This window comes from Panthera pardus, unplaced genomic scaffold (genome assembly GCF_024362965.1).
Source record: "Panthera pardus isolate Hobbes unplaced genomic scaffold, ASM2436296v1 HiC_scaffold_16, whole genome shotgun sequence".
NCBI classification, from domain to species: Eukaryota; Metazoa; Chordata; class Mammalia; order Carnivora; family Felidae; genus Panthera; species Panthera pardus.
In genome coordinates, this window is record NW_026526721.1 from 14,061,248 (window position 1) to 14,201,887 (window position 140,640).

At 38.8% G+C, this 140,640-nt stretch overlaps 21 protein-coding genes across 22 annotated transcripts; all 21 read left to right on the forward strand.

The window, feature by feature from the left end:
- The first annotated feature begins 456 nt into the window (after positions 1-456).
- Positions 457-1,019, forward strand: LOC128772469 (keratin-associated protein 6-2-like). Its single transcript, XM_053904196.1, has one exon. It carries the CDS (start codon positions 457-459, stop codon positions 700-702), a length of 246 nt encoding a protein of 81 aa, XP_053760171.1. The 3' UTR covers positions 703-1,019.
- A 3,741-nt stretch (positions 1,020-4,760) lies between these two features.
- Positions 4,761-9,101, forward strand: LOC109261548 (keratin-associated protein 21-1-like). 2 transcript variants are annotated; one of them, XM_053904197.1, is made up of 2 exons: positions 4,761-4,923; positions 8,555-9,101. In XM_053904197.1, the coding sequence occupies exons 1-2, from the start codon at positions 4,763-4,765 to the stop codon at positions 8,787-8,789; spliced, it is 396 nt and encodes a 131-aa protein (XP_053760172.1). In that variant the 5' UTR covers positions 4,761-4,762; the 3' UTR covers positions 8,790-9,101. The 2 variants fall into 2 exon arrangements, with proteins under 2 accessions (XP_053760172.1, XP_053760174.1); XM_053904199.1 differs by having other exon boundaries at positions 4,763-4,797; positions 8,567-9,101.
- Positions 9,102-17,492: 8,391 nt separating this feature from the next.
- On the forward strand, positions 17,493-18,073 carry LOC109261547 (keratin-associated protein 6-2-like). Its single transcript, XM_053904200.1, has one exon. The coding sequence runs from the start codon at positions 17,501-17,503 to the stop codon at positions 17,768-17,770; it is 270 nt and encodes an 89-aa protein (XP_053760175.1). The 5' UTR covers positions 17,493-17,500; the 3' UTR covers positions 17,771-18,073.
- Positions 18,074-21,411: 3,338 nt separating this feature from the next.
- On the forward strand, positions 21,412-21,955 carry LOC128777388 (keratin-associated protein 6-2-like). The gene has a single exon (XM_053904201.1). The coding sequence runs from the start codon at positions 21,412-21,414 to the stop codon at positions 21,643-21,645; it is 234 nt and encodes a 77-aa protein (XP_053760176.1). The 3' UTR covers positions 21,646-21,955.
- A 3,170-nt stretch (positions 21,956-25,125) lies between these two features.
- LOC109260482 (keratin-associated protein 6-2-like) lies at positions 25,126-25,560 on the forward strand. The gene has a single exon (XM_019438713.2). The coding sequence runs from the start codon at positions 25,159-25,161 to the stop codon at positions 25,402-25,404; it is 246 nt and encodes an 81-aa protein (XP_019294258.2). The 5' UTR covers positions 25,126-25,158; the 3' UTR covers positions 25,405-25,560.
- A 3,811-nt stretch (positions 25,561-29,371) lies between these two features.
- On the forward strand, positions 29,372-29,940 carry LOC109260485 (keratin-associated protein 6-2-like). The gene has a single exon (XM_019438717.2). It carries the CDS (start codon positions 29,409-29,411, stop codon positions 29,748-29,750), a length of 342 nt encoding a protein of 113 aa, XP_019294262.2. The 5' UTR covers positions 29,372-29,408; the 3' UTR covers positions 29,751-29,940.
- Positions 29,941-33,405: 3,465 nt separating this feature from the next.
- Positions 33,406-33,670, forward strand: LOC128777389 (keratin-associated protein 21-2-like). Its single transcript, XM_053904202.1, has one exon. It carries the CDS (start codon positions 33,443-33,445, stop codon positions 33,668-33,670), a length of 228 nt encoding a protein of 75 aa, XP_053760177.1. The 5' UTR covers positions 33,406-33,442.
- A 3,993-nt stretch (positions 33,671-37,663) lies between these two features.
- LOC128777390 (keratin-associated protein 6-2-like) lies at positions 37,664-38,224 on the forward strand. The gene has a single exon (XM_053904203.1). The coding sequence runs from the start codon at positions 37,701-37,703 to the stop codon at positions 37,932-37,934; it is 234 nt and encodes a 77-aa protein (XP_053760178.1). The 5' UTR covers positions 37,664-37,700; the 3' UTR covers positions 37,935-38,224.
- Positions 38,225-41,468: 3,244 nt separating this feature from the next.
- Positions 41,469-41,986, forward strand: LOC109249668 (keratin-associated protein 21-1-like). The gene has a single exon (XM_019420155.2). It carries the CDS (start codon positions 41,477-41,479, stop codon positions 41,678-41,680), a length of 204 nt encoding a protein of 67 aa, XP_019275700.2. The 5' UTR covers positions 41,469-41,476; the 3' UTR covers positions 41,681-41,986.
- A 3,499-nt stretch (positions 41,987-45,485) lies between these two features.
- Positions 45,486-46,095, forward strand: LOC109260474 (keratin-associated protein 6-2-like). Its single transcript, XM_019438706.2, has one exon. It carries the CDS (start codon positions 45,523-45,525, stop codon positions 45,790-45,792), a length of 270 nt encoding a protein of 89 aa, XP_019294251.2. The 5' UTR covers positions 45,486-45,522; the 3' UTR covers positions 45,793-46,095.
- Positions 46,096-49,470: 3,375 nt separating this feature from the next.
- Positions 49,471-50,052, forward strand: LOC128777391 (keratin-associated protein 6-2-like). Its single transcript, XM_053904205.1, has one exon. The coding sequence runs from the start codon at positions 49,509-49,511 to the stop codon at positions 49,740-49,742; it is 234 nt and encodes a 77-aa protein (XP_053760180.1). The 5' UTR covers positions 49,471-49,508; the 3' UTR covers positions 49,743-50,052.
- A 3,161-nt stretch (positions 50,053-53,213) lies between these two features.
- Positions 53,214-53,798, forward strand: LOC109261549 (keratin-associated protein 6-2-like). The gene has a single exon (XM_019440064.2). The coding sequence runs from the start codon at positions 53,247-53,249 to the stop codon at positions 53,490-53,492; it is 246 nt and encodes an 81-aa protein (XP_019295609.2). The 5' UTR covers positions 53,214-53,246; the 3' UTR covers positions 53,493-53,798.
- A 3,738-nt stretch (positions 53,799-57,536) lies between these two features.
- LOC128777360 (keratin-associated protein 6-2-like) lies at positions 57,537-61,872 on the forward strand. Its single transcript, XM_053904149.1, has 2 exons — positions 57,537-57,765; positions 61,232-61,872. Exons 1-2 carry the CDS (start codon positions 57,537-57,539, stop codon positions 61,558-61,560), a joined length of 558 nt encoding a protein of 185 aa, XP_053760124.1. The 3' UTR covers positions 61,561-61,872.
- Positions 61,873-70,226: 8,354 nt separating this feature from the next.
- On the forward strand, positions 70,227-70,836 carry LOC128777392 (keratin-associated protein 6-2-like). Its single transcript, XM_053904206.1, has one exon. It carries the CDS (start codon positions 70,264-70,266, stop codon positions 70,531-70,533), a length of 270 nt encoding a protein of 89 aa, XP_053760181.1. The 5' UTR covers positions 70,227-70,263; the 3' UTR covers positions 70,534-70,836.
- A 3,396-nt stretch (positions 70,837-74,232) lies between these two features.
- Positions 74,233-74,466, forward strand: LOC128777394 (keratin-associated protein 21-1-like). The gene has a single exon (XM_053904209.1). The coding sequence runs from the start codon at positions 74,233-74,235 to the stop codon at positions 74,464-74,466; it is 234 nt and encodes a 77-aa protein (XP_053760184.1).
- Positions 74,467-77,929: 3,463 nt separating this feature from the next.
- LOC128777393 (keratin-associated protein 6-2-like) lies at positions 77,930-78,519 on the forward strand. The gene has a single exon (XM_053904207.1). The coding sequence runs from the start codon at positions 77,968-77,970 to the stop codon at positions 78,211-78,213; it is 246 nt and encodes an 81-aa protein (XP_053760182.1). The 5' UTR covers positions 77,930-77,967; the 3' UTR covers positions 78,214-78,519.
- Positions 78,520-82,154: 3,635 nt separating this feature from the next.
- LOC128777395 (keratin-associated protein 21-1-like) lies at positions 82,155-82,722 on the forward strand. The gene has a single exon (XM_053904210.1). It carries the CDS (start codon positions 82,184-82,186, stop codon positions 82,409-82,411), a length of 228 nt encoding a protein of 75 aa, XP_053760185.1. The 5' UTR covers positions 82,155-82,183; the 3' UTR covers positions 82,412-82,722.
- Positions 82,723-86,306: 3,584 nt separating this feature from the next.
- Positions 86,307-86,928, forward strand: LOC128777396 (keratin-associated protein 6-2-like). Its single transcript, XM_053904211.1, has one exon. The coding sequence runs from the start codon at positions 86,344-86,346 to the stop codon at positions 86,623-86,625; it is 282 nt and encodes a 93-aa protein (XP_053760186.1). The 5' UTR covers positions 86,307-86,343; the 3' UTR covers positions 86,626-86,928.
- A 7,499-nt stretch (positions 86,929-94,427) lies between these two features.
- On the forward strand, positions 94,428-94,683 carry LOC128777397 (keratin-associated protein 6-2-like). The gene has a single exon (XM_053904212.1). The coding sequence runs from the start codon at positions 94,428-94,430 to the stop codon at positions 94,641-94,643; it is 216 nt and encodes a 71-aa protein (XP_053760187.1). The 3' UTR covers positions 94,644-94,683.
- Positions 94,684-98,821: 4,138 nt separating this feature from the next.
- Positions 98,822-99,173, forward strand: LOC109260478 (keratin-associated protein 21-1-like). The gene has a single exon (XM_019438710.2). It carries the CDS (start codon positions 98,830-98,832, stop codon positions 99,169-99,171), a length of 342 nt encoding a protein of 113 aa, XP_019294255.1. The 5' UTR covers positions 98,822-98,829; the 3' UTR covers positions 99,172-99,173.
- Positions 99,174-104,327: 5,154 nt separating this feature from the next.
- On the forward strand, positions 104,328-106,194 carry LOC128777236 (keratin-associated protein 21-1-like). Its single transcript, XM_053903155.1, has one exon. It carries the CDS (start codon positions 105,388-105,390, stop codon positions 105,835-105,837), a length of 450 nt encoding a protein of 149 aa, XP_053759130.1. The 5' UTR covers positions 104,328-105,387; the 3' UTR covers positions 105,838-106,194.
- The last annotated feature ends 34,446 nt before the right edge of the window (positions 106,195-140,640 follow it).

The window sequence follows — 140,640 nt, forward strand, 5'->3', positions numbered from 1 at the left end:
GGTAAAATGTTGCAATGATTCCAGAAAGGAGATGAATTTTTCTTTCCTTATGGACAGAGGTAGATGTTTTATAAGTGTGGAGAGATCAAGAAGGAGAAATATTTCCTAAAAACCCCTCAGCCTTCTTGTTAAATGATTGGAGATTGTGAACATGGATTTTACTTTTACTCAGAGCACATGATTCTACCGAGAAATGTTTTATGGCAGAATGAAATAAAATGCTCTTCTTTACTAAAACTGAAGTCTCCTTAATAATGAGCTCACGTTGCCCAAGACATTGTTGATTGTTGACAGTGACTGGCACAGCACAGTTGCTTACATATTTGTTGGGTAAGTCAGGGGATGAGTGACATGCTCTGCTAATTACTGACAGTATATAAGGGTCCAAAGCAAGTAGAAGACACGCACTTCACCACATCCTCTCACAACCCACGTGAATTCTCTTCTCTTGGCAAGATGTGTTGCAACTACGGCAACTCCTGTGGCTGTGGCTGTGGCTATGGCTATGGCTGTGGATGTAGTCCGTATTATGGCTGTGGTTATGGCCTCCGTTATGGCTGTGGCTATGGCTCAGGATGTGGCTGTGGCTATGGCTCCTGCTGTGGCTATGGCACCGGATATGGCTGTGGCTATGGCTATGGCTCCAACTGCTGTGGCTACCGGCCATTTTTCTATAGAAGATGTTATTCCTCTTGCTGCTAGAACATCACTGTCCAAACCCCACTTGCTTCTGAAACGACACACCTTAAGAGAAGGCTCATTCAAGGATCTATACCCCAAGATTTATATATCGGGAACATTGCATGTGTCATAGAAGATTTGACCTCCAGTAACATTTGTAAGATGGCAGCTTGCAAATTGAGGCTATGAAGTATCATCTAACAGTTTTCCACGAAGTGTTGGCTTTACTCCCTTAATATGGATTCTGTGTTGTGACTGTGGCAAGGTTTCGAACATCCCACATTTGGGCAAATCCCTTATTCTCAATAAAAATGTTTCATTCCTTCTATCAAATGTCTCTGTTCTTTCTTGTGAAAGCCTCCTTTCTTGAGGTGTTATGGCCTGTCTTGAAAATTGGGCTGACAATATATTTCATGTACCCGGGTCTCTTTCTGGATATCATACAAGCATTTCTTCTCTTACATGCATCGATATAATGTCTTCTCCACCTAAGTCTCATATCCCTAACACTCCAACACAAATCACACAGTATTCCAGAACTGTGCCCTGGAAATCACACTGTAGGTACAATGCATGTGGAGGGAAAAGACGAGGATGAGGAGGGATGGCATCTCCTGGGAGGTTGTGACAGAAGCCCAAGGGGAAGGGGGTGTGGCCTGATCACTTAAAGGATGAATGTGATGGAAGAGAGAGTGTCTGGTATTCATGAGCAATTGGAAGCTGCCTCAGCTGAAGTGTAAAGAAGCAAGGAAAGGGTACGTTAGAAGCAAAGCGTGGTATCATATCATCTGAATTGGATGGATTTGCTAATATATTTGTTGGCATAAAATGAGTTTGAAGAAATTGATTTAAGTCACTTAATTGACAAATACTCTTAAATGTGTTTGAAAGAGAACCATCCTACACACTGAATACACAGTAGAAAAATTTCCTACCCTCAGAGTGTATATATTTTGTTGCTTTTAATAAATATTTTACAAATTAATTATGACAAATTTAGACACATAATTTGCTTGGAGAGAATAAAACAGCTTCCTGGGGAAGAGAATGAAGATTCATTAAATATTGGAGAGATAGTTCGTGGTGGTACTTTGATGTTTGGTGTCAAATGAACTGATCAAGTTGAAAGAATGGCTAGAAAGGGCAGTACCAAGGAGAAAGGGAAAGAGGAATTCATTACGTGTTGGGTATGATCAGTGGTGCCACAATTTTCAGTTGAAAAGAGGAAGGAGTAGGGCTTTAATGGTGTCCTTCAGTGTCTTCCCTGGTGCGTATACAAGAATGGGATGAGAAGCCCAGTCCTTTCTGAGTTTGAGAACCTTCCGTTTGTTGGGGTCTGACTTCAGTGTCGTTTCCTCAGGTGCCATTCCAGAACTCTCACCTTTAGATCCTACAATAGAAAGTGTATTTCAGACTCAAATTCCACCAGCAGTGAAAAACCGATCGCTGACTCGTATGCATGGCAAAGGTGAGTGCACAAAGTCTGAGTGTGAGGATCCTAGAGCCAGGAGACTCTAAGCCCTGTCAGAGTCCGAGGAGGATGGCCTTGCCATCGAGGTCAGCCCTGGATGGAGGCTATGCCCCGTATATTGAGTGTCCTGCTGACGAAGAATTAAGCCTTCTCTCAAGGGATGGAATATATGGGATAGTCTAAATCTGGAACACATGGGATAGTCTAAATCTGATGTGATGACTGAGTGTGCTCTGAGTTAGTCTAGGATGGGTACATCGTACAAACAGGGAAAAGAATTCTAATAATTACAGTTTGTTGAAAATCTATTCATTGTTCCATTATGTTCCTTGTCTTTGAAGGCTTCTGAAGGAGGGAAGAATATCATCAATTAGGCACGTATATTATAATTTACATGTCTAGTAAAGTTCTGGTTATTTATAAGACATAGAAGAACATATGGAACTATGTGTTCCCAAACAGACAACTTTATTTATTTATTTATTTATTTATTTATTTGGATTTTTTTTCATTTATTTATTTTTTTTGAGAGACAGAGTGTCAGCGTGGGAGGGGCAGAGTTTGAAAGAGACACAGAATCTGAATCAGGCTTCAGTCTCCAGGCTGTCAGCACAGAGCACTACACGGGGCTCAAACTCACAAACCGTAAGATCATCACCTGAGCTGAGGTTGGACACTTAACCAACTAGCCACCCAGGCACCCTCAGACAACTATCTTTAAGGTGTGAAATTTGAGACTCTCTGAGTCCAAAAATATTTGAGATTTTCGGGTTGAATGGAATGAGAATATTGCGATAATATATTGAATTATTTTATAACTTCTAAATGGCACACCAACATTTGAACACGGCTTTGTTCTAATGCATTTTTTAATTGGACAAATACTGACAGAATTCAAATTATGTGCCAGGCTGTACTTCATCTGGAACAAAGGGTGCACAGAGTAAGAGACTTTTTCTCCCTGCCATTATTCATCTGTATTCAGAAACCTGAATGGAAAGGTACTAGAAATAATGCAATAGAGCTAGAAAACTTTTTCAATAGGTCAGGAGTATTGTGACAAGAAAGAGGGTTTAGAAAAGCAAAATGTGTATTCTAGGGATTTTGTGCATTAGAGCTTATAGTTGTGAATTTCAAGAATGGTAGAGAAGTAGAGAAAATTAAGCCAAAGAACAATTGTAGTGGGTATATTTTCCTTAAACTTCTGGTAAGGGATGAATTAGAGCAGAGTGATCAGATAGAGCAGTCTAAAAGTCGTAGGAAATACTGTCAACTGAAGGAAAAATGTCTACTAAAGAAAGATCACAGGAAAGGAAATCAGCAGTTTTATGAAATTCCCGGTTGAAAGCATTCAGGAAAAGACTGGATATCCCACATTTCTTTGATGGGAAATTTTAGCGAGGAGTAGAAGGAATGATTTTCCTGAGTTTATACACCTTTCCAGCTTGGATTTTATAGTTGTCACAGTAAAAAGTAATGCAAATTTTTCATTCATAAAATGGTGATTGATGTAAAGCATAGACAATCAAGAAGAGCAGAAATATCACAAGAAACAACCATGCAAACAAAAGCAGAGACACCTTTATTTCTTCCTTCCTTCCTTCCTTCCTTCCTTCCTTCCTTCCTTCCTTCCTATCTTTCTTTTTTCTTTTTCTTTCTTTCTTTCTTTCTTTCTTTCTTTCTCTCTCTCTCTCTCTCTCTTCCTTCCTTCCTTCCTTCCTTCCTTCCTTCCTTCCTTCCTTCCTTCCTATCTTTCTTCTTTCTTTCTTTCTTTCTTTCTTTCTTTCTTTCTTTCTCTTTCTTTCTCTCTCTCTCTCTCTCTCTCTCTCTCTCTCTCTCTCTCTCTCTCTTCCTTCCTTCCTTCCTTCCTTCCTTTTTGACTTCATGTCTGGTAATGGAATGATTGGATAAAGGGTTTAGTTAAGAAAAAAGGAAGTATTTGGAATTAGATACCAATAAAGAGAGAATATAGAGATGTGAGATTTAAACCAAGGTTTCTAGATCTCAACACTATTTGTATTGTACAGCAGAAGTTCCAGTGTTGTTGGGCTTTGTTCTGATGGCTGGAATTAGCATCTTCCCTCGTTGATCACACATGGAACTAGTAGGTATCTGCAGTAGGTATCTGGGTGTGAGCAGGCAGGAAAAATTTGCAATGATTCCAGAAGGAAGATGGGAGTTATTTCCTTCCCTTTGGGGACAGGTAGATAGCTTAGGAAAGAGGAGAGATCAATAGGACAAAATTTTCCTAAATCTCCCTCAATGATGATATGTAAGGTAAATTAAATGACAGTAAGTTGTGAAGGTGGGTACCAGTTTTACGTATGGCCCATGATTCTAGTGAGAGAATTCTTTGGCACAGCAAATTAAAATGCTGTTCTTTAAATATAACTGGAGACTCCAACAGAATGAAGTCACATTTCCCAAGACATTTATTGATTGTTGACAGTGAGTGGCATACCAGAAGTGCTTACATATTTGTTGGGTATGTCAGGGGATGAATGGTATGTTCTGCCAATTACTGACAGTATATAAAGGTCCAAGGCTAGCAGAAGACACACAGTTCACCACATCCTCCCACAACCCACGTGAAATCTCTTCTTTGACAAGATGTGTTGCAACTACGGCAACTCCTGTGGCTATGGCTGTGGCTATGGCTATGGCTGTGGCTATGGTCCCTATTATGGCTGTAGTTATGGACCTGGCTATGGCTGTGGATATGGCTGTGGATACGGCTCCTGCTGTGGCTATGGCACCAGATATGGCTGTGGCTGTGGCTATGGCTCTGGTTGCTGTGGCTACCGGCCATTTTGGTGTAGAAGATGTTATTCTTCTTGCTGTTAGAACATCACTCTCCAAGACACATTTGCTTCTGAAGTGGCATGCCTTACGGGAGGGCTGATTCATTTAATCATACTCCAAGATTTCTATATCCAAAAAATTGCACGCTTTCAGGAATTTGTGACCTCAAGTTAGCATTTGTATGAAGGCATCCTGTGGCTGAAGGCTATGTGGTATCCTCTGACTATTTTCCAAATGTTAGTCTTTACTCCCTAATCTGCGTTCTTTGTTGAGACTTTGGCAACATATCTAAAATCCCACAATTAGGCAAATCCCTTATTCTCAATAAAAATGTTTCATTTTTTTCTAACAAATCTTTGTCTTCTTGCTTGTGAATGACTCCTTTCTGAGGTCTTATGTTATCTTTTGAAAATTGGGTAACAATATATTTCATGAACCTGGGTCTCTTCCTAGATATAATATAAGCATTTCTTCTCTTATGTGCATCGGAGATAATGTCTTCACCTATTTCTTGTATCCATAACTCCTCAACATAAATCACACTGTGTAAGGAGTATGTCCTTGAGATAACACTGTATCTAGAATGGAGCTGAAGGCGGGAGGGGTAAGAGGAGGAGTTAGAACACCTCTTCGGGAAGTTGTGACACAAGCTCAAGAGGGAGGATGTATGGCATGAGTGCTTCAAGGATGAATGGAATTGAAGAGAGAATTTTTGGGATTAATGAGAAATTGGGAGCTGCCTCTGCTGAGATATAAAAAACTAAGGAAATGAGAAGCAAGAGAATAATGTGGTATTGTAACATCTGCATTTTTATGGAAGTGCAAATACATTTGTTGGCATATATTGAGTTTGAGTAAATTGATTTAAGTCAGTTAATTGACAAATCATTTTGAATGTTTTTGAAAGGGAACTGTCTTATACCCTGAAGGCACAGTAGAAAAGTTATAGGTGAATTTCTTGGTCTCAGAGTGGTTCCATTCTACTAGGTTAATAAAAAAAAAAAAAAAAGAAGAAGAAGAAGGATTGATCAGATAAATTTAGAGAGATAATTCCTATGGTGGGAATAAAACAGCATCCTTGGGAAGAGAGTGCAGGTTTAAGCTTTGGAGAATTAATTGAAGGAGGTTTTTTGACATTTTGTGTCAAATGAACCGATGTTACTTTCAAGAAAATACTAGAAAGACAGTTGTAAATGTAAAGGGGAAAGAGAAAATCATGACGTTTTGGGTATGATCAGTGGTGCCCCAATTTTTAGTGCAAAAGAACAATGGCTAGTGCTTTAAATGGGCTCACTGATGGGGCAGATATAAAATGAGATTAGTAGTTCCAGATTGATTTTCTAAGCTTGATAGCTTACTACTTTGTTGGATTCTGATTTCAGTGTCCTTCTCACTTATGCCTTTCCAGACTTCTAACATTTAGATCCTACAACAAAAAAAAATCTTTCAGACACAATTTCAACCAGCAGAATAAAAGACTCACTGTCTCATCTCCATGACAAGGGTCACTGCACAAAGTCTGGGTCTGAGAACACTTGGTCCTGGAGACTCCACAACATGGCCAATTCCAGAGAAGATGGCTCTGCCATCAAGGTCAGTCCTGGAGGGAAACTACACCCAGGATATAATGTGTCTTACTGACGAGGAAAGAGATGTTCTTTCAAGAGCTGGACAGTTCTCACAGATGGGACATCTGTAAGTCATTTCTGGGGACTGACTGTGTTCTGGATAAATCAGAGGTGAGAAAATTGTATACACAGGGAGAGTCAATTCCAATCATTACAGTTTGTTGAACATCTAACTTATGGTTTCATTAGGTTCCTTTTCATTGAACACTACCTGAAAGAAGGCAGAATAGTATTCACTAGGCACCTATCTCATACTTTCTATTTCTAGTAAAGGGTTTACCATTTATTAGGCATATGAGATAACTTGTATATCTGGAGAAATGACTTTGAACACTAACAGATATCTTCAAAAGGTGAAATTTGTGACTGTTTTAGCAATGAACATTTGGGACTTTTGGCTTGAATGAATTGAGAACATTATGACCTATATCCACATTCTTATAGATTCTAAGTGATACCAACATTTGAACATGGTTTTGTTTTAATATGTCTGTTTGTTATTGGCAGAAATATTGAGTTGAGATTATGTGCCAGGCACTATGCCTAGAACTAACCGATGATTCAAGGACACACAGAAGAAAAGATCTTTTTCTGCCATTAAACATCAGTGTCCCGAGCTCTTAATGGAAGTGTATAGAAATAAGGCAATAAAGATAGGAAGTGTTTTTCAATAGTTTGTGGGCATTGTGACCAGAGAGTGGCTGTTTAAAAAGTATCATGCCTATTCCAGGGAACTCATGCATTGGAATTTATGGTTTTGAATTTCAATAATGATGGCAAAGTAGGAAAATTAAAGGTAAAGAACATTTGTAAGGGGATATGTATGTTTTAAATTTGTTGTTAGGAATGAAGCATAGTGGAGTGATCAGATAACCCATAAGCAATATTAGGAAAAAAAAAAACAGAAGGAAATATTCTCAACCGGAGGAAACATATCTAATAATGAAACATCTCCAAAAAGGAATTCAGCAGTTTTATTAAAATGCCTGTGGAAGTCATTCAATAAAGGACTGGATGACACTCATTTCTTGGTGTTGAAATTTGAGTGTGGAGTAGAAGAAATGATACCTGAATTTGTACTCGTTTCCAACTAGGATTTCATAGTTGTTACAGTGAAAAGTAATTTAAATTTTGGATTCTGCCTGAATCTGAACATAGTGACCTGGACAATGAAGATAAGCAAAAACATCACAAACAAACAAACAAACAAACAAACAATATCCCCCCCTCCCCACCACTGTATGTCTGGTGAGTGCAAGGTTGGAGTTTCAGTTTAGTTGAGAAGAAAGGGAATATTTGGACTTAGACACTAGTAAAGAGAGAATCTCATTTATAGATGTGAGGCTACAAAGGTAGGTTTCTCGATCTCAGCACTTTTGCCATTTGACATGAGGAATTTCAATGATGTTGAGGGCTATTCTGTGTCCTGAAATGGGCATCATCCTAGGTTTTACCACACAGAGCCAGTAGGTATCTGCAGCAGGTATGTGGGTGCAAGAAGCCTGGTAAAATGTTGCAATGATTCCAGAAAGGAGATGAATTTTTCTTTCCTTATGGACAGAGGTAGATGTTTTACAAGTGTGGAGAGATCAAGAAGGAGAAAATTTTCCTAAAATCCCCTCAGCCTTCTTGTTAAATGATTGAAGAGTGTGAACATGGATTTTGGTTTTACTTAGAGTCCATGATTCTACCGAGAAAAGTTTTTTGGCAGAGTGAATTAAAATGCTGTTCTTTAAATAAAACTGGAGTCTCCATATTAATGATCTCATGTTACCCAAGACATTATTGATTGTTGACAGTGAGTGGAACAACACAGTTGCTTACATATTTGTTGGGTAAGTCAGGGGATGAGTGACATGCTCTGCTAATTACTGACAGTATATAAAGGTCCAAGGCTAGTAGAAGACACGCACTTCACCACATCCTCTCACAACCCACGTGAATTCTCTTCTCTTGGCAAGATGTGTCGCAACTACGGCAACTCCTGTGGCTGTGGCTGTGGCTATGGCTGTGGCTGTGGATGTAGTCCGTATTATGGCTGTGGTTATGGCCTCCGTTATGGCTGTGGCTATGGCTCAGGATGTGGCTGTGGCTATGGCTCCTGCTGTGGCTATGGCACCGGATATGGCTGTGGCTATGGCTATGGCTCCAACTGCTGTGGCTACCGGCCATTTTTCTATAGAAGATGTTATTCCTCTTGCTGCTAGAACATCACTGTCCAAACCCCACTTGCTTCTGAAACGACACACCTTAAGAGAAGGCTCATTCAAGGATCTATACCCCAAGATTTATATATCGGGAACATTGCATGTGTCATAGAAGATTTGACCTCCAGTAACATTTGTGGCATGTTATCTTGCGAATTGAGGCTATGGAGTATCATCTAACAGTTTTCCAAAAAGTGTTGGCCTTACTCCCTTAATATGGATTCTGTGACATGACTGTGGTGAGGATCTGAACATCCCACATTTGGGCAAATCCCTTATTCTCAATAAAAATGTTTCATTCCTTGCATCAAATGTCTCTGTTCTTTCTTGTGAAAGCCTCCTTTCATGAGGTGTTATGGCCTCTCTTGAACATTGGGCTGACAATATATTCCGTGTACCTGGGTCTCTTTCTTGATATAATACAAGCATTTATTCTCTTTTTTTCCCATCCACCATTTTTTTAATTGGAAATTTATTGTCAAATTGGTTTTCCATACAACACCCAGTGCTCATCCCAAAAGTTGCCTTCCTCAATACCCATCACCCACCTTCCCCTCCCTCCTGCTCCCCACCAACCCTCAGTTTTTTCTCAATTTTTAAGAGTCTCTTATGCTCTGGCTCTCTCCCTCTCTAACCTCTTTTTTGTTTCTTCCCCTCCTCCATGGACTTCTGTTAAGTTTCTCAGGATCCACATAAGAGTGAAAACATATGGTATCTGTCTTTCTCTTTATGGCTTATTTCACTTAGCATAACACTCTCCAGTTCCATCCATGTTGCTGCAAAAGGCCATATTTCATTCTTTCTCATTGTCATGTAGTATTCCATTGTGTATATAAACCACAATATCTTTATCCATTCGTCAGTTGATGGACATTTAGGCTCTTTCCATAATTTGGCTATTGTTGAGAGTGTTACTATAAACATTGGGGTACAAGTGCCCCTATGCATCAGCACTCCTGTATCCCTTGGGTAAATTCCTAGCAGTGTTATTGCTGGGTCATAGGGTAGGACTATTTATAATTTTCTGAGGAACCTGAGCACACTTTTCCAGAGCGGCTGCACCAGTTTGCATTCCCACCAATGGTGCAAAAGGGTTCCCATTTCTCCACATCTTCTCCAGCATCTATAGTCTCCTGATTTGTTAATTTTAGCCACTCTGACTGGCATGATGTGGTATCTGAGTGTGGTTTTGATTTGTATTTCCCTGATGAGGAGCGACATTGAACATCTTTTCATGTGCCTGTTGGCCATCTGAATGTCTTCTTTAGAGAAGTGTCTATTCATGTTTTCTTCCTGTTTCTTCTCTGGATTATTTGTTTTTCGGGTGTGGAGTTTGGTGGGCTCTTTATAGATTTTGGATCCTAGCCCTTTGTCTGATATGTCATTTGCAAATATCTTTTCCCATTCCATTGGTTGCCTTTTAGTTTTGTTGAGTGTTTCCCTTGCAGTGCAGAAACTTTTTATCTTCATGAGGTCCCAATAGTTCTTTTCTGCTTTTAATTCCCTTGCCTTTGGAGATGTATCAAGTAAGAAATTGCTGCGGCTGAGGTCAGAGAGGTTTTTTCCTGCTTTCTCCTCTAGGGTTTTGATGGTTTTCTGTCTCACATTCAGGTCCTTTACCCATTTTGAGTTTGTTTTTGTGAATGGTGTAAGGAAAGTGGTCTAGTTTCATCCTTCTGCATGTTGCTGTCCAGTTCTCCCAGCACCATTTGTTAAAGAGACTGTCTTTTTTCCACTGGATATTCTTTCCTGCTTTGTCAAAGATTAGTTGGCCATAGGTTTGTGGGTCTAGTTCTGGGGTTTCTATTCTATTCCATTGGTCTATGTGTCTGTTTTTGTGCCAATACCATGCTGTCTTGATGATTACACCTTTGTAGTAGAGGCTAAAGTCTGGGATTGTGATGCCTCATGCTTTGCTCTTCTTCTTCAAAATTACTTTGGCTATTCGGGGCTTTTTGTGGTTCCATACAAATTTTAGGATTGCTTGTTCTAGCTTTGAGAAGAATGCTGGTGCAATTTTGATTGGGATTGCATTGAATGTGTAGATAGCTTTGGGTAGTATTGACATTTTAACAGTATCTATTCTTCCAATCCATGAGCATGGAATGTTTTTCCATTTCTTTATATCTTCTTCAATTTCCTTCATAAGCTTTCTATAGTTTTCAGCATACAGATCTTTTACATCTTTGGTTAGGTTTATTCCGAGGTATTTTATGCTTCTTGGTGCAATTGTGAATGGGATCAGTTTCTTTATTTGCCTTTCTGTTGCTTCATTATTAGTGTATAAGAATGCAACTGATTTCTGTACATTGATTTTGTATCCTGCAACTTTGCTGAATTCATGTATCAGTTCTGGCAGACTTTTGGTGGAGTCTGTTGGATTTTCCTTGTATAATATCATGTCATCTGCAAAAAGTGAAAGCTTGACTTCATCTTTGCCAATTTTGATGCCTTTGATTTCCTTGTGTTGTCTGATTGCTGATGCTAGAACTTCCAACACTATGTTAAACAACAGCAGTGAGAGTGGACATCCCTGTCATGTTCCTGATCTCAGGGAGAAAGCTCTCAGTTTTTCCCCATTGAGGATGATGTTAGCTGTGGGCTTTTCATAAATGGCTTTTATGATGTTTAAGTATGTTCCTTCTATCCCGACTTTCTCGAGGGTTTTTATTAAGAAAGATGCTGAATTTGTCAAAGGCGTTTTCTGCATCGATTGACAGGATCATATGGTTCTTATCTTTTCTTTTATTAATGTGATGTATCACATTGATTGATTTGCGAATGTTGAACCAGCACTGCATCCCAGGAATGAATCCCACTTGATCATGGTGAATAATTCTTTTTATATGCTGTTGAATTCGATTTGCTAGTATCTTATTGAGAATTTTTGCATCCATATTCATCAGGGATATTGGCCTGTAGTTCTCTTTTTTTACTGGGTCTCTGTCTGGTTTAGGAATCAAAGTAATACTGGCTTCATAGAATGAGTCTGGAAGTTTTCCTTCCCATTCTATTTCTTGGAACAGCATAGAAGGATAGGTATTATCTCTGCTTTAAACGTCTGGTAGAACTCCCCTGGGAAGCCATCTGGTCCTGGACTCTTATTTGTTGGGAGATTTTTGATAACTGATTCAATTTCTTCACTGGTTATGGGCCTGTTCAAGCTTTCTATTTCCTCCTGATTGAGTTTTGGAAGAGTGTGGGTGTTTAGGAATTTGTCCATTTCTTCCAGGTTGTCCAATTTGTTGGCATATAATTTTTCATAGTATTCCCTGATAATTGTTTGTATCTCTGAGGGATTGGTTGTAATAATTCCATTTTCATTCATGATTTTATCTATTTGGGTCATCTCCCTTTTTTTTTTTGAGAAGCCTGGCTAGAGGTTTGTCAATTTTGTTTATTTTTTCAAAAAAAACAACTCTTGGTTTCGTTGATCTGCTCTACAGTTTTTTTAGATTCTATATTGTTTATTTCTGCTCTGATCTTTATTATTTCTCTTCTTCTGCTGGGTTTAGGCTGCCTTTGCTGTTCTGCTTCTATTTCCTTTAGGTGTGCTGTTAGATTTTGTATTTGGGATTTTTCTTGTTTCTTGAGATAGGCCTGGATTGCAATGTATTTTCCTCTCAGGACTGCCTTCGCTGCATCCCAAAGCGATTGGATTGTTGTATTTTCATTTTCGTTTGTTTCCAGAATTGTGGTCTTTCAATTCTTGTAAACTTATGAAGGGCTGTTTTGTGACCCAGTATATGATCTATCTTGGAGAATGTTCCATGTACACTCGAGAAGAAAGTATATTCTGTTGCTCTGGGATGCAGAGTTCTAAATATATCTGTCAAGTCCATCTGAGCCAATGTATCATTCAGTGTCCTTGTTTCTTTATTGATCCTGTGTCTAGATGATCTATCCATTTCTGTGAGTGGAGTGTTAAAGTCCCCTGCAATTACCACATTCTTATCAATAAGGTTGCTTATGTTTATGAGTAATTGTTTTATATATTTGGGGGCTCCCATATTCGCCGCATAGACATTTATAATTGTTAGCTCTTCCTGATGGATAGACCCTGTAATTATTATATAATGCCCTTCTTCATCTCTTGTTACAGCCTTTAATTTAAAGTCTAGTTTGTCTGATAGAAGTATGGCTACTCCAGCTTTCTTTTGGCTTCCAGTAGCATGATAAATAGTTCTCCATCCCCTCACTCTCAATCTAAAGGTGTCCTCAGGTCTAAAATGAGTCTCTTGTAGACAGCAAATAGATGGGTCTTGTTTTTTTATCCATTCTGATACCCTATGTCTTTTAGTTGGCGCATTTAATCCATTTACATTCAGTGTTATTATAGAAAGATACGGGTTTAGAGTCATTGTGATGTCTGTATGTTTTATGCTTGTAGTGATGTCTCTGGTACTTTGACTCACAGGATCCCCCTTAAGATCTCTTTTAGGGCTGGTTTAGTGGTGACAAATTCCTTCAGTTTTTGTTTGTTTGGGAAGACCTTTATCTCTCCTTCTATTCTAAATGACAGACTTGCTGGATAAAGGATTCTCGGCTGCATATTTTTTCTGTTCAACACATTGAAGATCTGCTGCCAATCCTTTCTGGCCTGCCAAGTTTCAAAAGAGAGATCAGTCACGAGTCTTACAGGTCTCCCTTTATATGTTAGGGCACGTTTATCCCTTGCTGCTTTCAGAATTTTCTCTTTATCCTTGTATTTTGCCAGTTTCACTATGATATGTTGTGCAGAAGATCGATTCAAGTTACATCTGAAGGGAGTTCTCTGTGCCTCTTGGATTTCAATGCCTTTTTCCTTCCCCAGTTCAGGGAAGTTCTCAGCTATTATTTCTTCAAGTACACCTTCAGCACCTTTCCCTCTCTCTTCCTCCTCTGGGATACCAATTATGCGTATATTATTTCTTTTTAGTGTATCACTTAGTTCTCTAATTTTCCCCTCATACTCCTGGATTTTTTATCTCTTTTTCTCAGCTTCCTCTTTTTCCATAATTTTATCTTCTAGTTCACCTATTCTCTCCTCTGCCTCTTCAGTCCGAGCCGTGGATGTTTCCATTTTATTTTGCATCTCGTTTAAAGCGTTTTTCAGCTCCTCCTGACTATTCCTTAGTCCCTTGATCTCTGTAGCAATAGATTCTCTGCTGTCCTCTATTCTGTTTTCAAGCCCAGCGTTTAATTTTATGACTGTTATTCTAAATTCACTTTCTGTTATATTATTTAAATTCTTTTTGATCAGTTCATTAGCTGTTGTTATTTCCTGGAGATTCTTTTGAGGGGAATTCTTCCGTTTGGTCATTTTGGATAGTCCCTGGAGTGGTGCGGACCTGCAGGGCACTTCCCCTGTGCTGTGGTGTATAAATGGAGTTGGTGGGCGGGGCCGCAGTCCGACCTGATGTCTGCCCCCAGCCCACCGCTGGGGCCACAGTCAGGCTGGTGAGTACCTTCTCTTCCCCTCTCCTAGGGGCGGGATTCACTGTGGGGTGGCCTGGCCCATCTGGACTACTTGCACAGTGTCAGGCTTGTGGTGCTGGGGATCTGGCGTATTAGCTGGGGTGGGTAGGCAAGGTGCACGGGGGCAGGAGGGGCAGGCTTAGCTCGCTTCTCCTTAGGTGATCCACTTCAGGAGGGGCCCCTCTTCTGTGGGCCTCTCGTCTGCGCTTGGGTCTGGAGACTCCATTCTGCTAGTCTTCTGGTGGTTTTCTGGGTTATTTAGGCAGGTGTAGGAATCTAAGTGATCAGCAGGATGTGCGGTAAGCCCAGCGTCCTCCTATGCCGCCATCTTCTGCCGGTCAGACAAATATTTTTGAATGTGTTTGAAAGAGAACCATCCGACACACTGAATACATAGTAGAAAAATTGCAGATGAATTTCCTACTCTCAGAGTGTGTACATTTTGTTGGTGTTAATAAATATGTTACAAATTAATTATGACAAATTTAGACACATAATTTGCTTGGAGAGAATAAAAGAGCTTCCTGGGGAAGAGAATGAAGGTTCATTAAATATTGGAGAGATAGTTCGGGGTGGTACTTTGATGTTTGGTGTCAAATGAACTGATCAAGTTGAAAGAATGGCTAGAAAGGGCAGTACCAAGGAGAAAGGGGAAGAGGAATTCATTACGTGTTGGGTATGATCAGTGGTGCCACAATTTTCAGTTGAAAAGAGGAAGGAGTAGGGCTTTAATGGTGTCCTTCAGTGTCTTCCCTGGTGCGTATACAAGAATGGGATGAGAAGCCCAGTCCTTTCTGAGTTTGAGAACCTTCCGTTTGTTGGGGTCTGACTTCAGTGTCCTTTCCTCAGGTGCCATTCCAGAACTCTCACCTTTAGATCCTACAATAGAAAGTGTATTTCAGACTCAAATTCCACCAGCAGTGAAAAACCGATCGCTGACTCATATGCATGGCAAAGGTGAGTGCACAAAGTCTGAGTGTGAGAATCCTAGAGCCAGGAGACTCTAAGCCCTGTCAGAGTCCGAGGAGGATGGCCTTGCCATCGAGGTCAGCCCTGGGTGGAGGCTATGCCCCGTATATTGAGTGTCCTGCTGACGAAGAATTAAGCCTTCTCTCAAGGGATGGAATATATGGAATAGTCTAAATCTGGAACACATGGGATAGTCTAAATCTGATGTGATGACTGAGTGTGCTCTGAGTTAGTCTAGGATGGGTACATCGTACAAACAGGGAAAAGAATTCTAATAATTACAGTTTGTTGAAAATCTATTCATTGTTCCATTATGTTCCTTGTCTTTGAAGGCTTTCTGAAGGAGGGAAGAATATCATCAATTAGGCACGTATATTATAATTTACATATCTAGTGACGTTCTGGTTATTTATAAGGCATAGAGAACATATGGAACAATGTGTTCACAAACAGACAACTTTATTTATATTTATTCATATATTTCAATTTTTTTCATTTATTTATTTATTTTTTTGAGAGACAGACTGTCAGCGTGGGAGGGGCAGAGTGAGAAAGAGACACAGAATCTGAATCAGGCTTCAGTCTCCAGGCTGTCGGCACAGAGCATTACACGGGGCTCGAACTCACAAACTGTAAGATCATCACCTGAGCTGATGTTGGACACTTAATCAACTAGCCATCCAGCAACCCCCACACAACTATCTTTAAGGTGTGAAATTTGAGACTCTCTTAGTCCAAGAATATTGGAGATAATTCAGGAGTATTGTGACAAGAAAGGGGCTGTTAGAAAGCAAAGTGTGTATTCAGGGATTTTGTGCATTAGAGATTATGGTTGTGAATTTCAAGAATGCTGGAAAAGTAGGGAAAATTAAGGTAAAGAACAATTGTAGTGGGTATATTTTCCTTAAACTTCTTGTAAGGGATGAATCACAGCAGAGGGACCACATACCCCAGTCTAACAGTATTAGGAAATACTGTCAACTGAAGGAAAAATGTCTACTAAGGAAAGATCACAGGAAAGGAAATCAGCAGATTTATGAAATTCCCAGGTGAAAGTATTCAGTAAAAGACTGGATGTCACTCATTTCTTTGATGGGAAATTTTAGCGAGGAGTAGAAGGAATGATCTTCCTGAGTTTGTACTCCCTCCCAGGTTGGATTTTAACGTTCACAGTAAAAAGTGATACAAATTTTGGATTCTGCCAGATTCGTAAAATGGTGATTGATGTAAAGTGTAGACAACGAAGACAAGCAGAAACATCCCAAGAAACAACCATACAAACAAAAAGCAGAGACACCTACCTTTCTTCCTTCCTTCCCTCCTTCCTTCCTTCCTTCCTTCTTTCCTTCCTTCCTTCCTTCCTTCCTTCCTTCCTTCCTTCCTTCTGACCACCTTTCTTTCTTTCTTTCTTTCTTTCTTTCTTTCTTTCTTTCTTTCTTTCTCTCTTTTTCTTTCTTTCTTTTCTTTCCTTCTTATTTTATAACTCCTTCCTTCCTTCCTTCCTTCCTTCCTTCCTTCCTTCCTTCCTTCCTTCCTTCTTTTCTTTTTGACTTTATGTCTGGCAATAGAATGATTGGATAAAGGGTTTAGTTGAGAAAAAAAAAGAAGTATTTGGAATTAGACACCAATAAAAAGAGAATATGTAGATGTTAGATTCAAACCAAGGTTTCTAGATCTCAACACTATTGGCATTTTGCAGCAGAAGTTCCAGTGTTGTTTTGGGCTTTGTTCTGATGACTGGAATTAGCATCTTCCCTCGTTTATCACACATGGAGCTACTAGGTATCTGCAGTAGGTATCTGGGTGTGAGCAGGCAGGCAAAAATTTGCAATGATTCCAGAAAGGAGATGGGAGTTATTTCCTTCCCTATGGGGACAGGTAGATAGCTTAGGAAAGAGGAAAGATCAAGAGGACAAGATTTTCCTAAATGTCCCTCAACAATGATATATAAGGTAAATTAAATGACAACAAGTTGTGAAGGTGGGTACCAGTTTTACGTATGGCACATGATTCTAGTGAGAGAATTCTTTGGCACAGCAATTAAAATGCTGTTCTTTAAATATAACTGGAGACTCCAACAGAATGAAGTCACATTTCCCAAGACATTTATTGATTGTTGGCAGTGAGTGGCATACCAGAAGTGCTTACATATTTGTTGGGTATGTCAGGGAATGAATGTTATGTTCTGCCAATTACTGACAGTATATAAAGGTCCAAGGCTAGTAGAAGACACACAGTTCACCACATCCTCTCACAACCCACGTGAATTCTCTTCTCTTGACAAGATGTGTTGCAACTACGGCAACTCTTGTGGCTATGGCTGTGGCTATGGCTATGGCTGTGGCTATGGCCCCTATTACAGCTGGAGTTATGGACCTGGCTATGGATGTGGATATGGCTCCCGGTATGGCTGTGGCTCTGGTTGTGGATATGGCTGTGGATATGGCTCCTGCTGTGGCTACGGCCCCAGATATGGCTGTGGTTGTGGCTATGGCTCCGGCTGCTATGGTTACCAGCCATTTTGCTATAGAAGATGTTATTCTTCTTGCTGCTAGAACATCACCCCATTGTCCTCTAAATAAGACACATCTAATGAGAGGGCTGAATCAAAGATTCATACCTCACATTTTCTATATCCAAGAAAATGCATGCTTCACAGAGGCTCACACCTCCAAGCAACATTTCTAGAATGGCATCCTGTGCCTCAAGGCTGTGTGGTATCATCTGACTGTTTTCTAAATGTTCGTGTTTATTCCTTTACTCTGGATTCTGTCATCTGACTGTGGCAACAAGCCTAACACCCCACAGTTGGGCAAATTCCTTATTCTCAATAAAAATGATTCTTTGCTTCTAATATATCTCTATGTTCTTGCTTGTGAATTACTCCTTTTTTTGAGGTATTATGACTTCTCTTGAAAACCTAGGTGACAATATGTTTCATGAACATGAGGGCTCTTCCTTCATATAATGCAAGTGTTTCTTCTCTTATGTGCATCAGAGAAAATGCCTTTTCTACCTGTGCCTTGCATCCCTCATGCCCAGGCCCTCACACCTCAACACAAATCACAGATATTTCAGAACTTTCATCTGGAAATCACACTCTATGTAAAATGGAGGTGGAGAGGAAAGACAAGGAGGGATGTTACCTCTTTAGGAGGTTGTGAGTCAAGCTCCAGGGAGAAGAGGTGTGGCCTGAGTACTTCAAGGATGAATGGAATGGAAGAGAGAGTTTCCAGATTAATGAGAAATTAGAAATGGACTCGGATGTCTAATGAACTAAGGAAAGGAAAATTTAGAAGAAAGATGTGGTATTGTATCATCTGTAATTTAATGGAAGTCTGGATGTATTTGTTAGCATATATTGAGAGTGAGGAAATTGATTTCAGTCACTTAACTCACCAATAGTTTAGAATGTTTTTGAAAGGGAACTATCCTACACTCTGAAGATACAGGAGGAAAATTGTGGAGTACTTTCTTGCTCTCAGAGCGTTGACATTCTAATGGCGATATTTAAAAATAAGTAGGAATTAGTTGAAATTAATTTGGAGAGATCATCCCTATGGAGGCAATAAAACATCTTACTGGGGAAGAGATTGCAGGCTGAAAGATTGCAGAGATAGTTCAAGGAGGTATTTTGACATTTTGTGTCAAATGAACTGATGCCATTTGAAAGAAATACTAGAAAGAACAGTTGTAAGTATAAAGGGGAAAGAGAAATTCATGAAGGTTGGGGTATGATTGGTGGTGCCACAATTTGTAGTGGAAAAAAGCAAGGGATAGTTTGGGAGTTGTGAGCTTACTATTGTGTTGGGTTCTTACCAAAGTGTCTTTTCCTCATGTGCCTTCCAGAACTCTACAGTTAGAGCGTACATCAGAAAAAAGTGTCTTCAGACTCAATTTCTACCAGCAGAAAGAATGACTCACTGTCTCATCTCCGTGACAAAAGTCACTGAAGAAAGTCTGAGTCTGAGGACACTGGAGCTAAAAGACTCCATCCACAACATGGCCAATTGTAAGGAAGATAACCCTGCCATCAAGATCAGCCCTGGCATGAGGCTATGCCCAGGATACTAAGTGTCCTGCTGTGGAAGGATCAGGGCTTCTGTCACGGGTTGGAAGTTTTCAATATGGGACATCCTAAGTCTGTTCTGAGGACTGCCTGTGCTCTGGGTTAGTCAAGGGTCGGTAAATCCTACAGACAGGGGAAGGAATTCCAATAATTACAGTTTGTTAAAAATCGACTCATTTTTCCATTATGTTCCTTGTCTTTGAAGGCTTTCTGAAGGAGGGAAGAACATCATCAGATAGGCATGTATATCACAATTTACATATCCATAAAGGGTCGAAAAGTTTTTAGGTATATAAGACAACTTGCACATCTGTGACAAGGTGTTCATAAACTGACAAGTATCCTCAAAATGTGATATTTGAGTCTCACTAGTTAAAAACTTTTGAGACTTTCAGGATGGAAAGAGTAGAATGGAATGAGAACATGGTGATCATATAATGAATTATCTTATAACTTCTAATGGCACACCAACATTTGAACACGATTTTGTTTTAATGCATTTCTTTACTGGGGAAATATTGACTGAATTCAAATTATGTGCCCGGCTCTACTTCATCTGGAAAGAGGGGTGCACAGAAGAGGAGATTATGTTTCTGCCATTATGGATCTGTATTCAGAAACCTGAATGGAAAGTTACTAGAAATACTGCAAGAAAGCTGGAAAACTTTTCCAATAGTTCAGGAGTACTGTGACAAGAAAGGGGGTGTTAGAAAAGCAAAGTGTGTATTCTAGGGATTTTGTGCATTAGAGTTTATAGCTGTGAATTTCAAGAATGGTAGAAAAGTAGAGAAAATTAAGCCAAAGAACAATTATAGTGGGTATATTTTCCTTAAACTTCTGGTAAGGGATGAATTAGAGCAGAGTGATCAGATAGAGCAGTCTAAAAGTCATAGGAAATACTGTCAACTGAAGAAAAAATGTCTACAAAGGAAAGATCACAGGAAAGGAAATCAGCAGTTTCATGAAATTCCCAGGTGAAAGCATTGAGTAAAAGACTGGATGTCACACATTTCTTTGATGGGAAATTTTAGCGTGGAGTAGAAGGAATGATCTTCCTGAGTTTGTACTCCCTTGCAGCTTGGATTTTAGAGTTGTCACAGTAAAAAGTAATACAAATTTTGGATTCTGCCAGATTCATAAAATGATGATTGATGTAAAGAGTAGACAACAAAGATGAGCAGAAACATCCCAAGAAACAACCATACAAACAAAAAACAGAGACAGCTTCCTTTGTTCCTTCCTTTCTTTCTCTTTTCTTTCTTTCTTTCTTTCTTTCTTTCTTTCTTTCTTTCTTTCTTTCTTTCCACTCTCTCTTTCTTTCTCTCTACTCTCTCTTTCTTTTTCTCTTTCTTTCTTTCATTCTTTCTAATTTCTTCCTTCCTTCCTTGTTTTCCTTTTGACTTTATGTCTGGCAATGGAATGATTGAATAATGGGTGTAGTTGAGAAAACAAGGAAGAATTTGGAATTAGACACCAATAAAGAGAGAATATAGAGATGTGAGGTTACAAACCAAGGTTTCTAGATCTCAACACTATTGGCAATGTACAGCAGAAGTTCCAGTGTTGTTGGGCTTTGTTCTGTTGGCTGGAATTAGCATCTTCCCTCGTTTATCACACATGGAGCTACTAGGTATCTGCAGTAGGTATCTGGGTGTGAGCAGGCAGGCAAAAATTTGCAATGATTCCAGAAAGGAGATGGGAGTTATTTCCTTCCCTATGGGGACAGGTAGATAGCTTAGGAAAGAGGAAAGATCAAGAGGACAAAATTTTCCTAAATGTCCCTCAACAATGATATATAAGGTAAATTAAATGACAACAAGTTGTGAAGGTGGGTACCAGTTTTACGTATGGCACATGATTCTAGTGAGAGAATTCTTTGGCACAGCAATTAAAATGCTGTTCTTTAAATATAACTGGAGACTCCAACAGAATGAAGTCACATTTCCCAAGACATTTATTGATTGTTGGCAGTGAGTGGCATACCAGAAGTGCTTACATATTTGTTGGGTATGTCAGGGGATGAATGGTATGTTCTGCCAATTACTGACAGTATATAAAGGTCCAAAGCTAGTAGAAGACACGCACTTCACCACATCCTCTTGCAACCCACGTGAAATCTCTTCCAAGATGTGTTGCAACTACGGCAACTCCTGTGGCTATGGCTGTGGCTATGGCTATGGCTGTGGCTATGGTCCCTATTATGGCTGTAGTTATGGACCTGGCTATGGCTGTGGATATGGCTGTGGATACGGCTCCTGCTGTGGCTATGGCACCAGATATGGCTGTGGCTGTGGCTATGGCTCTGGTTGCTGTGGCTACCGGCCATTTTGGTGTAGAAGATGTTATTCTTCTTGCTGCTAGAACATCACTGTCCAAGACACATTTCCTTCTGAAATGGCATGCTTTAAGGGAGGGCTGATTCATTGATTTATACCCCAAGATTTCTATATCCGATGAATTGCATACTTTCGGTAATTGTGACCCCTAGTTAGCATTTGTATGAAGGCATCCTGTGGCTGAAGGCTATGTGGTATCCTCTGACTATTTTCCAAATGTTAGTCTTCACTTCTATTCTGGGTTCTGTGTTGAGACTGTGGCAACATATCTAAAATCCCACAGTGAGGCAAATCCCTTATTCTCAATAAAAATGTTTCATTTTTTTTCTAACTAATCTCTGTGTTCTTGCTAATGAATGACTCCTTTTTGAGGTGTATGGCATCTCCTGAAACTCGGGCAACAATATATTCCATGAACCTGGGTCTCTTCCTAGATATAATATAAGCCTTTCTTCTCTTATGTGCATTGGAGATAATGTCTTCTCCTATTTCTTGTATCCATAACACCTCAACATAAATCACACTGTGTCAGAACTATGTCCTTGAGGTAACACCGTATCTAAAATGGAGCTGAAGGCTGGAGGGGTAAGAGGAAGAGTTAGGACACCTCTTCAGGAAGTTGTGACACAAGCTCAAGGGGGAGGAAGTATGGCCTGGGTGCTTCAAGGATGAATGCAGTTGAAGAGAGAATTTTTGGGATTAATGAGAAATTGGGAGCTGCCTCTGTTGAGATGTAAGAAACTAAGGAAATGAGAAGCAAAAGAAAAACGTGATATTGTATGATCTGCATTTTGATGGAAGTGCAAATACATTTGTTGGCATATACTGAGTTTCAGTAAATTGATTTAAGTCAATTAATTTCCAAATCGTTTTGAATGTTTTTGAAAGGCAACTGTCACACACCCTGAAGGCTCAGTAGAAAAATTATAGGTGAATTTCTTGCTGTCAGAGTGGTTTCATTCTAGTAGGTTAATAAAACAAAAAGAAGAATTAATTCGGATAAATTTAGAGAGATAATTCCTATGGTGTGAATAAAACAGCATCCTTGAGAAGACTGAAGTATTGAAGAGTTAGTTCAAGGATGTGTTTTGACATGTTCTGTCACATGAACTCATGTCAGTTTCCAGAAATACTAGAAAGGACAGTTGTAAATGTAAAGTAGAAAGAGAAATACATAAGGTTTTGGGTATGATCAGTGGTGCCACGAGTTTTAGTGCAAAAACACAATGGCTAGTGTCTTAAATGCGCTCTCTAATGGAGCAGATATAAAATGAAATTAATAGTTCCAGTTGATTTTCTGAGTTTGAATGCGTACTAATTTGTTGGATTCTGATTTCAGTGTGCTCCTCTCATGTGCCTTTCCAGACCTCTAACATTTAGATCCTACAACAAAAATTGTCTTTCAGACACAATTTCAACAAGCAGAATAAAAGACTCACTGTCTCATCTCCATGACAAGGGTCACTGCACAAAGTCTGGGTCTGAGTACCCTTGGTCCTGGAGACTCCACAACTTGGCCAGTTCCAAGGAAGATGGCTCTGCCATCAAGGTTGTCCTGGAGGGAAACTACACCCAGGATATAATGTGTCTTACTGACGAGGAAAGAGATGTTCTTTCAAGAGCTGGAAATTCTCACAGATGGAACATCTGTAAGTCATTTCTGGGGACTGACTGTGCTCTGGATAAATCAGAGGTGAGAAAATTGTATACACAGGGGAAGTCAATTCCAATCATTACAGTTTGTTGAACATCTAACTTATGGTTTCATTAGGTTCCTTTTCATTGAACACTACCTATAACAGGGCAGAATAGTATTTATTAGGCACGTATCTCATACTTTCTATTTCTAGTAAAGAGTTTATCATTTATGAGGCATATGAGATAACTTGTATATCTGTAGAAATGACTTTGAACACTAACAGATATCTTCAAAAGGTGAAATTTGTGACTGTTTTAGCAATGAACATTTGGGACTTTCGGCTTGAATGAATTGAGAACATTATGACATATATTCACATTCTTATAGATTCTAAGTGATACCAACGTTTGAACATGGTTTTGTTTTAATATGTCTGTTTGTTATTGGCAGAAATATTGAGTTGAGATTATGTGCCAGGCACTATGCTTAGAGCTAACCGATGATTCAAGGACACACAGAAGAAAAGATTTTTTTCTGCCATTAAACATCAGTGTCCCGAGCTCTTAATGGAAGTGTATAGAAATAAAGCAATAAAGATAGGAAGTGTTTTTCATTAGTTCGTGGGTATTGTGACCAGAGAGTGGGTGTTTAAAAAGTATCATGTCTATTTCAGGGAACTCGTGCATTGGAATTTATGGTTTTGAATTTCAATAATGATGGAAAAGTAGGAAAATTAAAGGTAAAGAACATTTGTAAGGAGATATATGTGTTGAATTTGTTGTTAGGGATGACACGTAGTGGAGTGATCAGATAACCCATGAGCAATATTAGAAAAAAAACAGTAGGAAATATTCTCAACCAAAGGAAACATATGTAATAATGAAACTTCTCCGAAAAGGAAATCAGCAGTTTTATTAAAATGCCTGTGGAAGTCATTCAATAAAGGACTGGATGACACTCATTTCTTGGTGTTGAAATTTGAGTGTGGAGTAGAAGAAATGATACCTGAATTTGTACTCGTTTCCAACTAGGATTTCATAGTTGTTACAGTGAAAAGTAGTTTAAATTTGGATTCTGCCTGGATATGAACATAGTGGCCTGGACAATGAAGATAAGCAAAAGCATCACAAACAAATAAACAACATCCTCCCCTCACCCCCCCCCCCCCCCCCCCCCCGTATATCTGGTGATGAAAGGGTTGGACTTTCAGTTTATTTGAGAAGGAGGGGAATCTTTGGACATAGACACGAGTAAAGAGAGAATCTAATTTATAGATGTGAGGCTATAAAGCTAGGTTTCTCGATCTCAGCACTTTTGACATTTTACATGAGGCACTTCAATGGTGTTGAGGGACTTTCTGTGTCATGAAATGGGCATCATCCCTAGCTTTTACCACACAGACCCAGTAGATATCTGTAGCAGGTATCTGGGTGCAAGAAGCCTGGTAAGATGTTGCAATGATTCCAGAAAGGAGATGAATTTTTCTTTCCTTATGGACAGAGGTAGATGTTTTATGAGTGTGGAGAGATCAAGAAGGAGAAATATTTCCTAAAAACCCCTCAGCCTTCTTGTTAAATGATTGGAGATTGTGAACATGGATTTTACTTTTACTCAGAGCACATGATTCTACCGAGAAATGTTTTATGGCAGAATGAAATAAAATGCTCTTCTTTACTAAAACTGAAGTCTCCTTAATAATGAGCTCACGTTGCCCAAGACATTGTTGATTGTTGACAGTGACTGGCACAGCACAGTTGCTTACATATTTGTTGGGTAAGTCAGGGGATGAGTGACATGCTCTGCTAATTACTGACAGTATATAAGGGTCCAAAGCAAGTAGAAGACACGCACTTCACCACATCCTCTCACAACCCACGTGAATTCTCTTCTCTTGGCAAGATGTGTTGCAACTACGGCAACTCCTGTGGCTGTGGCTGTGGATATGGCTATGGCTGTGGATGTGGTCCGTATTATGGCTGTGGTTATGGCCTCCGTTATGGCTGTGGCTATGGCTCAGGATGTGGCTGTGGCTATGGCTCCTGCTGTGGCTATGGCACCGGATATGGCTGTGGCTATGGCTATGGCTCCAACTGCTGTGGCTACCGGCCATTTTTCTATAGAAGATGTTATTCCTCTTGCTGCTAGAACATCACTGTCCAAACCCCACTTGCTTCTGAAACGACACACCTTAAGAGAAGGCTCATTCAAGGATCTATACCCCAAGATTTATATATCGGGAACATTGCATGTGTCATAGAAGATTTGACCTCCAGTAACATTTGTAAGATGGCAGCTTGCAAATTGAGGCTATGAAGTATCATCTAACAGTTTTCCACGAAGTGTTGGCTTTACTCCCTTAATATGGATTCTGTGTTGTGACTGTGGCAAGGTTTCGAACATCCCACATTTGGGCAAATCCCTTATTCTCAATAAAAATGTTTCATTCCTTCTATCAAATGTCTCTGTTCTTTCTTGTGAAAGCCTCCTTTCTTGAGGTGTTATGGCGTGTCTTGAAAATTGGGCTGACAATATATTTCATGTACCCGGGTCTCTTTCTGGATATCATACAAGCATTTCTTCTCTTACATGCATCGATATAATGTCTTCTCCACCTAAGTCTCATATCCCTAACACTACAACACAAATCACACAGTATTCCAGAACTGTGCCCTGGAAATCACACTGTAGGTACAATGCATGTGGAGGGAAAAGACGAGGATGAGGAGGGATGGCATCTCCTGGGAGGTTGTGACAGAAGCCCAAGGGGAAGGGGGTGTGGCCTGATCACTTAAAGGATGAATGTGATGGAAGAGAGAGTGTCTGGTATTCATGAGCAATTGGAAGCTGCCTCAGCTGAAGTGTAAAGAAGCAAGGAAAGGGTACGTTAGAAGCATAGCGTGGTATCATATCATCTGAATTGGATGGATTTGCTAATATATTTGTTGGCATAAAATGAGTTTGAAGAAATTGATTTAAGTCACTTAATTGACAAATACTCTTAAATGTGTTTGAAAGAGAACCATCCTACACACTGAATACACAGTAGAAAAATTTCCTACCCTCAGAGTGTATATATTTTGTTGCTTTTAATAAATATTTTACAAATTAATTATGACAAATTTAGACACATAATTTGCTTGGAAAGAATAAAACAGCTTCCTGGGGAAGAGAATGAAGATTCATTAAATATTGGAGAGATAGTTCGTGGTGGTACTTTGATGTTTGGTGTCAAACGAACTGATCAAGTGGAAAGAATAGCCAGAAAGGGCAGTACTAAGTAGAAAGGGGAAGAGAAATTCATTACGTGTTGGGTATGACCAATGGTGCCACAATTTTCAGTTGAAAAGAGGAAGGAGTAGGGCTTTAATGGTGTCCTTCAGTGTCTTCCCTGGTGCGTATACAAGAATGGGATGAGAAGCCCATCCTTTCTGAGTTTGAGAACCTTCCGTTTGTTGGGGTCTGACTTCAGTGTCCTTTCCTCAGGTGCCATTCCAGAACTCTCACCTTTAGATCCTACAATAGAAAGTGTATTTCAGACTCAAATTCCACCAGCAGTGAAAAACCGATCGCTGACTCATATGCATGGCAAAGGTGAGTGCACAAAGTCTGAGTGTGAGAATCCTAGAGCCAGGAGACTCTAAGCCCTGTCAGAGTCCAAGGAGGATGGCCTTGCCATCGAGGTCAGCCCTGGGTGGAGGCTATGCCCCGTATATTGAGTGTCCTGCTGACGAAGAATTAAGCCTTCTCTCAAGGGATGGAATATATGGGATAGTCTAAATCTGGAACACATGGGATAGTCTAAATCTGATGTGATGACTGAGTGTGCTCTGAGTTAGTCTAGGATGGGTACATCGTACAAACAGGGAAAAGAATTCTAATAATTACAGTTTGTTGAAAATCTATTCATTGTTCCATTATGTTCCTTGTCTTTGAAGGCTTTCTGAAGGAGGGAAGAATATCATCAATTAGGCACGTATATTATAATTTACATATCTAGTGACGTTCTGGTTATTTATAAGGCATAGAGAACATATGGAGCAATGTGTTCACAAACAGACAACTTTATTTATATTTATTCATATATTTCAATTTTTTTCATTTATTTATTTATTTTTTTGAGAGACAGACTGTCAGCGTGGGAGGGGCAGAGTTTGAAAGAGACACAGAATCTGAATCAGGCTTCAGTCTCCAGGCTGTCAGCACAGAGCATTACACGGGGCTCGAACTCACAAACTGTAAGATCATCACCTGAGCTGAGGTTGGACACTTAATCAACTAGCCATCCAGCAACCCCCACACAACTATCTTTAAAGTGTGAAATTTGAGACTCTCTTAGTCCAAGAATATTGGAGATTTTCGGGTTGAATGGAATGAGAATATTGCGATAATATATTGAATTATTTTATAACTTCTAAATGGCACACCAACATTTGAAAACGGCTTTGTTCTAATGCATTTTTTAATTGGACAAATACTGACATGATTCAAATTATGTGCGAGGCTGTACTTTCTCTGGAAAGAAGGGTGCACAGAAAAAGAGACTTTTTTTTTCTGCCATTATGCATCTGTATTCAGAAACCTGAATGGAAAGGTACTAGAAATAATGCAACAGAGCTAGAAAACTTTTTCAATAGGTCGGGAGTATTGTGACAAGAAAGAGGGTGTTAGAAAAGCAAAGTGTGTATTCTAGGGATTTTGTACATTAGAGCTTATAGTTGTGAATTTCAAGAATGGTAGACAAGTAGCGAAAATTAAGCTACAGAACAATTGTAGTGGGCATATTTTCCTTAAACTCCTTGTAAGGGATGAATCACAGCAGAGGGATCACATACCCCAGTCTAAAAGTCGTAGGAAATACTGTCAACTGAAAGAAAAATGTCTACTAAGGAAAGGTCAGAGGAAAGGAAATCAGCAGGTTTATGAAATTCCCGGTTGAAAGCATTCAGGAAAAGACTGGAGGTCCCACATTTCTTTAATGGGAAATTTTAGCGAGGAGGAGAAGGAATGATTTTCCTGAGTATATACCCCCTTCCAGTTTGGATTTTATAGTTGTCACAGTAAAAACTAATGCAAATTTTGGATTCATAAAATGGTGATTGATGTAAAGCGTAGACAACCAAGATGAGCAGAAATATCCCAAGAAACAACTATACAAACAAAAAGCAGAGACACCTTCATTTCTCCCTTCCTTCCTTCCTTCCTTCCTTCCTTCCTTCCTTCCTTCCTTCCTTCCTTCCTTCCTTCCTTCTTATCTTTCTTTCTTCTTTCTCTCTTTCTTTTTCTTTCTTTCTTTCTTTCTTTCTTTCTTTCTTTCTTTCTTTCTTTCTTTTTCTTCCTTTTCCTCCCTCCCTCGTTTCCTTCCTTCCTTCCTTCCTTCCTTCCTTCCTTCCTTCCTTCTTCCTTCCTTTCTTTTTGACTTCATGTCTGGTAATGGAATGATTGGATAAAGGGTTTAGTTAAGAAAAAAAGGAAGTATTTGGTTTTAGACACCAATAAAGAGAGAATATAGAGATGTGAGATTCAAACCAAGGTTTCTAGATCTCAACACTATTGGCATTGTACAGCAGAAGTTCCAGTGTTGTTGGGCTTTGTTCTGATGACTGGAATTAGCATCTTCCCACGTTTATCACACTTGGAGCTAGTAGGTATCTGCAGTAGGTATCTGGGTGTGAGAAGGCAGGCAAAAATTTGCGATGATTCCAGAAAGAAGATGGGAGTTATTTCCTTCCCTATGGGGACAGGTAGATAGTTTAGGAAAGAGGAGAGATCAAGAGGACAAAATTTTCCTAAATGTCCCTCAACCATGATACATAAGGTAAATTAAATGACAACAAGTAGTGAAGGTGGGTACCAGTTTTACGTATGGCACATGATTCTAGTGAGGGAATTCTTTGGCAGAGCAAATTAAAATGCTGTTCTTCAAATGGAACTGGAGACTCTAACAGAATGAAGTCACATTTCCCAAGACATTTATTGATTGTTGACAGTGAGTGGCATACCAGAAGTGCTTACATATTTGTTGGGTATGTCAGGGGATGAATGGTATGTTCTGCCAATTACTGACTGTATATAAAGGTCCAAGGCTAGCAGAAGACACTCAGTTCACCACATCCTCTCACAACCCACGTGAATTCTCTTCTCTTGACAAGATGTGTTGCAACTACGGCAACTCCTGTGGCTATGGCTGTGGCTATGGCTGTGGCTATGGCTATGGCTGTGGCTATGGCCCCTATTATGGATATAGTTATGGACCTGGCTATCGCTATGGCTATGGTTGTGGCTATGGCTACGGCTGTGGCTATCGCCCCTATTATGGCTGTAGTTATGGACCTGGCTATGGCTGTGGCTGTGGTATGGGCTATGGCTGTGGATATGGCTCCCGGTATGGCTGTGGATATGGCTGTGGATATGGCTCCTACTGTGGGTATGGCTCCGGCTGCTATGGTTACCGGCCATTTTGCTATAGAAGATGTTATTCTTCTTGCTGTTAGAACATCACCCCATTGTCCTCTAAATAAGAGACATCTAATGGAAGGCTGAATCAAGGATTCATACCTCACATTTTCTATATCCAGGAAATTGCATGCTTCACAGAGGCTCACACCTCCAAGCAACATTTCTAGAATGGCATCCTGTGCCTCAAGGCTGTGTGGTATCATCTGACTGTTTTCTAAATGTTGGTGTTTACCTTTACCCTGGATTCTGTCATCTGACTGTGGCAATAAGCCTAACACCCCACAGTTGGGCAAATTCCTTATTCTCAATAAAAATGATTCTTTGCTTCTGATATATCTCTATGTTCTTGTTTGTGAATTACTCCTTTTTTTGAGGTATTATGACTTCTCTTGAAAATCTAGGTGACAATATGTTTCATGAACATGAGGGCTCTTCCTTCATATAATGGGAGCCTTTGTTCTCTTATGTGCATCAGAGAAAATCCCCTTTCTACCTGTGCCTTGCACCCCTCATGCCCAGGCCCTCACACCTCAACACAAATCACAGATATTTCAGAACTTTCATCTGGAAATCACACTCTATGTAGAATGGAGGTGGAGGGGAAAGGCAAGGAGAGATGTTACCTCTTTTGGAGGTTGTGAGATAAGCTCCAGGGAGAGGAGGTGTGGCCTGAGTACTTCAAGGATGAATGGAATGGAAGAGAGAGTTTCCAGATTAATCAGAAATTAGAAATGGACTCGGGTGTCTAATGAACCAAGGTTAGGATAATTTAGAAAAAAGATGTGGTATTGTATCATGTGTAATTTAATAGAAGTTCGGATGTATTTGTTAGCATATATTGAGAGTGAGGAAATTGATTTCAGTCACTTAACTCACAAATAGTTTAGAATGTTTTTGAAAGCGAACTATCCTACACTCCGAAGATACAGGAGGAAAATTGTGGAGTACTTTCTTGCTCTCAGAGCGTTGACATTCTAATGGCGATATTTAAAAGTAAGTAGGAATTAGTTGAAGTTAATTTGGAGAAATCATCCCTATGAAGGCAATAAAACTTCTTACTTGGGAAGAGATTGCAGGCTGAAGGATTGAGGAGATAGTTCAAGGAGGTATTTTGACATTTTGTGTCAAATGAACTGATGCCATTTGAACGAAATACTAGAAAGAACAGTTGTAAGTATAAAGGGGAAAGAGAAATTCATGAAGGTTGGGGTGTGATTGGTGGTGCTACAATTTGTAGTGGAAAAAAGCAAGGGATAGTTTGGAAGTTGCAAGCTTACTATTGTGTTGGGTTCTTACCAAAGTGTCTTTTCCTCATGTGCCTTCCAGAACTCTAACAGTTAGAGCGTACATCAGAAAAAAGTGTCTTCAGACTCAATTTCTACCAGCAGAAAGAATGACTCACTGTCTCATCTCCGTGACAAAAGTCACTGCAGAAAGTCTGAGTGTGAGGACACCGGAGCTAAAGGTCTCCATCCACAGCATGGCCAATTCCAAGGAAGATAACCCTGCCATCAAGGTCAGCCTTGGCATGAGGCTATGCCCAGGATATTAAGTGTCCTTCTGTGGAAGGATCAGGGCTTCTGTCAAGGGTTTGAAGTTTCAATATGGAACATCCTAAGTCTGTTCTGAGGACTGCCTGTGCTCTGGGTTAGTCAAGGGTGGGTAAATCCTACAGACAAGGGAAAGAATTCTAATAGTTACAGTTTGTTCAAATCTACTCATTGCTCCATTATGTTCCTTGTCTTTGAAGGCTTTCTGAAGGAGGGAAGAACATCATCAGTTAGGCGTTTACATATCCATATCCATAGAGGGTATGGCTATCCATACCCTTTACATATCCATAAAGGGTCGATCATTTGTCAGGTATATAAGATAACTTGTAGATCTGGAACAAGGTGTTCATAAACTGACAACTATACTCAAAATGTGAGATTTAAGACTGACTACTTAAAATCATTTGAGACTCAAGGTTGAATGGAATGAGATCATTGTGATAATACATAGAATTATCTGGTAACTTGTACTGGCACACCAACACTTGAACACCTGTTTGTTTCAATGCATTTCTTTACTGGGGAAATATTGACGGAATTCAAATTATGTACCAGGCTCTACTTCATAGGGAAAGATGGGTGCACATAAGAAGAGATTATTTTTCTGCCATTATGGATCTGTATTCAGAAAACTGAATGGAAAGGTACTAGAAACAATGCAAGAAAGGTAGGAAACTTTTCCAATAGTTCAGGAGTATTGTGACAAGAAAGAGGATGTTAGAAAAGCAAAGTGTGTATTCTAGGGATTTTGTGCATTAGAGTTTAGAGTTGTGAATTTCAAGAATGGTGGAAAAGTAGAGAAAGTTAAGCTAAAGAACAATTGTAGTGGCTATATTTTCCTTAAAATTTTTGTAATTGTTGAATCACATCAGAGTGATTAGATACACCAGTCTAAAAGTAGTAGGACATACACTCAACTGAAGGAAAGATGTCTACCAAGGAAAGACCACAAGAAAAGAAATCAGCAGTTTTATGAAATTCCCAGTTGAAAGCATTCAGGAAAAGAATGGATGTCACTCATTTCTTTGCTGGGAAATTTTAGCGTCGAGTAGAAGGAATGATCTTCCTGAGTTTATACTCCCTTCCACCTTGGATTTTATAGTGGTCACTGTAAAAATAATGCAAATTTGGAGTCTGCCAGATTCATGAAATGGTGATTGATGTAAAGCCTAGACAACGAAGATAAGCAGAAATATCCCAAGAAACAAACATACAAACAAAAAACAAAGACACCTTCCTTCTTTCTTCCCTTCCTTCCTTCCTTCCTTCCTCTCTCTGTCTCTCTCCTTTTCTTTCTTTCTTTCTTTCTTTCTTTCTTTCTTTCTTTCTTTCTTTCTTTCTTTCTTTCTTATTTCTTCCTTCCTTCCTTCCTTCCTTCCTTCCTTCCTTCCTTCCTTCCTTCCTTCCGTTAATTCTTTCTTCCTTTCTTCCTTTCTTTCTGACTTCATGTCTAGTAATGGAATGATTGGATAAAGGGTTAGTAGAGAAAAAAAGGAATTATTTGGAATTAGACACCAATAAAGAGAGAATATAGAGATGTGATATTCAAACCAAGGTTTCTAGATCTCAACACTATTGGCATTGTACAGCAGAAGTTCCAGTGTTGTTGGGCTTTGTTCTGATGACTGGAATTAGCATCTTCCCACGTTTATCACACTTGGAGCTAGTAGGTATCTGCAGTAGGTATCTGGGTGTGAGCAGGCAGGCAAAAATTTGCAATGATTCCAGAAAGGAGATGGGAGTTATTTCCTTCCCTATGGGGACAGGTAGATAGCTTAGGAAAGAGGAGAGATCAAGCAGACAAAATTTTCCTAAATGTCCCTCAACCATGATACATAAGGTAAATTAAATGACAACAAGTAGTGAAGGTGGGTACCAGTTTTACGTATGGCTCATGATTCTAGTGAGAGAATTCTTTGGCAGAGCAAATTAAAATACTGTTCTTCAAATGGAACTGGAGACTCCAACAGAATGAAGTCACATTTCCCAAGACATTTATTGATTGTTGACAGTGAGTGGCATACCAGAAGTGCTTACATATTTGTTGGGTATGTCAGGGGATGAATGGTATGTTCTGCCAATTACTGACAGTATATAAAGGTCCAAGGCTAGTAGAAGACACACAGTTCACCACATCCTCTCACAACCCACGTGAATTCTCTTCTCTTGACAAGATGTGTTGCAACTATGGCAACTCCTGTGGCTATGGCTGCGGATATGGCTATGGCTGTGGATGTGGTCCCTATTATGGCTGTGGTTATGGCCTCCGTTATGGCTGTGGCTATGGCTTAGGATATGGTTGTGGATATGGTTCCTGCTGTGGCTCTGGCTGTGGATATGGCTCCAGCTGCTGTGGCTACCGGCCACTTTACTATAGAAGATGTTATTCCTCTTGCTGCTAGAACAACACTGTCCAAACCCCACTTGCTTCGGAAATGACATGCTTTAAGAGAAGGCTCATTCAAGGATCTATACCCCAAGATTTATATATTGAGAACATTGCATGTGTCATAGAAGATTTGACCTCCAGTAACATTTGTAGCATGGCATCTTGTGGCTTGACGCTATGGAGTATCATCTAACTGTTTTCCACAAAGTGTTGGTCTTACTCCCTTAGTATGGAATCTGTGTTGTGACTGTGGCAAGGATCCAAACATCCCACATTTGGGCAAATCCCTTATTCTCAATAAAAATGTTTCATTCCTTGTATCAAATGTCTCTAGTCTCCCTTGAGAAAGCCTCGTTTCTTGAGGTGTTATGGCCTCTCTTGAAAATTGGGCTGACAATATATTTCATGTTCCGGGTCTCTTTGTGGATATCATACAGGCATTTCTTCTCTTACATGCATCAATATAATGTCTTCTCCACCTAAGTCTCATATCTCTAGCACAGTACTGCAGAACTGTGTCCTGGAAATCACACTGTAGGTAGAATGGATGTGGGGGGAAAAGATGAGGACTAGGAGGGATGGCACCTCTTGGGAGGTTGTGACAGAAGCCCAAGGGGAAGGGGGTGTGGCCTGATCACTTAAAGGATGAATGTGATGGAAGAGAGAGTGTCTGGCATTCATGAGAAATTGAAAGCTCCCTCAGCTGAAGTGTAAAGAAGCAAGGAAAGGGTACGTTAGAAGCAAAGCATGGTATCATATCATCTGAATTGGATGGATTTGCTAATATATATGTTGGCATAAATTGAGTTTGAAGAAATTGATTTAAGTCACTTAACTGACAAATACTTCTGAATGTGTTTGAAAGAGAACCATCCGACACACTGAATACATAGTAGAAAAATTGCAGATGAATTTCCTATTCTCAGGGTGTTTACATTTTGTTGGTGTTAATAAATATGTTACAAATTAATTATGACAAATTTAGACACATAATTTGCTTGGAGAGAATAAAACAGCTTCCTGGGGAAGAGAATGAAGATTCATTAAATATTGGAGAGATAGTTCGGGGTGGTACTTTGATGTTTGGTGTCAAACGAACTTATCAAGTGGAAAGAATGGCCAGAAAGGGCAGTACCAAGCAGAAAGGAGAAGAGAAATTCATTACGTGTTGGGTATGATCAATGGTGCCACAATTTTCAGTTGAAAAGAGGAAGGAGTAGGGCTTTAATGGTGTCCTTCAGTGTCTTCCCTGGTGCGTATACAAGAATGGGATGAGAAGCCCAGTCCTTTCTGAGTTTGAGAACCTTCCGTTTGTTGGGGTCTGACTTCAGTGTCCTTTCCTCAGGTGCCATTCCAGAACTCTCACCTTTAGATCCTACAATAGAAAATGTATTTCAGACTCAAATTCCACCAGCAGTGAAAAACCAATCACTGACTCATATGCATGGCAAAGGTGCGTGCACAAAGTCTGAGTTTGAGGATCCTAGAGCCAGGAGACTCTAAACCCTGTCAGATTCCATGGAGGATGGCCTTGCCATCGAGGTCAGCCCTGGGTGGAGGCTATGCCCAGTATATTGAGTGTCCTGCTGATGAAGAATTAAGCCTTCTCTCAAGGGATGGAATTATCACACATGGGATAGTCTAAATCTGATGTGATGACTGAGTGTGCTCTGAGTTAGTCTAGGATGGGTACATCGTACAAACAGGGAAAATAATTCTAATAATTACAGTTTGTTGAAAATCTATTCATTGTTCCATTATGTTCCTTGTCTTTGAAGGCTTCTGAAGGAGGGAAGAATATCATCAATTAGGCATTATATTATAATTTACATATTTAGTGACGTTCTGGTTATTTATAAGGCATAGAGAACATGTGGAACAATGTGTTCACAAACAGACAACTTTATTTATATTTATTCATATATTTCAATTTTTTTCATTTATTTATTTATTTTTTTGAGAGACAGAGTGTCAGCGTGGGAGGGGCAGAGTTTGAAAGAGACACAGAATCTGAATCAGGCTTCAGTCTCCAGGCTGTCAGCACAGAGCATTACACGGGGCTCGAACTCACAAACTGTAAGATCATCACCTGAGCTGAGGTTGGACACTTAATCAACTAGCCATCCAGCAACCCCTACACAACTATCTTTAAAGTGTGAAATTTGAGACTCTCTTAGTCCAAGAATATTGGAGATTTTCGGGTTGAATGGAATGAGAATAATGCGATAATATATTGAATTATTTTATAACTTCTAAATGGCACACCAACATTTGAACACGGCTTTGTTCTAATGCATTTTTTAATTGGACAAATACTGATGGAATTCAAATTATGTGCCAGGCTGTACTTCATCTGGAACGAAGGGTGCACAGAATAAGAGACTTTTTCTCCCAGCCATTATGCATTTGTATTCAGAAACCTGAATGGAAAGGTACTAGAAATAATGCAATAGAGCTAGAAAACTTTTCCAATAGGTCAGGAGTATTGTGACAAGAAAGAGGGTTTAGAAGAGCAAAATGTGTATTCTAGAGATTTTGTGCATTAGAGCTTATAGTTGTGAATTTCAAGAATGGTAGACAAGTAGCGAAAATTAAGCTACAGAACAATTGTAGTGGGTATTTTCCTTAATTTCTTTTAATTTTCCTTAAATTTGTTGTAAGGGATGAATCACAGCAGAGGGATCACATACCCCAGTCTAAAAGTAGTAGGAAATACTGTCAACTGAAGGAAAAATGTCTACTAAGGAAAGATCACAGGAAAGGAAATCAGCAGGTTTATGAAATTCCCGGTTGAAAGCATTCAGGAAAAGACTGGATATCCCACATTTCTTTGATGGGAAATTTTAGCGAGGAGTAGAAGGAATGATTTTCCTGAGTTTATACACCCTTCCAGCTTTGATTTTATAGTTGTCACAGAAAAAGTAAGGCAAATTTTTCATTCATAAAATGGTGATTGATGTAAAGCATAGACAACCAAGAAGAGCAGAAATATCCCAAGAAACAACCATGCAAACAAAAAGCAGAGACACCTCCATTTCTCCCTTCCTTCTTTCCTTCCTTCCTTCCTTCCTTCCTTCCTTCCTTCCTTCCTTCCTATCTTTCTTTTTTCTTTCTTTCTTTCTTTCTTTCTTTCTTTCTTTCTTTCTTTCTTCCTTCCTTCCTTCCTTCCTATCTTTCTTTCTTCTTTCTTTCTTTCTTTCTTTCTTTCTTTCTTTCTTTCTTTCTTTCTTTCTTCTCTCTCTCTCTCTCTTCCTTCCTTCCTTCCTTCCTTCCTTCCTTCCTTCCTTCCTTCTTCCTTCCTTTCTTTTTGACTTCATGTCTGGTAATGGAATGATTGGATAAAGGGTTTAGTTAAGAAAAAAAGGAAGTATTTGGTTTTAGACACCAATAAAGAGAGAATATAGAGATGTGAGATTCAAACCAAGGTTTCTAGATCTCAACACTATTGGCATTGTTCAGCAGAAGTTCCAGTGTTGTTGGGCTTTGTTCTGATGGCTGGAATTAGCATCTTCCCTCGTTGATCACACATGGAACTAGTAGGTAACTGCAGTAGGTATCTGGGTGTGAGCAGGCAGGAAAAATTTGCAATGATTCCAGAAGGGAGATGGGAGTTATTTACTTCCCTTTGGGGACAGGTAGATAGCTTAGGAAAGAGGAGAGATCAAGCAGACAAAATTTTCCTAAATCTCCCTCAATGATGATACATAAGGTAAATTAAATGACACTAAGTTGTGAAGGTGGGTACCAGTTTTACATATGGCACATGATTCTAGTGAGAGAATTCTTTGGCAGAGCAAATTAAAATACTGTTCTTCAAATGGAACTGGAGACTCCAACAGAATGAAGTCACATTTCCCAAGACATTTATTGATTGTTGACAGTGAGTGGCATACCAGAAGTGCTTACATATTTGTTGGGTATGTCAGGGGATGAATGGTATGTTCTGCCAATTACTGACAGTATATAAAGGTCCAAGGCTAGTAGAAGACACACAGTTCACCACATCCTCTCACAACCCACGTGAAATCTCTTCTCTTGACAAGATGTGTTGCAACTACGGCAACTCTTGTGGCTATGGCTGTGGCTATGGCTATGGCTGTGGCTATGGCCCCTATTACAGCTGGAGTTATGGACCTGGCTATGGCTGTGGATATGGCTGTGGATACGGCTCCTGCTGTGGCTATGGCACCAGATATGGCTGTGGCTGTGGCTATGGCTCTGGTTGCTGTGGCTACCGGCCATTTTGCTATAGAAGATGTTATTCTTCTTGCTGCTAGAACATCACTCTCCAAGACACATTTGCTTCTGAAGTGGCATGCCTTAAGGGAGGGCTGATTCATTTAATCATACTCCAAGATTTCTATATCCAAAAAATTGCACGCTTTCAGGAATTTGTGACCTCAAGTTAGCATTTGTATGAAGGCATCCTGTGGCTGAAGGCTATGTGGTATCCTCTGACTATTTTCCAAATGTTAGTCTTTACTCCCTAATCTGCGTTCTTTGTTGAGACTTTGGCAACATATCTAAAATCCCACAATTAGGCAAATCCCTTATTCTCAATAAAAATGTTTCATTTTTTTCTAACAAATCTTTGTCTTCTTGCTTGTGAATGACTCCTTTCTGAGGTCTTATGTTATCTTTTGAAAATTGGGTAACAATATATTTCATGAACCTGGGTCTCTTCCTAGATATAATATAAGCATTTCTTCTCTTATGTGCATCGGAGATAATGTCTTCACCTATTTCTTGTATCCATAACTCCTCAACATAAATCACACTGTGTAAGGAGTATGTCCTTGAGATAACACTGTATCTAGAATGGAGCTGAAGGCGGGAGGGGTAAGAGGAGGAGTTAGAACACCTCTTCGGGAAGTTGTGACACAAGCTCAAGAGGGAGGATGTATGGCATGAGTGCTTCAAGGATGAATGGAATTGAAGAGAGAATTTTTGGGATTAATGAGAAATTGGGAGCTGCCTCTGCTGAGATATAAAAAACTAAGGAAATGAGAAGCAAGAGAATAATGTGGTATTGTAACATCTGCATTTTTATGGAAGTGCAAATACATTTGTTGGCATATATTGAGTTTGAGTAAATTGATTTAAGTCAGTTAATTGACAAATCATTTTGAATGTTTTTGAAAGGGAACTGTCTTATACCCTGAAGGCACAGTAGAAAAGTTATAGGTGAATTTCTTGGTCTCAGAGTGGTTCCATTCTACTAGGTTAATAAAAAAAAAAAAAAAAAGAAGAAGGAGGATTGATCAGATAAATTTAGAGAGATAATTCCTATGGTGCGAATAAAATAGGACCCTTGGGAAGAGAGTGCAGGTTTAAGCTTTGGAGAATTAATTGAAGGAGGTTTTGTGACATTTTGTGTCAAATGAACTGATGTTACTTTCAAGAAAATACTAGAAAGACAGTTGTAAATGTAGAGGGGAAAGAGAAAATCATGACGTTTTGGGTATGATCAGTGGTGCCCCAATTTTTAGTGCAAAAGAACAATGGCTAGTGCTTTAAATGGGCTCACTGATGGGGCAGATATAAAATGAGATTAGTAGTTCCAGATTGATTTTCTAAGTTTGATAGCTTACTACTTTGTTGGATTCTGATTTCAGTGTCCTTCTCACTTATGCCTTTCCAGACTTCTAACATTTAGATCCTACAACAAAAAAAATCTTTCAGACACAATTTCAACCAGCAGAATAAAAGACTCACTGTCTCATCTCCATGACAAGGGTCACTGCACAAAGTCTGGGTCTGAGAACCCTTGGTCCTGGAGACTCCCCCACATGGCAAATTCCAGGGAAGATGGCTCTGCCATCAAGGTCAGTCCTGGAGGGAAACTACACCCAGGATATAATGTGTCTTACTGACGAGGAAAGAGATGTTTTTTCAAGAGCTGGACAATTCTCACAGATGGGACATCTGTAAGTCATTTCTGGGGACTGACTGTGTTCTGGATAAATTAGAGGTGAGAAAATTGTATACACAGGGAGAGTCAATTCCAATCATTACAGTTTGTTGAACATCTAACTTATGGTTTCATTAGGTTCCTTTTCATTGAACACTACCTGAAAGAAGGCAGAATAGTATTCATTAGGCACCTCATACTTTCTATTTCTAGTAAAGGGTTTACCATTTATTAGGCATATGAGATAACTTGTATATCTGGAGAAATGACTTTGAACACTAACAGATATCTTCAAAAGGTGAAATTTGTGACTGTTTTAGCAATGAACATTTGGGACTTTTGGCTTGAATGAATTGAGAACATTATGACCTATATCAATATTCTTATAGATTCTAAGTGATACCAACGTTTGAACATGGTTTTGTTTTAATATGTCTGTTTGTTATTGGCAGAAATATTGAGTTGAGATTATGTGCCAGGCACTATGCTTAGAACTAACCGATGATTCAAGGACACACAGAAGAAAAGATCTTTTTCTGCCATTAAACATCAGTGTCCCGAGCTCTTAATGGAAGTGTATAGAAATAAGGCAATAAAGATAGGAAGTGTTTTTCAATAGTTTGTGGGCATTGTGACCAGAGAGTGGCTGTTTAAAAAGTATCATGCCTATTCCAGGGAACTCATGCATTGGAATTTATGGTTTTGAATTTCAATAATGATGGCAAAGTAGGAAAATTAAAGGTAAAGAACATTTGTAAGGGGATATATATGTTTTAAATTTGTTGTTAGGAATGAAGCATAGTGGAGTGATCAGATAACCCATAAGCAATATTAGGAAAAAAAAAAAACAGAAGGAAATATTCTCAACTGGAGGAAACATATCTAATAATGAAACTTCTCCGAAAAGGAAATCAGCAGTTTTATTAAAATGCCTGTGGAAGTCATTCAATAAAGGACTGGATGACACTCATTTCTTGGTGTTGAAATTTGAGTGTGGAGTAGAAGAAATGATACCTGAATTTGTACTCATTTCCAACTAGGATTTCATAGTTGTTACAGTGAAAAGTAATTTAAATTTTGGATTCTGCCTGAATCTGAACATAGTGACCTGGACAATGAAGATAAGCAAAAACATCACAAACAAACAAACAAACAAACAAACAAACAATATCCCCCCTCCCCACCACTGTATGAATGGCGAGTGAAAGGTTGGAGTTTCAGTTTAGTTGAGAAGAAAGGGAATATTTGGACTTAGACACTAGTAAAGAGAGAATCTCATTTATAGATGTGAGGCTACAAAGGTAGGTTTCTCGATCTCAGCACTTTTGCCATTTGACATGAGGAATTTCAATGATGTTGAGGGCTATTCTGTGTCCTGAAATAGGCATCATCCTAGGTTTTACCACACAGAGCCAGTAGGTATCTGCAGCAGGTATGTGGGTGCAAGAAGCCTGGTAAAATGTTGCAATGATTCCAGAAAGGAGATGAATTTTTCTTTCCTTATGGACAGAAGTAGATGTTTTATAAGTGTGGAGAGATCAAGAAGGAGAAATATTTCCTAAAAACCCCTCAGCCTTCTTGTTAAATGATCGGAGATTGTGAACATGGATTTTACTTTTACTCAGAGCACATGATTCTACCGAGAAATGTTTTATGGCAGAATGAAATAAAATGCTGTTTTTAATAAACCTGGAGTCTCCTTAATAATGAGCTCACGTTGCCCAAGACATTGTTGATTGTTGACAGTGACTGGCACAGCACAGTTGCTTACATATTTGTTGGGTAAGTCAGGGGATGAGTGACATGCTCTGCTAATTACTGACAGTATATAAGGGTCCAAAGCAAGTAGAAGACACGCACTTCACCACATCCTCTCACAACCCACGTGAATTCTCTTCTCTTGGCAAGATGTGTTGCAACTACGGCAACTCCTGTGGCTGTGGCTGTGGCTATGGCTATGGCTGTGGATGTGGTCCCTATTATGGCTGTGGTTATGGCCTCCGTTATGGCTGTGGCTATGGCTCAGGATGTGGCTGTGGCTATGGCTATGGCTCCAACTTCTGTGGCTACCGGCCATTTTTCTATAGAAGATGTTATTCCTCTTGCTGCTAGAACATCACTGTCCAAACCCCACTTGCTTCTGAAACGACACACCTTAAGAGAAGGCTCATTCAAGGATCTATATCCCAAGATTTATATATCGGGAACATTGCATGTGTCATAGAAGATTTGACCTCCAGTAACATTTGTAAGATGGCAGCTTGCAAATTGAGGCTATGAAGTATCATCTAACAGTTTTCCACGAAGTGTTGGCTTTACTCCCTTAATATGGATTCTGTGTTGTGACTGTGGCAAGGTTTCGAACATCCCACATTTGGGCAAATCCCTTATTCTCAATAAAAATGTTTCATTCCTTCTATCAAATGTCTCTGTTCTTTCTTGTGAAAGCCTCCTTTCTTGAGGTGTTATGGCGTGTCTTGAAAATTGGGCTGACAATATATTTCATGTACCCGGGTCTCTTTCTGGATATCATACAAGCATTTCTTCTCTTACATGCATCGATATAATGTCTTCTCCACCTAAGTCTCATATCCCTAACACTCCAACACAAATCACACAGTATTCCAGAACTGTGCCCTGGAAATCACACTGTAGGTAGAATGCATGTGGAGGGAAAAGACGAGGATGAGGAGGGATGGCATCTCCTGGGAGGTTGTGACAGAAGCCCAAGGGGAAGGGGGTGTGGCCTGATCACTTAAAGGATGAATGTGATGGAAGAGAGAGTGTCTGGTATTCATGAGCAATTGGAAGCTGCCTCAGCTGAAGTGTAAAGAAGCAAGGAAAGGGTACGTTAGAAGCATAGCGTGGTATCATATCATCTGAATTGGATGGATTTGCTAATATATTTGTTGGCATAAAATGAGTTTGAAGAAATTGATTTAAGTCACTTAATTGACAAATACTCTTAAATGTGTTTGAAAGAGAACCATCCTACACACTGAATACACAGTAGAAAAATTTCCTACCCTCAGAGTATATATATTTTGTTGCTTTTAATAAATATTTTACAAATTAATTATGACAAATTTAGACACATAATTTGCTTGGAAAGAATAAAACAGCTTCCTGGGGAAGAGAATGAAGATTCATTAAATATTGGAGAGATAGTTCGTGGTGGTACTTTGATGTTTGGTGTCAAACAAACTGATCAAGTGGAAAGAATGGCCAGAAAGGGCAGTACCAAGCAGAAAGGGGAAGAGAAATTCATTACGTGTTGGGTATGATCAATGGTGCCACAATTTTCAGTTGAAAAGAGGAAGGAGTAGGGCTTTAATGGTGTCCTTCAGTGTCTTCCCTGGTGCGTATACAAGAATGGGATGAGAAGCCCAGTCCTTTCTGAGTTTGAGAACCTTCCGTTTGTTGGGGTCTGACTTCAGTGTCGTTTCCTCAGGTGCCATTCCAGAACTCTCACCTTTAGATCCTACAATAGAAAATGTATTTCAGACTCAAATTCCACCAGCAGTGAAAAACCGATCGCTGACTCGTATGCATGGCAAAGGTGAGTGCACAAAGTCTGAGTGTGAGGATCCTAGAGCCAGGAGACTCTAAGCCCTGTCAGAGTCCGAGGAGGATGGCCTTGCCATCGAGGTCAGCCCTGGATGGAGGCTATGCCCCGTATATTGAGTGTCCTGCTGATGAAGAATTAAGCCTTCTCTCAAGGGATGGAATTATCACACATGGGATAGTCTAAATCTGATGTGATGACTGAGTGTGCTCTGAGTTAGTCTAGGATGGGTACATCGTACAAACAGGGAAAAGAATTCTAATTAATACAGTTTGTTGAAAATCTATTCATTGTTCCATTATGTTCCTTGTCTTTGAAGGCTTCTGAAGGAGGGAAGAATATCATCAATTAGGCACGTATATCATAATTTACATATCTGGTAAAGGTCAGGTTATTTATAGGCATAGAAGAACATATGGAACAATGCTTTCAGAAACAGACAACTATATTAGTTAATTAATTAATTAATTAATTAGAAAATTTTTCATTTATTTATTTACTTTTTGAGAGACAGTGTCAGCGTGGGAGGGGCAGAGTGAGACGGAGACACAAATTGTGAATCAGGCTTCAGGCTCCAGGCTGTCAGCATAGAGCCCTACATGGGGCTCGAACTTACAAACCGTAAGATCATCAGATGAGCTGAGGTTGGAGTCTTAACCAACTGAGCCACCCGGGAACCCCCAGACAACTATCTTTAAAGTGTGAAATTTGAGACTCTCTTGGTCCAAGAATATTGGAGATTTTCAGGTTGAATGGAATGAGAATATTGCAATAATATATTGAATTATTTTATAACTTCTAAATGGCACACCAACATTTGAACACATTTTTGTCTTAATGCATTTTTTAATTGGAGAAATATTGAGAGAATTCAAATTATGTGCGAGGCTGTACTTCATCTGGAAAGAGGGGTGCACAGAATAAAAGACTTTTTTTTCTGCCATTATGCATCTGTATTCAGAAACCTGAATGGAAAGGTACTAGAAATAATGCAATAGAGCTAGAAAACTTTTTCAATAGGTCAGGAGTATTGTGACAAGAAAGGGGGTGTTAGAAAAGCAAAGAGTGTGTCTAGGGATTTTGTGCATTAGGGCTTATAGTTGTGAATTTCAAGAATGGTAGAAAAGTAGCGAAAATTAAGCTACAGAACAATTGTAGTGGGTATATTTTCCTTAAACTTCCTGTAAGGGATGAATCACAGCAGAGTGATCAGATAGACCAGTGACCAGTATTAGAAAAAGTAGTAGGAAATACTGTCAACTGAAGGAAAAATGTCTACTAAGGAAAGATCACAGGAAAGGAAATCAGCAGTTTTATGAAATTCCCGGTTGAAAGCATTCAGGAAAAGAAAGGATGTCCTACATTTCAATGATGGGAAATTTTAGTGAGGAGTAGAAGGAGTGATCTCCCTGAGTTTGTACTCCCTTCCAGCTTGGATTTTTTAGTTGTCATAGTAAAAAGTAATGCAAATTTTCGATTCTGCCAGATTAATACAATGGTGATTGGTGTAAAGCCTAGACAACCAAGATAAGCAAAAACATCCCAAGAAACAACCATACAAACAAAAAACAGAGACACCTTCCTTCCTTCCTTCCTTCCTTCCTTCCTTCCTTCCTTCCTTCCTTCCTTCCTTCCTTCCTTCCTTCCTTTCTTTTTGACTTCATGTCTGGTAATGGAATGATTGGATAAAGGGTTTAGTTGAGAAAAAAAGGAAGTATTTGCAATTAGACACCAATAAAGTGAGAATATATAGATGTGACATTCAAACCAAGGTTTCTAGATCTCAACACTATTGGCATTGTACAGCAGAAGTTCCAGTGTTGTTGGGCTTTGTTCTGATGGCTGAATTAGCATCTTCCCTCGTTTATCACACATGGAGCTAGTAGGTATCTGCAGTAGGTATCTGGGTGTGAGCAGGCAGGCAAAAATTTGCAATGATTCCAGAAAGAGGATGAGAGTTATTTCCTTCCCTATGGGGACAGGTAGATAGCCTAGGAAAGAGGAGAGATCAATAGGACAAAATTTTCCTAAATGTCCCTCAACGATGATATGTAAGGTAAATTAAATGACAGTAGTTGTGAAGGTGGGTACCAGTTTTACGTATGGCCCATGATTCTAGTGAGAGAATTCTTTGGCACAGCAAATTAAAATGTTGTTCTTTAAATATAACTGGAGACTCCAACAGAATGAAGTCACATTTCCCAAGACATTTATTGATTGTTGACAGTGAGTGGCATACCAGAAATGCTTACATATTTGTTGGGTATGTCAGGGAATGAATGGTATGTTCTGCCAATTACTGACAGTATATAAAGGTCCAAGGCTAGTAGAAGACACACAGTTCACCACATCCTCTCACAACCCACGTGAAATCTCTTCTCTTGACAAGATGTGTTGCAACTACGGCAACTCTTGTGGCTATGGCTGTGGCTATGGCTATGGCTGTGGCTATGGCCCCTATTACAGCTGGAGTTATGGACCTGGCTATGGATGTGGATATGGCTCCCGGTATGGCTGTGGCTCTGGTTGTGGATACGGCTGTGGATATGGCTCCTGCTGTGGCTACGGCCCCAGATATGGCTGTGGTTGTGGCTATGGCTCCGGCTGCTATGGTTACCAGCCATTTTGCTATAGAAGATGTTATTCTTCTTGCTGTTAGAACATCACCCCATTGTCCTCTAAATAAGACACATCTAATGAGAGGGCTGAATCAAGGATTCATACCTCACATTTTCTATATCCACGAAATTGCATACTTCACAGAGGCTCACACCTCCAAGCAACATTTCTAGAATGGGATCTTGTGCCTCAAGGCTGTGTGGTTTCATCTGACTCTTTTATAAATGTTGGTCTTTATTCCCCTACTCTGGATTCTGTCATCTGACTGTGGCAACTAGCCTAACACCCCACAGTTGGGCAAATTCCTTATTCTCAATAAAAATGATTCTTTGCTTCTAATATATCTCTGTGTTCTTGCTTGTGAATTACTCCTTTTTCTGGAGTATTATGACTCCTCTTGAAAATCTAGGTGACAATATGTTTCATGAACATGAGGGCTCTTCCTTCATATAATGCAAGTGTTTCTTCTCTTATGTGCATCAGAGAAAATGCCTTTTCTACCTGTGCCTTGCATCCCTCATGCCCAGGCCCTCACACCTCAACACAAATCACAGATATTTCAGAACTTTCATCTGGAAATCACACTCTATGTAGAATGGAGGTGGAGAGGAAAGACAAGGAGGGATGTTACCTCTTTAGGAGGTTGTGACACATGCTTCAGGGAGAGGAGGTGTGGCCTGAGTACTTCAAGGATGAATGGAATGGAAGCAGGAGTTTCCACATTAACGAGAAATTAGAAATGGACTCAGGTGTCTAATGAACTAAGGAAAGGAAAATTTAGAAGAAAGATGTGGTATTGTATCATCTGTAATTTAATGGAAGTCCGAATGTATTTGTTGACATATATTGAGAGTGAGGAAATTGATTTGTGAGTCACTTAACTCACAAATAGTTTAGAATGTTTTTGAAAGGGAACTATCCTACACTCTGAAGATACAGGAGGAAAATTGTGGAGTACTTTCTTGCTCTCAGAGTGTTGACATTCTAATGGCGATATTTAAAAATAAGTAGGAATTAGTTGAAGTTAATTTGGAGAGATCATCCCTATGGAGGCAATAAAACATCTTACTGGGGAAGAGATTGCAGGCTGAAGGATTGAGGAGATAGTTCAAGGAGGTATTTTGACATTTTGTGTCAAATGCACTGATGCCATTTGAACAAAATACTAGAGAGAACAGTTGGAAGTGTAAAGGGGAAAGAGAAATTCATGAAGGTTGGGGTTTGATTGGTGGTGCCACAATTTGTAGTGGAAAAAAGCAAGGGATAGTTTGGAGTTGCGAGCTTACTATTGTGTGCGTTCTTACCAAAGTGTCTTTTCCTCATGTGCCTTCCAGAACTCTAACAGTTAGAACGTACATCCGAAAAAAGTCTCTTCAGACTCAATTTCTGCCAGCAGAAAAAATGACTCACTGTCTCATCTCCGTGACAAAAGTCACTGCAGAAAGTCTGAGTCTGAGGACACTGGAGCTAAAAGACTCCATCCACAACATGGCCAATTCTAAGGAAGATAATCGTGCCATCAAGGTCAGCCCTGGCATGAGGCTATGCCCAGGATATTAAGTGTCCTGCTGTGGAAGAAACAGAGCTTCTGTCAAGGGTTTGAAGTTTTCAATATGGAACATTCTAAGTCTATTCTGAGGACTGCCTGTGCTCTGGGTTAGTCAAGGGTGGGTAAATCCTACAGACAGGGGAAGGAATTCCAATAATTACAGTTTGTTAAAAATCGACTCATTTTTCCATTATGTTCCTTGTCTTTGAAGGCTTTCTGAAGTAGGGAAGAACATCATTAGTTAGGCATGTATAACACAATTTACATATCCATAAAGGGTCGAAAATTTTTTAGGTATATAAGATAACTTGCACATATGTGACAAGGTGTTCATAAATGGACAAGTATCCTCAAAATGTGATATTTGAGTCTCACTAGTTAAAAACTTTTGAGACTTTCAGGATGGAAAGAGTAGAATGGAATGAGAACATGGTGATCATATATTGAATTATCTTATAACTTCTAATGGCACACCAACATTTGAACACGATTTTGTTTTAATGCATTTCTTTACTGGGGAAATATTGACTGAATTCAAATTATGTGCCCGGCTCTACTTCATCTGGAAAGAGGGGTGCACAGAAGAGGAGATTATGTTTCTGCCATTATGGATCTGTATTCAGAAACCTGAATGGAAAGTTCAGGTTAGAAATACTGCAAGAAAGCTGGAAAACTTTTCCAATAGTTCAGGTGTATTGTGACAAGAAAGGGGGTGTTAGAAAAGCAAAGTGTGTATTCTAGGGATTTTGTGCATTAGAGTTTATAGCTGTGAATTTCAAGAATGGTAGAAAAGTAGAGAAAATTAAGCCAAAGAACAATTGTAGTGGGTATATTTTCCTTAAACTTCTGGTAAGGGATGAATTAGAGCAGAGTGATCAGATAGAGTAGTCTAAAAGTCGTAGGAAATACTGTCAACTGAAGGAAAAATGTCTACAAAGGAAAGATCACAGGAAAGGAAATCAGCAGTTTTATGAAATTCCCAGGTGAAAGTATTCAGTAAAAGACTGGATGTCACTCATTTCTTTGATGGGAAATTTTAGCATGGAGTAGAAGGAATGATCTTCCTGAGTTTGTACTCCCTTGCAGCTTGGATTTTAGAGTTATCACAGTAAAAAATATACAAATTTTGGATTCTGCCAGATTCATAAAATGGTGATTGATGTAAAGAGTAGACAACGAATATGAGCAGAAACATCCCAAGAAACAACCATACAAACAAAAAACAGAGACACCTTCCTTTCTTCCTTCCTTTCTTCTTTCTTTCTTTCTTTCTTTCTTTCTTTCTTTCTTTCTTTCTTTCTTTCTTTCTTTCTTTCTTTCTCTATTTCTTTGTCTCTTTCTGTCTTTCATTCTTTCTAATTCCTTCCTTCCTTCCTTCCTTCCTTCCTTCCTTCCTTCCTTCCTTCTTCCTTCCTTCCTTCCTTCCTTCCTTCCTTCCTTCCTTCCTTCCTTCCTTCCTTGTTTTCTTTTTGACTTTATGTCTGGCGATGGAATGATTGAATAATGGGTTTAGTTGAGAAAAAAAGGAAAAATTTGGAATTAGACACCAATAAAGAGAGAATATAGAGATGTGAGGTTACAAGCCAAGGTTTCTAGATCTCAACACTATTGGCATTGTACAGCAGAAGTTTCAGTGTTGTTGGGCTTTGTTCTGATGACTGGAATTAGCATCTTCCCTCATTTATCACACTTGGAGCTAGTAGGTGTCTGCAGTAGGTATCTTGGTGTGAGAAGGCAGGCAAAAATTTGCAATGATTCCAGAAAGGAGATGGGAGTTATTTCCTTCCCTATGGGGACAGGTAGATAGTTTAGGAAAGAGGAGATATCAAGAGGACAAAATTTTCCTAAATGTCCCTCAACGATGATATATAAGGTAAATTAAATGACAACAAGTTGTGAAGTTGGGTACCAGTTTTACATATGGCACATGATTCTAGTGAGAGAATTCTTTGGCAGAGCAAATTAAAATGTTGTTCTTTAAATATAACTGGAGACTCCAACAGAATGAAGTCACATTTCCCAAGACATTTATTGATTGTTGACAATGAGTGGCATACCAGAAGTGCTTACATATTTGTTGGGTATGTCAGGGGATGAATGGTATGTTTTGCCAATTACTGACAGTATATAAAGGTCCAAGGCTAGTAGAAGACACACAGTTCACCACATCCTCTTGCAACCCACGTGAAATCTCTTCTCTTGACAAGATGTGTTGCAACTACGGCAACTCTTGTGGCTATGGCTGTGGCTATGGCTATGGCTGTGGCTATGGGCCCTATTACGGCTATAGTTATGGACCTGGCTATGGCTGTGGATATGGCTGTGGATACGGCTCCTACTGTGGCTATGGCACCAGATATGGCTGTGGCTGTGGCTATGGCTCTGGTTGCTGTGGCTACCGGCCATTTTGCTATAGAAGATGTTATTCTTCTTGCTGCTAGAACATCAGTGTCCAAGACACATTTGCTTCTGAAGTGGCACGGCTTAAGGGAGGGCTGATTCATTGATATATACCCCAAGATTTCTATATCCAATGAATTGCATGCTTTCGGTAATTTTGACCTCTTGTTAGCATTTGTATGAAAGCTTCCTGTGGCTGAAGGCTATGTGGTATCCTCTGACTATTTTCCAAATGTTAGTCTTCACTTCTATTCTGGGTTCTGTGTTGAGACTGTGGCAACATATCTAAAATCCCACAGTGAGGCAAATCCCTTATTCTCAATAAAAATGTTTCATTTTTTTTCTAACTAATCTCTGTGTTCTTGCTAATGAATGACTTCTTTTTGAGGTGTATGGCATCTTTTGAAACTTGGGCAACAATATATTTCATGAACCTGGGTCTCTTCCTAGATATAATATAAACATTTCTTCTCTTATGTGCATCGGAGATAATGTCTTCTCCTATTTCTTCTATCCATAACACCGCAACATAAATCACACTGTGTAAGAACTATGTCCTTGAGGTAACACTGTATCTAGAATGGAGCTGAAGGCTGGAGGGGTAAGAGGAAGAGTTAGGACACCTCTTCAGGAAGTTGTGACACAAGCTCAAGGGGGAGGAAGTATGGCCTGAGTGCTTCGAGGATGAATGGGGTTGAAGAGAGAAATTTTGGGATTAATGAGAAAATGGGAGCTGCCTCTGTTGAGATGTAAGAAACTAAGGAAATGAGAAGCAAAAAAAAAACGTAATATTGTATTATCTGCATTTTGATGGAAGTGCAAATACATTTGTTGGCATATACTGAGTTTCAGTAAATTGATTTAAGTCAATTAATTTCCAAATCGTTTTGAATGTTTTTGAAAGGGAACTGTCATACACTCTGAAGGCACAGTAGAAAAATTATAGGTGAATTTCTTGCTGTCAGAGTGGTTTCATTCTAGTCGGTTAAAAAAAAAAAGAAGAATTAATTCAGATAAATTTAGAGAGATAATTCCTATGGTGTGAATAAAACAGCATCCTTGAGAAGATTGAAGTATTGCAGATTTAGTTCAAGGATGTATTTTGACATTTTCTGTCACATGAACTGATGTCAGTTTCCAGAAATACTAGAAAGGACAGTTGTAAAAGTAAAGTAGAAAGAGAAATACATAAGGTTTTGGGTATGATCATTGGTGCCACGAGTTTTAGTGCAAAAGAACAATGGCTAGTGCCTTAAATGGGCGCTCTAATGGAGCAGATATAAAATGAGATTAGTAGTTCCAGTTGATTTTCTGAGTTTGAATGCGTACTAATTTGTTGGATTCTGATTTCAGTGTGTTTCTCTCATGTGCCTTTCCAGACCTCTAACATTTAGATCCTACAACAAAAATTGTCTTTCAGACACAATTTCAACCAGCAGAATAAAAGACTCACTGTCTCGTCTCCATGACAAGGGTCACTGCACAAATTCTGGGTCTGAGAACCTTGGTTCTGGAGACTCCACAACTTGGCCAGTTCCAAGGAAGATGGCTCTGCCATCAAGGTTGTCCTGGAGGGAAACTACACCCAGGATATAATGTGTCTTACTGATGAGGAAAGAGATGTTCTTTCAAGAGCTGGAAATTCTCACAGATGGAACATCTGTAAGTCATTTCTTGGGACTGACTGTGCTCTGGATAAATCAGAGGAGAGAAAATTGTATACACAGGGGAAGTCAATTCCAATCATTACAGTTTGTTGAACATAGAACTTATGGTTTCATTAGGTTCCTTTTCATTGAACACTACCTATAACAGGGCAGAATAGTATTTATTAGGCACGTATCTCATACTTTCTATTTCTAGTAAAGAGTTTATCATTTATTAAGCATATGACATAACTTGTATATCTGGAGAAATAACTTTGAACACTAACAGATATCTTCAAAAGGTGAAATTTGTGACTGTTTTAGCAATGAACATTGAGACTTTCGGCTTGAATGAATTGAGAATATTATGACCTATATCCACATTCTTATAGATTCTAAGTGATACCAACGTTTGAACATGGTTTTGTTTTAATGTGTCTGTTTGTTATTGGCAGAAATATTGAGTTGAGATTATGTGCCAGGCACTAGGCTTAGAACTAACCGATGATTCAAGGACACACAGAAGAAAAGATTTTTTTCTGCCATTAAACATCAGTGTCCCGAGCTCTTACTGGAAGTGTATAGAAATAAGGCAATAAAGATAGGAAGTGTTTTTCAATAGTTTGTGGGCATTGTGCCCAGAGAGTGGCTGTTTAAAAAGTATCATGTCTTGTGCATTGGAATTTATGGTTTTGAATTTCAATAATGATGGAAAAGTAGGAAAATTAAAGGTAAAGAACATTTGTAAGGGGATATATATGTTTTAAATTTGTTGTTAGGGATGAAGCATAGTGGAGTGATCAGATAACCCATGAGCAATATTAGGAAAAAAAAAAACAGAAGGAAATATTCTCAACCGGAGGAAAAATATCTAATAATGAAACTTCTCCAAAAAGGAAATCAGCAGTTTTATTAAAATGCCTGTGGAAGTCATTCAATAAAGGATTGGATGACTCTCATTTCTTGGTGTTGAAATTTGAGTGTGGAGTAGAAGAAATGATACCTGAATTTGTACTCGTTTCCAACTAGGATTTCATAGTTGTTACAGTGAAAAAAGGTTTAAATTTTGGAATCTGCCTGGATATGAACATAGTGACCTGGACATTGAAGATAAGCAAAAACATCACAAACAAATAAACAACATCCTCCCCTCCCCCCCCCCCCCCCCCGTATATCTGGTATATCTGGTGATGAAAGGGTTGGACTTTCAGTTTATTTGAGAAGGAGGGGATCTTTGGACACAGACACGAGTAAAGAGAGAATCTAATTTATAGATGTGAGCCTATAAAGCTAGGTTTCTCGATCTCAGCACTTTTGACATTTTACATGAGGCACTTCAATGGTGTTGAGGGACTTTCTGTGTCATGAAATGGGCATCATCCCTAGCTTTTACCACACAGACCTAGTAGATATCTGTAGCAGTTATCTGGGTGCAAGAAGCCTGGTAAGATGTTGCAATGATTCCAGAAAGGAGATGAATTTTTCTTTCCTTATGGACAGAGGTAGATGTTTTATGAGTGTGGAGAGATCAAGAAGGAGAAATATTTCCTAAAAACCCCTCAGCCTTCTTGTTAAATGATTGGAGATTGTGAACATGGATTTTGGTTTTACTTAGAGTCCATGATTCTACTGAGAAATGTTTTTTGGAAGAATGAAATAAAATGCTCTTCTTTACTAAAACTGAAGTCTCCTTAATAATGAGCTCACGTTGCCCAAGACATTGTTGATTGTTGACAGTGACTGGCACAGCACAGTTGCTTACATATTTGTTGGGTAAGTCAGGGGATGAGTGACATGCTCTGCTAATTACTGACAGTATATAAGGGTCCAAAGCAAGTAGAAGACACGCACTTCACCACATCCTCTCACAACCCACGTGAATTCTCTTCTCTTGGCAAGATGTGTTGCAACTACGGCAACTCCTGTGGCTGTGGCTGTGGCTATGGCTATGGCTGTGGATGTGGTCCCTATTATGGCTGTGGTTATGGCCTCCGTTATGGCTGTGGCTATGGCTCAGGATATGGCTGTGGCTATGGCTCCTGCTGTGGCTATGGCACCGGATATGGCTGTGGCTATGGCTATGGCTCCAACTGCTGTGGCTACCGGCCATTTTTCTATAGAAGATGTTATTCCTCTTGCTGCTAGAACATCACTGTCCAAACCCCACTTGCTTCTGAAACGACACACCTTAAGAGAAGGCTCATTCAAGGATCTATACCCCAAGATTTATATATCGGGAACATTGCATGTGTCATAGAAGATTTGACCTCCAGTAACATTTGTAAGATGGCAGCTTGCAAATTGAGGCTATGGAGTATCATCTAACAGTTTTCCACGAAGTGTTGGCTTTACTCCCTTAATATGGATTCTGTGTTGTGACTGTGGCAAGGTTTCGAACATCCCACATTTGGGCAAATCCCTTATTCTCAATAAAAATGTTTCATTCCTTCTATCAAATGTCTCTGTTCTTTCTTGTGAAAGCCTCCTTTCTTGAGGTGTTATGGCGTGTCTTGAAAATTGGGCTGACAATATATTTCATGTACCCGGGTCTCTTTCTGGATATCATACAAGCATTTCTTCTCTTACATGCATCGATATAATGTCTTCTCCACCTAAGTCTCATATCCCTAACACTCCAACACAAATCACACAGTATTCCAGAACTGTGCCCTGGAAATCACACTGTAGGTAGAATGCATGTGGAGGGAAAAGACGAGGATGAGGAGGGATGGCATCTCCTGGGAGGTTGTGACAGAAGCCCAAGGGGAAGGGGGTGTGGCCTGATCACTTAAAGGATGAATGTGATGGAAGAGAGAGTGTCTGGTATTCATGAGCAATTGGAAGCTGCCTCAGCTGAAGTGTAAAGAAGCAAGGAAAGGGTACGTTAGAAGCAAAGCGTGGTATCATATCATCTGAATTGGATGGATTTGCTAATATATTTGTTGGCATAAAATGAGTTTGAAGAAATTGATTTAAATCACTTAACTGACAAATCCTTTTGAATCTGTTTGAAAGAGAACTATCCAACACACTGAATACATAGTAGAAAAATTGCAGATGAATTTCCTACTCTGAGTGTTTACATTTTGTTGGTGATAATAAATATGTTACAAATTAATTATGACAAATTTAGACACATAATTTGCTTGGAGAGAATAAAACAGCTTCCTGGGGAAGAGAATGAAGGTTCATTAAATATTGGAGAGATAGTTCGGGGTGGTACTTTGATGTTTGGTGTCAAACGAACTGATCAAGTGGAAAGAATGGCCAGAAAGGGCAGTACCAAGCAGAAAGGGGAAGAGAAATTCATTACGTGTTGGGTATGATCAGTGGTGCCACAATTTTCAGTTGAAAAGAGGAAGGAGTAGGGCTTTAATGGTGTCCTTCAGTGTCTTCCCTGGTGCGTATACAAGAATGGGATGAGAAGCCCAGTCTTTTCTGAGTTCGAGAACCTTCCGTTTGTTGGGGTCTGACTTCAGTGTCCTTTCCTCAGGAGTCATTCCAGAACTCTCACCTTTAGATCCTACAATAGAAAATGTATTTCAGACTCAAATTCCACCAGCAGTGAAAAACCGATCGCTGACTCATATGCATGGCAAAGGTGCGTGCACAAAGTCTGAGTGTGAGGATCCTAGAGCCAGGAGACTCTAAGCCCTGTCAGAGACCGAGGAGGATGGCCTTGCCATCGAGGTCAGCCCTGGATGGAGGCTATGCCCCGTATATTGAGTGTCCTGCTGACGAAGAATTAAGCCTTCTCTCAAGGGATGGAATATATGGGATAGTCTAAATCTGGAACACATGGGATAGTCTAAATCTGATGTGATGACTGAGTGTGCTCTGAGTTAGTCTAGGATGGGTACATCGTACAAACAGGGAAAAGAATTCTAATAATTACAGTTTGTTGAAAATCTATTCATTGTTCCATTATGTTCCTTGTCTTTGAAGGCTTCTGAAGGAGGGAAGAATATCATCAATTAGGCACGTATATTATAATTTACATGTCTAGTAAAGTTCTGGTTATTTATAAGACATAGAAGAACATATGGAACTATGTGTTCCCAAACAGACAACTTTATTTATTTATTTATTTATTTGGATTTTTTTTCATTTATTTATTTTTTTTGAGAGACAGAGTGTCAGCGTGGGAGGGGCAGAGTTTGAAAGAGACACAGAATCTGAATCAGGCTTCAGTCTCCAGGCTGTCAGCACAGAGCACTACACGGGTCTCAAACTCACAAACCGTAAGATCATCACCTGAGCTGAGGTTGGACACTTAACCAACTAGCCACCCAGGCACCCTCAGACAACTATCTTTAAGGTGTGAAATTTGAGACTCTCTTAGTCCAAGAATATTGGAGATTTTCGGGTTGAATGGAATGAGAATATTGCGATAATATATTGAATTATTTTATAACTTCTAAATGGCACACCAACATTTGAACACGGCTTTGTTCTAATGCATTTTTTAATTGGACAAATACTGACGGAATTCAAATTATGTGCCAGGCTGTACTTCATCTGGAACGAAGGGTGCACAGAATAAGAGACTTTTTCTCCCTGCCATTATGCATCTGTATTCAGAAACCTGAATGGAAAGGTACTAGAAATAATGCAATAGAGCTAGAAAACTTTTTCAATAGGTCAGGAGTATTGTGACAAGAAAGAGGGTTCAGAAAAGCAAAATGTGTATTCTAGGGATTTTGTGCATTAGAGCTTATAGTTGTGAATTTCAAGAATGGTAGAGAAGTAGAGAAAATTAAGCCAAAGAACAATTGTAGTGGGTATATTTTCCTTAAACTTCTGGTAAGGGATGAATTAGAGCAGAGTGATCAGATAGAGCAGTCTAAAAGTCGTAGGAAATACTGTCAACTGAAGGAAAAATGTCTACTAAAGAAAGATCACAGGAAAGGAAATCAGCAGTTTTATGAAATTCCCGGTTGAAAGCATTCAGGAAAAGACTGGATATCCCACATTTCTTTGATGGGAAATTTTAGCGAAGAGTATAAGGAATGATTTTCCTGAATTTATACACCTTTCCAGCTTGGATTTTATAGTTGTCACAGTAAAAAGTAATGCAAATTTTTCATTCATAAAATGGTGATTGATGTAAAGCATAGACAACCAAGAAGAGCAGAAATATCCCAAGAAACAACCATGCAAACAAAAGCAGAGACACCTTTATTTCTCCCTTCCTTCCTTCCTTCCTTCCTTCCTTCCTTCCTTCCTTCCTTCCTATCTTTCTTTTTTCTTTCTTTCTTTCTTTCTTTCTTTCTTTCTTTCTTTCTTTCTCTCTCTTCTTTCCTTCCTTCCTTCCTTCCTTCCTTCCTTCCTTCCTTCCTTCCTTCCTTCCTATCTTTCTTTCTTCTTTCTTTCTTTCTTTCTTTCTTTCTTTCTTTCTTTCTTTCTCTCTCTCTCTCTCTCTCTTCCTTCCTTCCTTCCTTCCTTCCTTCCTTTTTGACTTCATGTCTGGTAATGGAATGATTGGATAAAGGGTTTAGTTAAGAAAAAAGGAAGTATTTGGAATTAGATACCAATAAAGAGAGAATATAGAGATGTGAGATTTAAACCAAGGTTTCTAGATCTCAACACTATTAGTATTGTACAGCAGAAGTTCCAGTGTTGTTGGGCTTTGTTCTGATGGCTGGAATTAGCATCTTCCCTCGTTGATCACACATGGAACTAGTAGGTATCTGCAGTAGGTATCTGGGTGTGAGCAGGCAGGCAAAAATTTGCAATGATTCCAGAAGGAAGATGGGAGTTATTTCCTTCCCTTTGGGGACAGGTAGATAGCCTAGGAAAGAGGAGAGATCAAGCAGACAAAATTTTCCTAAATCTCCCTCAATGATGATATGTAAGGTAAATTAAATGACAGTAAGTTGTGAAGGTGGGTACCAGTTTTACATATGGCACATGATTCTAGTGAGAGAATTCTTTGGCAGAGCAAATTAAAATGCTGTTCTTTAAATATAACTGGAGACTCCAACAGAATGAAGTCACATTTCCCAAGACATTTATTGATTGTTGGCAGTGAGTGGCATACCAGAAGTGCTTACATATTTGTTGGGTATGTCAGGGGATGAATGGTATGTTCTGCCAATTACTGACAGTATATAAAGGTCCAAGGCTAGTAGAAGACACACAGTTCACCACATCCTCTTGCAACCCACGTGAAATCTCTTCTTTGACAAGATGTGTTGCAACTACGGCAACTCTTGTGGCTATGGCTGTGGCTATGGCTATGGCTGTGGCTATGGTCCCTATTATGGCTATAGTTATGGACCTGGCTATGGCTGTGGATATGGCTGTGGATACGGCTCCTGCTGTGGCTATGGCACCAGATATGGCTGTGGCTGTGGCTATGGCTCTGGTTGCTGTGGCTACCGGCCATTTTGGTGTAGAAGATGTTATTCTTCTTGCTGCTAGAACATCACTCTCCAAGACACATTTGCTTCTGAAGTGGCATGCCTTAAGGGAGGGCTGATTCATTTAATCATACTCCAAGATTTCTATATCCAAAAAATTGCACGCTTTCAGGAATTTGTGACCTCAAGTTAGCATTTGTATGAAGGCATCCTGTGGCTGAAGGCTATGTGGTATCCTCTGACTATTTTCCAAATGTTAGTCTTTACTCCCTAATCTGCGTTCTTTGTTGAGACTTTGGCAACATATCTAAAATCCCACAATTAGGCAAATCCCTTATTCTCAATAAAAATGTTTCATTTTTTTCTAACAAATCTTTGTGTTCTTGCTTGTGAATGACTCCTTTCTGAGGTCTTATGTTATCTTTTGAAAATTGGGTAACAATATATTTCATGAACCTGGGTCTCTTCCTAGATATAATATAAGCATTTCTTCTCTTATGTGCATCAGAGATAATGTCTTCACCTATTTCTGGTATCCATAACTCCTCAACATAAATCACACTGTGTAAGGAGTATGTCCTTGAGATAACACTGTATCTAGAATGGAGCTGAAGGCGGGAGGGGTAAGAGGAGGAGTTAGAACACCTCTTCGGGAAGTTGTGACACAAGCTCAAGAGGGAGGATGTATGGCATGAGTGCTTCAAGGATGAATGGAATTGAAGAGAGAATTTTTGGGATTAATGAGAAATTGGGAGCTGCCTCTGCTGAGATATAAAAAACTAAGGAAATGAGAAGCAAGAGAATAATGTGGTATTGTAACATCTGCATTTTTATGGAAGTGCAAATACATTTGTTGGCATATATTGAGTTTGAGTAAATTGATTTAAGTCAGTTAATTGACAAATCATTTTGAATGTTTTTGAAAGGGAACTGTCTTATACCCTGAAGGCACAGTAGAAAAGTTATAGGTGAATTTCTTGGTCTCAGAGTGGTTCCATCCTACTAGGTTAATAAAAAAAAAAAAAAAAAGAAGAAGAAGGATTGATCAGATAAATTTAGAGAGATAATTCCTATGGTGCGAATAAAACAGCATCCTTGGGAAGAGAGTGCAGGTTTAAGCTTTGGAGAATTAATTGAAGGAGGTTTTGTGACATTTTGTGTCAAATGAACCGATGTTACTTTCAAGAAAATACTAGAAAGACAGTTGTAAATGTAAAGGGGAAAGAGAAAATCATGACGTTTTGGGTATGATCAGTGGTGCCCCAATTTTTAGTGCAAAAGAACAATGGCTAGTGCTTTAAATGGGCTCACTGATGGGGCAGATATAAAATGAGATTAGTAGTTCCAGATTGATTTTCTAAGTTTGATAGCTTACTACTTTGTTGGATTCTGATTTCAGTGTCCTTCTCACTTATGCCTTTCCAGACTTCTAACATTTAGATCCTACAACAAAAAAAAATCTTTCAGACACAATTTCAACCAGCAGAATAAAAGACTCACTGTCTCATCTCCATGACAAGGGTCACTGCACAAAGTCTGGGTCTGAGAACACTTGGTCCTGGAGACTCCCCCACATGGCCAATTCCAGAGAAGATGGCTCTGCCATCAAGGTCAGTCCTGGAGGGAAACTACACCCAGGATATAATGTGTCTTACTGACGAGGAAAGAGATGTTCTTTCAAGAGCTGGACAATTCTCACAGATGGGACATCTGTAAGTCATTTCTGGGGACTGACTGTGTTCTGGATAAATCAGAGGTGAGAAAATTGTATACACAGGGAGAGTCAATTCCAATCATTACAGTTTGTTGAACATCTAACTTATGGTTTCATTAGGTTCCTTTTCATTGAACACTACCTGAAAGAAGGCAGAATAGTATTCACTAGGCACCTATCTCATACTTTCTATTTCTAGTAAAGGGTTTACCATTTATTAGGCATATGAGATAACTTATATATCTGGAGAAATGACTTTGAACACTAACAGATATCTTCAAAAGGTGAAATTTGTGACTGTTTTAGCAATGAACATTTGGGACTTTTGGCTTGAATGAATTGAGAACATTATGACCTATATCCACATTCTTATAGATTCTAAGTGATACCAACATTTGAACATGGTTTTGTTTTAATATGTCTGTTTGTTATTGGCAGAAATATTGAGTTGAGATTATGTGCCAGGCACTATGCTTAGAACTAACCGATGATTCAAGGACACACAGAAGAAAAGATCTTTTTCTGCCATTAAACATCAGTGTCCCGAGCTCTTAATGGAAGTGTATAGAAATAAGGCAATAAAGATAGGAAGTGTTTTTCAATAGTTTGTGGGCATTGTGACCAGAGAGTGGCTGTTTAAAAAGTATCATGCCTATTCCAGGGAACTCATGCATTGGAATTTATGGTTTTGAATTTCAATAATGATGGAAAAGTAGGAAAATTAAAGGTAAAGAACATTTGTAAGGGGATATGTATGTTTTAAATTTGTTGTTAGGAATGAAGCATAGTGGAGTGATCAGATAACCCATAAGCAATATTAGGAAAAAAAAAACCAGAAGGAAATATTCTCAACTGGAGGAAACATATCTAATAATGAAACTTCTCCAAAAAGGAAATCAGCAGTTTTATTAAAATGCCTGTGGAAGTCATTCAATAAAGGACTGAATGACACTCATTTCTTGGTGTTGAAATTTGAGTGTGGAGTAGAAGAAATGATACCTGAATTTGTACTCGTTTCCAACTAGGATTTCATAGTTGTTACAGTGAAAAGTAATTTAAATTTTGGATTCTGCCTGAATCTGAACATAGTGACCTGGACAATGAAGATAAGCAAAAACATCACAAACAAACAAACAAACAAACAAACAATATCCCCCCTCCCCACCACTGTATGAATGGTGAGTGAAAGGTTGGAGTTTCAGTTTAGTTGAGAAGAAAGGGAATATTTGGACTTAGACACTAGTAAAGAGAGAATCTAATTTATAGATGTGAGGCTACAAAGGTAGGTTTCTCGATCTCAGCACTTTTGCCATTTGACATGAGGAATTTCAATGATGTTGAGGGCTATTCTGTGTCCTGAAATAGGCATCATCCTAGGTTTTACCACACAGAGCCAGTAGGTATCTGCAGCAGGTATGTGGGTGCAAGAAGCCTGGTAAAATGTTGCAATGATTCCAGAAAGGAGATGAATTTTTCTTTCCTTATGGACAGAAGTAGATGTTTTACAAGTGTGGAGAGATCAAGAAGGAGAAAATTTTCCTAAAATCCCCTCAGCCTTCTTGTTAAATGATTGAAGAGTGTGAACATGGATTTTGGTTTTACTTAGAGTCCATGATTCTACCGAGAAAAGTTTTTTGGCAGAGTGAATTAAAATGCTGTTCTTTAAATAAAACTGGAGTCTCCATATTAATGATCTCACGTTACCCAAGACATTATTGATTGTTGACAGTGAGTGGAACAACACAGTTGCTTACATATTTGTTGGGTAAGTCAGGGGATGAGTGACATGCTCTGCTAATTACTGACAGTATATAAAGGTCCAAGGCTAGTAGAAGACACGCACTTCACCACATCCTCTCACAACCCACGTGAATTCTCTTCTCTTGGCAAGATGTGTTGCAACTACGGCAACTCCTGTGGCTGTGGCTGTGGCTATGGCTGTGGCTGTGGATGTAGTCCGTATTATGGCTGTGGTTATGGCCTCCGTTATGGCTGTGGCTATGGCTCAGGATGTGGCTGTGGCTATGGCTCCTGCTGTGGCTATGGCACCGGATATGGCTGTGGCTATGGCTATGGCTCCAACTGCTGTGGCTACCGGCCATTTTTCTATAGAAGATGTTATTCCTCTTGCTGCTAGAACATCACTGTCCAAACCCCACTTGCTTCTGAAACGACACACCTTAAGAGAAGGCTCATTCAAGGATCTATACCCCAAGATTTATATATCGGGAACATTGCATGTGTCATAGAAGATTTGACCTCCAGTAACATTTGTGGCATGTTATCTTGCGAATTGAGGCTATGGAGTATCATCTAACAGTTTTCCAAAAAGTGTTGGCCTTACTCCCTTAATATGGATTCTGTGACATGACTGTGGTGAGGATCTGAACATCCCACATTTGGGCAAATCCCTTATTCTCAATAAAAATGTTTCATTCCTTGCATCAAATGTCTCTGTTCTTTCTTGTGAAAGCCTCCTTTCATGAGGTGTTATGGCCTCTCTTGAACATTGGGCTGACAATATATTCCGTGTACCTGGGTCTCTTTCTTGATATAATACAAGCATTTATTCTCTTTTTTTCCCATCCACCATTTTTTTAATTGGAAATTTATTGTCAAATTGGTTTTCCATACAACACCCAGTGCTCATCCCAAAAGTTGCCTTCCTCAATACCCATCACCCACCTTCCCCTCCCTCCTGCTCCCCACCAACCCTCAGTTTTTTCTCAATTTTTAAGAGTCTCTTATGCTCTGGCTCTCTCCCTCTCTAACCTCTTTTTTGTTTCTTCCCCTCCTCCATGGACTTCTGTTAAGTTTCTCAGGATCCACATAAGAGTGAAAACATATGGTATCTGTCTTTCTCTTTATGGCTTATTTCACTTAGCATAACACTCTCCAGTTCCATCCATGTTGCTGCAAAAGGCCATATTTCATTCTTTCTCATTGTCATGTAGTATTCCATTGTGTATATAAACCACAATATCTTTATCCATTCGTCAGTTGATGGACATTTAGGCTCTTTCCATAATTTGGCTATTGTTGAGAGTGTTACTATAAACATTGGGGTACAAGTGCCCCTATGCATCAGCACTCCTGTATCCCTTGGGTAAATTCCTAGCAGTGTTATTGCTGGGTCATAGGGTAGGACTATTTATAATTTTCTGAGGAACCTGAGCACACTTTTCCAGAGCGGCTGCACCAGTTTGCATTCCCACCAATGGTGCAAAAGGGTTCCCATTTCTCCACATCTTCTCCAGCATCTATAGTCTCCTGATTTGTTAATTTTAGCCACTCTGACTGGCATGATGTGGTATCTGAGTGTGGTTTTGATTTGTATTTCCCTGATGAGGAGCGACATTGAACATCTTTTCATGTGCCTGTTGGCCATCTGAATGTCTTCTTTAGAGAAGTGTCTATTCATGTTTTCTTCCTGTTTCTTCTCTGGATTATTTGTTTTTCGGGTGTGGAGTTTGGTGGGCTCTTTATAGATTTTGGATCCTAGCCCTTTGTCTGATATGTCATTTGCAAATATCTTTTCCCATTCCATTGGTTGCCTTTTAGTTTTGTTGAGTGTTTCCCTTGCAGTGCAGAAACTTTTTATCTTCATGAGGTCCCAATAGTTCTTTTCTGCTTTTAATTCCCTTGCCTTTGGAGATGTATCAAGTAAGAAATTGCTGCGGCTGAGGTCAGAGAGGTTTTTTCCTGCTTTCTCCTCTAGGGTTTTGATGGTTTTCTGTCTCACATTCAGGTCCTTTACCCATTTTGAGTTTGTTTTTGTGAATGGTGTAAGGAAAGTGGTCTAGTTTCATCCTTCTGCATGTTGCTGTCCAGTTCTCCCAGCACCATTTGTTAAAGAGACTGTCTTTTTTCCACTGGATATTCTTTCCTGCTTTGTCAAAGATTAGTTGGCCATAGGTTTGTGGGTCTAGTTCTGGGGTTTCTATTCTATTCCATTGGTCTATGTGTCTGTTTTTGTGCCAATACCATGCTGTCTTGATGATTACACCTTTGTAGTAGAGGCTAAAGTCTGGGATTGTGATGCCTCATGCTTTGCTCTTCTTCTTCAAAATTACTTTGGCTATTCGGGGCTTTTTGTGGTTCCATACAAATTTTAGGATTGCTTGTTCTAGCTTTGAGAAGAATGCTGGTGCAATTTTGATTGGGATTGCATTGAATGTGTAGATAGCTTTGGGTAGTATTGACATTTTAACAGTATCTATTCTTCCAATCCATGAGCATGGAATGTTTTTCCATTTCTTTATATCTTCTTCAATTTCCTTCATAAGCTTTCTATAGTTTTCAGCATACAGATCTTTTACATCTTTGGTTAGGTTTATTCCGAGGTATTTTATGCTTCTTGGTGCAATTGTGAATGGGATCAGTTTCTTTATTTGCCTTTCTGTTGCTTCATTATTAGTGTATAAGAATGCAACTGATTTCTGTACATTGATTTTGTATCCTGCGACTTTGCTGAATTCATGTATCAGTTCTGGCAGACTTTTGGTGGAGTCTGTTGGATTTTCCTTGTATAATATCATGTCATCTGCAAAAAGTGAAAGCTTGACTTCATCTTTGCCAATTTTGATGCCTTTGATTTCCTTGTGTTGTCTGATTGCTGATGCTAGAACTTCCAACACTATGTTAAACAACAGCAGTGAGAGTGGACATCCCTGTCATGTTCCTGATCTCAGGGAGAAAGCTCTCAGTTTTTCCCCATTGAGGATGATGTTAGCTGTGGGCTTTTCATAAATGGCTTTTATGATGTTTAAGTATGTTCCTTCTATCCCGACTTTCTCGAGGGTTTTTATTAAGAAAGATGCTGAATTTGTCAAAGGCGTTTTCTGCATCGATTGACAGGATCATATGGTTCTTATCTTTTCTTTTATTAATGTGATGTATCACATTGATTGATTTGCGAATGTTGAACCAGCACTGCATCCCAGGAATGAATCCCACTTGATCATGGTGAATAATTCTTTTTATATGCTGTTGAATTCGATTTGCTAGTATCTTATTGAGAATTTTTGCATCCATATTCATCAGGGATATTGGCCTGTAGTTCTCTTTTTTTACTGGGTCTCTGTCTGGTTTAGGAATCAAAGTAATACTGGCTTCATAGAATGAGTCTGGAAGTTTTCCTTCCCATTCTATTTCTTGGAACAGCATAGAAGGATAGGTATTATCTCTGCTTTAAACGTCTGGTAGAACTCCCCTGGGAAGCCATCTGGTCCTGGACTCTTATTTGTTGGGAGATTTTTGATAACTGATTCAATTTCTTCACTGGTTATGGGCCTGTTCAAGCTTTCTATTTCCTCCTGATTGAGTTTTGGAAGAGTGTGGGTGTTTAGGAATTTGTCCATTTCTTCCAGGTTGTCCAATTTGTTGGCATATAATTTTTCATAGTATTCCCTGATAATTGTTTGTATCTCTGAGGGATTGGTTGTAATAATTCCATTTTCATTCATGATTTTATCTATTTGGGTCATCTCCCTTTTTTTTTTTGAGAAGCCTGGCTAGAGGTTTGTCAATTTTGTTTATTTTTTCAAAAAAAACAACTCTTGGTTTCGTTGATCTGCTCTACAGTTTTTTTAGATTCTATATTGTTTATTTCTGCTCTGATCTTTATTATTTCTCTTCTTCTGCTGGGTTTAGGCTGCCTTTGCTGTTCTGCTTCTATTTCCTTTAGGTGTGCTGTTAGATTTTGTATTTGGGATTTTTCTTGTTTCTTGAGATAGGCCTGGATTGCAATGTATTTTCCTCTCAGGACTGCCTTCGCTGCATCCCAAAGCGATTGGATTGTTGTATTTTCATTTTCGTTTGTTTCCAGAATTGTGGTCTTTCAATTCTTGTAAACTTATGAAGGGCTGTTTTGTGACCCAGTATATGATCTATCTTGGAGAATGTTCCATGTACACTCGAGAAGAAAGTATATTCTGTTGCTCTGGGATGCAGAGTTCTAAATATATCTGTCAAGTCCATCTGAGCCAATGTATCATTCAGTGTCCTTGTTTCTTTATTGATCCTGTGTCTAGATGATCTATCCATTTCTGTGAGTGGAGTGTTAAAGTCCCCTGCAATTACCACATTCTTATCAATAAGGTTGCTTATGTTTATGAGTAATTGTTTTATATATTTGGGGGCTCCCATATTCGCCGCATAGACATTTATAATTGTTAGCTCTTCCTGATGGATAGACCCTGTAATTATTATATAATGCCCTTCTTCATCTCTTGTTACAGCCTTTAATTTAAAGTCTAGTTTGTCTGATAGAAGTATGGCTACTCCAGCTTTCTTTTGGCTTCCAGTAGCATGATAAATAGTTCTCCATCCCCTCACTCTCAATCTAAAGGTGTCCTCAGGTCTAAAATGAGTCTCTTGTAGACAGCAAATAGATGGGTCTTGTTTTTTTATCCATTCTGATACCCTATGTCTTTTAGTTGGCGCATTTAATCCATTTACATTCAGTGTTATTATAGAAAGATACGGGTTTAGAGTCATTGTGATGTCTGTATGTTTTATGCTTGTAGTGATGTCTCTGGTACTTTGACTCACAGGATCCCCCTTAAGATCTCTTTTAGGGCTGGTTTAGTGGTGACAAATTCCTTCAGTTTTTGTTTGTTTGGGAAGACCTTTATCTCTCCTTCTATTCTAAATGACAGACTTGCTGGATAAAGGATTCTCGGCTGCATATTTTTTCTGTTCAACACATTGAAGATCTGCTGCCAATCCTTTCTGGCCTGCCAAGTTTCAAAAGAGAGATCAGTCACGAGTCTTACAGGTCTCCCTTTATATGTTAGGGCACGTTTATCCCTTGCTGCTTTCAGAATTTTCTCTTTATCCTTGTATTTTGCCAGTTTCACTATGATATGTTGTGCAGAAGATCGATTCAAGTTACATCTGAAGGGAGTTCTCTGTGCCTCTTGGATTTCAATGCCTTTTTCCTTCCCCAGTTCAGGGAAGTTCTCAGCTATTATTTCTTCAAGTACACCTTCAGCACCTTTCCCTCTCTCTTCCTCCTCTGGGATACCAATTATGCGTATATTATTTCTTTTTAGTGTATCACTTAGTTCTCTAATTTTCCCCTCATACTCCTGGATTTTTTATCTCTTTTTCTCAGCTTCCTCTTTTTCCATAATTTTATCTTCTAGTTCACCTATTCTCTCCTCTGCCTCTTCAGTCCGAGCCGTGGATGTTTCCATTTTATTTTGCATCTCGTTTAAAGCGTTTTTCAGCTCCTCCTGACTATTCCTTAGTCCCTTGATCTCTGTAGCAATAGATTCTCTGCTGTCCTCTATTCTGTTTTCAAGCCCAGCGTTTAATTTTATGACTGTTATTCTAAATTCACTTTCTGTTATATTATTTAAATTCTTTTTGATCAGTTCATTAGCTGTTGTTATTTCCTGGAGATTCTTTTGAGGGGAATTCTTCCGTTTGGTCATTTTGGATAGTCCCTGGAGTGGTGCGGACCTGCAGGGCACTTCCCCTGTGCTGTGGTGTATAAATGGAGTTGGTGGGCGGGGCCGCAGTCCGACCTGATGTCTGCCCCCAGCCCACCGCTGGGGCCACAGTCAGGCTGGTGAGTACCTTCTCTTCCCCTCTCCTAGGGGCGGGATTCACTGTGGGGTGGCCTGGCCCATCTGGACTACTTGCACAGTGTCAGGCTTGTGGTGCTGGGGATCTGGCGTATTAGCTGGGGTGGGTAGGCAAGGTGCACGGGGGCAGGAGGGGCAGGCTTAGCTCGCTTCTCCTTAGGTGATCCACTTCAGGAGGGGCCCCTCTTCTGTGGGCCTCTCGTCTGCGCTTGGGTCTGGAGACTCCATTCTGCTAGTCTTCTGGTGGTTTTCTGGGTTATTTAGGCAGGTGTAGGAATCTAAGTGATCAGCAGGATGTGCGGTAAGCCCAGCGTCCTCCTATGCCGCCATCTTCTGCCGGTCAGACAAATATTTTTGAATGTGTTTGAAAGAGAACCATCCGACACACTGAATACATAGTAGAAAAATTGCAGATGAATTTCCTACTCTCAGAGTGTGTACATTTTGTTGGTGTTAATAAATATGTTACAAATTAATTATGACAAATTTAGACACATAATTTGCTTGGAGAGAATAAAAGAGCTTTCTGGGGAAGAGAATGAAGGTTCATTAAATATTGGAGAGATAGTTCGGGGTGGTACTTTGATGTTTGGTGTCAAATGAACTGATCAAGTTGAAAGAATGGCTAGAAAGGGCAGTACCAAGGAGAAAGGGAAAGAGGAATTCATTACGTGTTGGGTATGATCAGTGGTGCCACAATTTTCAGTTGAAAAGAGGAAGGAGTAGGGCTTTAATGGTGTCCTTCAGTGTCTTCCCTGGTGCGTATACAAGAATGGGATGAGAAGCCCAGTCCTTTCTGAGTTTGAGAACCTTCCGTTTGTTGGGGTCTGACTTCAGTATCCTTTCCTCAGGTGCCATTCCAGAACTCTCACCTTTAGATCCTACAATAGAAAGTGTATTTCAGACTCAAATTCCACCAGCAGTGAAAAACCGATCGCTGACTCATATGCATGGCAAAGGTGAGTGCACAAAGTCTGAGTGTGAGAATCCTAGAGCCAGGAGACTCTAAGCCCTGTCAGAGTCCGAGGAGGATGGCCTTGAAATCGAGGTCAGCCCTGGGTGGAGGCTATGCCCCGTATATTGAGTGTCCTGCTGACGAAGAATTAAGCCTTCTCTCAAGGGATGGAATATATGGAATAGTCTAAATCTGGAACACATGGGATAGTCTAAATCTGATGTGATGACTGAGTGTGCTCTGAGTTAGTCTAGGATGGGTACATCGTACAAACAGGGAAAAGAATTCTAATAATTACAGTTTGTTGAAAATCTATTCATTGTTCCATTATGTTCCTTGTCTTTGAAGGCTTTCTGAAGGAGGGAAGAATATCATCAATTAGGCACGTATATTATAATTTACATATCTAGTGACGTTCTGGTTATTTATAAGGCATAGAGAACATATGGAACAATGTGTTCACAAACAGACAACTTTATTTATATTTATTCATATATTTCAATTTTTTTCATTTATTTATTTATTTTTTTGAGAGACAGAGTGTCAGCGTGGGAGGGGCAGAGTTTGAAAGAGACACAGAATCTGAATCAGGCTTCAGTCTCCAGGCTGTCAGCACAGAGCATTACACGGGGCTCGAACTCACAAACTGTAAGATCATCACCTGAGCTGAGGTTGGACACTTAATCAACTAGCCATCCAGCAACCCCCACACAACTATCTTTAAGGTGTGAAATTTGAGACTCTCTTAGTCCAAGAATATTGGAGATAATTCAGGAGTATTGTGACAAGAAAGGGGCTGTTAGAAAAGCAAAGTGTGTATTCAGGGATTTTGTGCATTAGAGATTATGGTTGTGAATTTCAAGAATGGTAGAAAAGTAGGGAAAATTAAGGTAAAGAACAATTGTAGTGGGTATATTTTCCTTAAACTTCTTGTAAGGGATGAATCACAGCAGAGGGACCACATACCCCAGTCTAACAGTATTAGGAAATACTGTCAACTGAAGGAAAAATGTCTACTAAGGAAAGATCACAGGAAAGGAAATCAGCAGGTTTATGAAATTCCCAGGTGAAAGTATTCAGTAAAAGACTGGATGCCACTCATTTCTTTGATGGGAAATTTTAGCGAGGAGTAGAAGGAATGATCTTCCTGAGTTTGTACTCCCTCCCAGGTTGGATTTTAAAGTTCACAGTAAAAAGTGATACAAATTTTGGATTCTGCCAGATTCGTAAAATGGTGATTGATGTAAAGTGTAGACAACGAAGACAAGCAGAAACATCCCAAGAAACAACCATACAAACAAAAAGCAGAGACACCTACCTTTCTTCCTTCCTTCCCTCCTTCCTTCCTTCCTTCCTTCCTTCTTTCCTTCCTTCCTTCCTTCCTTCCTTCCTTCCTTCTGACCACCTTTCTTTCTTTCTTTCTTTCTTTCTTTCTTTCTTTCTTTCTTTCTTTCTTTTTCTTTCTTTCTTTTCTTTCCTTCTTGTTTTATAACTCCTTCCTTCCTTCCTTCCTTCCTTCCTTCCTTCCTTCCTTCCTTCCTTCCTTCTTTTCTTTTTGACTTTATGTCTGGCAATAGAATGATTGGATAAAGGGTTTAGTTGAGAAAAAAAAGAAGTATTTGGAATTAGACATCAATAAAAAGAGAATATGTAGATGTTAGATTCAAACCAAGGTTTCTAGATCTCAAAACTATTGGCATTTTGCAGCAGAAGTTCCAGTGTTGTTTTGGGCTTTGTTCTGTTGGCTGGAATTAGCATCTTCCCTCGTTTATCACACATGGAGCTACTAGGTATCTGCAGTAGGTATCTGGGTGTGAGCAGGCAGGCAAAAATTTGCAATGATTCCAGAAAGGAGATGGGAGTTATTTCCTTCCCTATGGGGACAGGTAGATAGCTTAGGAAAGAGGAAAGATCAAGAGAACAAGATTTTCCTAAATGTCCCTCAACAATGATATATAAGGTAAATTAAATGACAACAAGTTGTGAAGGTGGGTACCAGTTTTATGTATGGCACATGATTCTAGTGAGAGAATTCTTCAGCACAGCAATTAAAATGCTGTTCTTTAAATATAACTGGAGACTCCAACAGAATGAAGTCACATTTCCCAAGACATTTATTGATTGTTGGCAGTGAGTGGCATACCAGAAGTGCTTACATATTTGTTGGGTATGTCAGGGAATGAATGTTATGTTCTGCCAATTACTGACAGTATATAAAGGTCCAAGGCTAGTAGAAGACACACAGTTCACCACATCCTCTCACAACCCACGTGAAATCTCTTCTCTTGACAAGATGTGTTGCAACTACGGCAACTCTTGTGGCTATGGCTGTGGCTATGGCTATGGCTGTGGCTATGGCCCCTATTACAGCTGGAGTTATGGACCCGGCTATGGATGTGGATATGGCTCCCGGTATGGCTGTGGCTCTGGTTGTGGATATGGCTGTGGATATGGCTCCTGCTGTGGCTACGGCCCCAGATATGGCTGTGGTTGTGGCTATGGCTCCGGCTGCTATGGTTACCAGCCATTTTGCTATAGAAGATGTTATTCTTCTTGCTGCTAGAACATCGCCCCATTGTCCTCTAAATAAGACACATCTAATGAGAGGGCTGAATCAAAGATTCATACCTCACATTTTCTATATCCAAGAAAATGCATGCTTCACAGAGGCTCACACCTCCAAGCAACATTTCTAGAATGGCATCCTGTGCCTCAAGGCTGTGTGGTATCATCTGACTGTTTTCTAAATGTTCGTGTTTATTCCTTTACTCTGGATTCTGTCATCTGACTGTGGCAACAAGCCTAACACCCCACAGTTGGGCAAATTCCTTATTCTCAATAAAAATGATTCTTTGCTTCTAATATATCTCTATGTTCTTGCTTGTGAATTACTCCTTTTTTTGAGGTATTATGACTTCTCTTGAAAACCTAGGTGACAATATGTTTCATGAACATGAGGGCTCTTCCTTCATATAATGCAAGTGTTTCTTCTCTTATGTGCATCAGAGAAAATGCCTTTTCTACCTGTGCCTTGCATCCCTCATGCCCAGGCCCTCACACCTCAACACAAATCACAGATATTTCAGAACTTTCATCTGGAAATCACACTCTATGTAAAATGGAGGTGGAGAGGAAAGACAAGGAGGGATGTTACCTCTTTAGGAGGTTGTGAGTCAAGCTCCAGGGAGAAGAGGTGTGGCCTGAGTACTTCAAGGATGAATGGAATGGAAGAGAGAGTTTCCAGATTAATGAGAAATTAGAAATGGACTCGGATGTCTAATGAACTAAGGAAAGGAAAATTTAGAAGAAAGATGTGGTATTGTATCATCTGTAATTTAATGGAAGTCTGGATGTATTTGTTAGCATATATTGAGAGTGAGGAAATTGATTTCAGTCACTTAACTCACCAATAGTTTAGAATGTTTTTGAAAGGGACCTATCCTACACTCTGAAGATACAGGAGGAAAATTGTGGAGTACTTTCTTGCTCTCAGAGCGTTGACATTCTAATGGCGATATTTAAAAATAAGTAGGAATTAGTTGAAATTAATTTGGAGAGATCATCCCTATGGAGGCAATAAAACATCTTACTGGGGAAGAGATTGCAGGCTGAAAGATTGCAGAGATAGTTCAAGGAGGTATTTTGACATTTTGTGTCAAATGAACTGATGCCATTTGAAAGAAATACTAGAAAGAACAGTTGTAAGTATAAAGGGGAAAGAGAAATTCATGAAGGTTGGGGTATGATTGGTGGTGCCACAATTTGTAGTGGAAAAAAGCAAGGGATAGTTTGGGAGTTGTGAGCTTACTATTGTGTTGGGTTCTTACCAAAGTGTCTTTTCCTCATGTGCCTTCCAGAACTCTACAGTTAGAGCGTACATCAGAAAAAAGTGTCTTCAGACTCAATTTCTACCAGCAGAAAGAATGACTCACTGTCTCATCTCCGTGACAAAAGTCACTGAAGAAAGTCTGAGTCTGAGGACACTGGAGCTAAAAGACTCCATCCACAACATGGCCAATTGTAAGGAAGATAACCCTGCCATCAAGATCAGCCCTGGCATGAGGCTATGCCCAGGATACTAAGTGTCCTGCTGTGGAAGGATCAGGGCTTCTGTCACGGGTTGGAAGTTTTCAATATGGGACATCCTAAGTCTGTTCTGAGGACTGCCTGTGCTCTGGGTTAGTCAAGGGTCGGTAAATCCTACAGACAGGGGAAGGAATTCCAATAATTACAGTTTGTTAAAAATCGACTCATTTTTCCATTATGTTCCTTGTCTTTGAAGGCTTTCTGAAGGAGGGAAGAACATCATCAGATAGGCATGTATATCACAATTTACATATCCATAAAGGGTCGAAAATTTTTTAGGTATATAAGACAACTTGCACATCTGTGACAAGGTGTTCATAAACTGACAAGTATCCTCAAAATGTGATATTTGAGTCTCACTAGTTAAAAACTTTTGAGACTTTCAGGATGGAAAGAGTAGAATGGAATGAGAACATGGTGATCATATAATGAATTATCTTATAACTTCTAATGGCACACCAACATTTGAACACGATTTTGTTTTAATGCATTTCTTTACTGGGGAAATATTGACTGAATTCAAATTATGTGCCCGGCTCTACTTCATCTGGAAAGAGGGGTGCACAGAAGAGGAGATTATGTTTCTGCCATTATGGATCTGTATTCAGAAACCTGAATGGAAAGTTACTAGAAATACTGCAAGAAAGCTGGAAAACTTTTCCAATAGTTCAGGAGTACTGTGACAAGAAAGGGGGTGTTAGAAAAGCAAAGTGTGTATTCTAGGGATTTTGTGCATTAGAGTTTATAGCTGTGAATTTCAAGAATGGTAGAAAAGTAGAGAAAATTAAGCCAAAGAACAATTATAGTGGGTATATTTTCCTTAAACTTCTGGTAAGGGATGAATTAGAGCAGAGTGATCAGATAGAGCAGTCTAAAAGTCATAGGAAATACTGTCAACTGAAGAAAAAATGTCTACAAAGGAAAGATCACAGGAAAGGAAATCAGCAGTTTCATGAAATTCCCAGGTGAAAGCATTGAGTAAAAGACTGGATGTCACACATTTCTTTGATGGGAAATTTTAGCGTGGAGTAGAAGGAATGATCTTCCTGAGTTTGTACTCCCTTGCAGCTTGGATTTTAGAGTTGTCACAGTAAAAAGTAATACAAATTTTGGATTCTGCCAGATTCATAAAATGATGATTGATGTAAAGAGTAGACAACAAAGATGAGCAGAAAAATCCCAAGAAACAACCATACAAACAAAAAACAGAGACAGCTTCCTTTGTTCCTTCCTTTCTTTCTCTTTTCTTTCTTTCTTTCTTTCTTTCTTTCTTTCTTTCTTTCTTTCTTTCTTTCTTTCTTTCTTTCTTCTCTTTCTTTCTTTCTTTCTTTCTTTCTTTCTTTCTTTCTTTCCACTCTCTCTTTCTTTCTCTCTACTCTCTCTTTCTTTGTCTCTTTCTTTCTTTCATTCTTTCTAATTTCTTCCTTCTTTCCTTGTTTTCCTTTTGACTTTATGTCTGGCAATGGAATGATTGAATAATGGGTGTAGTTGAGAAAACAAGGAAGAATTTGGAATTAGACACCAATAAAGAGAGAATATAGAGATGTGAGGTTACAAACCAAGGTTTCTAGATCTCAACACTATTGGCATTGTACAGCAGAAGTTCCAGTGTTGTTGGGCTTTGTTCTGTTGGCTGGAATTAGCATCTTCCCTCGTTTATCACACATGGAGCTACTAGGTATCTGCAGTAGGTATCTGGGTGTGAGCAGGCAGGCAAAAATTTGCAATGATTCCAGAAAGATGATGGGAGTTATTTCCTTCCCTATGGGGACAGGTAGATAGCTTAGGAAACAGGAGATATCAAGAGGACAAAATTTTCCTAAATGTCCCTCAACCATGATACATAAGGTAAATTAAATGACAGTAAGTTGTGAAGGTGGGTACCAGTTTTACATATGGCACATGATTCTAGTGTGAGAATTCTTCAGCAGAGCAAATTAAAATACTGTTCTTTAAATATAACTGGAGACTCCAACAGAATGAAGTCACATTTCCCAAGACATTTATTGATTGTTGGCAGTGAGTGGCATACCAGAAGTGCTTACATATTTGTTGGGTATGTCAGGGGATGAATGGTATGTTCTGCCAATTACTGACAGTATATAAAGGTCCAAAGCTAGTAGAAGACATGCACTTCACCACATCCTCTTGCAACCCACGTGAAATCTCTTCCAAGATGTGTTGCAACTACGGCAACTCCTGTGGCTATGGCTGTGGCTATGGCTATGGCTGTGGCTATGGTCCCTATTATGGCTATAGTTATGGACCTGGCTATGGCTGTGGATATGGCTGTGGATACGGCTCCTGCTGTGGCTATGGCACCAGATATGGCTGTGACTGTGGCTATGGCTCTGGTTGCTGTGGCTACTGGCCATTTTGGTATAGAAGATGTTATTCTTCTTGCTGCTAGAACATCACTCTCCAAGACACATTTCCTTCTGAAATGGCATGCTTTAAGGGAGGGCTGATTCATTGATTTATACCCCAAGATTTCTATATCCGATGAATTGCATACTTTCGGTAATTGTGACCCCTAGTTAGCATTTGTATGAAGGCATCCTGTGGCTGAAGGCTATGTGGTATCCTCTGACTATTTTCCAAATGTTAGTCTTCACTTCTATTCTGGGTTCTGTGTTGAGACTGTGGCAACATATCTAAAATCCCACAGTGAGGCAAATCCCTTATTCTCAATAAAAATGTTTCATTTTTTTTCTAACTAATCTCTGTGTTCTTGCTAATGAATGACTCCTTTTTGAGGTGTATGGCATCTCCTGAAACTCGGGCAACAATATATTCCATGAACCTGGGTCTCTTCCTAGATATAATATAAACATTACTTCTCTTATGTGCATCGGAGATAATGTCTTCTCCTATTTCTTGTATCCATAACACCTCAACATAAATCACACTGTGTCAGAACTATGTCCTTGAGGTAACACCGTATCTAAAATGGAGCTGAAGGCTGGAGGGGTAAGAGGAAGAGTTAGGACACCTCTTCGGGAAGTTGTGACACAAGCTCAAGGGGGAGGAAGTATGGCCTGAGTGCTTCAAGGATGAATGGAGTTGAAGAGAGAAATTTTGGGATTAATGAGAAAATGGGAGCTGCCTCTGTTGAGATGTAAGAAACTAAGGAAATGAGAAGCAAAAGAAAAACGTGATATTGTATGATCTGCATTTTGATGGAAGTGCAAATACATTTGTTGGCATATACTGAGTTTCAGTAAATTGATTTAAGTCAATTAATTTCCAAATCGTTTTGAATGTTTTTGAAAGGCAACTGTCACACACCCTGAAGGCTCAGTAGAAAAATTATAGGTGAATTTCTTGCTGTCAGAGTGGTTTCATTCTAGTAGGTTAATAAAACAAAAAGAAGAATTAATTCGGATAAATTTAGAGAGATAATTCCTATGGTGTGAATAAAACAGCATCCTTGAGAAGACTGAAGTATTGAAGAGTTAGTTCAAGGATGTGTTTTGACATGTTCTGTCACATGAACTCATGTCAGTTTCCAGAAATACTAGAAAGGACAGTTGTAAATGTAAAGTAGAAAGAGAAATACATAAGGTTTTGGGTATGATCAGTGGTGCCACGAGTTTTAGTGCAAAAACACAATGGCTAGTGTCTTAAATGCGCTCTCTAATGGAGCAGATATAAAATGAAATTAATAGTTCCAGTTGATTTTCTGAGTTTGAATGCGTACTAATTTGTTGGATTCTGATTTCAGTGTGCTCCTCTCATGTGCCTTTCCAGACCTCTAACATTTAGATCCTACAACAAAAATTGTCTTTCAGACACAATTTCAACAAGCAGAATAAAAGACTCACTGTCTCATCTCCATGACAAGGGTCACTGCACAAAGTCTGGGTCTGAGTACCCTTGGTCCTGGAGACTCCACAACTTGGCCAGTTCCAAGGAAGATGGCTCTGCCATCAAGGTTGTCCTGGAGGGAAACTACACCCAGGATATAATGTGTCTTACTGACGAGGAAAGAGATGTTCTTTCAAGAGCTGGAAATTCTCACAGATGGAACATCTGTAAGTCATTTCTGGGGACTGACTGTGCTCTGGATAAATCAGAGGTGAGAAAATTGTATACACAGGGGAAGTCAATTCCAATCATTACAGTTTGTTGAACATAGAACTTATGGTTTCATTAGGTTCCTTTTCATTGAACACTACCTATAACAGGGCAGAATAGTATTTATTAGGCACGTATCTCATACTTTCTATTTCTAGTAAAGAGTTTATCATTTATTAGGCATATGAGATAACTTGTATATCTGTAGAAATGACTTTGAACACTAACAGATATCTTCAAAAGGTGAAATTTGTGACTGTTTTAGCAATGAACATTTGGGACTTTCGGCTTGAATGAATTGAGAACATTATGACATATATTCACATTCTTATAGATTCTAAGTGATACCAACGTTTGAACATGGTTTTGTTTTAATATGTCTGTTTGTTATTGGCAGAAATATTGAGTTGAGATTATGTGCCAGGCACTATGCTTAGAGCTAACCGATGATTCAAGGACACACAGAAGAAAAGATTTTTTTCTGCCATTAAACATCAGTGTCCCGAGCTCTTAATGGAAGTGTATAGAAATAAAGCAATAAAGATAGGAAGTGTTTTTCATTAGTTCGTGGGTATTGTGACCAGAGAGTGGGTGTTTAAAAAGTATCATGTCTATTTCAGGGAACTCGTGCATTGGAATTTATGGTTTTGAATTTCAATAATGATGGAAAAGTAGGAAAATTAAAGGTAAAGAACATTTGTAAGGGGATATATGTGTTGAATTTGTTGTTAGGGATGACACATAGTGGAGTGATCAGATAACCCATGAGCAATATTAGAAAAAAAACAGTAGGAAATATTCTCAACCAAAGGAAACATATCTAATAATGAAACTTCTCCGAAAAGGAAATCAGCAGTTTTATTAAAATGCCTGTGGAAGTCATTCAATAAAGGACTGGATGACACTCATTTCTTGGTGTTGAAATTTGAGTGTGGAGTAGAAGAAATGATACCTGAATTTGTACTCATTTCCAACTAGGATTTCATAGTTGTTACAGTGAAAAGTAGTTTAAATTTGGATTCTGCCTGGATATGAACATAGTGGCCTGGGCAATGAAGATAAGCAAAAGCATCACAAACAAATAAACAACATCCTCCCCTCCCCCCCTCCCCGTATATCTGGTGATGAAAGGGTTGGACTTTCAGTTTATTTGAGAAGGAGGGGAATCTTTGGACATAGACACGAGTAAAGAGAGAATCTAATTTATAGATGTGAGGCTATAAAGCTAGGTTTCTCGATCTCAGCACTTTTGACATTTTACATGAGGCACTTCAATGGTGTTGAGGGACTTTCTGTGTCATGAAATGGGCATCATCCCTAGCTTTTACCACACAGACCCAGTAGATATCTGTAGCAGGTATCTGGGTGCAAGAAGCCTGGTAAGATGTTGCAATGATTCCAGAAAGGAGATGAATTTTTCTTTCCTTATGGACAGAGGTAGATGTTTTATGAGTGTGGAGAGATCAAGAAGGAGAAATATTTCCTAAAAACCCCTCAGCCTTCTTGTTAAATGATTGGAGATTGTGAACATGGATTTTGGTTTTACTTAGAGTCCATGATTCTACTGAGAAATGTTTTTTGGAAGAATGAAATAAAATGCTCTTCTTTACTAAAACTGAAGTCTCCTTAATAATGAGCTCACGTTGCCCAAGACATTGTTGATTGTTGACAGTGACTGGCACAGCACAGTTGCTTACATATTTGTTGGGTAAGTCAGGGGATGAGTGACATGCTCTGCTAATTACTGACAGTATATAAGGGTCCAAAGCAAGTAGAAGACACGCACTTCACCACATCCTCTCACAACCCACGTGAATTCTCTTCTCTTGGCAAGATGTGTTGCAACTACGGCAACTCCTGTGGCTGTGGCTGTGGATATGGCTATGGCTGTGGATGTAGTCCGTATTATGGCTGTGGTTATGGCCTCCGTTATGGCTGTGGCTATGGCTCAGGATGTGGCTGTGGCTATGGCTCCTGCTGTGGCTATGGCACCGGATATGGCTGTGGCTATGGCTATGGCTCCAACTGCTGTGGCTACCGGCCATTTTTCTATAGAAGATGTTATTCCTCTTGCTGCTAGAACATCACTGTCCAAACCCCACTTGCTTCTGAAACGACACACCTTAAGAGAAGGCTCATTCAAGGATCTATACCCCAAGATTTATATATCGGGAACATTGCATGTGTCATAGAAGATTTGACCTCCAGTAACATTTGTAAGATGGCAGCTTGCAAATTGAGGCTATGAAGTATCATCTAACAGTTTTCCACGAAGTGTTGGCTTTACTCCCTTAATATGGATTCTGTGTTGTGACTGTGGCAAGGTTTCGAACATCCCACATTTGGGCAAATCCCTTATTCTCAATAAAAATGTTTCATTCCTTCTATCAAATGTCTCTGTTCTTTCTTGTGAAAGCCTCCTTTCTTGAGGTGTTATGGCGTGTCTTGAAAATTGGGCTGACAATATATTTCATGTACCCGGGTCTCTTTCTGGATATCATACAAGCATTTCTTCTCTTACATGCATGGATATAATGTCTTCTCCACCTAAGTCTCATATCCCTAACACTCCAACACAAATCACACAGTATTCCAGAACTGTGCCCTGGAAATCACACTGTAGGTACAATGCATGTGGAGGGAAAAGACGAGGATGAGGAGGGATGGCATCTCCTGGGAGGTTGTGACAGAAGCCCAAGGGGAAGGGGGTGTGGCCTGATCACTTAAAGGATGAATGTGATGGAAGAGAGAGTGTCTGGTATTCATGAGCAATTGGAAGCTGCCTCAGCTGAAGTGTAAAGAAGCAAGGAAAGGGTACGTTAGAAGCAAAGCGTGGTATCATATCATCTGAATTGGATGGATTTGCTAATATATTTGTTGGCATAAAATGAGTTTGAAGAAATTGATTTAAATCACTTAATTGACAAATCCTTTTGAATGTGTTTGAAAGAGAACTATCCAACACACTGAATACATAGTAGAAAAATTGCAGATGAATTTCCTACTCTGAGTGTTTACATTTTGTTGGTGTTAATAAATATGTTACAAATTAATTATGACAAATTTAGACACATAATTTGCTTGGAGAGAATAAAACAGCTTTCTGGGGAAGAGAATGAAGGTTCATTAAATATTGGAGAGATAGTTCGGGGTGGTACTTTGATGTTTGGTGTCAAACGAACTGATCAAGTGGAAAGAATGGCCAGAAAGGGCAGTACTAAGTAGAAAGGGGAAGAGAAATTCATTACGTGTTGGGTATGATCAATGGTGCCACAATTTTCAGTTGAAAAGAGGAAGGAGTAGGGCTTTAATGGTGTCCTTCAGTGTCTTCCCTGGTGCGTATACAAGAATGGGATGAGAAGCCCATCCTTTCTGAGTTTGAGAACCTTCCGTTTGTTGGGGTCTGACTTCAGTGTCCTTTCCTCAGGTGCCATTCCAGAACTCTCACCTTTAGATCCTACAATAGAAAATGTATTTCAGACTCAAATTCCACCAGCAGTGGAAAACCGATCGCTGACTCATATGCATGGCAAAGGTGAGTGCACAAAGTCTGAGTGTGAGAATCCTAGAGCCAGGAGACTCTAAGCCCTGTCAGAGTCCGAGGAGGATGGCCTTGCCATCGAGGTCAGCCCTGGGTGGAGGCTATGCCCCGTATATTGAGTGTCCTGCTGATGAAGAATTAAGCCTTCTCTCAAGGGATGGAATTATCACACATGGGATAGTCTAAATCTGATGTGATGACTGAGTGTGCTCTGAGTTAGTCTCGGATGGGTACATCGTACAAACAGGGAAAAGAATTCTAATAATTACAGTTTGTTGAAAATCTATTCATTGTTCCATTATGTTCCTTGTCTTTGAAGGCTTTCTGAAGGAGGGAAGAATATCATCAATTAGGCACGTATATTATAATTTACATATCTAGTGACGTTCTGGTTATTTATAAGGCATAGAGAACATATGGAACAATGTGTTCACAAACAGACAACTTTATTTATATTTATTCATATATTTCAATTTTTTTCATTTATTTATTTATTTTTTTGAGAGACAGAGTGTCAGCGTGGGAGGGGCAGAGTTTGAAAGAGACACAGAATCTGAATCAGGCTTCAGTCTCCAGGCTGTCAGCACAGAGCATTACACGGGGCTCGAACTCACAAACTGTAAGATCATCACCTGAGCTGAGGTTGGACACTTAATCAACTAGCCATCCAGCAACCCCCACACAACTATCTTTAAAGTGTGAAATTTGAGACTCTCTTAGTCCAAGAATATTGGAGATTTTCGGGTTGAATGGAATGAGAATATTGCGATAATATATTGAATTATTTTATAACTTCTAAATGGCACACCAACATTTGAACACGGCTTTGTTCTAATGCATTTTTTAATTGGACAAATACTGACATAATTCAAATTATGTGTGAGGCTGTACTGACTCTGGAAAGAAGGGTGCACAGAATAAGAGACTTTTTCTCTCTGCCATTATGCATCTGTATTCAGAAACCTGAATGGAAAGGTACTAGAAATAATGCAATAGAGCTAGAAAACTTTTTCAATAGGTCAGGAGTATTGTGACAAGAAAGAGGGTGTTAGAAAAGCAAAGTGTGTATTCTAGGGATTTTGTGCATTAGAGCTTATAGTTGTGAATTTCAAGAATGGTAGGCAAGTAGCGAAAATTAAGCTACAGAACAATTGTAGTGGGTATTTGACTTAATTTCTTTTAATTTTCCTTAAATTTTCCTTAAATTTGTTGTAAGGGATGAATCACAGCAGAGGGATCACATACCCCAGTCTAAAAGTAGTAGGAAATACTGTCAACTGAAGGAAAAATGTCTACAAAGTAAAGATCACAGGAAAGGAAATCAGCAGGTTTATGAAATTCCCGGTTGAAAGCATTCAGGAAAAGACTGGAGGTCCCACATTTCTTTAATGGGAAATTTTAGCGAGGAGGAGAAGGAATGATTTTCCTGAGTATATACCCCCTTCCAGTTTGGATTTTATAGTTGTCACAGTAAAAACTAATGCAAATTTTGGATTCATAAAATGGTGATTGATGTAAAGCGTAGACAACCAAGATGAGCAGAAATATCCCAAGAAACAACTATACAAACAAAAAGCAGAGACACCTTCATTTCTCCCTTCCTTCCTTCCTTCCTTCCTTCCTTCCTTCCTTCCTTCCTTCCTTCCTTCTTATCTTTCTTTCTTCTTTCTTTCTTTCTTTCTTTCTTTCTTTCTTTCTTTCTTTCTTTCTTTCTTTCTTTCTCTTCCTCCCTCCCTCGTTTCCTTCCTTCCTTCCTTCTTCCTTCCTTTCTTTTTGACTTCATGTCTGGTAACGGAATGATTGGATAAAGGGTTTAGTTAAGAAAAAAAGGAAGTATTTGGAATTAGACACCAATAAAGAGAGAATATAGAGATGTGAGATTCAAACCAAGGTTTCTAGATCTCAACACTATTGGCATTGTACAGCAGAAGTTCCAGTGTTGTTGGGCTTTGTTCTGATGACTGGTATTAACATCTTCCCACGTTTATCACACTTGGAGCTAGTAGGTATCTGCAGTAGGTATCTGGGTGTGAGCAGGCAGGCAAAAATTTGCAATGGTTCCAGAAAGGAGATGGGAGTTATTTCCTTCCCTATGGGGACAGGTAGATAGTTTAGGAAAGAAGAGAGATCAAGAGGACAAGATTTTCCTAAATGTCCCTCAACCATGATACATAAGGTAACTTAAATGACAACAAGTAGTGAAGGTGGGTACCAGTTTTACGTATGGCATGTGATTATAGTGAGAGATTATTTGGCAGAGCAAATTAAAATGCTGTTCTTCAAATGGAACTGGAGACTCCAACAGAATGAAGTCACATTTCCCAAGACATTTATTGATTGTTGACAGTGAGTGGCATACCAGAAGTGCTTACATATTTGTTGGGTATGTCAGGGGATGAATGGTATGTTCTGCCAATTACTGACAGTATATAAAGGTCCAAGGCTAGTAGAAGACACACAGTTCACCACATCCTCTCACAACCCACGTGAATTCTCTTCTCTTGACAAGATGTGTTGCAACTACGGCAACTCCTGTGGCTGTGGCTGTGGCTATGGCTATGGCTGTGGATGTGGTCCCTATTATGGCTGTGGTTATGGCCTCCGTTATGGCTGTGGTTATGGCTCAGGGTATGGCTGTGTTAATGGCACCAGATATGGCTGCGGCTATGGCTATGGCTCCAGCTGCTGTGGCTACCAGCCATTTTGCTATAGAAGATGTTATTCCTCTTGCTGGTAGAACATCACTGTCCAAGTCCCACTTGCTTCTGAAATGACATGCCTTAAGAGAAGGCTCATTCACGGATATATATTTATATATCGAGATTTATATATCGAGAGCATTGCATGTGTCATAGATGATGTGACCTCCAGTAACATTTGTAGCATGGCATCTTGTGGCTTGAGGCTATGGAGTATCATCTAACAGTTTTCCACAAAGTGTTGTTCTTACTCCCTTAGTATGCATTCTGTGTTGTGACTGTGGCGTGGATCCATACGTTCCACATTTGGGCAATCCCCTTATTCTCAATAAAAATGTTTCATTCCTTCTATCAAATGTCTCTAGTCTCTTTTGAGAAAGCCTCATATCTTGAGGTGTTATGGCCTGTCTTGAAAATTGGGCTGACAATGTATTTCATGTACCCGGGTCTCTTTCTGGATATCATACAAGCATTTCTTCTCTTACATGCATCGATATAATGTCTTCTCCACCTAAGTCTCATATCCTTAACACTCCAACACAAATCAGACAGTATTGCAGAACTGTGTCCTGGAAATCACACTGTAGGTAGAATGGATGTGGAGGGAAAAGACGAGGATGAGGAGGGATGGCACCTCTTGGGAGGTTGTGACAGAAGCCCAAGGGAAAGGAGGTGTGGCCTGATCACTTAAAGGATGAATGTGATGGAAGAGTTTCTGGTATTTCTGCGAAATTGGAAGCTGCCTCAGCTGAAGTGTAAAGAACCAAGGAAAGAGTAAGTTAGAAGAAAAGCATGATATCATATCATCTGAATTGGATGGATTTGCTAATATATTTGTTAGCATAAATTGAGTTTGAGGAAATCGATTTAAGTTAGTTAATTGACAAATACTTTTGAATGTGTTTGAAAGAGAACCATCCAACACACTGAATACACAGTAGAAAAATTGTAGATGAATTTCCTACCCTCAGAGTGTATACATTTTGTTGGTTTTAATAAATATTTTACAAACTAATTATGACAAATTTAGACACATAATTTGCTTGGAGGGAATAAAACAGGTTCTTGGGGAAGACAATGAAGGTTGAAATATTGGAGAGATAGTTCAGGGAGGTATTTTGATGTTTTGTGTCAAATGAACTGATCCAAGTTGACAGAATGACTAGAAAGGACAGCACTAAATAAAAAGGGTGGAAAAGAAATTCATTAAGTTTTGGGTATGATCAGTGCTGCCACAATTTTCAGTTGAAAAAAGCAAGGACCTGTGCTTTAATGGTAGCATTTACGGCATTACTTGGTACAGATATAAGAATGGGATGTAAAGCCCAGTTCTTTCTGAGTTTGAGAACCTACTAGTTTGTTGGGGTCTGTTTTCAATGTCCTTTCCTCATGTGCCATTCCAGAACTCTAACCTTTAGATCCTACAGTAGAAAATATTTTTCAGGGTCAAATTCAGCCAGCAGTGAAAAGCGACTCACTAACTCATTTCCATGACAAGGGTCATTATAAAGTCTGAGTCTGAGGTACCTGGAGCTTGGAGACTCCACAACATGGCCAATTCCAAGGAAGATAGTGCTGCCATCAAGGTCAGCCCTGGAGTGAGGCTATGCCCAGGATATAACGTGTTCTGCTGATGAAGAGACATGGTTTCTTTCAAGAGTTGGGCATTTTTCACAGATGGAACATCTTTAAATCAGATCTGGGGACTGACTGTCCTTTGGGTCAATATGAGTGGGGAAACCCTACAAAGATGGGTAGAGAATTCTAATAATGAAGTTCACTGAACATCTAACTTATGGTTTCATTTATGTTCCTTGTCATTGAATACTTTCTGGAGGAGGGCAGAATATCATTAATTAGGCATGTATATCAAAATTTACATGTGTAGTGAAGTGCCGATCATTTATGAAACATTTAAGATAATTTATGCCTCTGAAAATATGTCTTTGTAAGCTAACACATATCTTCAAAATGTGAAATTTGTGACTCTCTTAGTCACAGAACATTTGAAAGTTTCAGCTTGAGTAAAATGGGAACACTCCAATGTTAGAACATATTTTGTTTTAATACATCTGTTTTTATTGGTGGAAATATTGATTGATTTCAAATTACATGCCAGGCACTCTACTTAGAACTTGTGACTCAGAGATGTACAAAATATAGATTTTTTTTCTGCTGTTAGGATCAGTATCCAGAGATCTGAATGGAAATGTACTAGAAATAATGCAATAAATATAGGAATGATTTTCAATAGCTCAGGCATATTGTGACCAGAAAGTGGGTTTTTGAAAATTAACATGTCTATTCTAGGGAAGCTTTGCATTAGAATTTGTCATTTCGAATTTCAAGACTGACAGAAAAGGAGAGAAAATAAAAGGTAAAGAACAATTGCATGGGATATGTTTTCTTTAAGCTTCTTGTTAGTGATGACACATAGCAGAGTAATCAAACAGACCAGTGACCAGTATAAGAAAAATCAGTTGGAAGTATTCTTAACTGAAGGAAAAATGTCTAATAATTAAAGTTCTCAGAAAAGAAAATCAGCAGCTTTATGAAAAATCTCTGTTGAAAGCACTTGATAAAGGACTTGTTGGCACTCATTACTTTGTTGTTGAAATTTGAAAGTGGAGTAGAAGGAATAATCTTCCTGAGTTTGTACTTCCAACACGGATTTCATAGCTGTTATAGTAAAAAGTTAAATTTTGGATTGTGCCTGAATCTGAAAATAGTGACTTAGACAACAAAAATAACCAAAAACATCACAAACAAAAAGTAAACAACTTTTTTTTTAACTACACATCTGCTGATGGAAAGGTCAGTTGCTTGGTTTAGTTGAGAAGAAAGGAATATTTGGACTTAGACAGCAATAAAGAAAGAACCTAGGGCACCTGGGTGGCTCAGTCCATTGGGCCTCCGACTTTAGCTCAGGTCATGATCTTGCGGTTTGTGAGTTTGAACCCCGCGTCAGGCTCTGTGATGACAGCTCGCAGCCTGCAGCCTGCTTCAGATTTTGTGTCTCCCTCTCTCTCTGCTCCTCCCCTGCTCTGCTCCCCTGTCTCTTTCTCAAAAATAAATAAACATTAAAAAAATGAAAAAAAAAAAGAAAGACCGTAATTTATAGATGCGATGTTATAAACCAAGGTTTCTGAATCTCAGCACTATTGACATCTGACATTAGATCTTTCAATGTTGTTGGGGGTTGTTCTGTGCCCTGATATTATCATCATCCCTGGTTTCTCCCACAAGGAGACAGTAGGCTTATACAGTAGGTATCTGGATGCAAGAAGCCTGCCAAGAAGTTGTGATGATTCCAGAAAGGAGTTGGGAGTTATTTCCTTCCCCAAGGGCAGAGGTAGATGTTTTGAGAAGGAGGAGAGATCAAGAGGGACAAAATTTTCCTAAATTCCCCCTGAACTTGTTATATGAAATATATTAAAAGATAGGAGGTTGTGAAGTTTGGTATCTGTTCTATGTAGATTACATGATGCTACTGAGATAATTCTTTGGCAGAGTAAATGAAAATGCTGCCTCTACATAGGGTCACCTGGGTGGCTCAGTCTGGTAAGCATCTGACTCTTGATTTCAGCTCAAGTCATGATCTCATGGTTCTTGAGTTGATGAGATTGGACTCTGCGCTGACAGAGCGGGGCCTGCTTGGGATTCTCCCTCTGTGTCTCTGCCTCTCTTCTGCTCATGCTCTATTTCTCAAAATAAATAAAGTTAAAAAAATTGTTGCTGTTTAAATAAAATGAGAGTCACCCCCAAATAAACAGTTTATATTACTCAAGGCATTACTGATTGTTGACAGTTACTGGCACAGCATAGTTGCTTACATATTTGTTGGGTAAGTCAGGGGATGAATGGCATGCTCTGTCAATTACTGGCAGTATATAAAGGTCCAAGGCTAGTAGAAGACATGCACTTCACCACATCCTCTCGCAACCAACGTGAATTCTCTTCTCTTGACAAGATGTGTTGCAACTATGGCAACTCCTGTGGCTATGGCTGTGGATATGGCTATGGCTGTGGATGTGGCCCCTATTATGGCTGTGGTTATGGAACAGGCTATGGCTGTGGCTATGGTACTGGATATGGCTGTGGATATGGCTCACGGTATGGCTGTGGCTCTGGCTGTGGATATGGCTCCTGCTGTGGCTATGGCACTGGATATGGCTGTGGCTATGGCTATGGCTCCAGCTGCTGTGCCTACCGGCCATTTTTGTATAGAAGATGTTATTCTTCTTGCTGCTAGAACATCACTGTTCAAACCCCACTTGCTTCTGAAATGACACGCCTTAAGGGAAGGCTGATTCAAGAATCCATACCCCAAGACTTCTATATCTAAGAAATTGCATGCTTTGTAGAAGATTTGACCACCATTAACATTTGTAGGATGGCATCTTGTGGCTGTGTAGTATCATCTTACTGTTTTCCATATGTTGGGCTTTACTCCCTTAATCTGGATTCTGTTTTGTGACTGTGGCAATGATCCTAACATTCCACAGCTGGGCAAATCCCTTATTCTCAATAAAAATGGTTCTTTGCTTCTAACACATCTCTGTGTTCTTGCCTGTGAATTACTCCTTTTTTTGAGGTGTTATGGTGTCTCTTGAAATCCAGCTGACAATATATTTCATGAACCCTCGACTTTTCTCCTTGGTACAATACAAGCATTTCTTCTCTTATGTACATCAGAGATAATGTCTTCTCCACCTATTTCTTGCATCCTTCATACTCAGCCCTCACACAGTATTTCAGAACTGAGTCCTGAAAATCACACTGTATCTAGAATGGAAGTGAAGGGGAAAGATGAAGTGGGATGTCACCTCTTCAGGAGGCTGTGACAGAAGCCCAAAGGAGCGGAGGTGTGGCTTGAGCACTTAAAGGATAAATGGAATGGAAGAGAGTTCCCAGGATTAATGAGAAATTGGAAGTAGACTCAGGTGATGGATGAATAACTAAGGAAAGGATACGTAGAATAAAAATGTGGTATCATGTCATCTGCATTTTGATGCAAGTGCAAACACTTTTGTTTGCGTATGCTGAGTTTGTGAAATTGATATTAGTCACTTAACTGGCAAATAGTTTTGAATATTTTTGAAAGGGAACTGTCTTACACACTGAAGATACAGGTCCAACATTGTAGACGGGTTTCCTGCTGTCAGAGTGTTTACATTCTAGTAGGTGATAATAAAAAGAAAAGTAAGAATTAAAATAAATTTAATGTTTTTTTTAAAATTTATTTTTGACGGAGAGAGAGAGAGAGAGAGAGAGAGAGAGAGAGAGACAGAGCCTGAGCGGGGGAGGAACAGAGAGAGAGGGAGACACAGAATCTGAAGCAGTCTCCAGGCTCTGAGCTGGCAGCACACAGCCCCACATGGGGCTTGAACTCACGAACCGTGAGACCATGACCTGAGCCGAAGTCAGATGCTCAACCGACTGAGCCACCCAGGTGCCCATAATTAAAATAAATTTAAATAGATGATTGTTATGGTGGAAATAAAACAGCCTCCTGGGGAAGAGAGTGCAGTTTGAAGTATTGAATAGTTCTGGGCAGTATTTTGAAGTTTTGTGTCATCTGAAATTTTGGCAGTTGTAAGAAAGTCTAGAAAGGACAGTAGGAAGTGTAAAAGGAAAGAGAAATTCATTAAGTTTTGGGTATGATCAGTGGTGCCATAACTACCAGTTTGAAAGTACAAGGACTAGTGCTTTAAAGGTGTCTTTGAGTGCCCTACTCGGTGCAGATAAGAATGGGATGAAAAGCCCAGTCCTTTCTGAGTTTGAGAGCCTACGAGTTTGTTGGGGTCTGACTTCAGGGTTTTTCCTCATATGCCTTTCCAGAACTCTAACATGTAGATCTTACAATAAAAAATGTCTTTTCAGACTCAATTTCAACCAGCAGTGAAAAATGACTCACTGACTCATCCCCATGACAAAGGTCACTTCACAAAGTGTGAATCTGAGGTTCCTGGAGTTTGGAGACTCCACAACATGGCCAATTCCAAGGAAGATGGTTCTGCCATCAAGGTCAGCCCTGGAGTGAGGCTATACCCAGCATATAATGTGTCTTACTGATGAGGAAACCGGGGTGCTTTCAAGAGTTGGACAGTTTTCAGTGATGGAACATTTGTTAGTCGGAGCTGAGGACTGACTGCTTTGCATAATATACATTTAGTCTTACAAAGAAGAGAAGCTACTTCTAATGATTGCTTGTGGTTGAAAATCTACTCATTGTTTCATATGGCCTTTGTCATCACAGACATTTTTAAAAATGTGGGGATATGATTTTTTTAAGTATTATAAGGTCATTTACATATCCAAACAACAGTCTTCACGAAATAACATTAAATATATGTTCAAATGACAAATATTGTGACTCTCTTAGTCAACAAACAATTGTGTAGAATGTCACAGTTGGTGAGAGAGGGAGGGAACCACAAGTTCTTTGCTAGGTGGGAAGACCAAAGACTAAATTGTAGGAAAAGTGGGTGGGTAGGTCAGGACCCCATCATGAGACAGGTGGAAGGGAAAAACCTGGTCACAATATTTTCTCTAGCGACGAATGAGATGTGGTGGTCAGGGGAGACTGGAATATACCAAATGGGTGATGTCAGTCAAAAGACAAGATGGTGCAGAATATCAGTATTCCAACCAGGCCTCAGAGATATGGTATACCAGTATGTGAAAAAGGGGTCCGGAATTTACATGTAAGGGACAGTAGATTATGGCAAATACACGGATAAAATTAATGTGAGGTGACAAGCAACAGCAATCATAGCTGATAACGTATTTCTGAGTGACCAGACCAAAGAAAAGGCATAGAGTGGATGATTTTTCTTTGGCCATTGTTTGGTACAGTCTCATTTCCAAATCATGTATATTCTTTATAGTTCCTAAGGATAAGAATTAAAATACTCTTTTATATAAAATAAAAAAAAAACCCAAAATAATTATGACTCTCATCTTGAGTAAATGAGGAAATTAAAATTGTAAAAGAGAGATAGGGTTGATAAAATCAGAGATAGTTCGTGTGTGTGTGTGTGTGTGTGTGTACCATTCATCAGGGAAGGCTGGGAAAAATGAAGATATGGCTTCAGACATTGGGTCACATAATGGAGGAAATGGATACCATTGATAAAAGTGATTACTTCTTATAATCAGGAAATGATTTAAGCATTAAAAGTTCTTCATGGGGGCGCCTGGGTGGCTTGGTCGGTTAAGCGTCTGACTTCAGCTCAGGTCATGATCTCACACTCTGTGAGTTCGAGCCCCGCGTCAGGCTCTGTGCTGACAGCTCGGAGCCTGGGGCCTGTTTCAAATTCTGTGTCTCCCTCTCTCTCTGCCCCTCCCCTGTTCATGCTCTGTCTCTCTCCATCTCAAAAATAAATAAACGTTAAAAAAAAAAATTAAAAAAAAAAATAAAAGTTCTTCATGAAGAAACTCAAGATCTTTTTCTTTGATGAGCTATTGCATATTGTTGATGTACTAAATTATAAAATCAGGCATTTTTTCTTTTGGTAATTTAACAAATTTTAACATCCATGATCCAGCTACATGTTATGATTGATGTTGGGGACAGAGGCACAAAGAACACACAGTTCCTTCTTCCAATAATTAAAGATATTCATTTGGATACAAAATAATAAATCATACATTCACATTATAGCATGCATGTTTATAGGTGTTATAGGGATGCTGAGGAAGAAGTCAAAGGAGAAGACAAAATGAGTCATAATGTAGAAAAGGAGTACTAGACAAGATATTGCTTCTAAAGGAGAATGCCATATGAGCAAAGCCATGAAGGATGAGTTGAAATTGATCTGCTACATGTGAAGGAAAATAAAATTCAAGGAAGAGGAATTTTAAAAAGAAATGAATAAGTTGACAGCTTACTGCTTAAGTAGTAACCTCTGTTGGAAAGCTTATAATCAGTATTACACCCATATAGGAATTCTGAGATTCTCTTAAGTTGCATTGTCCAAGATGGTAGCCACTAGAGGGATATGACCATTGAGCACTTGAAATATGGCTGGTCCAAAACGAAATGCATTGAAGTATAAAGTACACACTAGATTTCAAAGACTTGGTATAAAAAAGAATTAAAACTATATATCAAATAATTAAAAAATATTAGTTCAATATTGTTATAATATTTTGAATATATTAGGTTAAGTAAAATATGCTATAAAATCAATTCATCTGTTTCTTTTTATTTTTTTAAAATGTGGCTACTGGAAAATTCTAAAATGTATGTGTTTAATGATAATTTCTATTGTACAGTTTGGTTCTATAAAGTCACAACAAGCTGGCCAGTGAGGACTTTGGCCTAGAAGAGAAGCCATGTTTGTCCACCTGTTATCAAGGTATAGGGAGTAGATCATTCTGGGGAAGTAAGACCACAATAGCCAGTGCTAAAGACTTCAGGGGTGCTTAGTAACAAGGTTTTCATTTGAGATAGTTTGTTCAGTAAATGGTATTAATCAATTTACTGTTTAAGATAAAGAAAAGATGGATGCCTGCCTTACCCCAAACACAAAAGAAGTGGCATATTGATTTAAGTTGTAAACATGAAAGTTAATTTATTAGAGTATCAAAAGATGATATAGACTCTCAGGAATTTTGTAAGCCATTTAATCTGAAACTAGTCATGCTAAGAATATTTACATCATGGAAATTGGCAAATCAGACCCCCTACCTTCAGCAGAGGTCATTAAACAATTAAATGGCAGGCCACTGCCCACATGCCTCTTGTTATTGAGAATAAACTTACTGTTTTGAAAGTTTTAAAATGTGGATGTATTATTTATAAACCTGAAAAAGAAAAATAAAACTCCACAGAAATCAGTAAGAGGGGTTACAATATTTCTTTATGTCCAGAAATCTTTAGAGCTTATCTTAAGTTGGTATCTACGTTCCCCTTGCATGAAACGCTGGATTTAACCACATTCTCCTTCTGCAAAATATCATTTCCTCAAGGCCATCCCAATGATTACACTTCCAAGGAGAAAATTGTGTGGATAGTGATTAAGGGTCCAGGATCCAGAGTCACACTACTTGTGCTTTAGCTCCATCAGTTATTAGCTGATATTATTTAACACCTCTGAGCCTCAGTATATTCAGAGGTAAAATGCTAAAAGAGTGCTAAGTCAGGATTGTTGAAAGTACAAAATGAATAAAATATGCAAAACTCTACCACTGTGAGAATGCAGTACATTTTTGTTATTATATTTATTATTAGGTTGCTCATAGTGAAGTGGCTGACATTTAACCATTTTAACCTAAAACTTTGTATATGGCTCAACCTTACATATTATATCTATTAATATTGGCAGTATTTTGATAATTCCAGAATTTTAATCCATAATCCCAATATTCTCATGTCAGATACATAGGTTAGACTCCCAAGGTAGATGTTCTGTACATCTATCATATGTGTATTCCATAGTTATGAACTCTGACATATGTTTTGATGCCAAGTAAATTGACATTGTGTTTGTCAATGTACTTTTCATAACAAATTAATGGGTATTAGTAAAGTAGTTTATTTTCTGATGATTGGGTCCTGTTTTTTTTTGTATCAAGTTCTATTAGTTAGTAGAGAAGTTTCCATTCGATTTGGCAGAAGGGGTGAGATCTATAATAAAAAAAGCTTTTATTAAGGGGGAGGTGATAACCATAGGTATTGGTTGCAGCATATTGAAGAGCTAACGGGGAAGGAAGAGCAAACACTGAATACAATCTAATATTTCATGTAGCATGAGGTGGAAACATAAAGAATGGTCTAATGGAAATGATGATTTACTCTCCCTAGAGTTTCTAAAGCACAGAACTCATCCTTGAGCTCTAGATACATACTTTTTATTCAGTACCCTATGCCCTAGAATAGCACTTGCATGATGCAGGTCTTCAAAAATTCTTGTAACATTAATTGTTTAGTCACTGTCTGGAAAAAGAATCAATGGAATGATGAGGGTAAATACGATCATACCAAAGATGGTTTAGAAAGCAGGTGATGTGAAATGTCAAGGGGTCGTGGAGTTTTCAGGAATGGAGCCAATGTTGAATATGTTTTAGTGGAAAGAATTATGAAAATTGGGACAGTCATAATTAGAAGGCAATCTAGAATGTTTCAGGTTTTAATTTTGACATCGTACTTGTGGATCCAGTCAATCTATATTGACTAAAATTTGAGATGTCTAGAAAAGTTACCGTCATTTCTACTTAAATGCTGACTTACAAAATGTTATGAAGATCGTACTCTCAGTGGACAGAGATTGCAGATGCAGAGGGACAGTCCTAGTACCACCATGTGGTACTTAAGAGGAGTCCTGGAGCAGGTCTGAGAGGAGGCTGAGTTGTCTGCTTTGGCTGTGAGGGGAAGATCGTAAAGAAAGAAAGTCCAGATGACAGAAGTGTAAGAGAAAAGTTGCAAAATACTGGCAATCTCAGTCAAAGTGAATATTTTGCTTTTGAAACACTGAAGGAAACAATAATTCATGAAAAAAATTCATGGGTCCTGTCCTAGCTTTTATGTTATAGGGAGGATTGAGAGAATTCAACTCTACCCCTAAATAACTTATCATCCTTGGGCAAGACTTAAGTATCCTCAGCCTCCTTTTTCTCATCTGGAACATGTGTAAAAATGCACACCACAATTTCCTACTTTATGTTGTTTTTGTCAGATTCAGATGAAGTGATAAATCTGAGTGTAACTCAAAAGCTATAGAAAGAAATACAAATGTTGATAATAATTATTGTTGTTCTTCTAATAATTATTTTTCTTATATAACATCCTATCCATTAAAATAACAATAATTTTACAGGCGGAAGAAATCTCATAGACTCTCGTTCAACAGTTAGTGAGTTACCTAGTTCTTTAGATTCACAGAAAAGAAAGACAGTTATTGGCCTTAAATAACACACAATCGATGAAGGGAATCAGATAATTAAAACACAGCATGCTAATACAACATATTCAGTACCACAATAAAGGTAAACTATGGAAGAACAGAGGAATTATGCTTAATACATGTACTCCAGGAATGCTTCCTCTACAGGGTATAGGTATACAGGGTATAGGAATGCTTCCTATACAGTCTCAGCTGTGTTTTAATGAATCAGTAGAATGTGGGGAAGATAAAATTTTGGCAATGCAAGTGGCAGATATTTCAAAACAATATGTCATACTGGGGCACCTGGGTGGCTCAGTTGGTTAAATGCCTGACTTCGGCTCAGGTCACGATCTAGTGGTCCGTGAGTTTAAGCCCCATATCGGCCTCTGTGCTGATAGCTTGGAGCCTGGAGCCTGCTTCGGATTCTGTGTCTCCCTCTCTCTTTGCCCCTCCCTTGCTCACACTCTGTCTCTCTCTCTCTCAAAAATAAGTAATAAACATTTAAAAATATATGTCATACTGAAAAATGTCTTAAATAGAGTGGATTATATTATATTGGATAAAATAATGGTGGTTTTTATTTTGATATTTTGCATCAGATCCCTGATTTATACTAATTTAGATCTCCTCACCTGTCTCTTGCTCCAGCCACACTGCAGTAGCCATTCTACCTGGGTTCCCTCCACTTTCTTGTAGATATAACCGGAGAATGTGTCACCTAATACACCTGCTGTTTGCCTCTCACTTCCAGCCACGATGCTTTCCTGTTGAACCTGAGAGGAGATGCTGGAGCGTCTCTCAGTGCCCATGTATGTGTATCTGGAATTGCAGGGGGGCTAGTGCCCCCTGGAGTGAAAATCTAAATTAGGTTTGTTAACATTCCACAGACCTATAATACGAGGGTTACGTCTGTTTTCCTGTAATTCTCGTGACTAGTTAGGGCCAAATCCTGGCCATAACTACCTGAAAAGAGTTGTTGTCCTTAAAATGATGAGCTTTTTAAAAATGAAATTGCTGTGGTAATGCGGCTACAAAGTCTGTGTTGTGTGCTCTGCCCTTTTCTGGTAGTATATAAAGGTCTCAGGGCAAGACATGACATTCAGACTCCAGAAACCTCCATCTGCTCTTCTAAAGAACGACTGAAGCTCCATTTCTTGCCACCATGTGTTGCAACGACTATAGAAACTCATGTGGTAGCTGTGGCCATGGCTGTGGCTATGGCTGTGGCTGTGGTTCTGGATATGGCTGTGGCTATGGCTGTGGATACGGCTCTGGCAGTGGCTGTGGATATGGCTGTGGATACAAGTCTGGCTATGGCTCTGCCTGCTGTGGATGCAGACCATTTTCCTACAGAAGATGTTATTCATCTTGCTGCTAGAACATAACTGAAATACATCTTTTTCTCTAAGACGATTATTCCAAGCCATTTTTGTTTCAGTGTCCCATAGTCACACCAGATCTGAATGAAGAGAGTAGTCAGAGTCTGCAGTAAATTGACTGTCTTCTTGAAAGTCTTCATTGTAATTGAGGGGGTCTGAGTTATTCTATGTTTTTGGAAGGAAGACCTCATTTTTGCCATTGTCCAAGGTTAAACTTGTTATCTTCTTATTCTATGTTTCTCTATTGTGATGATTTCCAAATAAAACACGTTTTACTGCTCCTCCCAAGTTTGTGTATCTTTTCTGTCATACATGTCATTGACATATTTTTGTGTATTATTTCTGTGACCTCCTCAGAGATTGACAGGGCTCATGCTAAACTCTTCGTTCCGGTTATGTATGTCTGGCTTCCGTTATGACTGGTCAGTATCCATGACATGCTGAATATTACATATCTTGTATTTCATCCCTAAAATATTGAACCTTCTTGGCTGAGTCATGTGTTCTTACTTCATTTTACTCAAAGGTTTGTTTTTAAGCATTTGTATTTCATGATCCTGGAGCTATCCATTTCACTCTTTCCGTGTTAACCACACTCATGTATTCAACACACACACACACACACACACACACACACACACGCCTCGAAAATCTGCTTTGGGAAAATGATGCTGGTGAAAAAAATGGGCTGTAAGGGGAGGGAAAGAAGGCTCAATAATTAGGTACAGAAATGACCTGGGGACTGGTTAAATGAACCTGAGTTTAGATGGTAGTATAGGTAATGAAAGGGAACAGATGAGCATCAGGGATTTTGTGAAGGTAGAACCTATAAGATCTTAAACATCATCAGTGAAGAAGATGGGAGAAAATCCTAGAGAAGGTAATATCTAAAAAGTACGTATTTTTTCTTTGCACATAGAATGGTACGGAATTCAGGGTAGTATATGCAGTTATATATCTGAAAGACTGGTATAGCAAAATCAATAAGACTAACGTTACAGATGTGTTCCGTGTCTTTCCAGAGACACTAATCAGGGTGGGGTGAATGGGTGATCATAACATACAAATTTCTCAACACAAGAGATCTTTCAGTGTGACACCATCTGAAACAAGAGTGATTCCCTCATTAGGTGCTCTATCACGGGATAGATCTAAAACCCTATTACTAGGGTTATTTTGGGGGAGAGGTAGAATTAACCAGTGTTACATATCCATTTCCTGTTCTATTGTAGGATGCTATAGGTTAGAAATGGATTTGAGCTTTGAGACCTGATTGTGATAATGGTGACACTAATACCAGGAAAATACAGGACCACAAACTTTTATGTTGCCAAATCTAGGGGGAGAAGCCAGATGTAATATGTTTTGGATTGAGAGATCCTATTTTCATTTGGGAGGCAGAAAGACTGTTAGAACTGGAGTCAAAATTCACCCATGGTTAAATACATTCAGTGTTCTTAATATTCCTTGAATCTTTTTTTTAAAAGTTTATTTATTTATTTTGAGAGAGACAGAGACAGTGGGAGTGGGAAAGGTAAGAGAGACAGGGAGAGAGAGAGAGGATCCCCGGTAGGCTCCACGCTGTCCATGCAGAGCCTAATGCAGAGCTTGAACTCACTGAACCATGAGATCATGACTTGAGCCAAATCCAAGAGTCAGATGCTCAACTGACTGAGCCACCCAGGCGTCCCAGTATTCCTTGAATCTTGAAAGAAATTGCAGGCTTGGGAAAAAGAAGGACACAAGAGGATGATGATAGATTATTCTCCTTGGAAGAAATAGAATCACTTCTTATAAATTAGAGGAATGAGTAGTCTTAATCATCACACATTTGTTGAGTACCTAATAAGGGACATTTCATTATGTTCTATGGACAGAGAATTAAAATATTTTAGTCCCACTTTCTAAAAGTGTGGAAAAGACACATACACAAAACCCTACAAGCTACAAAGATCAGAATATTGCTATAATATAATTATAACAAAGGTGTTTGAAAAATACAGAAGGATAAAACAGAAGAGAGGCCAAGACAAAGAATAAACAAAGAAGAGTCAGGCATATTTCTGAAAGAGAGAAACTTCTAGCTGAAATATGAAAGATGAATAGAAGTTGGTCCATCATAAAGGGAAATAGCCTCTGAACAGGGGAAAAAAGATGTAATACATTTCAGGAAAGGTCTATAGCCTAGAGCCTTATTGCAATAGATATCATCAAAGCTGGAGGAAATGTAATCACTAGTTGGACTTAAGGAATAAATTCACAGGTGTCAGTAGGCTGAATTCAAAGGTGACCTCTAATGACATGCATCCTTGTATGCTTCCCTCCTCTTCAGTGTGAGCAGGTCTTGTAACTTGCCTTTTACCTTTGCAAAGATGATTGGATAGCATTCCTGTGATTATGTTATGTTTGGGGTTAGAAAATAAAACTCAAGATGAATAAATCTGAATTTTAGATGAAAACCAGATAACTCTTAAGTATGTTTCATGCAATATTTGGGGCGTACTGGCTAAATCTGGAAACTCAAGTTTCACAGAAAGAGATTTTTCAGATGTCCTGGCTGATACTTTGAGTGTAATATCATGAAACCCGAACAGAGATCTTAGGTAGGCTGTGCTTAGACTTCTGATCCACTTAGACTGGTAAGAATAAGTGTATATTGTCCTGAGGTGCTATTTGCGTGGGCGCTCACATGTATGTGTGTGTGTGATAACTTACAACAGGCTTTCTCTACTGTTCTCTAAATTATCTGGTAAGAGGTGTGGTTGACTTGGGTGACCTCTATAGCATTTCTGTATATCAACAGAGATTAGGAGACAGTCATACCAGTAGGTATTAAGAGTAGACCGCTATAGAGAGAAAGTGAAAGGAGGTCGAGAGGCGCTCTCAGACATACTTGAGGAGACTGGCTTGTGAACACAACACTGAAATAAATTTTACCTAGGACCCAAAGTGACACTGGGAATAATGAGACTTGAAAGTGTGTGGCGATTTTATAACAGAGTAATTTCACAGCGAAATGGGTCACCATAAGAAACAATAAGTGTTTAAGCCTCTAATGAGTAGAAAGGGACACTTGATGTAATGAAACGAAGAACAGACACTTGATCTTTGTAATGTATTAACTGTGGAGCTTTCGGTAAGGTTCCTAAACCTCTTTGTACTCCAATTTCCATATTACAAGTTATCTACCTCTTTCACAATTTTATTGGGGTCACATAGATTAAAATGTCTGAAGGAAATTTCGTGATTTGCAAAAATTTCAAGTCTTTTTTAACATTTTTTTAAAGTTTACTTATTTTTGAGAGGGAGAGAGAGAGAGAGAGACAGAACATGAGTGGGGGAGGGACAGAGAGAGGAGACACAGAATCTGAAGCAGGTTGCAGGCTCTGAGCTGTTAGCACAGAGCCTGACATGGGGCATGAGCTCACGAGCCATGAGATCATGACCTGAGCTGAAGTTGCTGAAATTGGATGCTTAACCAACTGAGCTACCCAGGTGAGCCTCAACAGTCTTTAAAGGGTATTTGTATGTGTGTGTGTTGTTCTGTTTGAACTAAATGAATACCTGGAGTTGATAAAAATTTATTGAGGAATGGCTCTTGGGGTAAAATTATCAGAATATCATATGCATGGGTATTTGGATTCATAGGAACTCTACAACATAGAATGTTGAGGTTCTGAATTGGGCAGCATTAAGTTCCAATGAAATCCCCTATGTAGTATTTAGTAAGCTAGTCAATGTAATTAGTCAAGCTTATTTTAATAGTCATATTTCCAAACCTAAACTTTGCTACCCTCCACAGAGCCTTGTTACATATATCGTTGGAATCATGTGCTCAGATGATTGGATAATTGATGGAAACTTTCTCGACAGATTTGTAATTGGCTCAAGACAATTCCTGGGTGACAAAAAACAAACATGGTTTCCCAATAAAACTGGAGTCTATAATAATTGTTTCATTTAAGATAGATGCTATAGCTGTGAAAAGATCAAGTCCTCTCATTATCAACTGACAGGAGTGACTTATACATGCTAGATATTAAATAAATATTTATTGCATGAATCACAAAATTCATTACATGCCCTGGCCCTTCCTTGTCAGTATATAAAGGTTCCAGGGTAGTAGGTGACATTCAAACTTTGGAAGCACTCTTTTCCTCAACAGAAACCTCACCCTCTGCCACCATGTGTTACAACTATTATGGAAACTCTTACAGGGGCTGTGGATATGGCTCTGGCTGTGGCTGTGGATATGGCTCTGGCTATGGCTGTGGATATGTCTCTGGTTGTGGCTATGGATATGGCTCTGGCTGTGGATATGGTTCCAGATATGGCTGTGGCTATGGCTGTGGCTATGGTTGTGGATATGGCTCTGGCTGTGGCTGTGGCTATGGCTGTGGATATGGTTGTGGATATGGCTCTGGCTGTGGCTGTGGCCATGGTTCCAGATATGGCTGTGGCTATGGAAGTGGCTGCTGTACCTGCCGACCATTTTGCTACAGAAAATGCTGTTCTTCTTGCTGCTAGAACATTGTCCTAGAATATCTAGAATATTGTATGCCTCTGAAGAATATTTCAAGATTAACATTTTTCCCTAAAAGATGCTTCATTTTATTATCTCTACATGCAAGTAAGAATTGGATACCACCTGTGTTTACTTCAGAGAACCTGTTATTGAGGAATTATGAATGTTGCCATTACGTTACATGAAGACAGAAGATTTGATTCTGGTTATGTTCAAAATGTAAATTCTTGGTTATCCTATTCTATGGTTTTGTATTGTCCATGAGCATAAAAACTCCATATGTGGGATAAAAGTATATTTTTTCAATACAGAAATTTCACTTGTTCCTGAAAGTTATTGAATACTTTGGGCCAGATTCATCACCGACGTTAGTATTTGTGGCTTCCCTGGAAGGTTGGGCAACCACTGTGTGAGCTGAACCTTCTGCTTGATTTTGCTGTTAACATAAAATTGCTCTAAAATGTAAAGTCCAGGGGTGTCTGGCTGGCTCAGTTGGTAGGCATGTGACTCTTGACCTTGAGGTGGTGAGTTCCAGCCCCACGCTGGGCGTGGAGCCACCTTAGAAAAATATAAAATAAAATGTAAAGTCCAATTAAAAAAATAATATGGTGCTGTTTCAGATAGGAAGATCAGGTTAAAAGTCTGAAGAAGTGACAAGTAGGCTGATATTTGGCAAATGGATAGATGCTAGAATAAGGGGAAGAATGTTGGAGGCAGGAGGGAGAACAGGCGCAAAGCTCTCAGCAGATGGGAGGTTAGTATGCTTAGGGACTGTAAGGTCTGGGGACAGGAGAGCAGAAACCATCTAGACTGGAGAGGTGAGTAGAGGCCAGGTCACGCAAAGCCTTGTGTTATAAGGTGTTAAGATTTGCTTGGATTTTGTTTTAAGATACTTATTGGTTTATCCAGCCATTTGTTCTTGTCTTTGCAACGTCTTTCCTTTCTGTCTTTTTTCCATCTTTCATATCAATACTAAACACAAATTCACACCATTTCCATGTTTGCGCATGTGTGGATTGGACTATGGAAGAATGGAAGAAAGGTATCTTGTTTGGAGCATGTTGGAATAATTGAAGGGGGTATAGTCTCTGGTCTGGACTTGGAAATTTGTAAGGGCAGTTTGGAGACGGGGGGAAGGGAGGAAGAGGCTATGAGAGGGGGTACTTACAAGTGTGGACCTCATAGCACTTTGTGTTGACACCACCATTTTCTTCCCATATTTTAAAATATTTGTTACATGGAAGAGAGATTAATATTGGTTTCCTGGCTCTGGGAACCAGAATTAGATGAACATGTATGGAATTAAAAGGAGGCTAACATCTTAATATGTGACAGTTTTAAAACATAACAGGCAAAAATGGATTTTGGTGTCAGAAAGGTTATTCAGCTGACTCTTAACGTCTCATCCTATTCTAATTTTTAAAAAGTGTTGATCCTATAATGTAAACAATGCCTGCAAGGCATAGAATCAGAGTCACTGAAAAAAGTGGTAATGTTCTTAACAATGATAGGAGAGAAGTGAAATGAAAAACTTTTTATAGATTTGGAAGATGGCCAGAGATAATGAATATATTTTATTACCTTATCCTATAGGAAGGAGACAAGGCATGAGGCTGAGGTAATATGGCAATAGTAACCATATTAGCAAAGTAAGGCTGTAGTATCAGCAGAAGCTTAAACCTAGACAAGTCTGCACCGGTTTGCATTCCCACCAACAATGCAAGAGGGTTCCTTTTCCTCTACATTCTTGCCAACCCTTGTTGTTTCTTGTGTTTTTGATTTTATCCATTTTGACAGGTGTGAGGTGATATCTCATTGTGATTTTGATTTGCATTTCCTTGGTGTTGAGTGTTGTTGAATATCTTTTCATGTGACTGTTGGCCATTTGGATGCCTTCTTTGGAGAAATGTTTGTTCATGTCTTCTGCCCATTTCTAATTGGATTATTTACTTTTTGGGTGTTGAGTTGCATAGGTTCGTTATATACTTTGGGTACTAACACTTAAATGGCTATGTCATTTGCAAATATCTTCTCCCATTTAGTAGGTTGCGTCTTAGTTTTGTCAATGGTTTCCTTGACTGTGCAGAGACAGTTAAGAAACAAAACAAATTAGAAAAAGAAAAGAGAGAGAGAGAGAAACCAAGACACAAACTCTTAACTATAGAGAATACACTGATGGTTACCAGATGGGAGGTGGGTCGTGGGGTGGGTTAGATAGGTGATGGGGTTTAGGAGTACACTTGTGATGAGCACTGGAGGATGTCTGATATTGTTGAATCCCTATTTTGCAAACCTGAAACTAACATAACACTATATGTTAACTATACTGGAATTTAAAATAAAAAAAATACATAAAATAAAAAGAAAAAAATAAACATGAAAAAAAACTAGACAAAGTAAGATAGAAATATTCCATATTAACCAAAGCCTGCATTACAGACTTCATGGGGGAAAATACTAGGGAGGAGTAGGGAAAAGAAATATGGCATTTGCAAGGATCTTAAGTTACACTAGGAATTTTCCATGGAGGATTCTGAGAGATTTGAATCATATAGAAACTACTAACAAAAAGAGATTTCACAATAAAATGAGATTGTTTGAAACAATAAATTGAGAGCTCCCCAACACTGAAAATATTAAAAGAGAGGTTACTTGTATCTCCCTATTATATTATTATGTAATACAATAGTACAGATTATATGTCACATCAAGCAAACATGGAAATGCAATTTTAATTTGGCACTGAACCCTTCTGAGTGTCAGTCTCTGTTAAATGACATTTTAAATTCACAATCTGATAGTTTCACCAAATGGTTTCACGGCTCACATACAGACAACTGGAAAAGGAATGTTTTCAGCCAATAAAGCACTTTACAGTAGCGAATACTGCCTAGTCGTGTGGGAGGAGCTGGACCAAATCACATTTTGACTCAGATTCAATTGACATCTAAGCAGGAAGAGGGGAAAGAGGGAAAAAGTATATTTGCTGTCAGTGTGATTCTCATAGAACTTTTAGAGTATAATCTCGTGAATCAGGAGGAGCCCCCGTACAACGACACATTACTCATCACTCTTGAAACATTCAGCTGCAGTATGGTCACACCGCCAAGCAGCACCTGACTTTACTCTTCCATAGTAAGCTCTGGAACTCTGGGAGCGCAGAAATTTACTTTCTCCCTATTAAATACATAGGCCTATTCCCAAGGGAGGGGACTGTAACCTCAATAGATGTTTATGATCACTGATCTTCAAAATATGCTATGAAGCCAAGCCCTGTGATGTATGGTTTGATACTACATGTTTATAAAAATATGATTTAAAATGCACCCAACAAGGTGCACTGAGGCCAATTGCATGGTAGCTTGTTTTCTGAGGGAGTTGGGTCACTTTTGAAAAGTTATTATGAAAAACATTAATTAACACAGATGCACTTGAAACCAGAGCAACATTACACAACATCTTAAAATTTTAGTACAATAAATATATCGGTATAAGTAAATGTACGTATTTGAAAAGCTGCTGTTATTTGGGAATCCTTGTATGTGGATCAAAGAAAGGGGGAAAGGAAAAATAGAATGTATTGAGTCTCCACTATACATCAGGATCTGTGTTATACTCTTTGTATCTCCTATACATTTTCTACAGACATTTTGACAAAATTTTAAATACATGTAGTTATTTTTGTTCCAATTTAGAGGTTATAAAAACTGAGGCTCACAAATCTGAGGACATTTTCCCTGGTCAAATTGTTAGCAAGTGGCTCAGCCGGAAAGGGAATCGATCTGTTTGCCATGGAAAGCTATTTCTGTTACAGAGCCTCTGAAACTTGGGGGAGACATGTACCAGTCATCAATTTACTGCCTCTCAGCTTCAAACTACCCCTTCAGTAGATGCTCTGTGATAATACATGGGATTCCTTTAGGCATTTTTTTCTTTGCTGTGAGCATGGTATGAAGCTTTCTCAGTAGCGGGGGGTGTTGGGACATTGCAAGAGGAAGTGGTTCTGAATTTTTTGGGTGCAGCACTGGAGGGAAGGGGAGGGTGTTCAGTAGTGTGGATGTGAAGACATCTGGGGAAGCTCTACTCAGTCAAGAGTTGAGGATGTGAGGGATCCTCAGTGATGCCGGAGCCTCAGACTGACAAGAATCTTTATTGGCTCCCCTCCGTATGGAAACCTGTACCTTGAAGACTTCTCCTCCATGAATCCCTGTTGACCTCCTGCCGTCAAAGACACCCAGATTCCCTCTACAGGAATTCCCCATCCCCCGTCTGCCTGTATCCCAGAGCTTCCCAGGCCCTCTACACGCCCACACCATCGGTTGCTTGTTTTCCATCTGCGTTCCAGAAAGAGTTGTCTCCTGCTTGGTCAATGACTGCAGAACTACCCTGGTCTGGCCAAACCGGTGAACTTCTCTGCTTTCTAGTGGGCTGAACTAATCTTTTCAAGTTTTTTTTTTTTTTTAATTTTTTGAGTAGTCTCTCACATTCTTAGGGTACCATATAGAATTTCCTCATATCGTATAGCTACTCTTTTATCATGGTTTAATAATTTTGTTTCACATTAAAATTTCTGTTTATCCTACTATGTGGTTTCTGTCTCCTGATTGGAATCAGACTGATATAGAGGTCTTTAGTTTTAGGAGTCATCTGTGTGTTTACAGTAGTCAAATCAGTGGCAGCAGATAAGATTTAATAGTGTATAAGGTGAAAAGCAAAGATGTAGGATAAAGTAACCACAAGAAGCCCAAAACTTAGGGAAAAGCAAGGAAAGATTGTTAATGAGAGAGAGGTCCTGGACCAGAAGCCCATGCATAAGGGAAATGGTGGTAAAAGAGGGTATCAAATTAAAAGTAAGGATGAATAATAAATACCATGGAAAGGTCACTATTATTAATGGCATGATGAAAGGCATCCAACAAAAGCAGTACAGGTAAATATCATGATTAAAATATTGTTTGTCAGAGAAGACAGGTGAGAAGAAAATCAAAAAATATTGCAGAGCCTGGAAGAATTAATTATTGAGTGGCTACATGTTAGTGGGAAGTATGGATAGATAGTACAAAGATGGGAGCAGTGTGAGAAAATTTATGAACAGACTTATGTTTAAGAACTGGATGTTAGGGGTGTCTGGGTGGCTCAGACGGTTGTGTCTGACTCTTGATTTTAGCTCAGGTCATGATCTCACAGTTTGTGAGATCAAGCCCTGTGTTGGGCTCCTCACTAATAGTGCAGAGCCTGCTTGAGATTCTCTCTCTCCCTCTCTTTGCCCCTCCCCTGCTGTCTGTCTCTTTCTCTCAAAATAAATAAACACTTTTTTTTTTTAAAGAAATGGACTTTAACAAAGAAGTTGTTGAACCAAGGCATTTTTCTTGCTCTAAATTGAAACCTTTGGAAAAGTTTGCTCTCTGTTTAAATAATAAATATTAAATAATGTACTCATCAGGATTTTAACCACCACCACCACCACAACAACAACAAAAGAACAAACAACAACAACAACAAAATACAAAAAAAAAAAAAAAAAAAAAAGGAAGAGAATGTAATAACCTGACTGGAAAAGGTTGGGATAGACTCGCACTCCTCCAGAGAGAATAAGAATGTTTCCAAGAGAGGCTATAACGTGTTGAAATATTTAATTGCTTGCGCAAAATCCATGAGAAGTGTTTCAGAATGATTATGATGGAAAAAACAAAATACTAAGAAAGGGTAAAAAAGACACCAAGATGCTATGATGATGATTATGGTGATGAAGATGATGATGATGATGGTACAGAGGATATTAATAGTAGTGAGTAGAACTTTGTGTTTTGTGGATGATTTCTGAGGTATTGAAAGAACAACAACAAAAAAACCCCAACCAAACTTATATTTATAGGTCAAACATATTTTGGTGATGCGATATGTCATGGTCATGAAATGCAATTATGGAAGTGAAAATTATGGTCTTATATGTTTGGGTGCTTAGGAAATGTATCTTTATTTGGTTTTAAGGCCTTAGAAAATTCCTAGTTTAGCAAGTAAATTAGGGCGTTTAAATAAACTTGTTGTACACAGGGTGAGCTAATATTAGGCAAATAGTTGTAAAATGAGAGAGCAGAGCCCATGTGAGGTATGAGCCATACATCCCTGGGAGTATATAAAGGTCCTGGAAGAGGAGGTGGTATCCAGACTTCAGAATATCCTCCTACACCTCAACTGAAAACTCACCTCCCAACACCATGTGTTGTAACTACTACGGAAACTCCTGTGGCGGCTGTGGCTCTGGCTGTGGCTGTGGATATGGATGTGGCTATGGCTCCCGCTATGGCTGCGGCTATGGCTCTGGCTGTGGCTCTGGCTGTGGCTCTGGATGTGGCTATGGCTCCCGCTATGGCTGCGGCTATGGCTCTGGCTGTGGCTCTGGCTGTGGCTCTGGATGTGGCTATGGCTGTGGCTCTGGCTGTGGCTATGGCTGTGGCTCTGGCTGTGGCTCTGGCTGTGGCTCTGGCTGTGGCTATGGCTCTGGCCGAGGATATGGTTCTAAAGGTGGATATGGCTGTGGATACAGCTCCCGCTATGGCTGCGGATATGGCTGTGGCTCTGGCTCTGGCTGTGGATATGGCTCCAAAGGCGGATACGGCTGTGGGTTCAGCTCCCGCTATGGCTGCGGCTATGGCTGTGGCTACTAACCACTTTGGTACAGATGATATTCCTTGTACTGCCCCTTTGAAGTGATCGCTACAAGTCCAAGTCCAATTGGAATCTCCCCATCCATGAACTTCATTGCAAAGCAAAGAATTATTATTGTCTGTCAAGAACCTGCCTACACTTCGAAGAAGCTCTTTGCAGGTGATGGAGACCAAGTAGTTTCATCACATCACTGAAGAGAGAAGATCTTATTCTGATCACTTTTCAATCGTAAATTCTTATATATTTGTCTCTGTACTGTGGCTATTTGTACAAGCACAGGAGGATTATCCAACTGGAGTATACTAAAATGGAGCAAAAATAGCAATTTCTTAATAAAATATTTTATTTACTGAGAAGTCTGGTTTTCTTTATATCACAGCCATCATTGGTTTCAAGGTTTGTGTCCTCCTAGAAATATGGGTGACCACAACTTTGGATAAGTGTGTTTATTGATTGGAGCACCTGGGTGGCTCAGTGGGTTGAATATCCAACTTTTGATTTCAGCTCAGGTCATGATCTCATGGTTCATTGGATGGAGCCTTGAGTCAGGCTCTGCACTGACAGCATGGAGCCTGCATGGTATTTCCTCTCTCCCGCTCTCTCTGCCCCTCCCCTTGCAGTCTCTTCCTCTCAAAATAAATAAACTTAAAAAAAAAACCCCAAGGGGCTCCTGGGTGGCTGAGTCAGTTAAGCGTCCGACTTCAGCTCAGGTCATGATGTCACAGTCTGTGGGTTCGAGCCCCACATCAGGCTCTGTGCTGACAGCTCAGAGCCTGGAGCCTGCTTCTGATTCTGTGTCTCCCTCTCTCTCTCTCTGCCCCTCCCCTGCTCATGCTCTGTCTCTCTCTGTCACAAAAATAAATAAAAACATTAAAAAAAATTAAAAAAAAACCCCAAAACCATAAGTGGATTCTGTAAATGCCCAGTGTCATGTTCGTATTCCATTCAGGAAAAGGCAGGAAGGACAAAAGGTGAGCAGCATTGACTTTTTAAAGAAATGTTGTCTTTGGGGTGCCTGTGTGGCTCACTCGGTTAAGTGTCCAACTTTAGTTCAGGTCATGATCTCATGGCTTGTGTGTTTGAGCCCTGCATTTGGCTCTGTGCTGACAGCTCAGAGCCTGGAGCCTGCTTCGGATTCTGTGTCTCCTTTCTCTTTCTGCCCCTCCCCAGCTTGTGCTCTGTCTCTCACTCTTTCAAAAATAAAAAAAAAAAAAACATTAAAAAAATTTAAAAAAAAGAAATTTTTTTTGGGGGGGGGGAGAGGAACACTTCCCAGATAAAAAGACGTTTGCTTACACCTCTACGGACCATTACTGTGTCATGTGGCCACTCTCAGCTAAAGGTGGGTAAGGAAAAAGAAATTGTTGACAGAGGTTCTGCCTGTCAGCCAACAGTGTGTGCCAAAACCCCATAGGTCTTGAATATCAGTGGAAAAGGACAAAAGACGGGGAAAGCAAAAAATCAGATAAATGGATATTTGTGTTTATAGTGATTTGAGTTTGTGCAGGGGCACAATGAAAGCTTGTCTTCGAGTTATAACGGGTTAAGTTTATACTCCTCTGTTTATATCGTTATTTGTCCACACCGGGCTCTTTTCTTTCCTTCTTGTTTTTTTTAAACCTATTTATTCTCTGTTATTTTTCTTTTATTTTCACTCTCACTCTCATCCCTCATTTGCTGCCAGCTTGTATTTTATATGCAACCATTTCATTTTATATTATATATTTTAAGTTTATATAAATGACATGTCTTTTTCCTTTCCTTTCCTTTCCTTTCCTTTCCTTTCCTTTCCTTTCCTTTCCTTTCCTTTCCTTTCCTTTCCTTTCCTTTCCTTTCCTTTCCTTTTTCCTTTCCTTTCCTTTCCTTTTTCCTTTCCTTTCCTTTCCTTTCCTTTCCTTTCCTTTCCTTTCCTTTCCTTTCCTTTTCCTTCACTCAGCATGATTTGTGTTGACAGATCCATCTCTACTGTTGTGTGTATATTTAGAATGTTATTTCTATTGCTGCCTGGTACTCTGTGTACCATGTATATACAAGATCTACGCAGTGCATGTACACGATTTTTCTCATTCAATATCTCGGTGATTCACACAACTGCCCTCAGGTCCCCTTTACCATAACATTGCTTCAGTAAACACGTGTTCCTTTGTGGGATTTTATGAGAATCAACCCAGGATCTGAATTGCCGGGGCAGGTGGTATGTGTATGGCTAGGTTACTTTTTTAAAAATTTGAGTAGAGTCGACACACAATGTTTATTACTTTCAGAGGTACAGCTTAGTGATTTGACACGTTTAAACATTATGCTTTGTTCACCACAAATGTAGCTACCATCTGTCCCATTACTTTGCTATCACAATATGATTGACTGTGTTCCTCATGCTGTGCCTTTTATTCCTGGGACTTACTCATTCCGTAACTGGAGGCCTATATCTCTCGTTCGTCTTCACCCATTTTGCCCAACCCCTCTGGCAACCATCAGTTTGTTCTCCATATTTATAGCTCTGATTCTTCTTCTTTTTGTTTATTCATTTTTTAGATTCCATTTATGAGTGGAATCATGTATTCGTCTTTCTCAGTCTGACTTATTTCACTGAGCGCCACACCCTCGAGATCCACCCGTGTTGTCTCAAATGGCACAATCTGAGGAAAGGAAAAGAAAGGAAAGGCAAAAGGAAAGGCAAAAGGAAAAGAAAGGAAAAAGAAAAAGATATGTCATTTATATAGATTTAAAATGTATTATATAAAATGAAATGGTTGCACATAAAATACAGGCTGGCAGCAAATGAGGGATGAGAGTGAGAATGAAAATAAAAGAAAAATAACAGAGAATAAATAGGTTTAAAAAAAAGAAAGAAAGAAAAGAGCCCAGTGTGGACAAATAACATGTTATAAACAGAGGAGTATAAACTTAACCCTCTATAACTAGAAGACAAACTTGTGTTGTGCCCTGTCCAAACTCAAATTGCTATAAACACAAATATCCATTTATCTATTTCTATCTACCTCTATCTATCATCTATCTATCTAAAATGGATTCCACATTTTCCTTATCCATTTGTCTGTTAATGGATACTTCTATGTCTTGGCCATTATAAATAATGCTACAATAAGCAAGGTGTGCATATATCTTTACTAGTTAGTGTTTTCATTTTTGGGGGTAAATACCCAATAGTGGAGTGATTGGTCATATGGAACTTCTATTTTTACTTTTTTGAGGAACCTCCATGCCATTTTCCGCAGTGGCTGTACCAATTTACATTTCCACCACTGGTGCATGAGGGTTCCTTTTTCTGCATATCCTTGCCGACATCTGTCATTTCTGATCTTTTTGATTTTAGCCATTCTAACAGGTGTGAGGTGATAGCTCATTGTAGTTTTGATTTGCATTTCCCTGATAATTAGGGATATCGAGCATCTTCTCATGTGTCTGTTGGCCATCTGTGCATTTTCTTTGGAAAAATGTCTATTTAGGTCCTCTACTCCTTTCTTTTTTTTTTTAATTTCTTTTATTTTTATTTTTATTTTTTTGGCATTTGCTTAGTTTTATTTTATTTTAATTTTTTTAATATGAAACTTATTGTCAAATTGGTTTTCATACAACATCCAGTGCTACACACTTTTTAATCAGACTTTTTTTGTTGTTGTTTTGTTGAGTTGTAGTGTTCTTTATGTATTTTGGATATCAACCCCTTACTGGGTATATTATTTGCAGGTATCTTCTTCCATTCAGAGGGTTGCCTTTGTTTTGTGGACAGTTGCCTTTGCAGTGAAAAAACCAGGTTACTTTTTAGAATGTCCACACCAGTTCAAAACCCTAAAATTATAGTTTTTATGTTTTCAAATCTATGCTAAAACTTGGTATTATCTAACCTTCTAATGTTTACTTATTTGATAAATGAAAGTGATATCATCTTGTTTTAATTTATATTTCTTTGATTACTAAAAACTTTGAATATTTTGTATTACTTCAAATATGTGTCAAACTTTGTTTTTTTCTTCCATATCCTTTGCCCATTTTTTTCAATGGGGTTTCTGTCTTTTTCTTATTGATTTGTTGGAGTTCATTGCCTATTCTAAAGCGTCATTTGTCTTTGTTCATAGTGTGCATAACTGAACACAAATTTTTAACTCTATGGTTTGTGATTTTGAAGCTTTATTTAAGAAGACCTATTTTACCTTTATGTCAAAGATGTTCCACATTTTATTACTTTCAAGTTTTGCATTTTCCTTTTAGATAATTAATTCACATGGAGTCTATCTTTATATGTTGTGCTTCAGCTTTATTTTTCACTGTGTTGAGCCATTTTCTCCAATATCACCTGTTAAACAGTCCATCCTTTGTCAATGACTGGTGGTACATCTTTATTGTTTATTGTATTTATGTGTAAGAGTCTGTCTGTGATTCTCTATCATGTTCTCTCTTCACTTATATCTCTCTGTATATTTCAGAAGCCTTTTTATCGTAAAGGCAGAAAATTAGGTTTATTGTACATGTTTCTACTAAAGAGAAGTAGAGCCAATGGGTAGAATTTAAAGACAAATAGACCTCACAAGAAATGTTTTTAATGGTTAGAGGAATTTTTTTTTAAGTTTATTTATGTATTTTGAGAGGGGGAGGGGGAGGGAGAGAGAGAGAGAGAGAGAGAGAAAATCCCAAGCAGGCTCCACACTGTCAGCATAGAGCCCAATGTGGGGCTTGAACTCATGACCCCAGCCAAAACCAAGAGTCGCACGCTCAACCAACTGAGCCATCTAGGTACCCTGTAATCGGTAGATTTATAGGCATCCCTACCCAGAAGTTGTTCAAGAGTTTGGATCTCCTCTTATTGCAGAAGTGAGCAAAGCTGTGCATTCAGAACATGAGATTAATTAATTGATTCACTCCATTCACTTCTACTTTGAAATTTAGTGATTCTATAAGTAAAGAATGAATTAAAGTGAGGTTCAGGCAGCCTGAATGAGGATGATATGGTCAGGAAAGCCAGAAAAAAATAATGCCCCACTCTGTAGCAGAAACAGGAAGAAGCGTTTTGATTTGAGGTACACTTTGAAGCCTTCACTTTGAGTCAGTATTTCCAGATTTCTGTGAATTTGTACAGATGATCCCCAGAGCAGGGAAAAGAGAGAGACCAGATTCAGTAAAGCATTTGCAAAAGAATTCATGACGGTGGTCAGGGATTAATATGATGATGAATAGTCTAGTTCTTGAAGGGATATCAAGATCTACTCATTGCGGATTGCTGAGAGATTATGAGATATAATGTGGTCACAACAGTTCAGTTGCCTTGAGAAACAGACATCATTACTGTAACTATTCAAAGACAGATGAACTGATCATCTGCGAGCGGTAAGTATGCAGAATGACATAGCACTTTGTTACTTATTAGCTTTGTTTCTTTGGTCTAGTAATGTAATTTCTCCTTAAAAATCAATTTCTTTGTATGAAAATGTGGATAAAATATGTTCCCAATATTGTGGGGGTGATTCAGACTTAATATTTTCAAAGGCAATTCACGCAACATAAACCATTATAAAAAACTTGTTAGAATGAATTTCTTTGCTCTATGGGAAGTTGCAAAGAGAAAGCAGTAATCAAATCTTTAAAAGATTAATTGATACATTTATTCACACAACCCTCTGAGACATATTCCATAATTAGTGATAGATATTTTATAATTAACATTTTTATTCACTTAGCTCTCCAGTTGCAAGATTTTAAATTCTGAATATATGAAAAGACAGTCACAGTCTCAACATAACCTGTTTTCCTATGATGTTAATGTTTTTGGTGATACCAAAATTGAAATAAGGATCTCAATTGTTTTACATATTGAAACCATAAAATGTTTTCAAGCCAGAAGTTTTATAGGTATAAGTGTTGGCTTTCATAATTACTGAATTGAATATATGTTACCCCATGTTTATTGAATTAATATAGTATTCTGAGAAACAATTTGTTGTATAATGCTTCAATCACAGTATAGTTGGTTTTGCATTAGGATAATCAATTTTCTCAGGATTTGGATGTATGTGTTTTCTTCATTAAAGTTCAATTAATAGAGATTGAACAAATACATGGGGTACATACTATCAGACATGTATTCACTTGATGATCAATTAGCTTAAGAACATTTCTGGGGTGCTTGAGTGGCTCAGTTGTTTGAACGTCTGACTCTTGATTTTGGCTCAGGTCATGATCCCAGGGTCGTGGGATCGAGCCCCATCATGTAGGGCTTCAGGCTGAGTGTGGAGCCTGCTTAAAATTCTCTTTCTCTCCCTTTGCCCTCTTCCTTGCTCATGCTCTCTCTCTCTTAAGAACAAACAAACAAACAAAAAAGACATTTCTTAAGGTTATAAACGGTGGAGCCAGGATTCCGATCTGGGTCTCCCTGATTTCAAAAGGTTTTCCACATTATATAGATTTGTGAATTAACCTGGAGATGAATAATATAATCCAGTTCTTAAAAGAGGCGAAGGCTGGTGGCCATCAAAACTTGATTCCATCTCAGGTATAGGAAGTAGCATGTATTCCGTAATGAGAAGATAGGATGATACTTAGTGACTGTTTCTGTAGGTGACATGACCATACATAAGGGGAATATAAAGCACCCGGAAAGATTTTGTATTAATAAAAAATGTTACACTTTAACATATTTAGCTTCAATTTTGAATTAAAATTTTCTAGGAAGACAAGTTCTGAAAACAGAACAACCAATTTTTGGAAAATGATTTTTTTTTTTTTTTTTTTTTTTGCAATCTTGCGATGGGGGAAAGGGAAGTGATCATAACTAAGGGGAAAAAGGGCTCTAAAATAGAAAAACACATGTTTCTTAAATATTGGCAATTTAAACATTGTGGCAAAGGCTGACAAACAAGGATTTGAAAATGTCAGAAAATTACTACTTGGGGTCTTTTGAAGACATGAGAATGAGCACTAGTAGTCAGAAAGTTAAATTCACTCTAAGAGATGAAATGCAACAGAGATTTAAAACAATGTAATTAGACATTAAAACACAATTGCATATTTTATCATGAAAAGTTGTCATTGAGGACATGCTGTGAGATGAGTATATTTCTGCGGTGGAAATGCAGAATTTTTTTTGCAATTAGTATTATGTGGCAAACAAAGTGCAGATACCCTTGATCAAAGCACAGAGGTTTTTAAGAGCATGGGGCTGTTTTCCGGAAATTTTCATATCCCACCCTTTCTCAAGAGCCACATAGTTCAAATGACATAGAAGCTATGGGTATTGGTGCTGATTGTATACTTAAACAAGATAAAGTCTTTGAAATAATCAAATAATTCTTACCAAAAAATACTTGAAATAAAATGCCGACTAGGAAAACCATTTAAATATAGTAAGGCGATTTAACAACAGCAATGAAAAGTATTTTATCTACAGCAGCCAAATAATAAAACAATTTCAGTTAAAATGAGGGAGTAGACAGAGTTGGCAGCTATCATGATCCTCATCAGGTATAGAGAAAGAAGAAAATAACAGGCAAAAACATTGGGGAAAGATGATCTTTTTGATGATTATATTCTTGTGTACAGATTAAACACAAGATACTAAAGTCAAAAAGTATGAAAGTTAATCTGAATTTTGTGAGATATATGGACACTGAAAAATACACTGAAAACAATTTTCTAATTGACTAGATTTATAAAATGATGAAAATAATTTTTGTAATATAGCATAACTATAAAATTCTCAGAAAAAAATAAGAAAGATGAAAAATCCTATTTGCAGGACACTATAATAGAATATCTTATTAAAGAAAAGAGTCTGAAAAAATGTAAATGTGGATTTCAACTTCAATGGGAAGACATCATAAAATGTAAATCTTCCAAATTAATATTTAAGTTAAGATGTCTAGCAGATTCTGCATTGAATACGATTATTCTAAATGTACATAAAATATATCCCTAATACTTAACAAGAAAAAAATTAAGAAGAATATGATTTTGGTTTAAGAATAGGAAATAGAAGAAAGAGATATAATAAGGAATTTAGAAATAAAAAGTACATTTTAATATGTAATATGTGATAAAGTTTATCGTACAAAACAGTAAAAAATTATTTAACAGTAGATCCCACATAGCAGGCTATCCATCTAGAAAACAATAAATGTGCATCTTCAATTACAGTTACACTACCTAAAAATATTCTGCAAGGATTAAAGACTAAACACAAAAATAACAAAACACAACAAAGCCCTGCAAAATAGAAAATCAAAGAGAATACATATATCATTTTTAGAAAATGGATACCTTTGCCAAGAGCAGACAGCTAGAAGCTATGAACAAAAAGATAGATGAGCAAAACGGAAGATAACAGATGAATGTTAATGTCTTAATATTATTCAAAAAGCCTACAAACCCAATAGAAAATTAGGCAGAGGAAATGAGTAGACATTGCATGTAGGCGAAATATAAACGTCTAAATGTATTAACAGGTATTCAAATTCCATCATAGCCAGAAGATTTAAAAATCAGACTACCAAAATATTATTTGTATCAGGTAGATAACAAAGTGCATTTATTTTAATTAAGACTTAAATTTTTTAAGGAAAGTTGTAGAATCCATAATAAAATTGATGGAAAGGGACAGAGATTTCCCATTTACCCACTGCCCTTGACGAATACAAATAAAGTTTCTACACCTGTTGCTGGAAGGGGGTGGGGTGGGGAATGAATGCATTCATGCTTCCACCCCTGGGCTCCTGTTAAGACTGTGGGAAGGAGGGGCACCTGGGTGGCTCAGTGGGTCCTTGAGTTCGAGCCCCGCGTCGGGCTCTGTGCTAACAGCTCAGAACCTGGAGCCTGTTTCAGATTCTGTGTCTCCCTCTCTCTCTGACCCTCCCCCATTCATGCTCTGTCTCTCTCTGTCTCAAAAATAAATAAACGTTAAAAAAAAAAATAAAAAAAAGACTGTGGGAAGGAGCCTGCTCTTGCTGTGTCTACAGGTCTGGTTGCTATGACTACAGACCAACCAGTGACCAAAGGTGCCATTTATCTTTCTCCTATATTGTGACTTTCAACACACTTTGTATATGTTGACATGATCTTCTAAGATACACTTTCTTTCCTTGGCCTCGTATTTAAATGCTTTTCCTCTCAATACAAGTTTGCAAGTCACTTCTAAATATTTTGATGTTAAGTACTTGCTTATCAACAAAAAGATTTCAGTTCTTAGAGTCCATATTTCATTTTTAGAAGACATAAAAATTCATGCTTTCAGGAAAAAAATTCTCATATTTGTTGATTCTGCTGTGTCATTGTGATCTCGAGTATATTCTAGGAACAGAAGCTTAGCATGAGTTTCTTAAACCAGCTTTCTTTGCCATAGGAAGTCTGTTTTATTTTTTTTTTTTTTTAATTTTTAAAAAATGTTTATTTATTTTTGAGAGAGAGAGAATGAGGGGCAGAGAGAGAGACACACACCAAATCTAGAAGCAGGCTCCAGGCTCTGAGCTGTCAGCACAATCTGACACGGGGCTCGAACTTACAAACTGTGAGATCGTGACCTGAGCTGAAGTTGGATGCTTAACAGATGGAGCCACCGAGGTGCCCCAGGAAATCTATTTTAAAATATGTATCAGATCTAAGTTATTTGCTATAATCTTTGTGTTCTTTTTTTATAAACCCAAGCTACTGTGGTATTGCTTATTTGGTTTATGTCAAATTAAACTTTGATTTTCAAACATTTCAAACCCAAGTTTCGTTTAATTCTTGACACTTAAAAATCAGCATGCATGCACCTCTATGCGCAGTAGGTCTTGCAAGGGGAAACAGTGGATCTTTTCATTTGTTGTGCTGTGAATTTTATGTTGGCAGCCTTTGTGATAAGAGATAATAGCTCATACACATTTGGTATGATGAGGGAGCAGGATTGCAGTGGCGATATCACTTGAGTTATTTGCCCTCAGAGGTCTACCAAATTGCCTCGACCAGATATTTATACGCTTGTGGTTTCTGACAAGGTTCCTGAGTTTCTCCATTAATTTAAAAATTCAACTTTTGCACATAATACCACTAGACTTTTCCACATATGTCTTTAGTGTATTTGGAAATACTTCAAAGCACTGAAAGAAAGGAAAAGTATTCAGTGCGAGATGGTGGTGGAATTGCAGACTCCAAACCAAACAGGAAGGTGAAAAGTGTTTGAATATCGTCAGGTAAACAACAGGGACTTAATGAAAGATAACGGCCTTGAATGAATTTTCTCTGAAGAGATTAAAAAGCACACAGCAGCATGGGACTGGGGTCAATATTTTGTGAAAACAAAGGTGATGGATGTCTTACTGGAAAGGTACATGAAGTAATATTTCTGAAGATTTATACTAGAAAACAAAGTGTACTGCTTAACACTTTAAAACATCTTAGGAACACTAACTCAATAAAAGATTAACTGTTACGATATTGAGATAAGAAAAGATAGTGGCAGAGACAGGAAAGAGAGGGAAGAAATAATACCAATAAAGATCTTTAAAAGAACTATGAACGAAGTAAAAAACATAACTAATATGGAGTAAAACCATGTCAGTGACAGAGGCCAGCCATGGAAAAATATATGGAATCCAAAATAAAAAGCCATGGGGAGGAAAGTGATCAGAAGATGATACCTGTCCAATTAAATGTTATCCAGGAGATGATGCTTTCCAAGATCAACTGAAGTGGTATTTCTTTTCTTTTCTTTCTTTTTTTTTTTTTTTACATTTATTTATTTTTGAGAGACAGAGTGAGACAAAGTGAGAGTGGGGGAGGGGCAGAGAGAGAGGGAGACACAGGGTTTGAAGCAGGCTCCAGGCTCTGAGCTGTCAGCACAGAGCCCGACTCTGGGCTCGAACCCACAGACCGTGAGATCGTGACCTGAGCCGAAGTCGGACGCTCTACCGACTGAGCCACCCAGGCGCCCCTGAAGTGGTATTTCTAAAGAAAACAATTCAAAATAAGAAAGAAAAGTATTCAAAGTAAATGAAACTTCAGTAAGCCAAAGAAATAAAATCTATTGATAATAAGCACTGCAGGTGCCCACCAAAATGAAGGAAAAGTGGTAGTAACAAGGCATAACTGGTGGGAACTAATAAACTTCACGTATAAACCTAGATTTCTACATGGGACTGGGCGGAAGAAATGTCATCTGAAGAGAACAAAAACAATTTCTGTTCTTCAATGTCTCTTCCACAGCTGGGATACCAGAAGGAAGTAGAACACTGATTACAATATGTTGAGGAAAAGAGTTGCTAAGCCAAGAATTTACTCCCTCCTTCAATGTTGTCCCATACATCAAGATATTAGGAAGTGATTTTCAAATATACGAAGATTCAGAAAGGAGATCATTAATGTATCTTTGATAGAAGCGAAGCAAAACAAAATAAAATTACTTTAAGATGTAGGATCGGTCAACTGAGGACTGAATAAAAAGTGATATGTGGGGCACCTGGGTAGCTCAGTTGGTTAAGCATCAGACTCTTGATATCAGCTCAGGTCACGATCGCCTGGTTCGTAAGATTGAGCCTCAGGTCGGGCTCTGTGCAGACAGTGCAGAGCCTGCTTAGGATTCTTTCTCTCCTTCTTTCTCTCTGCCCCTTCCCTGCTCATGCTCTCTCTCTCTCTCAAAATAAATAAACATTTAAAAAAATAAAAAAAAAAAATAGATGTGGAAGACAATCTATTATTTTCTTAGAATTTCTGAATATTGCTAAAATGGGAGCTTTGTAGTTTAATATCTATGGAATTCTTGAGGAAATTGTGCAACATCCACTCCTTAGAGTTATCCAGACAGCAAAGACAGCCACACAAGATTTTAAGGAAGAGACAATTTTGAGAGTTAGAATAATCTATAGATCATAGAAAAAGGTAGGAAAGTTTCAAAATTTGTCAACTAGAATACAAAAATAGTATCTTCACTATTGAGGCAAAAATGTAGAATATTAACAAATACAATTACAACTGCATTTTATAAGCCCCTTGACTAAGTGAAGTATTCTTTCTTGGGTTGCTAGGATAATATTATGAATTCATATGATTAGTTTAAAGGAGATAAAATGAAACCAGTAGTGTTAGAATCACCTGGGAAATTGTTAGAAGTGAAATTTTCAAGCCCCACTCAGATCTATTGAATCAGCCTTCCTGCAATTGGGGTCCAGCAACCTTGTTGTAGCAAGCTCTTCAGGAGATCATTATACAGACTAAAGTTTGGGAACTCCTGGCATAAAGTAAGTGGGTGACCCTCGGTCTCCTTACTTCACCCTATTTTTAGTATATTTTCTACCAGATTTCATTGGTATTTATTTGGATTTATTTATTTATAATTGACTCTTTTGATAAGCTCATATTTATTTACAACATTTTTGAGTGGCTTCTGACTCAATCGCCAACTCATCTGTAGATTGTATTAGTTCTCATTCATTATTTCCCTTTATTACCTAGTAATGCTAAAAGAAACAGTGGTGATTTTGGACACCATTGTCTTGTTTACTCATTTGTGGGAATTTTTTAGGGTTTCAACAACAGATTTGATGTCAAAATTTGTTTAAAGAAAGATAAATACTCTCCAGCTACAACCTGTTTTGAAAAAGATATTCTTCACCAGTTTTATCAATAACTTTCTCATTATGAATGGGTGTTGACTTTTATCAAATATCTTTCTCAGATCAATTAATATAATTTCATTTTATCTCCTTTAAACTGATCATATGAATTCATAATATTATCCTAGGCCTCCCACTCCGTGCTCTGACCACACTCCCCTGTACCCTTTATTTACTGGGCATTTTTCTCAAATATTAAGATATCAGATTCACCTGATGATTGCGTACATAGGACAGGCATAGGAAGTTTTTGTTTAGGTAAATGATTCTCAAATCTGAATGCACATCATGCTTACCTAGAGAGCTTTTGTTAAATGCAAATGTCTGGACCCCATCCCTGAGATTTTTATTTAATTGGTCTGAAGTGAGACTGTTGGCATGTTATAAAAGCTTCCCCAGGAAATTTAGTCCACCTTCATAATTGAAACAAGCTTCCCTATTACCTCAAAGCCTGCTGGAGAAAAATTGTGCCTCAGACCAGGAATTGAGAACTTCCCCCCAAAAAGCCAGATCTGGTTTTTTTTTTTTTTTTTCCTTACTGCCACCTGGAAATACATGTTTTCCATTTGATTGAGGTTAAATTCAAAAGAGTCCCTCTGTTGTTAAATATACGTAGAGAACCTGAATTACCCTACAACAACTGCTGAGGACTCAGGCATTGTACCATCTACACTGGTTAATTTTATGGGTCCCTTTGGCTAGGCTATGGAGCCCAGATATTCAGTTAAACACCAGTCTAGACATTTCTGGGAATGTATTTTTTAGATGAGATTAACATTTAAATTACTAGACTTTGAGTAAAGCTGATTACCTTCCATAATGTGAATGGGCCTCATCCAATCAGTTGAAGGCCATAAGAGACTGAAGTCCACCACAGGAAGAGAGGATTTTCTAGACTGTCTTTGGACTCAAACTTCAACATGAACTCTTCCCTGTGTCTCCAGTCTGCTTTGATGATTTCATCAAAGCTCTTGACAGCCCCCAAATCATGTGATCAATTACTTAAAACAAATCTGTCTCTTAGACCTCCTACTGTATCCTACATATGCTGTATGTATCTCCTATTATATCTCATATATACATCTGTATATCTCTTCTATTGTGTATATTTCATTTATACCCCCTATTATAGCCTATATACATCATCTACCTACCTACCTACTTACTTACCTGTCTATCTCCTATTGTTTCTATTTCTCTGAAGAACCAGGACCAATATACCATCAATTAAGTGTAAATGAAATTAACTGCTTAGTCTCTGGGATTCATGGCTTCCCTTTGTACAATTTTGACCCTTGGGCAGATTACCGATCAACGCTGAGTTCCCTAAATTACCCATAAAGCCTTCTGAGCATGTAATGGCCTCTCTGGGGTCTTTGGCTTCAGTGTCTGCAGTCTCTGTTCTGGATCTCACCCCTATTCAGAGCCCCAAAGATGAGGTTATCCTTAAGGGGTGGTGGATGGGCTAACTGAAATGTAACGTTTAGGTCTTAAAACCTTTCCAAATATTCTGAAGTATGTGGAAGCCAGACTGAGTTTTCAACAATAACTTTCATACTTTAGGTTCCAATTTGAGCTTCATGATAAAGCTAGTTTTGGGGGAGAGCAAGGCAAAAGTTAAAAGAAACATGGAATACTAACCTTCGCTGCAAAACCTTTTAGATTTAGAAGAATGATTGCACTGTTTCCATTATCATTTAGAGCTTTGTGCATCACAAAAAGTACATTGCTAATCACCGTTTGCCTTGTTTTAAGCAGGTCAGAATGTTCTCAAAAAATAAAAGCTTGGTAAATTAATCATTTGTGTCACTCACTGCTATTTTATCTAGAAATGTTGCTCTGGCAACTAGATGATTGATCCACAGCACTAGTTCTCAAATGACAGTGTGTATCCTAATCACTCAGAGGGCTTGAAAAACATAGATTTTTGAGACCCACCCATAAGAGTTTCTAATTTAGTAGGTCTGGGGTAGAGTCTGGAAATTTTTATTTTTAACAAGTTCTCCAGTGATGTTGACGCTGCTGGTCCATGAACCACATTTTCAGAAACTCAGGCTCTCAAACAAATGCAATCAAACAAGTGCATTAGTGGCACAGCTATGTGACACACACAAGAAGGTTGGCAGGTGTTCAGAGGCTTCTGGTAATCACGGGAAGATTCTGTAGAAGGGGAAACTTGAACTGGTCTTGAATAACTGGTCTGATAGATTAGAGAAGAAGGAAACACGCAAGATGGGGCAACCATCTGGGGACCCAGGCAGAGATGAAAATGGGCATTAAATGAGTTGTCTGGGCTGGAAAATGACTGGTGTCTTGTGTATGTATTAATGTAATAAATAATTCAATGAGTACCATGACCTGGAGAAGTGAACAGGTTTAGAATGGTTGCTGAAGAGGTATATTATGAAAGATCTGTAATCTAGGCAGAAGATTTGGAATTAGCACAGTATGAAATCCAGAGCCTTAAGCAGAAGAAATCAGTGATAGGAAATATTAATTAGTAACAATGCATAGGATAGAAGGGAGTGGGGAAATGCAAGATGGCCTCAGTGCCTGGAGCCACAAGTTCCACTGGGAGATCCATGAGTGAGGAGACTGGGACTGGTTGCAATAAGAGAGTGACATGCACAGTGGGAGAGGATTAGGTTTAGTGACACAAATGACTGAAGGTGGCATTTTATATTGCACCTGGGTAATCATCAGGAGGGGTAGGGCTACTAACAGGTAGAAATATTTTCAGAAGTCAGTGTTGTTGCAAAGAAGTGTCTGGTTTTAGAAACACAGATTTGAGGTTATGATAACATCCAAGAAGGGAATTTTCTAGCTGAGATTTGTAGGTTTGAGGAGAGAGTACGTGACTTACCAATTTGGAAGTGACGAGTATGGATTTGTTGTTGAAAGCTGTCCCCCCGGGAGAAAATATTTATTCAAATGCATATTTATCCCTTAAGTTTTAATTGAACACCTTCTGTGAGTCAGGACTGTGTTAGGAGTGCAAAATGGTATTTAATGAGAGAATTCAGAGGAAGAGACGGAGGGAGTAAGGTCAAGGCATTGCATCTTGGAAGATTCCCCGCAGTTGAGTTAGCAGTTAGCATGAAGGCAGAGCTGTGAATGAAGAAAAGCTCTGAGAGGGAAAGTAGTAGAAAGAGAATGAGGATAGTATTGAAAAGGGTTTGAAAAAGGTGATAAATGGTGGGGAATACAGCTGAGGATTAGAAATATCACAATGGGAACAGGTCACTGGCTTGTCAACAAACAGAACAGAACAACACGCAAGTATTAAAAATCTCTTAGGAGTAATCAGCAGAAGGTGGGATTGAAGAGACAAAGAAAGAGCCAGAAAGAAATAAAAGTGGAAGTGAAGTAGGATGCTACACTGGTGGATGGGTAAGGACTACAGGGGAGAAAAAACGAGCTCATCCTGAGACGGAAGAGAAGTGCAAAGGAGATATGATTTATTTTCAATGCAATCATCCTCTTTTAAAATTAAATGTATTTATTTACATAAATCTATAATTATTAAATATTTCTTGCCCATGATGTAATCTACTATAATTATATGCGCATTTTAAAGTACACATTTAATGAACGCTGACTTTGAACTAAAGGAATTTCCATTAATATTATGCTGGCATTGGATTTTTATGTGGCTGTTCGATAGAACTGGATACATTCAATCTAATAAATATAAATTACCAAGTATCTAGTGGGATAATAAATTGCTCATTTTCCATTTTCCATTTAATTTTTTTTTGTTTGTTTTTGTGAATGGATGAAAGTTAATATTCACACTTTGTTTCCCCCACGTTGGAGAAATTTTCATTGGAGATTAGAGAACGTGGGAGTTAAGCAATTTTCAGAAGGGGAAACAAATGGAGAGTTCCAGATTTGATGATGTTCCAGGTGAAGAACAAAAGCATGAACTCAAGAAAGAAAAATTGGTTTGAAGGATCAATAGTATATTTGGTAAGAAGCGGAAAATAGCTGGAGGACGACTATAAAGCTTAGTTTTACCATCACACATTTTGGGAATTCATTCGAGGTTTTATGGAGAGGGCTGCTGTGGTAAAAGAAACGGGTGTGTTTTACAAATGAAAGTTTGCAAGTGTGAAAATTTATTTAGAGCAATTGTAATTAACATAGGAGCACTGTACAAAAATGAAAAGGAGACTTTGAGAAAGATAAACTACATTGTAGTAAATTTTTCACAGTTGAATGTGGTGAATTTTTACTAATAAAGAATTCAAGGTAATGACATAATAATATATTATCAATAATTGGGAGATTAAGTAGCAAGAAATTTCCAGAAGACTAAGATGAATTTTCACATGGTAAGGAAATACTTTCCAGGACAACGGAGCATTTTGGGTTGGGGAAAAATAACAGCCACAATTCCTTACAGGTACAGGAAAGTCCAAAATCTGAAAAGGAACACGTACCAAGTGAATAAAACCAAAGAACAGAATAAATCCACAAAACCAACATATACTGCGGTCCTATCGTTCTTAAGGCATTGCACAAGGCAAGATGGTTGCTAGAGTGTAGAATGCATGGAACAAAGTCAAACAAAAGCTAGAAATAAGCGTGAATCTCTCGATTTTAAAAGCCTTACGCACGTTACAATCAGTAACATAAGACAGTTATCCAAACAAAGAAACAAACACACAATATGTCATACAGATTTTTTGCAGCAAAAAGTGGTTCAAATAAAGTGCCAGGGGCACCTGGGTGGCTCAGTCGGTTGAGAACCTGACTTCAACTCAGGTCATGATCTCATGGCGCATGGGTTCGGGCCCGTGTGGGGCTCACTGCTGTCAGTGCAGAGCCTGCTTCAGATGTCTCTTTCTGCCCCTTTCCTGCTTGCTCTCTCTCAAAAATAAATAAATCTTTAAAACAAAGTAAAGTAAAGTAGCAAATTTCAACTTTCTTCAGATCGTCTGATTAAAACTCAGCCCTCCTCATTCCTCATCTGAAACAAGGGTTTCAACTCTCATGGTCAAATAAATACCATATTGAGGTTAAATTGATACTAATTTGGTAAAAAGTTGATTTGGCCCAATCAAAAGTTTATTTTGGAAACATTCAGTTTAATCCAGGAAAAAGTGCCCCTTATGTTTGTTATGTTATGTTATGTTATGTTATGTTATGTTAACCGCTACGTTACATTATTATGTTATGTTATGTTATGTCAGCTTGCATTATGTTGTTATGTTATGTTATGTATTTAAAAAAGTAACCTTTATGATTTAATGTGACCTGTTCCCTGGTGCCATGTAGAAATGCGGATACTTCCCTTGAGGAAGTTGTACTGTCTTCAGATTCTCATGTTCAAACGTATCCTAAAATAGCACCTTTCAAAAGACCTTAGCAAGTTATTTCTCAGCTTAGTAGTTGTTTTTATGGCACAGATATGTTAGTTTGTTGAACAATGTCAGACTGGTTCTCTTTACACAGTGGTTCTCTGGAGGACCCAAAACTGTTCCCAGCTGTATTTCACTTGGTATTCCTATCAGTCCCTGGCATGTAGGAGGTGCTCAAGTAAAATTTAAAGAATAACTGGAAATTGCGAATATTGTGAAAAGGACTTGATTTTATAGCATTTGACAGTGTATTTTTCATGCTGGAAACTCTGGTTCTTGGAACACCTTTTAATACCTGCCAGACCCAGTGCTCCTGGAAACAGAGCTGGAGGGTACTGCTTACGTAAACTGCCACGAATCCATTATGATCAGGGCTAATACTCAAAGAAAGGTTTTTGCTCAAGAGTGATTTAGCAAATAATGGTTTCAAAGAAATAGGACACGGCTAAATGACCCGGACAAAGAGTAATAATTGCTGTATCTCAAAATACCGATCTGATTATGTCATTCATTTGCTCAAAACTTTCTCCTGTTCGCCATTACCTGTGGAAGAAATTCCAATCCTCTTCCCTTGATATTCAAAAAAAATTTTTTTTTAACGTTTATTTATTTTTTGAGAGACAGAGAGCATGAGCTGGGGAGGGGACAAAGAGAGAGGGGGAGTCACAGATTCCAAAGCAGGCTCCAGGCTCCAAACTGTCGGCACAGAGCCCAACATGGGGCTCAAACTCACGAACCACGAGATCATGACCTGAGCTGAAGTCGGATGCTTAACTGACTGAGCCACCCAGGCGCCCAAACCCTTGATATTCAAATAGCTGTATTATTTGAGCTCAGTATATCAGACTCTTTTTTTCTGTTTTTATCTCCCTCAAGGGGAAGAAAAGAGAAAAATAAACCACTGTCCTTGCAGAGTCTGTGTTTTAGTGAGAAGAACAGACAATAAACAAAAGAAGCAAGGACAATATAAGTGATTATATGGTGATAAAGGCTAGGAAGAAATATTAAGTAGGGGAGGCAGATACGTGGAAGGTAGAAGTAATAAATAAGGAAGTTTGGCAAAGGCCTCTACAGGACGGTGAACTTGAACAAGACCTGGGGGTGATGAGGGTCTAAGTTGCGTAGATATATGAAATAAAAGTTTCAGGCAGAATGACGGCACAGATGAGAGCTCTGAGTGGGCCTATGGTTGGAGTGTTTTGAGACCTGGGTCATGGGATTTCTCCTTCTTTTTTCTCTACTCCTGTGTCCCTTCCTATATCCAGTAGCTCACCCAATCAGCTTGCAATTTGATTGTATATGTGCTTTCCACCCTTACTAAGCTGGGGGTTCATTGAAAGCCTGGGTCTTATTCATCTTTTTATTTTCAGCAGTGTCTAGTGTCATGTTCTGTTTTTTTTTTTTTTCTTTTTCCAGAAGCTCTAAATAGACACTAATTGAATTGAATGCATATTTTTTCAATTTATCTTTCCCCCACCCATTCCTTCCTGAGTATATTGTAGACTATGATATTACTGATGGCCCCTGACAAGGTAGGGATTCCCACAGCTCTGAGATTTCTCAAGGAATCTAAGATGGAATTCTATAGAGGATGAGAGATTCTCAATGTTTTGGGTGACAGGGAGTTATTTTCCTGCAGCTGAGGGATTTTCTTTCTCATGTTCCTGTTGGGTTGGCAAGGACTTGTACTGTTTGGAGGCCGTGTAGACCATGAGGTCACACACATGGTTGCTATAGTCATATTAATTCTCACACCAGGAGATGAGCTTCACAAAATATTCATTAAGGGCAACCCAGTCTCAACATGAAAGATCTTTCATCCAGCCCAGGATAATCTTTAGAGGTCCCTCAATGTCTGCTTCATAGCCCTCTGGACATCATATTGGTAGCTCTATGGGGTTAAATGGTTCTCTCCTCCCCTGGCCTCACAAATTCATGTCAAACCAGAACCTCAGAATGTGATCTTATTTGGAAATGAGGTGTTTGCAGATATAATCAAGTTAAAATGAGGTAATAAATACATTAAGGTGGGGTCCTAATCCAATGATTGGTATCCTTATTTAAAAGAAAAGGGAAATCTGGACAGAGATATGACATAGGGAAATGATGAGAAGATACACAGGAAGAAAACCATGTGAAGACAGGCAGAGATTGGAAAATGTGTCTAGAAGCCAGGAACCATCAGAAGCAAGGAGAGAGGCATGGAGCAGATTCTCCCTTTGAAACTTCAAGAAGCAACTAACCCTGCTAACACCTTGATTTTGGACTTCTGGTATCTTGAACTGTGAAGAATACATTCCTGTTGTCTTCAGTCAATTTGTGGTAACTTATTGAGAAACCCTAAGAAAATAATACAGGAGTTTTCTCTAGGCAGTAGGTCAGATTCAATATGGACAGGTTGAGTGTGGGGATGTGAAAGACATTCTAGCCAGCCTCCCAGCCAGCTCTGGGATGACTCTGCCCACGGTGTGGGCTATGCCAGTGAATGCAGGGACAATGGTCCAGGCAGCACCATGGCCACGGTACCACTTCCAGAGGACTATCTTTGGTCTTCTGAGTAACAGTGATGTCATGGATGGTGATCATTAGACTTTTGTTATTCTCTTCACAATGCCAGACTTGTCAGGGATGACCTTGGTTAGAGGAGCCAAGCACTTAGTGCAGTACAAGACTTTAGGGACTGTCACTTTTTGTCACACAGTCTTGAGAGACTTGTCATTTGTCATGAGTTAGTCTCATTTTAAAAACAGGCATTAGCAGAAAGAGGAGCATGACTTTTTGCTTCACTTTTTTTTAAACTTTTTCTTTATTTTTAAAATTTATTTATTTTTTAATGTTTATTTTTCAGAGAGAGAGACAGAGAGAGTGAGTGGGCAAGGGGCAGAGAGGGAAGGAGACACAGAATCTGAAGCAGGCTTCAGGCTCCGAGCTGTCAGCACAGAGCCAGACGCAGGGCTCGAACCCACGAACCGTGAGATCATGATCTGAGCCAAAGTTGGAGGTCCAACCGACTGAGCCACCCAGGCATCCCTTGGCTTCACTCTTAAAATGAGGCCCAACATTTTTTAAGGTGGTTAAGACAAGAATACTTTGCAGGGTGTTGGATATGTTTATTACCTTGGCATGGTGATGTTTGTTTGGGTCCAAACTCATCAAATTATACACATGAAATATGTGCAGTTCTTTGTATATCAATTTTATCTCAGACTGTCAAAAAGAAAGATACAGTGCACTCCACCACATATCCAGCATTGGCATCAGCCTGTTTGATATTGCTTGTGTCTCTCTCCTAGGAGAAGGGTTAGGCTTCCTATTCACTATGAGTTTTGCAGTCTCAGCCTTGGTAGAACCATTGAATTTGCATTGGTTGAGTCATTCTTGTTGGGTTAATGAAAGAGTTATTTGTGGCTATAACAGTCACATCACCAGAGTTGAATACAACCCTGGTCACAAGGTACCCGGTACAATCAACTCTGTTTACTCTAATCTTCATCATGATGTCTCAAGAATGCAGTTGGCGTTGAACCAAAAGATGTGGCTTTTGGTTGAAGGAGACACAGAGGCTCTATTTAGTTTACATTGGTTTATTTCCATGAGCTGTTATAAAATGGAAAAGGTAAGAGTCTAAAGGCTTTTTTTTTCCTTTCAATACTTAGTATGTGCAAAGCAAAAAAATGTTCAGAGACTATATACAGTAAAACCTTGGATTGTGAGTAACTTGTCCTGTGAGTGTTTCATGAGATGAGCAAACATTTCTGATAAATTTTAACTTCATAAATAAGTGATGTCTTGCAAGAGGAGTAGTACGTGATGCCACATGTCACAGGATCACAAGTGAGTCAGTGGTTCTTCTCTCTCTCATTGCGGGATTGTGGGTGATCATTTCCTGTGCTTGGATGCTCGGTCTCAGGCTGCAGTATTGGGCAGAAATCAGTGATTTTTCAGGACGTTGGAAGGTGCCCACAACTGGTATTTTTTTGTCACTTCAAAGTACATGGACAGTCTTTTGCTTTTCCAGACAAGAGTAAGCCTAGGAATGCTTTGCTTTATTCTAGGTCAGGCTGCCTGCAGATAGAGACCCTTTCCTCTGCTGCCTTATTGCCAGTTACATTAAACACAGTATATGGCAAGAGTTTGTTAATACTGTCCAGTAGCCAACATCTATGTGAGTATATACAATGGATCCCATGCAGAAAAAGGTTGAAAAGAAAGATGATAAGAAGAAGGAGATGATTATGGTGGAAGTTAAGAAGGAAATCACCAAGAAGTATGAACTAGGTATACAAGTGGCCGAAATTGCAAGATTTTATAAGTTCACACTAACCATTTGGACAATATTAAAGAAGGAGGGAGAAATAAGGGAGTCAGAAGCAGCAAAAGGAGCCAAAAGAGTATCAAAGCAACAGCCACATGTTCTGGAAGATGTCGAAAAGTTGCCTGAAAAGAAAAAGATTCCGTTGAGCCAATAGATAGCAGTGATTCTGTTAGTGATAATGAAAGTCATCCTACACAATAACCCTCCTCCTCTCTCTTGTCTCCCTCATACCAGTCACAAAGGTTTTCATAAATAAGTGCAGGTTAATTTGATTATTTTTCTTTATGTTTTGTATATTCTTTATTATTGTATATTCTATTACAGTAGTGTAATCATTTTTATATGACTATTTTGGGGTTGTGGAATGAATCATTTGAGTTTCCATTATTTCTTATGGTGAAATTCACCTTGATATACAAGTGCTTTGGATCACAAGCATGTTTTTGGAATGAATTATATTCATAAACCAAGGTTCTACTGTATATTTTTTCCCTCTCAGTACAGCAATTAAAAAAAGTTGTTTTTGCCGGAGTTGCTTATTTTTGGAAAACCCTATATTGTCAAATTGGCTTTTCTGTGAGTATCAGAAATGGGCAAGAACAATAAGATAGTTTTTCTACCATTGTCACAATCTTCTGTTGAGTGACGCATAGCGTAGCAATCAAATGTTGACCTCTCCTGGAATGCTCTTTGATTATAACACGGTTGTTCTAAATGTCTCCCATTTCATACCTACTAGTTAATGACTCCAGAATGTATGTCAAGAATTCCCACCCATTCCCTATAAAACAGGCGAGAATGTACTGAGCAATATAAGTGTGTTTTATAGCTGTTGAGATGGATGTAAATTGAAATGACGTATAGGATGGTACAATTGCCCTGATAAATAGTAGTAGTAAACTTTGCTTTATATAAAGTACAATAAATTTCCTACTCTTTTTTTTTATTTCAAGTTTTTATTTAAGTTCTAGTTAGTTAACATATAGTGTAATAATGGTTTCAGGAGTAGAATTTAGTGGTTCATTACTTACATATAATACCCAGTGCTCATCACAGCAAATGCCCTCCTTTATTACCCGTCATGCATTTATCTCATCCCCTGCCCACCTCCCCTCCAGTAAACCTGTTTGTTCTCTATAGAAAGTCTCTTATGGTTTGCCTCCCTCTCTTTTTTTTCCTTCCTGAATGTTTATCTATTTTGTTTCTTAAATTCCACATATAAGTGGAATCATATGGTATTTGTCTTTCTCCGACTGACTTATTTCACTTAGCATAATACATTCTAACTCCATCCACATTGTTGTAGATGGCAAGATTTCATTCTTTTTTATGGCTGAGTAATATTCCATTGTGTATATATACCATATCTTCTTTATCCATTCATCAGTCAATGGACATTTAAGCTCTTTTAATAATTGGCTATTGTTGATAATGCTGCTTTATAAACATCGGAGCGCATGTGCCCCTTCAAAGCTGTATTTTTGTATCCTTTGAATAAATATCTAGTAGTGTAATTGCTGGGCCATAGGATAGTTCTATTCTTAACTTTTTGATGAATCTCCATGCTATTTTCCAGAGTAGCTGCACCAGTTTTCATTCCCATCAACACCATAAAAGGGTTCCCATTTCCCTGCATCCTCGCCAACACCTGTTTCTTGTGTTCTCAATTTTAGCCATTCTGACAGGTGTGAGATGGTATCTCATTGTGGTTTTGAGTGATATTTCCCTGATAATGAGCGGAATTGTGCTTCTTTTCATGTGTCTGTTAGCCATTTGTATTTCTTCCTTGGAAGAATGTTTATTCATGTCTTCTGCCCATTTCTTAACTGGATTATTTGTTTTTGGATGTTGAGTTTGATAAGCTTTTTATAGATTTTGGATACTAACCCTTTATCAGATATGCTGTTTACAAATATCTTCCCCCATTGCAAAGGTTGCCTTTAGTTTTGTTGAATGTTTCCTTTGCTGTGCAGAAGCTTCTTTTTATCTTGATGAAGTCCCAATACTTCATTTTTGCTTTTGTTTCCTTTGCCTACAGAGACGTGTCTAGTAAGAACTTTCTTTGGCCATAGTCAAAGAGGTTGGTGTTGTGTTCAGATTCAGCAAAAGGATTTTGGTGGTTTCCTGTTTCACATTAAGGTCTTTCATCCTTCTTGAATTTCTTTTTGTGTATGGTGTAGGAAAGCAGTCTAGTTTCATTCTTCTGCAGGTCACTGTCCAGTTTTCCCAGCACCACTTGCTGAAGAGACTGTCTTTATTCCATTGGATATTCTTTCCTGCTTTGTCAAAGATTAGTTGACCATATAGTTGTGGGTCCATTTCTGGGTTTTCTATTCTGTTCAATTGTTCTATGTGTCTGTTTTTGTGCCAGTACCATACTGTCTTGATGGCTACAGCTTTGTAATATAGCTTAAAGTCCGGAATTGTAATGCCTCCAGCTTTGCTTCTCTTTTTCAAGATTGCTCTGGCTATTCGGGATCTTTTGTGGCTCCGTACAAATTTTCTTTCTTAGTTTCATATTGAGTGAGATATTCATTGAGTAGACAGTTACAGATATTATGACGAATGTAATTGTACTTGCCAGATTTGAAGTTGAAGAAATAAGTGTGAAGAGTGATACCAACTTGTGATCATAAACTTCTTGATGCTGTTGCCCCTATGTTTCAATTCTCTGGGAAGAATAACTAGGTTTGGATGAGGTTTAGTTAAAAAAGGATAGAGGCCATGTTGTCTGGAAACTATAAACTGTGTCTCAGAGGAAGTCTGAAGGATAGAGTCATGCTTTCTGTCATAAATAGGGAAACATTTTCTTTGCATGGTGTTTTCATGAACTGAAAAAGGCAGCCTTAGAGAATATGCAGTCCAAGGCCAAGATATTTCAGCTGGGAAACCAACCATTGAGAAAAGAGATTACTTAACCATCAGAAGAGCTGGTATTAATACTATTTATGAATGTACAAATCAGTCAATTTCTTTGGGGTTCCTTTAGAACAAGCAGGTAAACAATCGGATGTGACATGCTTATTTCCTAAGTTATATTTTTCAAGTTTGCTGATTTGGGAATGGGCTGTTTATGTAGATGTGCCTCAATAAACTAACAATATTATAGTAAAAAATGATAAAGGGAAAAATATAGGATGGGATTTATGGGGAAGGAAAAGCTGAACCATTAGTTCTAAATTTGGCCCTCACATAAAGAGAAAAGGGTGCATCTTCAAAACACGTTTTCTTGTTTGTGATTTTGTTTAGTTTTTGGATAAGTGGTAATAGAAATTGACTTGCCATGTCAAGATTCTGATCTCCCACAATGTTTAAACACACATAAGTAGAGGCTTTTAACTAAACAAAACATGGCATGAATACAATGAATAGGGGATATCTATTAGGCCTATGACAACAATCGTTTCCTGGGTGATTGATGAGGCAAAATACTTTTGTAGCAGCAGATAAGGTCTTGCACATAAAACCCTCTCTGGATGGGAGGACAGCACAACAAAATCTGCCACATTGGCCAGGAGCATTGTGAGGAGCGAAGTGGTAAGGAGGAGCCTGTGGTAAGCCCCACCCACTCCCAGCTGTCCAGGTTAGAGGCATGGCCTGCCCCACGCACCTGCTGACACTTGGCGTTGCAGGCCCCCGGGAGCTCTCTTGTGATCTGATCATACAGCTCTGGTCTAGGCTGTGCCCGTGGATATGGCTGTGATGCTACTTCTGGCAGCTGGCCTCTGGCTGTTCTTTGTAAATGGCCATTCCTGTCACTGCTTGTAACTTAAGTGCTTTTTGTAACTCCAATCAGACTGATAGGCTTAGAGCTGGTGTTACTGACTGAATGTTTGTGTCCCTTCCACCCCCCAACCCCCCATCAAATTTACATGTTGGAGCCTGTTTTAACCTTCAATGTGATGGCATGTGGACAAGGGCCCTTGGAGGGTACTTAATGTTAGGTCATGAGGATGGGACCCTCATAATGGGAAGAAGAGAGCTAGGCACGCCCTCCCACCATATCTGTCTCTCTCTTTAAACTCTCATCTCTCATCCATCTACAACCCAAGAGAGAGCCATCACCAGAAACATACCCTGTTGTCACCTTGATCTTGGACTCCCAGTCTCCACAGTTGTGAGGAAATAAATTTGTCTGAGGCACCCAGTCTATGGTATTTTGCTATGGCAGCCTGAGCTGACTAAGATATTTGATTTCCATAGCATTTCATGACATCGTTTCTAAACTTAGTCCAATGCTAATTACCACTGCACATCCATTTTGAGGAATGTCTACAAAATGACACATGGGTCATGTTACTGTGGTCACAACACTGCATGGCCAGATGATAGATCACATGAATCTAAAATGTACCAAATTTATGTTATAATAATATTGTTTGACCATAGTAATCACTCTCACTTTGTCATGATAACCTGCTAGATTTTTTTATGACTGGTAAAAATATACCGTATATATACTGTGTGTATATACAATGCACACGACTATAAGGAAGGAATTCCTTTTCCTGAGATATAATTTAGACTCAATGTCAGATTTGCTGTATTTACATAGAACATAACATGTCCAGTGTGAAAGATCAACTACAACCTATCTTCATGATTCATAATGGCTGTATATCTGTAATTCATCTGTAAAGAAAACCTGTGAGATCCAGAGGGAACACCTGGGGAGGTTTTACATGCCTCATGGTCTTTCTTTCTCTATTTTACTGTCTTTATATACCCGTGGACTCCATGTCCCCTAAAACATGTGACTGACAAGGAAAGATGCTTCAAAAAGTAGCATAGCTGGGATTCAAGTAGGGACCACAAAGCTGATAGATTTTGATAACAGAAAGGAGGACCAGTGTAGCTGACTACAAGAAAGCCATTTGGGGCCAAGGTTTTCTGTTTTTGTTCTTCTTCCCCGTAGCATTTTATTTTATTTCATTTTTTACTATGGTAAGAAAACTTAACATAAGGTCTACACTCTTAAATTTGTAAGTGCCCAATACAGCACTGTTAACTTACGGGTACACTGTTGTGCAGCAGATGGCTGGAATTTCCTTGTCTTGTACTATTGAAGAAGCGTTGTATCTGTTGAACAAGCAACTCCCCATTCTTCCTCCGTCCAGCCCCTGGCTACCACCATTGTACTCTCCGTATCTAGGAGTTTGACGACTCTCGATACTTGACCTAAGTGGAATCATGCAGTACTTGTCCTTCTGTGACTGGTTTATTTCACTCAGCATAATGTCTTCCAGGTTCACACATGTTGTCACAAAGGGCAGACTTCCTTTCTGTTTTTTTAAGGCTGAATACTGTTTCACTGTGTGCACATACCACATTTTCTTTATCCATTCATCCATGGATGCACATGGAGGTTGATTTGCCTCTTGGCTGTTGTGAGTGATGCTGCAGTGAACATGGTGTGCAGGTGCCTCTTCAGGATCCTGATTTCATTTCATGTGGATAAATACCCAGAAGTGGGTTTGCTGGATTCTATGGTAATTCTATTTTTAATTTTTTGAAGAACATTCATGCTTTAAAATTTTTGTAATGTTTATTTATTTTGATGGAAAGAGTGCAAACAGGGGAGGGGCAGAGAGAGCAGGAGAGAGAGAGAGAATGCCAAGCAGCCTTCATGCTGTCAGCTCAGAGCCTGACACCAGGCTCGAACTCGTGAACCGTGAGATCGTGACCTGAGCTGAGATCAAGAGTCAGAGGCTTAACCGACTGAGTCACCCAGGCACACCCTCCATGCTTTTTTCCACAGCACCTACAACATTTTACATTCCCCCACAATGCACAAACATTCTAATTAGAGACAACTTAGTAGTTAGATGACGAAGAAAGATCAAGAAATAGGTTTCCTAACAAGTGTGTTTTTTTCCGGCTTTAAGTGTGCTATTGTGATTAACGAGCAGAACCTTCCCATTACCACTGTCCAGTGCTTATTTCTTCCAGGGAACACTGGGACCACCCATCATTTGGAAGCCATATACTTCTGCAACTAAGTTTTCATAGACATTTAATGGAGTCCCTGTGGACATCAAACCCCCCAAGCAAAGTGCTCCGTGCAAATAATTCTGAGTATAGGGGTCCATGACATTTGCAAACTGATGGAGAAAGCAGACACACTGCATACTACAAACACTGCAGTCTCCCATAGCACAATAAATGAGACATCCTCCTTAGTCCATTGTGAGTACATTTTGACATGTCTTTTATTACTCATCGCAAAATGCTTTTCCAGTCAAGGCACATTATGTAAACGTTATGGGTTGAATTGTGTCTCCTGCCCAAGATGTTGAAGTCCTAACACGAAGTACCTGTTCATACGACCTTATCTGGACGTAGGGTTTTTGTAGATAACGAGCCAAGATGTGGTCTTTAGGGTGGGTTGATCCCAAAGTAGATGTGTCCATATAAGAAGGGGAAACTTAGACCCAGACACAGACACTCACAGAGGGAAGACGATGTGAAGACACAGGGGGAACATAATGCACAAACCAAGAAAAACACTTGAGGCTCCCAGAAGCCTCCAGGAGACTTGGAACAGATTCTCCTCCACAGCCTTCAGAAGAGCCAGGCCGGCTGACAGCTTGAGGTCAGACTTCTAGCTTGTGGAACTGTAAGACACTCCGTTTTTGAGGTTTAAGCCACCCAATTGGTGGCACTTTGTTATGGTGGCCCTAGCAAGCTAATACAGAAACCTAGTATAAAATGCTGGATATATGGCCAAAATAGGTTTTTTTTTTCTTTCTCTTATTTAATCAGTTGATATTATTTTCCTAAAATGGCCATAAGGTGAAGAAGTGGCATGGAAATGTTAATAATGAGAATACGTAAAAGGGGTTTATCACTTCCATTAATATTATTTTTATTTGATTTAATGAAGAAAAGTTATGATGTTTATTTTTCTGATTACAAAAGTAATGCTTTATCACTGTATTACCTTTATAAACTCAGAAAATTTAAAAAGAGAAATTAAACCATAATTACACTAACCAGAGAAAATTACTACTGTAATTTTATTACTTTTGCTTTCAGGCCTTTTAGGAACTGTGTATTTGTATACACATATTTCTTTCTGACTTAATTTTTCTGAAAAAAAAAATAGTTCTCATTAGTTCTTTGTTTGAAAATCATAGGATCACACAGAGCTAAAGGGGCTAATACGTCCTTCTCACATGTATTTGCCAGGATGGACATAAGGTGGTAATATAATCAACTTAACTTTTAATAGCACATGTAGGGGAGCCTGGGTATCGCAGTCAGTGAAGCATGCGACTTTGGCTCAGGTCATGATCTCACAGTTCGTGAGTTCGAGCCCCACATCTGGCTCTGTGCTGACAGCCCAGAGGCTGGAGACTCCTTCAGATTCTGTGTCTCCCTCTCTTTCTGACCCTCCCCCATTCATGCTCTGTCTCTCTCTCTCTCGAAAATAAACATTAAAAAAATAAATAAAAGCACATGTGATATCACATTTGTATTTGCCATTGCCTGAAATAGACACTTTAAAAAACATAGCATGCTACCATTAGACATTGAAGTGTTTTATTTGGACTGGAATTTAAAGCAGTAACCCAAATGTTGCCCCAATGAAATCGTCAAAATTACTCCCTCTCATGATGCTTTGTAAAATGGTTTGTAAATGCCGTGTAAATGCCGTGTAAATGCTTCATAACCCATAGCTTCAGAACACAAACAAATGTCATGAGCTTGTGCTTCCAGTCTAAGAGGTGGCCTGAGAGTGCTTGTCCCAGTATGGAGACCATGGGAAGATGCGAGGGACTCACTGATGAGATCATTTCTTTGTGGAGAACTCACTGATGAGATCATTTCTTTTCAGTGGCTCTCTCAGAATCAAATGTATAAAATCTATAAAAGTGGCCTTTATTGTTACTAGCTATTAATAATAGCAACCGATGGTTTAATTCTAGTTCCTTCAGATCATGTGCATGAACACTTAATGTGGCTTCTATATAGGAAGAATATGGCTGACAATACTGAGGACATCTCATGAGTTCATTTACTCATATGTTGGATTGCCAGATTTAGTAAAAAGAAATATGGGACACACAGTTAAATTTCAGTTTTAGGTAAACAGAGAATGCTATTTTAATATAAGGATGTCCCCAATACTGCGTGGGACAGCCTTATACTAAAATAGTTCAAATTGGGTATCCCTGGATTTTATCTGGTAATCTTAACCTACAAATAGGTCCTTCAAAACTTAAGTCCCTACTTACATTCCTATTCCAGATAAGGTTTAAGAGATAATTTTCTCCTTCAAATTTTTTTTAAAGTTTATTTATTTTAAGAGAGAGAGAGAGAGCAGGGGAGGGGCTGAGAGAGAGGGAGAGAGAAAGACATAATTTTCTGTTAAACAGCTATTTGTAGCAGTCAAAGAGAAATTCTGTCTACTCTAAATATGGTAGTGGTTACATAGAGAAGCTGAAAAGAGAATAGAGAAAGGGAGAAATTCTTTTTTTTTATTTCTCTTTTTTTTTTGTCAATATGAATTCACCTTTTTTTTTTTTTTGGCAATTAAATTCCAGGCCACCAATTCCATATTTAAATTGTCTATAAAGGCATATTTCTTTTAAAAGAAAAAAAAAAGAAAAAACCTTGAGAGCTCTCTTGATTTTCTCTGCCTCTGCCATTCTGAAACCCATCTGATTGGTACAGATGGCTTAGGTTGACATCTGGTAACTTTGACAAGAAATATGATGCAGCTTGTGTCCTTTTAGGAGGATAGATTGCCCCATTTGTATCAAATAGTTGAAATATTCATGGGAGTGGTGGTCTCACGGATATAAGAAGAAAACTACAGTATCTATTGGTTGTAAAGTTGGGTCATTTTGTGGGAGGAAGCTGTGTGGAGTAGGTGAAGAGGTGCTGAGATTAGGGCTCAAGGGTTCTGTTTTGGTAACACACATGGGGGGTAAGAACAAAAGGACAAACCTCCAGGACAGCTTGTGGAAATTCTTCCCGTGGGGTTCTGGAAAAATAGTATTCACCTTCCTCGGGGGGCATTGGTGGGTGGGTATGAGTTCGCAGACTCCAGTCCAGAGAGATGTCAGTGACAATTGATATAGCACAACATCTGCGAACTAGAAATGATGTAAAGGCCTTTGAACCTATGGGGCTATGAAAATGAAAGAAAAAACACACTGAGGAATGGTACAGGTTGAAAATGTGCTGGTGCTGAGAAATGCTGATTTGAAAAAGGGAAGAGGGCGGTGGGGGAAGGCGTGATTGTGTGAGGAATGCACATGGAACAGGGTCAGGTTGAACGTCTGACTCTTATTTCTTAAGTAAATTGCCTTGAAATCAACTGAGAGTAGGAAATGAATAATGAAGAGGCAAATGGCCAACTATTGGATTAAGAGATATATCAAGAAATTTAACATAGCTCCAGCTTTAGTGCAAGACATAATTGTAGATTAGTGAAGAGAAAAGCAGCATGTTATTCTGCACCATGACATTTGAGGAATATATATTTGGGACTCACTGGGAACATGTCTATAGGGTACACAAGCTATTTTTGAAAGTGTATAATTGATTTGGGCGAACTGAACACAAACCCATAAAATGAGATGGCTTTTTCTGACATACAATAAAAGCAACAATATATATTTAAGTATATATTAAGTATATTTAAGTATATATTTAAGTATATTAAGTATATTTAGTATATATTTAAGTATATATATATGTATATATATGTGTATGTATATATATATGTATATATATATGTATATATATATGTGTATACATATATATATATGTGTATATATATGTGTATACACATATATATATATATATATAGTGGGACAAGAAGGCAAGGTGTGATATGAATGCTGTAAACTTCTGATTATATAGAAAGATTGCGAGGTAGGACATGATGCTGAAACCCAAGAGATTTTCTTTTGTCACCCAGTTGAATCCTCATCTCCTGATGCCTTCTGGTTCAACTACTACAGAAATGTGTGTGAGAGATGGAAATAGACCTCCTGGTATGGCTGTGTGTATGGCTGTCCCTGTGGTGGTAACGGTCATTGAGGTTATTGTGGCTAACAACTATTTGTTATAGAAGACTCTATGATTTTTGCTTCTAGAGCATCACCATTGAACATCCTGTGCCTCTTGTTTAGTTCCTTTACAATCCATGGTGCTTTAAGCACACTTAACTCCAATAGTTCTCCACTCAATAAAGGATGCTCACTGCTTGGTGAAAACCTCATTTGTCTTCAAAATTCCTTTTGGTCCTGTACATGATGTGGTATCATCTAGAGATTGAAAATGTGATTATTTTGAAATATTGAAAAATATGAAAATTCTGTATGTGTGAGCCAACACCCACTTTAGACTTTTTTGACCATTAGGAAGCCAGACAACTATTTAGATTGGTTGAGTCTTAGGTTTTTAGACATTGGTTCTTAACCTTCGAATATTTTTATTCTTTATCATTTACATTCTAATAAAATCTTGAACTATTTAATTGTTAACATCTGACACATATTCAATAATGAATATTTACCAATTGATTGAATATACTTCTAAATAGCCTGAAAACTAGAAATGATGTAAAGATCTTTTTTTAAAATTTATGTATTAATTTTTGGAGAGAGAGAGGAAGAGAGAGAGAGAGAGAGTGCAATCATGGGGAAGGGGAAGAGAAAAAAGTAGAGAGAGAATCCCAGGTTTGTGGGGCTCAGACCCACAGACCGTGTGATCATGACCTGAGCTGACATCCAGAGTTGGATGTTTAATGGACTAAGCCATCCAGGCACCCCAAGAAATGATGCAAAGATCTTTTGAAATAATGAACAAACAATGAAGAAAAGAAGTGGGGTAGTTTCATCTTTGGTGTGGAACAACACATTGGGATGAACAAAAACGAAGAGAAGGAGACAGAAGCAGTGAGAATTCTTATGTCATAAAAGGGAAGACTTAGAGATGAAGTTGTAGTCAAGAAATCTGTGGTGACTTCGGGGCGCCTGGGTGGTTCAGTCGGTTGAGCGTCCGACTTCGGCTCAGGTCATGATTTTGCAGTTTGTGAGTTCGAGCCCCGCGTCGGGCTCTGGGCTGACAGCACGAAGTCTGTCTAGAGGCTGCTTTGGATTCTGTGTCTCCTTCTCTCTCTGCCTCTCTCCCGCTCATGCTCTCTCTGTCTCAAAAATAAAGATAAACATTAAAAAAAAAAAAAAAAGAAAGAAATCTGTGATGACTGATGAGAGATGAAAACACATTGTAGATAATGACACTACACAATAATTTTAAATATAAATTTGAGCCTCTGTAAAACCTTAAAATTCCATCATTCAGGACATTTGTTGTGGGTAAGGAGACTGCAAGAACAGCACACAATAAAGATTGTATTTGTGCTGGAGAGTTTTAAATTATAATAAAAGAAAACCTCCAGTGAAGTTAAGATGCCACAGTTAATGACATGTAAATTGCTAATATATTACACAACTGGGCATAATTCAAGAGTGGTCCTCACGAATGTAGTTACCCAGACAAAAAATTTTTAGTTTTCTCTTCTAACATTTCTGTTATCAAAAGTTCTTGAATATCATCCACCATATTGGAATAACTGAATATCCAAATGAAAAAAAATAAAAATAAATGTGAACATTGACCTCTACCTCACACCATATAAGAATTAATTTGCATTGGATTGCAGATCTAAATCTGAACTTTAAATTATAAAATTCCTAGAAGAAAATACATTGACCAATATGCCATATTATATACCAAAATTACTTCAAATTAGATTGCAGATTTCTATGTGAAAGCTAAAACCATAAAATCCTTAGAAGAAGTGTTTCTTTCTTTGAAGTAGACAGGAATTTCTTCCAAAGCAAAAAGAACTACGTGTACAAAATTTTCGTGAGCTCAAGAACAAAAAAACTTTTTTTCAATAAGGACTATTAGAAAATGAAATGAAAGCCACAGGCAGGGAGAAACAAATGTTCACATATGTCTGAAAAAAGACTTATTGCAAATTACAAGTCAATAATTAAGATATAACAATTAAGAAAGGGTAAGAGACGGGACAGACACTAAACAGATAGGCTAATGGACAAAAGTCACCTTGAAATATTCTCCACTCCCTTACATATTAGGGAAAATGCCAATCAAAATCACAAAAAGCTACTATCACACACTCACTAGAATGGCTAAAATTGGAAAGGCTAACATTAGAAGCGATGGAGCAGATGTGAGAGCAGCTGGGTCTCATGCATTTCTGGAGGGGTGTGAAAATTCACTTCGGCAAAACGTGATGGCTTTTATTAAGTGGGACATAATTTATGATCTAGTGATTCTGTTCCCAGGTATGTATCCAAACCATATTAAAAATTACCATGAGAGACTCTTAAATACTGAGAACAAACTGAGGGTTGATGGGGGGTGGGGGAGAGGGGAAAGCGGGTGATGGGCATGGAGGAGGGCACCTGTTGGGATGAGCACTGGGTGTGGTATAGAAACCAATTTGACAATAAATTATATAAATTATACATATATATATAT

What these genes read in the sequence shown, in the direction of transcription:
- LOC128772469 (XM_053904196.1), top strand. Translation starts at nt 457, where the DNA reads ATGTGTTGCAACTACGGCAACTCCTGTGGCTGTGGCTGTGGCTATGGC.
- LOC109261548 (XM_053904197.1), top strand. Translation starts at nt 4,763, where the DNA reads ATGTGTTGCAACTACGGCAACTCCTGTGGCTATGGCTGTGGCTATGGC. An exon ending in GGCACCAGATATGGCTGTGG is followed by an intron (nt 4,924 to 8,554) that starts CTGTGGCTATGG and finishes GATGTGTCGCAA; the next exon opens with CTACGGCAACTCCTGTGGCT.
- LOC109261547 (XM_053904200.1), top strand. Translation starts at nt 17,501, where the DNA reads ATGTGTTGCAACTACGGCAACTCTTGTGGCTATGGCTGTGGCTATGGC.
- LOC128777388 (XM_053904201.1), top strand. Translation starts at nt 21,412, where the DNA reads ATGTGTTGCAACTACGGCAACTCCTGTGGCTATGGCTGTGGCTATGGC.
- LOC109260482 (XM_019438713.2), top strand. Translation starts at nt 25,159, where the DNA reads ATGTGTTGCAACTACGGCAACTCCTGTGGCTGTGGCTGTGGATATGGC.
- LOC109260485 (XM_019438717.2), top strand. Translation starts at nt 29,409, where the DNA reads ATGTGTTGCAACTACGGCAACTCCTGTGGCTATGGCTGTGGCTATGGC.
- LOC128777389 (XM_053904202.1), top strand. Translation starts at nt 33,443, where the DNA reads ATGTGTTGCAACTATGGCAACTCCTGTGGCTATGGCTGCGGATATGGC.
- LOC128777390 (XM_053904203.1), top strand. Translation starts at nt 37,701, where the DNA reads ATGTGTTGCAACTACGGCAACTCTTGTGGCTATGGCTGTGGCTATGGC.
- LOC109249668 (XM_019420155.2), top strand. Translation starts at nt 41,477, where the DNA reads ATGTGTTGCAACTACGGCAACTCCTGTGGCTGTGGCTGTGGCTATGGC.
- LOC109260474 (XM_019438706.2), top strand. Translation starts at nt 45,523, where the DNA reads ATGTGTTGCAACTACGGCAACTCTTGTGGCTATGGCTGTGGCTATGGC.
- LOC128777391 (XM_053904205.1), top strand. Translation starts at nt 49,509, where the DNA reads ATGTGTTGCAACTACGGCAACTCTTGTGGCTATGGCTGTGGCTATGGC.
- LOC109261549 (XM_019440064.2), top strand. Translation starts at nt 53,247, where the DNA reads ATGTGTTGCAACTACGGCAACTCCTGTGGCTGTGGCTGTGGCTATGGC.
- LOC128777360 (XM_053904149.1), top strand. Translation starts at nt 57,537, where the DNA reads ATGTGTTGCAACTACGGCAACTCTTGTGGCTATGGCTGTGGCTATGGC. An exon ending in AAGATGTTATTCTTCTTGCT is followed by an intron (nt 57,766 to 61,231) that starts GCTAGAACATCA and finishes AATTACTGACAG; the next exon opens with TATATAAAGGTCCAAGGCTA.
- LOC128777392 (XM_053904206.1), top strand. Translation starts at nt 70,264, where the DNA reads ATGTGTTGCAACTACGGCAACTCTTGTGGCTATGGCTGTGGCTATGGC.
- LOC128777394 (XM_053904209.1), top strand. Translation starts at nt 74,233, where the DNA reads ATGTGTTGCAACTACGGCAACTCCTGTGGCTATGGCTGTGGCTATGGC.
- LOC128777393 (XM_053904207.1), top strand. Translation starts at nt 77,968, where the DNA reads ATGTGTTGCAACTACGGCAACTCCTGTGGCTGTGGCTGTGGATATGGC.
- LOC128777395 (XM_053904210.1), top strand. Translation starts at nt 82,184, where the DNA reads ATGTGTTGCAACTACGGCAACTCCTGTGGCTGTGGCTGTGGCTATGGC.
- LOC128777396 (XM_053904211.1), top strand. Translation starts at nt 86,344, where the DNA reads ATGTGTTGCAACTATGGCAACTCCTGTGGCTATGGCTGTGGATATGGC.
- LOC128777397 (XM_053904212.1), top strand. Translation starts at nt 94,428, where the DNA reads ATGTGTTGCAACGACTATAGAAACTCATGTGGTAGCTGTGGCCATGGC.
- LOC109260478 (XM_019438710.2), top strand. Translation starts at nt 98,830, where the DNA reads ATGTGTTACAACTATTATGGAAACTCTTACAGGGGCTGTGGATATGGC.
- LOC128777236 (XM_053903155.1), top strand. Translation starts at nt 105,388, where the DNA reads ATGTGTTGTAACTACTACGGAAACTCCTGTGGCGGCTGTGGCTCTGGC.